The following is a 121667-nucleotide window of genomic DNA, read 5'->3' on the forward strand; positions in this document are numbered from 1 at the left end:
GGTGAACCTGTTATGCCCTTGGTGAGTCTAAGAGTTCACAGACAATCTAGTATCCCTGTGTTACATTGAACCCCCAGTAGTGTATCCAGTACATTACCCACTACACCAGTCTTACGCAGGTCTAACCGCACCACACAAGGTATACCACCCCTTAGATATCGTATATAGCAAAATAAATATAAATGTTGAAGTTGTGTATGTGTAAATATGTAACTGTTTTTCAAGTTTTGTGCCTACAGGTAACCTGTAAGAGTTTCCTTTGAATTTTCCCAGATTGTTTTATGGACACTGAACCACAGGACTTGTGTGTGGTCAAAAACTTTCACCATTTCCCCAGGAATGGACCATGGACATTGATGCTTGGACTTGCCATCATAGGACCATTTTTGAAGCACTTGGTTTTCGTACATTTTTCATTTTTAAATCTTGTACAATTGTTATTGTCTAACTGTTTTTATGTGTTTCACGTTTTTGTTCAGCCCAGGAGTGCTGACTTGCACTAGGGGGGAATGTGGCGCCCCCAAGGGTATGGTCGCTACAGTGGCTTTGCCTTCCTCCAGGGGAGGGTAATGCCAGGCTTGGAGGCAATGATGGGTGTTGTGAACTCATTTTCTGGTTTACCTCTGGCTTCTGGTGAGGGTGGTGGAGCTGACTGTGTTGACAGAGGAGTCATGAGTTCTCCATTCGGGCTCCCTCTAGTGGTGACAGTAAGTAATGAAGCTGATCTAAATGGCAGAGACCTGGAGGAGTAGGACTGTGAGTGGACATCAGGAGTCTCTGACTGGATTTAAGACAGCCGACTCCCTAATTTTGTGCTGGTGATTTTTTTCCTGCCCTGAGGTTCTGGTTTCCAGTTCTGTTCCTGTCTTCTCAAGCTAAGTGTGCTCTGCTATTTTTTCACATGAGATTTGGTCTGGTTTACTCAGTTTTTGTGGTCAGCCAGTCCCAGCTGGGACTGTGCTGAATTTCCATTCTTATGTCTCTGTTTAGGCCAGTTTGCTTTTTGTCCCTGATCAGATTGGTCTCTGTTTGCTCTGTCTTCAGAATATACCAGAGTGCTGATATAGGGAATTGAAGTCTAGCGACTTCAGGGTTTTTGCTATCAGAAAGTGTTGGACATTTTTTGGCAGGGTTTTGTGCGTGATTGCAGACAGCATCTTTCCTTTCCAGTCCTTTCTAGTTAGTGTGGGCCCCCATTGTTTGCTCAGCCTATTTTTCTATCTGTGCTTGTGTTTTCATCTTGTCTCACCGACAATAAATGTTTGGGGGCTGTCTATTGCTTTGGGGTCTGCTCTGCGGCAGTTTAGATTTCCCCTTTTCTTGCTTTAGGCTTATTTAGTTCTCCGGCTGTGACGAGGCGTCTAGGATCATCGTAGGTACGCTCCACGGCTACTGCTAGTTGTGTGGATAGGATCAGGGGTCTGCAATCCGCTTAGTTACCAACCTCTCTGGTTTTCTGTGGCTTAGCTTGTTTTTGTTTTTCCTCCTCGGTGACTCAATCATAACAGATGGGTCTCTCTCGCAGTCAATCCATACATGCAACACAGTTCCACTCCAGGCCAGCAGGGGGAACTCTGAACCAGGATTAAGGGGAGCAGTGCTCTCTGAGGGCCAAGGGGAAGGAGTGGAGAGTTAGTCTATGGAGGGTGAAGTGTGCAGACGTGTGGAAGGAGTGCTGAGATAGAGCTGAGAGGAAGAGCTCATTTCTGGAGAGAGTGCATGAACTGGAGCCTGGTCTCCATGGTTGTATGGATACTAACGGTCCTGCAACAGACACCAGAGGAGTAGGAGGCTGTAAATGCCATACTCCCATCTAAGACTTGAGGCCACAACAGCAGCTTGGATAGTGAGCCGGGACTTAAGAGTAGAGAGTCCCCGAGATAGGCTACAGCTGTCTGCCGTGCAAGTGAGGTTCTTGAGAACATCTGACAGGAGGAACTTCAGTGTAACTCGGTACTGGAGATCCTGCAAACAAGCGCTAGTAAGGAGACTGCACAGCCCGTCTGCAGAGAGAGAATTCCTGAATTGCTTCCAGGCTAGCCTGCAACAATACCAGCTGTAATCAGGACCCTGGACTGCAGTTATCAAGTAAAGGTACAGAAATTGCACCCTGCTGTGGTCTTGTCTGCTTCCTACCTTTCCGGCACTGCTACATCCCTGTGCCAACCACATCTACACTGCCCTGGGACTATAGCTTCACCTGTGGGTAGCTTTTACATCTTTGCTGCACCAAACCAACGGTCCCAGCGGATCTGCAAGCAGCGTCGGCTTAACACCTCCCTTGCCGAACACCACAGGTGGCGTCACGAACTATTCATTTAATTCACATCTCCCCACTACTTGGGCGCCCAGGGCCACGGTCTGGGTCACCGCTGCTGTGACACGTCCCACTGATACTGGCCCGGTACCGAGTACCCCACAGCCCTGGGAGGGCGACCCACAGTACCTGAGCATGACATTGCTCCCTTTGGTAGATGGACCTTGATACCGCTCCCTGCGGTTCCTGAGCATGACAGCGATGCCTGAGCGAAACACCGCTCCCTTCAGTACATGAACCTTGATACCGCTCTCTTGCAGTACCTGAGCATGACAGAGGTACCTGAGCATGACACCGCTCCCTTCAGTACATGAACCTTGATACCATTCACTTGCAGTACCTGAGCATGACAGAGGTACCTGAGCATGACACCGCTCCCTTCAGTGCATGAACCTTGATACCACTCCCTTGCAGTACCTGAGCATGACAGCGGTACCTGTGCATAGCACTGCTCCCTTCAGTACATGAACCTTGATACCGCTCCCTTGCAGTAGCTGAGCATGACAGAGGTACCTGAGCATCACACCGCTCCCTTCAGTACATGAACCTTGATACCTCTCCCTTGCAGTACCTGAGCATGACACCACTCCCTGTGGAACCTGTGCCTGAAGCCACACCTGCACTTCATGAACCCTGATACCACTCCCTGCAGTACCTAAACCTGACACAGCTCCCTGCAGTACCTGAGTCTGAAGCCGCAGCTGTAGTACCTGAACCCTGACACTGCTTCTGCGGCATCCAAACCTGAAGCCGAACCGGAGGTACTTGAACCAGCACCAGAGTCTTCTTGGTTAGGGTCCCAGAGACTATACAGTTGGAGCCTGTTCCAGTATCCAAATTCTAATCTTGTCCGGTGACCCAGAATCTGTGCCATCTGACCTGGGTGTAACGCTCAGTACCTGTATAAGGCCACGGTCACACGTTCAGTATTTGGTCAGTATTTTACATCAGTATTTGTAAGCCAAAATCTGAAGTGACACCATCAGGGAAAAGTAAAATGGAAAAACTTTGTACCGCTTTTGCATTTTCCATCCACTCCTGATTTTGGCTTACAAAAAATAATGTAAAATACTGACCAAATACTGAGCGTGTGAACGTGGCCTTCCTTATTCTGCATATATACTCTGCACAGTACCACTCATCCTGTCCTGTATACTGGGTGTAGTTCTCAGTAACTGTATATATATATGTGGCGCCCCTGAGGCTCAGTCGCCACAGAGGTACTGCACCTTCTCCTAAGGTGTAGTGCCCCACTGCCTAGGTAAGTTGGGAACTCCTTTCCTCACTCCAACACCTGCATCCCACACACAGGATAGTTCAGCACTGATCACATTGAGGCTCATGCTTAGAGGGCAGCAGAGCACCTCTGGTGATTCCTTGCTTCGTAACACGAGATGTGCTGGGAGGTGGGTGGAGTTAGATATAAAAGAGTGGGAAAGTTTAGAATTACAGGTCAGTCTGACAGAAGGTCAGAGGAGTAGGAAGTCACTCAGACAGGAGTGAGGATCCCTGGAATAGGGATGGAGGAAGGAGTGCTGCAGCTGCCTCAGTGACCTGAGCCAGCTGGCACGGGAAAGAGAACAGAAGGAGAAAGACGTAGAACTGCAACCTAAGCTTCCATAAGAGAGAGAAGGAACAGCGCGGAACGAAGTAGGAGAACAGAGGAGTTGTGGGTTGGAAGAGGAACCCTGCCTATAGGTTCTCAGCGTAAGGCCGAGGCCCGGTCCCGGTCCCCGAGGTTGTATGGACACTTATGGTTCTGCAGCAGACACTGGTGGAGTAGTTGGCTGTAAATGCACTACTCCCATCTAAGACTTGGGACACAACAGCAACACGGATAGAGAGCCGGGATCCAGGAGGTCCCTGATCAGGCTACAGCTGTCTCTCATACAAGTAGAGTTGTTAGGAACATCTGACAGGAGGAACTTCAGAGTAACCACGGTACTGGAGCTCTTCACACTAAAAGGCGCAATAGAGGAGTCGTTCAGGAAAGGTACATGTTGGTGGAGTGTTGGAGAGGAGAAGCCTAACTTGCCCGGGAGGTTGATTGAGTCTCTGCCCCGGAGGACACGGCATGGAAGCGGGCACCAGTGGTTACCAAGAACTGTGAGTAAAGCGTTGAAACTGCAAGCCCTGGTGTCTTCCAGTCATTGTGCGCCAACACCGTCAGCACCGCTACATCTGGGTATCATCCTTTACACTACCTGCGCCTACACACTGCCCTGGGGCTACAGCTTCACCTGTGGGGAGCTATACCATCTATGCTGCAACACACCATCAGCCCCAGAGGATCTGCACGCAGCGTTGGCTTAACATCTTGCTTGCCAAACACCACAGTTGGCGTCACGAACTATTCCATTCCATTAACTACAAACCACCATTGACATTGGGCGCCCAGGGCCACGGACTGGGTCACTGCTGCTGTGACACATTCCCCCTGACGCCGGCCCGGTACCGAGTACCCCACAGCCCTGGGTGTGAGGGCGACCCATATATATATATATACATACACACTGCACAGTACCACTTCTCCTGCCCTATATACTGCTGTAATTCTCTAGGCTGAGGTCAGACTTGCGATTGTGATGCAAGAAACTCGCACGAGTCTCTCGCATCAACACCGGCACTCGGACTGGAGTGTGCGGCTGCATAGAAATACATGCAGCCACATGCTCCGGTCCCGAGTGCCGGCGGCAGTGCCAGGTATTGATGCGAGCTTCTCGCATTATACACGCAAGTGTGACCCTGGCCTTATTCTGTATAAATACACTGCACAGTACCACTTCTCCTGTCCTGTATACTGGACGTAATTCTCAGTACCTGTATTATTTGTATTATTTTGCATGTATACATTGCACAGTGACACTTCTGTCCTGTAGTCAAAGAAGTGGCATTGCACTTCAAGAAGGTCATTATTGTTTTAAAATTTTCCACATTTCTACATAAAAATATATCTTGAAGATCCTAGGTGATTCCAAGTTTGGAAGTTATCCTTTATCTTCTGAATAGGGGATGACTTTCCGTTTGCTGCAGATCTCACCGCTTGGACCCTCATGATCCTGGGAAATGTAGCTTTGAAGAGCACCATGTAAATAGAGCTGTGGTCGATCATATGCAATGTGGCGCCATTCACATGTGGCTCTTCAAATAATTCCTTTAAGAGAATAGTGAGAGGCATGACAGCATAAAATCAAAATTCACTGATTGAGGCTGAGTATAATAGTATGTGGGCTACTGGGGTTTGTTTGCCAAGGCTGCTTATTGGTTCCACACCCCATATAGTATAATGCACACCCTATATTGTAAAATTCAGCCTCCATATAGTATAATGAAGCCCCCATGTGGTGTAATGCAGCCCTCATATAGTATAATGACCATTCTGCTAATGACCTGAGGTTAACATCCTCAATAATCAAAACCTCCCACTCCCATCTCTAAGACTTTTCATGTGCTGCGCCAATTCTTTGGAATGCACTACCCAGGATAATACGATTAATCCCCAATCCCCACAGTTTTAAGCGTGCCCTAAAAACGCATTTGTTCAGACTGACCTATCGCCTCAATGTATTAACCTAAATATCCCTGTATGGCTCATTCAAAATTTTTTACCATATCCAGGTTCCTCGCATCATGTTCTCACATGCTTTATGCATTTATTAGCCCTCTGTGTCTGTACTGTTACATATTTAGACTGTTAACTGATTCATGCAGCAACAGGAACACCCGATTCTTACACTCTGGCTGGTCCAAACAATAAAAGCAATTGTTACCATCCACCTTTCGTGTCTCCCCTTTTTCCTTATAGATTGTAAGCTTGCAAGCAGGGCCCTCATTCCTCTTGGTATCTGTTTTGATCTGTGTTTATTGTCATGCTGTAATGTCTATTGTCTGTACAAGTCCCCTCTATTATGTAAAGTGCTGGGAATATGTTGGCGCCATAGAAATAAATAAATTATTATTATAATTATTGCAGCCCCCATATGGTGTAATGCATCCTGCATATGGTATAATGCAGTCCCCATATGGTATAATGCAGCCCAATATAGTATAATGCAGCCCCCATACAGTACGATGCACACCCTATAGTCCTCCTGTATTATGGCCCCAACGTACTCACTGATTTAAAAGACAAACAAACAAACATACTCACTTCTCCCTGTACCTCTGCTGCTCCGGTCTCTGCAGTGAGTATCCTCAGCAGCTCGACTGTCCGGCACAGTGTGGCATGATGAAGTGATGTCATTGTGACCTCTATGTCAGACACAGAGGTGGAATTGTGGAAGAGGAGGGTCACCTGACAGGGGTGGGGGCCTGGAGCCGGCGCTGGCACCAGGCCTCCTGACTTGTGGGCACCATAGTGACCGAATGTTTTGCCACTATTAGCAGCATGCCACTGGTTAGGGGCCCCTGGGAGAGTGTGGTCCCTAGGTAAATGCCTAGTTTGCCTGCCCCCAACGCTGGCCCTGGCTGTCAGGCACAATCATTGCAATCAGGGGTGAGCAAATTTTGGCTTAGAACATAGTCTCTTGTGAGCATAGGAGGGTCTTCTGCATCTCTTTGACTGCCACTGACAGCTTGTTCCAGGACCTGTAACCTTACAATGACTGTGGTGTGCTTGCATTCCTTTTCCAGAGCCTTTTTTTTTGCCTTTTTGCGTGCCCCTTCTACTTCTGTGCTTGCATCCAGTGAGTCCATTTCTACCTTCCTTTGTGCAAAGGATTTTAGTAGCCCCAGCTTCTACACGTGCCGTTATAAGCTGCTCACTGTGATTCGAACATTTCGAAGAATGGGACCTAAACGATCGTTTTGACTTCTTGGTGGATCCCGAAATGCGAGACGACACTTCATGTATTTATGCAATTCTTGCCTCTGTCTTAATATCCAGTACTTTGCGGTCTCTCTCAGAATTACAGTTAAGTTGCTGGAAAACTTGCAGTTTTTCTAGAGAATCGGGTATTAAAGAGAACCTGTCATCACGATTTAACCTGCTGAAGTAAAGGTATGGCCATAATGGCCTTGTTATACTGGATGCATGTATTGAAAACATTCATAGACTGATTCTTGTTTAATTCACCTTAGAAGTTTTGGTGCAATAGCCTCTGTTAGGGACGGCGGAACGCACTAAATATAAAATAATAGAAAGTGCGTTCGCCGCCCGGGGTCCACCGTGCAGAGGTGTTAAACTGCTGCTATATAATGGCAGACGCACAATATGGCGGTATATCGCACACGGGTTGAAGTCACCCGGTGTGCACTGGGCGTACTCTGTTAGCTTCACAGAGACGCCTTAGATATAAACATAAGTACTGAGCCTGTTGGACTCACAGGTCTCAGAGAAATGCACGCACGGTATATGGTCACAGGAGCTGGGCCCAAGGCAGAGGGACAGAGTCCGTCTAGACCTACCGTGCGTGCGGCGTCGCTACCGCGGACGCCCACAGGTGCTGCAGACTGCAGCGTGGCAACTGACACAGCCGCTATGCGACTGTGCCCAGGAGGGGCGCACTGTCGGATGCTAGTTAGGTGATGATATGCACTGTGGCCTGTAGCGTGCCACTGACTGGCGCTGACTCTATGACTAAGTCCCTATCCACACACATAATATCAGAGGGAGGGGAGTCTTAATGAGTCATTCGCAGGTTCATGCATCCATCATCATACACACATGTACTAAGTAGAGTCTATACTAGTGCATGGCCGAGTGGCCATGCGAACCTTTTATAGCCGGGACCTTCCGGAAGCTTCCAGGTCCCTGAGATGGATCAATCAGATCACGAGAAGGACCTGAGCATGTGACTCCCGATCTCCAATGGGAGATCGTCTCGTGAGCATGCCCAGTAGCACGACTTGAGGACTTAGCCTCTGAAGTAGCTTGCTGTTATTGCTGGCCCAGAGGTAGCTGCAACAGTCAGACCCACAGAGCTGGTCTGAGCAGGGCATCTGGAACGCCGGGATTGCTGTGCAGGCTTCTGAGCGGTCGGTGGAGAACGGGAGACCGCTGAATGCAAGGCTCTGGATTCCTGCTGTGCAGTTGCAGGAACCTGACGCCTAACAGCCTCTTTGTGCATCACGGTGGGACTGCTGATTATGAAGCGGGAGCCCACAGAATATTTTTTTAAATTATTTGTTTAATACACAATGTACACAGTGGGTTCTGAATACAACTCCCATCATTGTCGCCTAGTTGTGCTGATCTCAGGGAAACCATTTGACAATGATGAGAGCTGCCTTCAGTACCCAGCGCCTGGGAGCATCGCAAACTGTATGGCTTTTCCCAGGCGCCGGTATGTCACACTGATGACATTTGTGTGTCATCCGTGTGCGTCACGCTTTTCGTCCGTAGTCCTGGTAAAAAATGGACATGTATGTGGGTTTTACATAAGGACCCACAATCAGGTTTGTCAAAGACTTGAAGGACCACCAGGAAGGCATGTAGGTCTATGGTCACAGGATTACCTCTCTCCCACATGGGGTTAATTCATGCTAGAGCTTCTCCTGCAAGGTGGACATCATAAATCCCACTTTAATCCAATCAGACGAGAGCTGATGGGCAAAAAGTTCAGTGCCAAGGTGCACTGTTTTTTTAAGAATCTGCACTGATTATGGTCTCCATTGAATCCTGGTGAAGTTGGTAAACGAAGATTGACTCCAAAAGCGTAGGTTGCAGGCAGAGTAGACTTGGCTATAGCTGCAGCAACTTGAGCTGGAGCGGAAGAAGGGGTCGTGATCAGAGCATCCAACTGGGCTTTCATTGTCCGTAGATACAACAAAAATTTTTCTTGCTGATCTAGCTGACAGGTCAGCTCTGAGGCCTGGGGGATCTTGGGATCAGCGGGATCCATGGCCTGAGCAAACTGTTAAGCTCGCAGGTGACACACATGGTTCGTAGACCCACTGTGCCACGGGACCGGGCTTGCCTAGGAGGAGCATAGCTAAGCAGCTACCTGGTGTTCACTGGAGCTCCTGATGGTTGAGTCAGGCTTGGGCTACAGGTAGACACCAGCTACCACTCCCAGATAGTCCTTGGAACCACAGCCGCCGGACCCAAGGGGTTGAGTTAGTTGGACAAGGTGACGTGTCGGAGTCACTGGCCAGCAGGACTCAGACACTGACAGACATTATGGATAACTTGGATCTCAGAGATATGTTCACATTCAGACATGCAGTGTGTCAGGAAATGGTTCCGCTGACCCAGTTTCAGGGTTCGGGAATAGAGATGAGAGAATTTGTTCGGAAAACCATCACCAAACAAATTCGGCACAATTATGGCACATTCGGATTCGTGATCGGAAACGAGCAAAATGTTATAAAATCGGTAAAAATTGGCAACATTCGGTAAAAAGTGTGTGAAAATATTTGTGTTGCCACAAAAGTATTTTCAGCACTTTAGCAATGATAATGGTAGCGTTTCATGAACGTTTGGCAAGTGTTTGATGAGGGGAGGGGATTTGCAGAGCTGAGGCGCGACGTTCTGGTGAGCACAGCAGTCATTTTTTCCCCTAACTTTACGTGTGCACACTGCGGCTAGCCATTCAGGGTGCAGGAAACACCCATAAAGTCCTGACACAGCGGCTTGTGTCATTGGTTGCTCAAATCACATGTCCCTCTCTATATAAATAGCAGACATCTTGTTTTAGCGCCATTTTGACACTGTAACAGCGCAGAGAGGCTTCTCCTTATGCTGCCACTGTTAACAGCAAGATTTTAGCTAGATAGGTGGTTGTATATCAATCAGATAGTGTAGCTAGATAGTGTCCAGTGTGGCTGCAAACCTTTCAGCATTTTTTTTATTTTGTGGACATTACTGAGTTTCACAGACAAAGCCAGCAGGGCACATGTCCTACAAGTGTGTTGTGCACTGCTTCTATAGTGCTCCATGCACGAGTATAGCATCCTAATTAATATTTTTTCACTAGCTACATGTGAAGCAGCCTGCTGTATCCCACCTTGTCATTTAGTGCTGTGGTGATATGAAACTGTCTGCAGCCCTAATGCACATTAAAAAAAAATTATATTTTTTTCTGTTGCTTAAAGTGAAACAGCCTGCTGTCTCCCACGTTGTTATTTTGTGGCGGTGATAGTAACCTGTCTGCAGACCTAAGGCACATAAAAAAAATTATAATTTTTCTGTTGCAAAAAGTTAGACAGCCCACCGTATCACACTTTGTCATTTGGTTGGGTTTAAATGAAACTGTAGAGGCCTGATCCAGAGGCCCAAAAAAATTCTTCTGTTCCTAGTGTCATACAGTAGGGAACCTGACTTTACAATTGTTTGTATCATAACTTCTTTGTCATTCAGGCCTCATCCACACTTAATTCTTTTTTCTGTGACTAACATGATACAGCACGCCATATTTCAACTTTGAAATTACTGTTCGCTGTTTTTAGAGGTGGTGCAGAGTTTAAAATCTAATTTTTCCTTGCTAATACTGTGCTCCTACCACATTATCTGAGCAACATGAGTGGAAGGGGAATTAGACTTGGTGTTCAAGGAGCACGTGGGGTAGGTGGTAATGTTTGTGAAAGCACTAGTGAAGCAACGTCACATCCTATGCAAAGACAACTGACAACCTATGTTACTGGAAGGACTATTCCACTACCTTTTTTTGGCAGATGCACAGCGGTACGCCTTGTCAATGATGCCCAGAAAGAGCATGTACTTGAGTGGATGGAAAGTGCAGCTTCAAGTGGCCTCTCCTCTTCCTCCACCTCAACGTCACACCCAGTACAGTCCACAGAACTGGCACCCAAATTCCCCTTGCTTCCCACCGCGTCCCAACTATCCAACCGTTCAACTGCCTGTATAGAACTACAGATGGGCGAGTCTGAAGAGTTGCTCAAACATTCTATGCCATGTTCATCAGAAGTGTACTCAAAAGCTTCAGAGTCAAGAGGAAGAAATCTGCACCGATGCAAAAAAATTTTTTTTTTTAGCTTGGATCCGGGGCAGGACGAAGTATGGTCCGAACAGCATCCTGACCCTTGTCATCAGACGTTAACCCCTGGAGGAGAGGTGATGAGACTCAGATATCTGAGGCTCACAAGACTATACTGTGCTGTCAGGGAAAGAAGAGGAGGGTGACTCCAAGGGCGAGGAATGTGATGACACAGAGGATAATGATGTTACATCCCAGTTGGCGTGAACATAGAGGCACACAGCTGAGTAGGTCATCTGAGGAGGAAGACAAGGAGGTTATGTTGTGTCGTACGTCGCAGACACGTAGTGATGCAGCCATGATGAGCGATGCATCCTCAACCGTGCCTGTGACCAGCAGCATCCGGGGGTCTGCAGCTCGCAGGGGTGACAATGGTTGCCTATCCTGGGCCTTTTTTGACACTGCAAAGGATGAGCAAACTGATGTAATCAGCCAACTTCGAAAAAAAAAAACAAAAAACTGAGTTGAGGTAAAAAGTGCAATAATTTTACTACATGTATGAACCTTCACATGCACAATCAACAAGCACACCACAAGTTTCTCGATTTACTGTAACATCTCAGCCTGCACCTCTCATGGTCCAGAAGTTTGTCTGGTTCACCGTACTCCGCCCTCTCTCAGCACTGCAGCCAGCCCACAGTTTCCACAGTCAGTGATGGTTTGGGGAGCCATGTCATCTACTGGTGTAGGTCCACTATGTTTTATCAAGACCAAAGTCAGCGTAGCCGTCTACAAGGAAATTTTAGAGCACTTCATGCTTCCCTCTGCCAACAAGCTTTTTGGAGATGGAAATGTCATTCTCCAGGAGGACTTGGCACCTGTCCACAATGCCAAAAGTACCAATACCTGGTTTACAAATAAAAGTATCACTGTGCTTGATTGGCCAGCAAACTCGCCTGACCTTAACCCCATATTGTCAAGAGGAAGATGAGACGCCAGACCCCACAATGCAGACAAGCTGAAGGCTGCTATCAAAGCAACCTGGGCTTCCATAACCCCTCAGCAGTGCCACAGGCTGATCACCTCCATGCCACGCCGCATTGATGCAGTAACTGATGCAAAAGGAGCCCCGATCAAGTATTGATTGCATTTACTAAACATACATTTCAGAAGGCAAACATTTTGGATTTTAAAATCTTTTTTTTCAAGCTGGTGTTATAAAGTTTGGAAAACATGTATTTGGAAGTCGCCTTGCTACATTCATCAGGAGAGCTTTAAACTAGAACAGTGTGGGAAGGAAAGCAAAAGGCCAGAAAAAGCCATACACCTGACAAATGCTATTGAGAACTCTGCCATTAGAAGTGGGAAGAAAGAACAAAGACAAAAAAAATCTGAATAATAAAAATATTGGAGAAAGAGACTTGATAAACGAGGAGGTGTCGCATTGTATGTTAGAAACGCGTATATCTGCACAGAGATTGAAGCTTCAGAGACTGGGAGTTCTGTGGAGACTGTTTGGGTAAGAATACAAGGACAGAACAATGGAAAGGACACCATTGTAGGCATTTACTACAGGCCGCCTGTGCAAGCTGAAGCTATGGATGAACTCTTTATGCATCAAATGGCCAAGTTGTCCAAAAAATATGACATAGTTGTCATGGGAGATTTCAACTATCCAGACATTTGTTGGGAATCTCTCTCAGGCAAAACTAACAGGTCAAGGAAATTCTTATCCTCTCTTGCTGACAACTTTATCTTCCAAAAGGTAGGGGAGAAAACAAGGGGAACTGCTACCTTTGATCTAATCCTTATAAACAGGGAGGAAATGGTTGAGGAGGTAAAAGTGGCTGGGACACTAGGAGGTAGCGACCATGCTATTTTAGAATTTTGGATAACAAGAGGAGGAAGACCTGTGAAGACTCAGACGTCAAGGTTAGATTTCAGAAAGGCAGATTTTAAGGGATTCAGAAAGAGAATTGGAGGGATCTAATGGCTGGATATCCTTATGGACAAAAATGTCCAGGAAGGATGGGAAATCTTGAAAAATGAAATTCTCAAAGCACAATTGTTAACAATTCCGACAAGAAGGAAGAATCGGAAGCATTTAAGGAAACCAGGATGGATGAACACAGAACTTAAGCACATGCTAAAAAGGAAGAAAAAGGTTTATAAAATGGAAAGAGTGAGGCATATCTAAAGAAGAATATAATGCTGTCTGCAGAACCTGCAGGGCACAAATCAGATTATCTAAAGCTGACAATGAATTGAGGCTTGCAAGAGATGTCAAAAGCAATAATAAAGGATTTTGGGGATATGTCAAAAGTAAAAGAAAAGTCAAAGATGCTATAGGATTTTTACACGATGAAAATGATGAAATGGTAAGACAAGATGTTGAGAAGGCCGAACTTTTAAATTCCTATTTTGCATCTGTTTTCTCTCAGAAAGGAAATGTAACATCAACTATTCTTTACTGTCCTATTAAGGGAATAGAAAAAGCCAGGATATCTATAAACAGAAATATAGTGAGGAAACACTTAGCTAACCTAAATTAATTCAAGTCTCCAGGTCCAGATGAATTACACCCCAGCGTACTGAAGGAGATAGCAGAAGAAATTTTTGAACCCCTCTCCATAATCTTTGAAAATTCTTGGAGAACATAAGTCCCAGAAGACTGGAGAAGAGCAAATGTTGTTCCTATCTTCAAAAATGGGAAGAGGGTGGACCCAGGCAACTATAGGCCGGTGAGTGACTTCTATACCAGGAAAGATCTTTGAACAAATTACTAAACAACATGTATGTAAGTACCTGGATAAGAATGAAGTGATTAAACAGAGTCAGCATGGGTTTGTAACTAATAAGTCATGTCAGACTAACTTAATTTCCTATGACAGAATCACAGATTGGGTGGATCAGGGAAATGCTGTAGATATAGTATATCTTGACTTCAGCAAAGCATTTGACAAAGTATCTCACACAATCCTTATTGAAAAAATGACTAAGTATGGAATGGACAAGGCAACTGTTAGGTGGATTCAAAACTGGCTTAGTGATCGGACCCAAAGAGTGGTTGTAAATGGCTGCACATCCAGTTGGAAGAATGTCTCAAGTGGGGTACCACAGGGCTCTGTCCTGGGCCCTGTATTGTGCAAAATCTTTATCAATGATTTAGATGAAGAAATTGAGGGTAAACTGATTAAGTTTGCTGATGACACAAAGCTAGGAGGGATAGCTAATACTAGAGAAGAGAAAGGATTCAAAAAGATATAAATAAGTTGGAGCAGTGGGCAGCAACTAACAGAATGGTTTTTAACAGGGAAAAATGCAAAGTACTACATCTGGGCAATAAAAAAAGCATATACAGAATGGGAGGAATAGGGCTAAGCAACAGCACATGTGAAAAAGACTTGGGTATACTAATAGATCACAGACTGAATGAGTCGTGTGATGCAGCAGCCAAAAAAGGCAAATGCAATTCTAGGATGTATTAACAGAAGCATACAGTCTAGATCACGTGAAGTCATTATTGCCCTCTATTCCTCTTTGGTCAGACCTCATCTGGAATATTGTGTCCAGTTTTGGGCACCACATTTTAAAAAAGACATCAACAAACTGGAGCAAGTTCAGAAAAGAGCGACTAGAATGTTGACCGGTCTGCAAACCCTGTCTTATGAGGAAAGGTTGCAGGATTTGGGAATGTTTAGCTTGCAGAAGAGAAGACTGAGAGGAGACTTAATAGCTGTCTACAAATATCTCAAGGGCTGTCACATTGTAGAAGGATCAACTTTATTCTCATTTGCACCAGGAAAGACTAGAAGCAATGGGATGAAACTGAATGGGAGGAGACACAGATTAGATATTAGAAAAAACTTTTTGACAGAGTGATCAATGAGTGGAACAGGCTGCCACGAGAGGTGGTGAGTTCTCCTTCAATAGAAGTCTTCAAACAGAGGCTGGACAGACATCTGTCTGGGATGATTTAGCAAATCCTGCTTTGAGCAGGGGGCTGGACCAGATGACCCAGGAGGTCCCTTCCAACTCTACGATTCTAATTTATTGAGATAATGACTTTTGGGTTTTCATTGGCTGTGTAAGCCATAATCATCAACATTAACAAACACATGAAATAGATCACTCTGTGTGTAATGACTCTATAGAATATTTGAGTTTCACTTTTTGTATTGAAGAACTGAAATGAATCTGAAATGAGAGAGCCCCAAATTAGCATTAGGTCACACTCTACTAGGGCAATTTCAGCATCATGTGCTGAGAGAACAGGAGCGTCCATAGACCAAATTTTTCAAGGCCACAACTTGGTCACATATAACAACATTCCATGAACACTACAAGCTAGATGTAATATCAGGTCAACAGCTAGCTTATGGACGAAAAGTCCTTCAGGCAGTAGTCCCGTCCTGAGATACCATTGATTTGGTATTTCTCCTGACGTGCTGTCATGAGGCACCTCCTGAGAAATTAGTCCTACCGGTAATTATATTTCCAGGAGTCCATCCTGACCATTACATTCTCTCCTCTGAATTCTGAGAACTATGTGAGATTAAAATTTATGTAAGAATTTGATAAAAATAGAGTTGCAACCATCCCGCTGTGGTGATCGGTAAAGACACTGAGGGTGAGGTGGAAGAGGGCTTCTCTTAACCTCTAGAGGATGAGTAGGATTTAGTGATGAGCGAGTATTCTTGTTGCTCGGGTGTCCGCCGAGTATTCTGGCGTGCTCGGAGGTTTAGTTTTCATTGTCTCAGCTGTATGATTTGTGGCTGCTAGACAGCCTGAATACATGTGAGGAATGGATGCTTGTTAGGGAATCCCCACATGTACGAGTATTCAGGCTGTCCAGCAGCCACAAATCATGCAGCTGAGACGATGAAAACTAAATCTCCGAGCACACCAAAATACTCGGCGGACACCCAAGCAACGAGAATACTCGCTCATCACTAGTAGGACGACCTCCTGACATGCTGCAATGATGGACTCCTGGAAACGTAGTTACCGGTAGGACTAATTCCTAATTTTACTGTGAGGACTTTGCTGCAAATTGTTTTCCCGAGAAATCTCAGTGTGTGAACACGCCCTGATACAGAACCAACTGCGGTTACTGCTCACTGATGTCACACAAGGCTTTATAATAATAAAAACTCAACATGTACTTGTCAAAGCGTGTTATTAAAAACACAAACAACACACAGCCCCACGAGAGTGATAGCATCCTCCGCAATGTGCAGCCCCATGTAAGGCATATCACCACCTTCACTGCACAGCACACACAGGCAGCCCCATGTAAGGGATATCACCACCGTCACTGCACCGCCCACACGGGCAGCCCCATGTAAGGGATATCACCACCGTCACTGCACCGCCCACACGGGCAGCCCCATGTAAGGGATATCACCACCGTCACTGCATCGCCCACACGGGCAGCCCCATGTAAGGGATATCACCACCGTCACTGCACCGCCCACACGGGCAGCCCCATGTAAGGGATATCACCACCTTCACTGCATCGCCCACACGGGCAGCCCCATGTAAGGGATATCACCACCTTCACTGCATCGCCCACACGGGCAGCCCCATGTAAGGGATATCACCACCTTCACTGCATCGCCCACACGGGCAGCCCCATGTAAGGGATATCACCACCTTCACTGCACCACCCACACGGGCAGCCCCATGCAATCATGCATCATCCCATTCCCGGAGAAGCCCTTTAGCTTGCAGGCCCACGTAACATCTTCCTTTCACAGCCCATGCAAATAACTCCCTCTTCACCACACTGTCCCCCCTCGGTGATATCACTCCCTTCCCAGTGCAGCCCTGAAGCCCATCAGCTCCTTTCCTAGACAAGTCCCCCTCCCCCCTAATAATCAGCCCCATACAGGAAGTGGCAGCCCGCGGCCCATACAGTCAGTGTCATCCTCCAGGCTTCTCCCTCCCCCATACTCCACCCTCAGCCCCCGGCGGCCTCCTTCCCGCTGCACACCGCCCACTGTGCAGCCCCTCACTCCTCACAGCGCTGCCCAGCACGATGCTGCTCGAACTTCCCGCGGTCGGCACCCGCCCTCATTGCTGGCTGGAGGACCCGCCCCTTCCGGTGACGTCACCACTCGCAGCAGCGGCTTCTTTGTGCACCCCGTCCTGCAGGGAGCCGGAGTTTCTGCACGGAGTTCCTGACATGGCGGCGCCCGGGGAGGTAACGTGACCGCGCCCGACAGTCCGGCTGTGCTGAGGAGCTGCTGCAGGCGGCGTGCTGTGTATTACCATGCCGGTATGGGGGAGAGAAGCGGCAGGCTCTGGTGGTTTTCGCCCAGAGCATTCTGGGACCTGTAGTGCAAAGACCATGGGTGGGAGCAGTGTCCCCCTGGGGAGCCGAGGGTCCACCACTAACATTGACACTTGGGGGCCACTGTTCACCTGCAGACAAATATCACACTGCCCTTCCTCACACCGTTACCTATAGCTGGGTATAATACTGAGGAGTTAAAGGGAATCTGTCGCCTATCAGCTGCCGGCGCCGCCATCAGGGGCTTATCACTCTGTAATGCTGTAGGTAATCCCCCGATGTAACCTGAAAGAGAAGAAAAACACGTTAGATTATACTCACCGGGGGGCGGTCCGATGGGGCGGTGGGTTTCACGGTCTGGCGCCTCCCATCTTCTAGCGATGACGTCCTCCTTCTGCCGCGGCTCCTGCGCAGGCGTACTTTATCTGCCCTGTTGAGGTCAGAGAGGTCCGGCGCCTGCGCACTGCAGGGCTCTGCACTGTCCTCAATAGGGCAGATATAGCACGCCTGCGCAGGAGCCGCGGCAGAAGGAGGACGTCATCGCTAGAAGATGGGAGGCGCCAGACCGTGAAACCCACCGCCCCGGCGGACCGCCCCCCGGTGAGTATAATGTCATTCGTTTTTCTTCTCTTTCAGGTTACATCGGGGGCTTACCTACAGCACTACAGAATAAGCCCCTGATGGCCGCATCTTGTATATGAAAAATTAGGTGACAGATTCCCTTTAATGAATGATGAGAGGCTGCGTTTTTCTGTATAGAGTGAATTATTATTATTAATTTTTATAGCGCCATTTATTCCATGCTGTTTTACATGTGATATAAAGGGGCAGCCATAGACACGGACCATAGTCTGGATGCCCCCATAGCGCTGGGGCTGCTTAGCGAGTTCAGTCTCCACACAGGTTGCAGCAGGGTCAGGGATCGCTGTGTCTACCGGCTATATTGCAATGCAAATGAACGGTGGGGGGGTCGTCACATGACAACCGGGGCCAAGTGTTTTTTTTTTTTTTTTAATTTTATTTTTGTTTGGAAGGTGAAAAAAACAAAACCAGCCGCACCGCCGCTCCAATTTTTCCCCGTTGCTGTCTTGGATAAATGTTTGGAGGATTGCGGCTGTAAGAACCGTTAATGGTTTGATTTACATTCTCAGAAAGGGTCTGATGTAAGATAAGGAATCGGATGAGAGCGGTGGCGGCGTCATGTCCCCCCCGTCTCCCGCCGCAGCTCTGCCATAATGAGTCTTGTGAAAACTCCAAAAATGGCAAATTTTACTCCTCCTCAAAGCGATTTACTCTTGAGTTCTGTCAAAATTTCTTTGATGGATCAGAGACTTGGTGTTATTTTTATGGCTTTTTTCCCCCTTCTTTGAAAAAAAAAAATTGCAACCTTTCCAGCTGCAAACCAGTCTTAAAAAAAACACTAAAAAAAAAAAAAAATTCACAACTTCAAGTGGAATCGATGCTTTACTTTTCCAGCAGTTAGTGGATTTTTTTTTTTTCTTGCAGGAAAACAATGGTTGTGTGTGTGAACATGGCCTAAAGAAATCCAGCTGAGGCTTCTCAAAGTTGTAAGAAGCAGGCGGCCATCTTCTAATAAATGGTCGTACGCCGCCACCTTGTGGCAGCAGGCAGTATTGTCACTCCTCATTGGTGTCATCCTCCTTCCCATAGGATCCGCTGACAATGTAATAACACTCCGCAGACGACCCAGTGCTTGACGTTATAGAAACATGCCAGAACCGATTACATGAAAAAACCGTGTTGGGGAATACTCTCACAAAGAGCTATACTAAATACATGAGGACAACAGAGAGTTTAATAATCCCAAGTAAATATATGTTGTAATAGTAAAGATAAAGTATTTGCCACATCAAATTAGTTTGCCTATCATTGCTCACCTGATCTATCATAGTGTTAATTTTTTATTTATTTATTTATTTTTTAATATCAAAGGCACCGCATTATTGCTGATCAGTGGGTTGTGGGTGCCAAGTTCCCCACTGATGGGTCAGAACAGTGCTCCCGAGTGCATAGCTCCTGCATGATCTGTGCACACAGAGCAGTATGGGCTCAGTAGCAAGCCTATGCGTCTGTACATCACTTTGAAGTTGAATCTATGGAACCATAGATATACTATTGAGCCCGTGTTACCCCATGCAGGAGCTGCGCACTTCTGAGCTGTCTCTTTGACTGATCAGTAGGGTCTCAGGACTTGGACCTCACTGACCAGCCACACTATGCAGCGCCTGTAATATATAAAAAGTTTTACAAAATGATTATTACACATTAACCCCTCAGCGACATCGGAGGTGATAGTACGATGATGTCTGAATCCCTCCCTTTGATGTAGGCTCCGGCGTTGAGCCCGCATTTTTTCCGGGACATGTCAGCTGTTTTGAACAGCTGATGTGCCACTAACAGCTGCGGGTGGAATCATGATCCACCCGCGGCTATTAACTAGTTAAATGCCGCTGTCAAACGCGGACAGCGGCATTTAAATGGCGCTTCCAGCCATCGGGCCACAAATGCGCACCCCTGTGACCCGCATCACGTGATCGTGGGTCACCGATGCATCGGCATGACAACCCGAGGTCTCTGGGAGACCTCTATGGTTGTCAGTGCCGAATAGCTATGAGCTCCACACGGTGGTCGGCACTCATAGTTATTAAGGTTGAAGGAAGACTTTAAGTCCATCTAGTTCAACCCATATCCTATCCTAACCTGCCCTAACAATCGCAATTGTAATCGTAATTCTGCTACATAGAGGCAATCTGCTTATCGCGTCTATGTAGCAGAGTCGATCGAGTTGTGGCAGTTTCTAGTCTCCCATGGAGGCTATTAAAGCATGCCAAATGTAAAAAAAAAAAGTGTTTAAAAATCTAAAAAGTTTAAATCGCCTCCCTTTTGCCCCCCCCATTCAAAATAAAACTGTAAAAAAAAAATCACACGTACACATATTTGGTATTGGTGCGCTCAGAATCGCCCAGTCTATCAAAAAAAAAAATGATTAACCTGATCGCTAAACGGTGTATAGAGAAAAAAAAATTCAAAACGCCAGAATTGTTTTTTTGGTCACCGCGACATCGCATTAAAATTAAAATGCAATAATGGGCGATAAAAAGATTGTATCTGCACCAAAATGGTATCATTAAAAACATCAGCTCGGCGCGCAAAAAATAAGCCTCCATCCAACCCGAGATCACGAAAAATGGAGACGCTGCAGGCTTCAGAAAATGGCGCTATTTTTTTTTTTTTTTTTTTTTTAGCAGCAAAGTTTGGAATTTTTTTTCACCACTAAGATAAAAAAGAACCTAGACATGTTTGGTGTCTTTGAATTGTTAGTGACCTGGAGAATGATAATGGTAGGTCAGGTTTAGCGTTTAGTGAACCTAGCAAAAAAGCCCAACAAAAAACAAGTTTGGGATTGCAATTTTTTTTGCAACTTCACAGCACTTGGAATTTCTCTAATCCCCTCCACGACAGCACACAGGAGGTTGCCTCCCCATCCTAATTAGGCACAGGAAACAAGAGTGTAAATATCCCTTCCTCTAATCCCCAGTGTTTTCCTGTACCTAATACAGATGAAGAGGTTCTGTGTGCTCCTTGGATGAGGCTGGCAAGATCCCGGAGTTTTCTTACCTGTGCGCCGGGCAGCCGGGGTTGATCTTCCCAGACCTTCCCCGGACGCTGCTCCCGCACCATCCTCCAGTGCTCCAGCAACGCTGGATGGTGAGTTGGCTGGGGGCCTCCCGTAGCTCCCCAGCCCAGGATCCGCTCCCCCCGCGCGCCGCATGCTCATCTTTTTAACCGAGAAGCATTGACCGGAAGTGACGTTCGCCGCCGGGCCCGAAGGCGCGACGTCACTTCCGCCCTGCGTTCCACAGTGGAACACACTGCCATCTTGGCGGGAAATTTGAATTGAAAAAAAAAAGAGAAAAACAGGTGGTGCCAGGAACTGAGGGGGAGCGATCTCATCCGATTGGATGAGGTAAGGAAATGCTGGATCTCGGTTCCTATTTAAGGACCCTGATGGAAGACTCCATAAGGTAGGTCTAACGTCTGCATGATGGATGCGTCTTCCCTGGAAGCTGCTTCTGCAAAGCCCAGCACAAACCCTGGCCCAGTGAGTACACCTGGAAAAGGGTATATACCTTTTTGGTTTAGGACCCATCCTTAGGGGCCCCCCTCCTTTTCTCTCTCTCAGGGAGGCAAGGATCCTACACCAAAAACTGAAGGAAAACCTACAAAAAAGACATGCCAGCAATGCACGGCAAAAATCGTACGGGAGTAACAACCATCCCTGATAGAGGAAGTAAGAGGGATGATGCGACAAGAAATCCAGTCGTCCCTGGCTACCTTCTCCCAGTCATTCGGGGGGGGGGGCCCTGAACCTCTAGGAAGAGGAAATATGTCCCTGAGGACATCTCAGATTCCGAACCCGAGTCATCGGTTTCTGCAGATTAGAGGGAAGAGGGTGAATTAACCACAACCCACACAGAGGATGATAATAAATGGTTCTTTTCCTCAGACGATATGGAGGAACTACTCTCAGCAGTCAGGAACACAATGGGAGTAGAAGAAGATGGACCATCTCGCTCAGTGCAGGATGATCTATTTGGCGGCCTGAAGTCCAGGAAGAAAATGGTTTTCCCTATCCATGATAATATCAAGAGTCTAATCTTGGAAGAATGTGAACTCCCGGAAAAGAAACTAAGTATCCCAGGCGAAATGAAGGATCGGTTTCCCCTGGACGAAGAAGCCGCGAAACCTTGGACTGAGATTCCAAAAGTAGATATCCAGGTAGCCAGAGTAGTTAAAAAAAACTACGCTACCCTTCGAGGACTCCTCGCAGCTCATGGACCCGCTTGACCAAAAGATGGATAGTCTACTGAGGAAGTCCTGGGAAGCCTCAGCAACTTCCTTAAAATCAAACATGGCATTGGCCTGTGTAACTAAAACCCTATACCTCTGGCTCCAGCAGTTAGAGGACTATATAAAAAGAGGATCTCCGAGAGAAGATCTTCTAACTTCTCTACCGCTACTACGGAAGGCAGCAGCCTTTTTAGCGGATTCCTCGGCAGAATCGGTCCGTATTGCGGCAAGAACATCCGTGCTTTCCAACACTACCCGAAGGGCCTTATGGCTAAAAATGTGGAGCGGAGATATCCTATCAAAATTATGCTCTATTCCATTCAAGGGCGAATACGTATTTGGCCCGGCATTGGACGAGCTATTAGAGAAGATGACCGACAAGAAGAAAAATCTTCCCAAGCAGAAACCGCCCAAGAAAAAGCCCTATTACCCACCCCAAGCTCAAACCCCTCAATACAAGGGTAAAGAATAAACAGGGCGTTGGAGCTACCCAAAAGGCAGAAGAGGCAGGAATATTTTTCACGACTCCTGCTCAGACAGAGATAAGGAATTACGCTGAGCAGGTAGGGGGCAGAATCGCAGACTACTTCCCGAGTTGGCAGAAGATAACCACCGATCGAAGAATAAGTTCTGCATTCAGAACTCCAAAAGGTGCTGTCGTCGGCGATCTCAACAGTTCCAGAATCGGAACAGGGTCAAGGCCACTACTCCCGGCTGTTCTTAGTAAAAAAGCCAAATGGGGAAATACCGGGTCATCATCAACCTAAAGACGGTGAACCAACATGTCCGGTACCAACGCTTCAAGATGGAATCGATAAAGAAGACTTTGCCATGGCCACCATAGATCTCCAGGAGGCCTATTACCACGTACCCATCCATCCATCTCATTGGCAGTATCTAAGGTTCGCAGTCACTCTAGACGAAGTCCACGACTTCCAGTTCAGGGACCTGCCCTTCGGCATATCTTCGGCACCCCGAACATTTACAAAAATGGCAGAAGTGGTAGCATTCTTCAGAGGGAAAGACATATGTGTCATCTCTTACCTGGACGACCTCCTGGTCATGGCTCCCTCCAACACCTGCAATCAGTCCTGCAGACCCTGGCATCCCTAGGCTCGATAGTAAACTGGGAAAAATCAGACCTGAATCCCTCAACCAGGAAGGTCTTTCTAGGGATCCTCCTAGATTCCCAGAACCCAGATATCCTTTCTTCCATCCACCAAGCAGGTGGGCGTGAGATCAAAAGTTCGGACTCTAAAAAGTCAGAAAACAGTGACCATAAGGTTTGCCATGTCAACATTAGGGTCAATGACTTCTTGTATCCAAGCGGTCCCCTGGTCCCAGGCCCACTCAAGGATACTCCAGAGATATATCCTATCCCGCTGGAACAAAGACCCGGAGACCCTCAATACGAGAATCTCCCTACCCCAGCACGTAAAGCTGTCTCTCAACTAGTAGCTCAACCAGGGAAGCCTAGCAAAAGGAACACCCTGGATACAATATCCCATGACGTCAATCATAACAGACGCCAGCAAACGCGGTTGGGGAGCAATATCGCCTCAGGACTCTGGCCCAAAGACATGGGAAAAGCAATCTTCCAATTACAGAGAACTGAGAGCGGCAGAAGAAGCCCTAAAGGCAGCGGAAACATCAGTCCAGGGAACCCATGTCCGAATTTACTCTGACAATATGACCACTGTGGCCCATCTAAGTCATCAGGGCAGCACAAAATACGGAAGTCTGCAAAACATTTCGGCACGGATATTCGGCTGGGCAGAACACCATCTCCAGTCCCTTTCAGCTCTCCACCTGAAAGGATCCGACAGCAGGACAGACTTACAGTAGATCCAGGAGGGTGGAACCTCAATGTCAGAGTATTCCATACATAGTAACATAGTTTTGAAGGCTGAAGGAAGACCTTATGTCCATCTAGTTCAGCCTATTTTTAGTGCAGCTGTTCTGCACTAACTGCATAACCAAAAAATGAGGTCTCCTAGAGGTAGACCTATTTGCGAACCGGGAGAATGCCAAAACAAAGCATTACGTCTCCATAGGTCCAAGCGAGAAACACTCAAGGGTGGACGCCTTCGCTCATCCGTGGAACTTCGGACTGGCATACGCCTTTCCACCAATTCCCCTAATACCGAAAACTCTGCAAAAGGTCAGGACAGACTGGGTCAAGACTATCCTGATCACCCCTCTCTGGCCAAAAAGAAGTTGGTTCGGAACCCTCAAACTGATGAACTGAGGGTCCCCTGATCCTACCTTTTGGACCGCGACCTTCTACATCAAGGTCCCATCCTTCACCCGGCTCACCACAGCTTAAGCTTGGCAGCCTGACTTCTGAAACCACAATCCTGAAAGCCTGAGGCCTCTCAGATGCGGTGATATCCACCTTACAGAAAAGTAGGAAACTAATCACAAACTCCATATATTGCAAAATATGGAAGACTTTCTCAGCATGGTACAGATCCACTCCCATAGTTCCCTTCCACCCGGACTTAACAAAGATCCTAGATTTCCTACAAGACGACTTAACCAAGGGTCTAAAACCAAGTACCTTGAGGGTCCAAGTATCAGCCCTGAGTTCTTCTACCAAAACCTAGCAGAGCATCGATGGATCAAGAGATTTATGTCAGCAGCTTCCGGAATCTGTCCAAATAAATCCAGCATGGTCCCAGCCTGGGACCTGAATATAGTACTAAAGGGTCTAACAAACCCTCCATTTAAACCTATCGACCAGACCCAGATAAACTATCCTGGAAAACAGCACTACTCGTAGCCCTTACAACAGCAAGAAGAGTGGGTGAAATTCAGGCTCTGTCCATCAGAGAGCCCTATCTAAGAATTCTGGACGATAGAATAATATTCCAGCTAGACCCTTCCTTTGTGCCAAAAGTGTCTTCGGATTTCCACAGGTCCCAGGAAATAATACTGCCCTCCTTCTGTGATAACCCGAAGGACAAGACGGAAGTGGGATTCCATTCTCCGGACGTCCAGCGAGCAGTCCTGGTCTATTTGGAAAAGACAAAACTCTGTAGGAAAGATCAGAATCTCTTTGTTCAGTATGGCGGACCGAACAAAGGGAAAAAAGTGTCCAAAAGTTCCCTAGCTAACTGGATCAAGAAAGCAATCACGGCTGCTTATATAAATCAGGATCTACCTCCTCTGGTATCCATGAAAGCCCACTCCACTAGAGCTGTCTGTCTCCTGGGCAGAAAAGGCTAATGCATCCATTGAGCAGATCTGCAAGGCTGCGACCTGGTCTTCAGTCCATACCTTCACTAGGCATTTTAGATTAGATCTTATGTCAGTACGAGATCTAGCCTTTGGCAGGAAATTCCTGCAAGCCGTGGTCCCTCCCTAAACCATTATTCTTTGGTATACCTCCTGTGTGTTGTCGTGGAGGGGATTAGAGAAAATAGAACTACAGTTACCGGTAGTTGGGTTTCTAAGACCCTCAACGACAGCACGGGTAATTCCCCCCCCCCCCCCCCTAAAAAATGTTGTTCATGTGACTTGTATGAATAAATAATATTTCAAGCATTCACTCTGTGGTCCTTGGAAGACACTGGAGATTAGAGGAATGGGAGGGCTATTTAACCTCTTGTTTCCTGTCCCTAACTAGGATGGGGAGGCAACCTCCTGTGTGCTGTCGTGGAGGGTCATAGAAACCCAACTACCGGTAAGTGTAGTTCTATTTTTTTTTTTTTTTTCTTCCTATTTTGTAGTACACAACATGGTAAAACCAATGGTGTAGTTCTAAAGTACAACTCGTCCCGCAAAAAATAAGCCCTCACATGGCCATATTGACGGAAAAATAAAAAAGTTATGGCTCTGGGAAGAAGGGGAGCGAAAAACAAAAACGTAAAACCGAAAATACATCAGTTCATGAAGGGGTTAAGGTTGCATGTTGGTATAAGCTGGGGGCTCAGTGAGCATCATCATTAAACCCCTCTCAATGTATGCCGTATATATATGGCGCTGCTGGAAAATTAACAGTTCTAATTTTTTTTTGCCAAATTTCCATTTTTTTTTTTTAATTTTTTTTTTTTTCACAATTAAACGCAAGTCATATCAAAGAAATGTTACCACTATCATGAAGTACAATGTGTTTTAGAAAGCAGTCTCAGAATCACTGGGTTCCATGGAAGCGTTCCAGAGTTCTTGCCTTATAAAGTGACACTGGTCAGAATTGAAAATTTTTACCTGGTCAGGAAGGTGAAAACAGGCTTCAGGGGGTGAAGGGGATAAGGGCAGGACTAGAGACCTGTGTGATGCTGTTTACTCTCTTCCTCCATCTCTTATTCTTCCATTTCTGTGTATCACTCCATAGACTGTAGCAGAGCAGATCCTGGAACGTAGCACAAGGCCAAAGCTGAGCAAAGAGCAGAAGAGGCTGCTGAAGAAAGAAGCGAAGGCAAAGAATACTCTCCTGCGGCATGAAGGCGTAGAGACGGCGTCGCATCCCACAAAGGTGGTGGTCGGGGCCTTGTCTGATATCTTGGATGTATTGTCCTACACATCAATACAAAGTTTCCATTAATATTCCTGCAGATACAGAATAATGTCACACTGGGTGAGGGAGAAGCAAGGTACACAACAACGGGGAGAGGGAGCTGAAGCCCAAACACTAAGGAAGGAGGGAGTGGAGACCTCTAGGCAGATTTAACACTCTGTGTGCCTTAAACGTCCCTAAATAGGTTCCGCTCCTGTCACCGAGCATTAACTTAATCCCTGCCTGACCCTAGAGATAGGCCCAGGATAGGGAGAGGATGGGGTGAGCACTAGTCAGCCCCCACTACAACTAAAGGCAGAGAGGGTGGACGAACGAGGGGATACACTTAGCTTGAGAAGGTCACCGAGATGTCACGCCAGCAATCCTCCAAAAAGACACTTGCCGACTGCTAGTACTTGTAACCAGAAAGAGGGAAATTGAGCTAACACCAGCACCTTGCTGAAGGGACTGAACATATTTAAACCTTCAGCAAGGGTGTGTTAATTAGCTGCAGAAGGTGGAGCTAACTGTTGGGTCCTAGAGGGAGAAGTATGTCACTCCATAACAGAAATGTAAAAATCAAGAAGGTGCTAATAGAAATGACCTTCTACATCCAGATCCAGGATGACTGCCTGTCACACCTGACACACCCCTGACAAATATACAGAGATGAGCGGCCGTGGACAGACGCCGCTGATCTTTCCATGCGGAGTCCAACTAACACTTCGCTTTTATATAAGGTTTATTCTCCTGTATCAACCACTAAGTGGCTAACCTCTAGTGCGTCCTCTGTCTAAAAAAAAAAAAAAAAAAAGAAAAAAAAGGTTTTTCAGTGTATATGGAACGGTTCTGTGTCTTAACTGCTGCTGAACATCATATTACATACCTCAGCTGCTGCAGAACCTCTCAAACCATACCTCAGCTGGTGAAGAATCTCATAATGCATACCTCAGCTGCTGCAGAACCCCATAAGATACACCTCAGCGGCTGCAAAACATGCGCTAACCAGGCACCTAGATCCAGCAGATTAACTACTATGGGCAAAAACTAAGTGCGGTGTTGATTACCCAAAACACAATATGTTAAATAAATATAAAATTTATAAGCGCCAATAAGTGCAGATAGTGAGGCATCATTGTTATTAACAATTATGGGTAAACACTAAGTGCGTGCTAATTACCCTAAACAGAACATAGAAAATCAATGAATAAAAAATTATTACTATAAATAAGTGCTAATGAAGAAATAATTATTATAATTAAATAATTGGTTACATAAAAAATAATAGTGTAAAACTTATCATACAACCATAATAAATAAGTGGCATAATAAAGTGTGACACCAGAAATTACAATACTACATAAATATGCGCTAACCATTATACAAAGTTAAAGGGAATCTGTCACCCTTTTTTTGGCCTATCAGCTACCGCCACTGACATCAGGGGCTTATCTACAGCATTCTGTAATGCATTCTGTAATGCTGTAGATAAGCCCCCGATGTAACCTGAAAGAAAAGAGAAATGAGTTATATTATACTCACCGGGGGGGGGGGCAGTTCGGTCCGGCGCCTCCCATCTAACGGTGACGTCCTCTTTGCTGCCTGTCGTGGCTTCTGCGCAGGCGCACTGCTCTATCCTGTGGAGGGCAGAGCAGAATACTGCAGTGTGCAGGCGCCGGACCTCTCCTAGCTCCTTGTGCACTGCGGGACTCTGCTCTGCCCTCAATAGGGCAGAGCAGTGCGCCTGCGCAGAAGCCACGACGGGAAGGAAAGAAGGTCGGCATCGTATGAAGATGGGAGGCGCCGGACCGGACCCCCGGGTGAGTATAATAATGGCGGCAGCTCATAGTCCAAAAAAAGGGGTGACAGATTCCCTTTAAATATGCATCTATGTAGGTTTCAAGCATTTTGCTAGTACTTTGCACTTTATCCTGCCTGATTGGAAGTAGCATTTTTCTCAGCTTATATGACATTTGAACTCTGCACGGAGAAAATTAATTTTTGTGATATATGAGCTATTTCTGATCTTTTTGGGCACTACAGCACTTTCAATACCGCATATATAAGATGTCTATTTTGGACACATTTTCATGAGCAGGTTTTGATCCTTTGGCACTGGACACTTTTTTGCCTTTACATATTTATTTGTGGTCATTCTGCTGCATTCCATAAGTGCGGTTTTAGCTTGCAGTGTTCTCTGATGTATTTTTTGTACCTGGCATTTTTGAGAAATTTTTCCTTGTTTTATTTTTAAAGATTTGATGTCAATAAATTATTGATTTTATGGATTTATTCAATTGCCTATGCCATTTTTTTCTTGCATAAATTTATGGCAGGAGTTGGTATACTGTAGTGACTAGAAGGTGGCTATTATATTCTTTTTTTGGACTGTACCCTTTTCTTCAGAGTCTGCTAGTTGCCAATGGAGGTCTGGGGAACGGAGTGGACAGAGAACGACTCCTGGATGTCCTGAAGGCATATGGAATGGTGGAGTCGCTGGTGATGCCCCCCAACAAGCCCTACTGCTTTGTCACCTATTCGTCCCCGGAGGCGGCCATCAGCGCTTCCTCCTCTCTCAGCGGTCGGGACATTTTGTTTGTGGACACGGAGCAGAAGATCACGCTGTACCTGAGTTTTGTGGATAAAGGTATTTGTTAGTGGGGTATGGTCGTGTGTGACTGAGAAGCGATGTGGGTGCTGATGGGACAGGAAAAGCCTGGTCTCATTAGTTGCTGAAGACCCCTTATTCTCAGGACCTGTGAGGGATCTAGAAGTGCCCCCCCCCCCCCACACACACCAGTCATAAAGTAGTGGCGTGTCCTTCTAATGTGATACTTACTATGGAAATCGTCTCTTCAGGGAAGAAGACGGCTTGAACTCTAGTGCCATAGTGACTCTTAGGATTACTACACCCAGTAGGTGGCAGTAGAGTTCAAGTTCTCTTCCTCTCTGAAGAGGCGATCTGCAGATGTCGATTCCCCGAGGAGCGTAGCACGGCCTTAACGTCTCCTTACACAGGCATGTCAGGCTGGTCTCTCTACACATGGAGAGACATTACACCCTAGACGCCTGTGATGCTTACTGCCATGCAGACACATTTTACCAGCGGTTGTACTGTGGACGGTCCTTTTTTTTTTTTCTTGTGTAAATGATTTTTCCTTTAATTCCCAGTTGAAGTAACAGAGACGCCCCCTCTGTTGTTACCCCACGGGCTGCTAATTGTGGAAGACTTCCTCTCTCCAGAAGAAGAACTCGTACTGCTGCTGGAAAACATTCACTGGGAGACGGAAGACGGCCGTAAGCATCATATGAGCTTTACCTGATTGCCCCCCCCCCCCTCCCCGGACCCCACAGATCGCAGTGTGACACTGAAGACCCTTCCATAGGATCAGTACCTGGCTGCTGCTAGAAGCCGTCCCCCACTGGTGACGGGCACATCCTTACATACATCTGTCACATACTTAATCTAATGGGCTTTTTTATGAAGACTGGAGTATAAAACACCTCTCTTGAGATTATATATATCTAACATATAAAGCTCAATATGTGTGTGTGTGTATGTATGTATGTATGTGTGTATCTCCGGGATTGGCATCTGCACCGTCGCAGCTACAGCCACAAAATTTTGCACAGTCACACGTCTGGACCCCAAAAGCGTCATAGGCCATGTTGTGAGGCGAAATTTTTACCCCGCGCGTTCCAATTCACCAAACAATTTTGCCCCTATCTACATAATGGGGAAAAAGTGAAAGGAAAAGTGTTGGAGGCAAATTGACAGCTGCCAGATGTGAACAAGGGGGAATTAAAGAATGAGAGCGATGGCGCCAAAGAGTATATACCGTACAGTTGCTAAGGTGGGGCCCTGACATAGGATACTCACCACACACGGGGATAAGAACACACACACAAAATGCGCCACACACTACCACGTGCTTCAACACATATACCACCCTCAGCACACATTTCACCACACATACACCAACCTCGCCACATAAAAGTCGAAACACAAAAGTCACCACTCAAAACTCGCCACGCCGTCCCAGAGCTGTTTAAAAGATGAAAAATGAGCTGTGATTGGTTGCTATCAGCAACAGTTTTCTTTGTAGACAGTTGTGGTAACTGAGGCCTATTATTCTTATCATTTCTATGATGTTATCGTCCTCCTGTAAAGCTGGAAATAACACAATTTATTTCAGTGCCAACACAGACCACCCTCTGACACAGACTGCAGGGGGAGCCCAGTATCACACAGGATAGGATTAGATACACGGCTCAGCAGACAGTATCACACAGAAGATGTCGTGTGAGTTGGGAATAGTGGGAGATTTAAGCTCTGAGGCATTCAATATTGATAATGCAGCTCTGGGCTATAATACAAGCTCTGATTTATCAATTTGCATGAGAATTTTGGCTTAAAAATTTTGCAAAATTTTGATTGAGTTGCACTTTTTTTGCAATTTTTTTTTTTCACCACCTCCGCCTATTATTATTATTATTATTATTATTATTATTATTATTTTTATTATATATATATTTTTTTTTTTAAGATGGCCAGAGCTTAGCACGGAGGGGCACAACTGACTAATTCATCACAAGCGATGTCACAAAATTACAATAAAAATGTCGTCCTGTCCCAATATTTCTTACGCTGGTGCACGGCAGCTGCAGGATGCGGCATTTTCGTTAGGTGATGCTTGTTAGTGTTGGCGCGTCTTATTCCAGCCAACTATTTATCGAGACTGGTGTGTAAAGCGCCTCTTGGTGAATTCAGGCCGAATGTAAAATGAAATCCGCCTGCAGCTTTGATTTTAAATCTATTTTCAGATCAGAAGTCTCTAAAACACCGGAGGGTGAAGCATTATGGATACGAATTCCGATATGACAACAACAACGTAGATAAGGACCAACCTCTGCCTGAAGGTGAGTTATACAGACTGGCTTTTATGTAAATAAGTTCAAAATATCATTCTGATTAATTTCTTAATATATCTTTTGACCAGATAGATCTGTTTTCCTTCAAATCCCCTACGTTATGTAATTAACCTATAATAATATTGTGGCCACCTGCAGCCACCACTAGAGGGAGCCGAGGAGCTCACTGCATACTGTTCTGCTCAAGTGCAAAATAAAAAGTGTGTGCAATGGCTGTAGGCAATTAACAAATTAAATGCAGGGCTTTTACAGATATTTTTCCATTCCTTTTGCATATAGTAGGCTTTTATATGCCCTGATAAAGCATCTGATCAGGGTTCACTACCAATAAACAATCTGCTTGAACCTTTACCACAGAACTATAGTGGGTAAGGAAAGTATTCAGACCCCTTCAAATTTTTCACTCTTCATAGGTGCACAAGAGGGCAGTCAGTGTCAGGCCTCCAAGATGGGGTGCAGAGTGTACACTAATGAGAGAAAAAAATGAACTCTTTGGAATTTACCAAATGGCTGCAATGAAACAAAGAGTGAAAACTTTTAAGAGGTCTGAATACTTTCTGTACCCACTGTAAATGGCTGCAATCTGTGTTGTGACGTGATCTTGGTGCCAATGGATCTCTGTGGCCACTGGGGCCATCTGAAGGCCTGTCACTGCCCTCTTGTGCTCCTTTGAAGCCCAGCTGGTTATATTGCTATGTACAATAGTAGTACAAGTAGTAGAAGTGAGCAATCAATGGCAGCTTCAAGTTCCCTAAGGGGACTTTAAATAAAATTTAAAAAAAAAGTGAAAATTAAAGAAAAAAAAGTTTTCCTATTCGAAAATGAAAGCATAAAAGCAAAAAAATTGTTATAATTGCGATCTATGAAATTACAAAATTCATTAACCCTTAGAATAAACTTTTGTAAGGTTAAAAAAAAAAAAAATTGAAACGCCTGAGTTGGTCACTTGTTTTATTCTACATCCGAAATCAAATGGATTAAAAAGTGATCAAAACATCTTGTTTATCTCAAAATGGTGCCGATCACTTAAAAGACAAATTCTTCCCGAGGTCATCAGTGACAGATCGGTGGAGGTGCCGGGTGTCAGACCCTCACCAATCAGCTGTTATTGGCGTTGGTGAACAATGGACAGCACCGCTCCGTACGCAGCCTGGTGGTCTCCGCCGAGCTCCTCTCGGAGGTGATCGGCACATTGTAAGGAGCTGTGCCGTTTCTGCTCCATTCACACCCTTCCACCGATGAATATAATAAAAGGCTGATCAGTTTGGTTGTCGGGTGTCAGACCCCCATGGATCCTATTCTGGTGGCCTATCCTGAGGTTAGCTCATCAGTATTTTAGCGTTAAGGTGGTCCGGGCATAACATATTTTTTTTTATCTTTCCCAGATATTCCGGTGTTCTGTAGGGTTCTCCTGCGCAGATGTTTGCATCAGGGGCTTATAAAGAATATGCCGGACCAACTAACAATAAACCAGTATGAGCCCGGCCAAGGTAAGACCCCCTACTTGTGCCTCCATAGCTGGTGGCTTCATACCCTGCAGAAAAAAAATCCAGAAATGTGGACCCAGTGAAATCTGCATCTACGGCAATGCGTCACAGACTGCTCAGTTATGACGGGTAATCACTACCAGATAGATTAATTCTACAAATCATAATTTCTAGAAAATGCAAGAAAATCCTTGTTTCGGTTCCTTCCCCCCTCTTTGCTGCATGTGAATGGGATGTGGACAATACAGCAGTCAACTTATAATATCCTTTACTGCCCTGGATCTGCCAGCTTTTATGTAGGATAGAGAAGATTTTAGGGTCAAAGATATCCTTGTGCGTCCGAAGCGTTAATATTGATTTTATTCAGTTATATAGCGCCATCATATCTCACAGCGCTTTACAGATATTATCATCACTGTCCCCATTGGGGCTCACAATCTCTAAATTCCCAATCGGTGTGGTGTGGGAGGAAACTGAAGACCCCAGAGGAAGCCCACACAAACACTGGGATAACATACGCATACTTATTATGTTTGCTTGGTTAAAGAGGTTGGATAATTATTTTTTCTTGCCTAAATGCATGTATTCTTGGCTGACAATAATTGTTGTAATCGGGTTTCGTTAAGGATTCTGCACAGTTTGCCTTCTATAGACTCCATTTTGCCCTATTAAGGGGTTCTCATTCTCCAACTTGGAGGATAGCAGTGCTGACAACACAATACCGGCTGTACATACACAATGATCAGTCCTGCATCGTCAGTGCCGCTCGCCTATGGGTACAGGTGTGAACACTGAAAGAGCACCCCTTTAACCGCTTCCCGACCGCCCACTGTAGATAAACGTTGGCGCTTGCTGGGCTTCGTGCAGTGCCGACGTTTATCTGTCGGCGGTTTTGTGCCCCCCGGAACCCCCACATACCTTACAACGCGGGGATCCCGCGGTGCACAATGCATGCTGGGACCCCCGACGTCATCGAGACCTGATTGGTTCAGGTCCTGATGACGTCAGCGTCACCGCAGCCAATGGGAGCGATCGCTGGGAAAGCTGCTTGTTTCCCGGAGATCTCACTCATTGTAACGCGGCTTCTTCTCTGATCTCTCACTGACAGATGATCAGAGGTGAAGCAGCGTTACTGTGTGACTAGATCGCTGCCTGGCACAGCTGATCGCTGCCTGGCACAGCTGTGCCAGGCAGCGATCTTGTCACACAGTAACGCTGCTTCACCTCTGATCATCTGTCATTGTGAGATCAGAGGAGAAGTCGCGTTATTATGTGCCAGGCAGCGATCTTATCACATAGTAACGCTGCTTCTCCTCTGATCATCTGTCAGTGTGAGATCAGAGGAGAAGTGGCGTTACTATGAGTCAGATCGCAGGGCAGCGATCTTGTCACAAAAAGAAAAAAAAGTAAAGAAAAAAAAAGCAGGTACACAGGTTAGGGCTAGGGCTGGGATTAATGTTATGGGTGTGTTGGTGTTAGGTTTGTGGTTAGGGTTATGGTTAGGGTTGGAATTAGAATTGGGGGTTTCCACTGTTTAGGTACATCAGGGGGCTCTGTAAATGCAATATGACGCCCGCAGACCATTCCATCAAAGTCTGCATTTCAGAACGTCAGTACTTCCCTTCCGAGCCCCACCGTGTACCCAAACAGTAGTTTTCTCCCACATATGGGGTACCAGCGTACTCAGGGCAAATTGGACAACAACTCTTAGGGTCCGATTTCTCCTGTTACCCTTGTGAAAATAAAAATTGGGGGCTAAAAGATCATTTTTGTGGAAAAAAAATGATTTTTTTTATTTTCACGCCTCTACATTATAAACTTTACTGAAACACTTGGGGGTTCAAAGTGCTCACCACATATCTAGATAAGTTCCTTGGGGGGCGGGTCTAGTTTCCAAAATGGGGTCACTTGTGGGGGGTTTCCACTGTTTAGGTACATCAGGTGCTCTGCAAACGTAACATGACACCCGCAGACCATTCCATCAAAGTCTGCATTTCAGAACGTCACTACTTCCCTTCCGAGCCTTGATGTGTGTCCATACAGTAGTTTTCTCCCACATATAGGGTACCAACGTACTCAGGACAATTTGGACAACAACTTTTGGGGTCCAATTTCTCCTGTTACCCTTAGGAAAATAAAAATTGGAGGCTAAAAGATCATTTTTGTGGAAAAAAAAATGATTTTTTATTTTCATGGCTCTACGTTATAAACTTCTGTGAAGCACTTGGGGGTTCAAAGTGTTCACGACACATCTAGATAAGTTCTTTAAGGGGTCTAGTTTCCAAAATGGGGTCACTTGTGGGGGGTTTCCACTGTTTAGGTATATCGGGCTCTCCAAATGCGACATGGCATCCGATCTCAATTCCAGCCAATTCTGCATTGAAAAAGTCAAACGGCGCTCCTTCCGTTCTGAGCTCTGCCGTGTACTCAAACAGTGGTTTAGCCCCACATACGGGGTATTGGCGTATTCGGGAGAAATTGCACAAAAAATTTTGTGGTTCATTTTCTCTTTTTACACTTGTGAAAATAAAAAAAAATGGTTTTGAAGTAAAATGTTTGTGAAAAAAGTTAAATGTTTATTTTTTCCTTCCATATTCCATTCATTCATGTGAAGCACCTGAAGGGTTAATAAACTTCTTGAATGTGGTTTTGAGTACATTGAGAGGTGCAGTTTTTAGAATGGTGTCACTTTTGGGTATTTTCTGTCATATTGACCCCCCAAACTCACTTCAAATGTGAGGTGGTCCCTAAAAAAAATGGTGTTGCAAATTTTGTTGTAAAAATGAGAAATCGCTGGTCAACTTTTAACCCTTATAACTTCTTAAAAAAAAAAAAAATTATGTTTCCAAAATTGTGCAGATGTAAAGTAGACATGTGGGAAATGTTATTTATTAACTATTTTGTGCGATATCACTCTCTGATTTAAGGGCATAAAAATTAAAAGTTTGAAAATTGCAACATTTTCTAAAGTTTCGCCAAATTTTGATTTTTTTTAACAAATTAGCGCAGATCATATCTAAAAAAAATTTACCACCATCATGAAGTACAATATGTCATGAGAAAACAGTGTCAGATCAGTAGGATCCGTTGAAGCGTTCTAGAGTTATGACCTCATAAAGTGACACTGGTCAGAATTGAAAAAAATTGGCCCGGTCACGAAGGCAAAAACAGGCTCGGGTGCGAAGGGGTTAACCATTATACTTCTCAAAAAAATAAAGGGAACACTTAAAAAGAATATAACTCCAAGTAAATGAAACTTCTGTGAAATCAAACCGTCCACTTAGGAAGCAACACTTATTGACAATCAATTTTACACGCTGTTGTGCAAGTGAAATAGACAAGAGATGGAAATTATTGGCAATTATCAAGACACCCTCAAAGGAGTTTTTCTGCAGGTGGAGACCACAGACCACATCTCAGTACCAATACTTTCTGGCTGATGTTTTGGTCACTTTTGAATGTTGGTTGTGCTTTCACACTTGTGGTAGCATGAGACGGACTCTACAACCCACACAAGTGGCTCGGGTAGTGTAGCTCATCCAGGATGGCACATCAATGCAAGCCGTGGCCAGAAGGTTTGCTGTCTTTCAGCGTAGTGTCCAGTGGCTGTAGGCGCTACCAGGAGAAGTGAAGGGGGGCCGTAGGAGGGCAACAACCCAGCAGCAGGACTGCTACCTCAGCCTTTGTGCAAGGAGGAACAGGAGGAGCGCTGCAAGAGCCCTGAAAAATGACCTCCAGCAGGCCTCAAATGTGCACGTGTCTGCACAAACGGTTAGAAACCGACTCCATGAGGATGGTCTGAGTACCCGACGTCCACAGATGGGGGTTGTGCTCACTGCCCAACAAATTCGCCACTGGCTCCCTGTGCTCTTCACAGATGAAAGCAGGTTCACACTGAGCACATGTGACAGAGTCTGGAGACGCCGTGGAGAGCGATCTGCTGCCTGCAACATCTTTCAGCATGACCGGTTTGGCAGTGGGTGAGTAATGGTGTGGGGTGGCATTTCTTTGGAGGGCCGCACGGGGTTGGGCTGTGAGCACAACCCCCATCTGTGGACGTCAGGCACAGACCATCCTCATGGAGTCGGTTTTTAACAGTTTGTGCAGACACATGCACATCTGTGGCCTGCTGGAGGTCATTTTGCAGGGCTCTTGCAGCGCTCCTCCTGTTCCTCCTTGCACAAAGGCTGAGGTAGCGGTCCTGATGCTGGGTTGTTGCCCTCCTACGACTCCCTCCACGTCTCCTGGTGTACTGGCCTGTCTCCTAGTAGCGCCTCCAGCCTCTGTGCACTACGCTGAAAGAGACAGCAAACCTTTTTGCCACGGCTCGCATTGATGGGGGTTGGACCAGATGGCCCAGGAGGTCCCTTCCAACTCTACGATTCTATGATGTGCCATCCTGGATGAGCTGCACTACCTGAGCCACTTGTGTGGGTTGTAGAGTCCGTCTCATGCTACCACGAGTGTGAAAGCACAACCAACATTCAAAAGTGACCAAAACATCAGCCAGAAAGCACAGAAGTTTGATTTACTTGGAGTTATATTCTGTTTAAGTGTTCCCTATATTTTTTTGAGCAGTGTAGTCGTATTGTGGTGTTTGTCATTGTACCACATAATGGAAGATCTGGCTCTGTCCTCCGCTGTCTTCTAGGTATTCCACCACATATCGATACCCATTCTGCATTTGAAGATGAAATCACCTCTCTGAGCTTGGGATCGGAGGTAACCATTTATCATTTCTTTCATAGATTCAGAATCTCAGATTCTTTCTCTTTATCATCTATTTGTGTACGTCTGATTTATAATAATATAATTATTATTCCCATCCATCCTCACTATTTCCTCAGACTGCCCCTCAGGGGACTAACTATAATTTCCATCTTGTGTTAAGCCCTCCCCCGAGTTACAACTGACTAGTCGGTAATTATCCCAAAATCTGCACTGGGAGCATGTTTTGTTACTTCCTTTTCTTCTTTCAAGAGACACAACTTTTGTGTAAAGGGTTTTTTTTTTTGTTTTTTTTTTTAATGTTTTCTCTCACCCATGACCGCACCATGGAGAGAGGGGATCTGCCCTGGAAGGACAGGAAACCTACAGGATAAAAGGGTGAGATTTCTCCCTTACCTCAGTTGGTTTCCTGTCCTTAGCGAGTGGACCTTTCACCAAGACGGCGGTACCTGGATAAGAAGATGAAGTCCCCAGGCCTGGCCAGCTAGCTCAGGCAGCGGTTCCTTAGGACAAGTTGTACTTTTGCATGACACCATTCATTTTACTACATGGTGTGCTGACAATTGGGGCAAAAAATATGCTAATTGGGGAGTAATGATGAGAATAATTTCAGAAATCTCATGCACATGGTTCTTTTTGTTTCCCTGACTGAGCCCCTTGATGGCCTTTTTTTATGTCCATTTCCTGTGTCTCTGAATTTGAAAATTGCAGTGTTTTTAAAATTTTCGACATGTCACTTCTTTCAGGGTTTTTGCAGCATTTTTTCATCCATAGAAAACAATAGGAAGGTGCCAAAAACGCAGCCTATTTGTGCTGAGTTTTTTTTCAACATTTTAGTGGATAAAACGGACTTTATTAACATGTACTGTGGACAAGTCACACACATAATCTGCTTGAAAATGCAGCAAAAACGCAAAAATGCTCGCTACTAACTGCTTGTTACGTGCAGTGGTTTTACATCTAAGAGCGAAGATTTTGGCTGCAGAAAAAAAAATCGCTGCAGAAATGCCGTGTGTGAACATGCCCATAAATCCTCTAATGATCGTGTGCACATACTGTTACTCACCCTCCCCGGGTCCAGGGCTGAGTCTCCACCGCTGCTCCCAGGGTCTGCTTTTATCTGCTTAGCAGACGTCACATCAGCAGGGCTGCAGCTAATCACTGAGCTCAGCGGTTTCTGCCATCTACAGTGAACAGTTTTATCCAAACTCTTGACTTTTCTTTTGCTCTTTTTTCCATTACTTTTTTTATATATAATTTTTCACTTGATTTAAAGTTGAAATGAATTTCTGCGCCCCATCACATCCATTTTGTTCCCAGGGTGTGAACGTGAAATTATATTTGTGTTTGTCGGCTGATTTTAAATAATTGGGATATGATACTCTGCTAAGATTCACAGAGAGAGCGGCAAAGATAAATACTACTTCTTCATTTTCTCCCACTTAATATTGCCAAGCTAATTAACTTTCATCAGAATCACAAAATTACTTCTGCAAATGCTTCATAGAGCGGAGAATTAAAGGGACCACGATGATGTCTGGGTTGTTATATTTCGTCTGGAGAGTTTTAGGTCGTGTACGACGTTCAGTTAATGGGCAGAGAGGATAAATAGGATGGTCATAACCTTGTAGCATGCCGCCATCAAAAATGACAAGTCCTGAACCCCCAAATGGTGCAACAAACATTGTAATATATCTTATCAGAGAAATGGGCTTCTTTCTAAATTCATGAGCTGCTTCTCCTCCCCTCTGCCTGCTGATCTTATTCACTTAAAAAAAAAAAAAAAAAAAAATCTCCAAAAATCAATCTTGGTCAAGAAACTAATAGACAGCTGTAATTTGATCCCTCAGTGAGCTACCAAAGCCTGTAGGTATAAGAAAGCTAAACAGTTACAGAAAATATTGGAGCTTTCCAATATGAGTTTCTCACCCAAGAACTGGATTCACATCTACACTGCTCAGTGCTGTTGTATAATTAGTTTTTTTTTTGTTTTTTTCTTTTTTTAAAGCGATGATTTGGGTCATAAACCCTTCATCAAGCATACAGCTGGTGAAGAGGTACCAAGAAAAATTACAAATTGTCATGGCTATGTGATTTCAGAGGTAGCGCCCCCCCTATGTACTGACTTATAGATGTTCCAAATGTTGTTAGGAGAAGCGATTCTCATCTTCCTCATCAGTCATAATCCGTCCTAAAATAAAACTTTTCTTCCCATTATAATGGAGATGTCTGGAGCTGCAGTTCACAGTTGTTGTGATTGGCAGACTGGTGGGTTGTTTTTCTCTATTGCCTTATTGGGGGACACAGGAACCATGGGTGTATGCTGCTGCCACTAGGAGGCTGACACTATGCAGAAAAAAAGTTAGCTCCTCCTCCGCAGTGTACACCTTACCGACAGGAAGTAGGGTGTTCAGTTTAGCTTAGTGTCAGTAGGAGGTGGACACGGGTCTTTCATTAGACCCATATCTACCTCGGTGTGCGTCGTTTCTTTTCAGGTTTCCGGAGGGATACAGAGTGAATAGTCACATGTGTAGTCCCACAAAGAGACTAGGAGTACGGCGTGTACTGCCACCCCGTATCCTCATAGCTCTCCACACAGGACCAAGAACCCCTAACATGGATGTGTGTCAGGCGATCCAGAATGGTCCTGGTCCCCCGTCTCCCACCCACTCGCCCACCAGAGCCTGTCAGTTTGGAGGCGACGCGGACGTCCTAAGAAAATTCACGGACGTCTTTACTTCACTGAACAATGAGGTACCTCTCTTTCCTCAGGTTTCCTCACACAAAAAGAGCGAGGCATCACGGCTCCTTCACTCCCTGTGGCAGTTAGGTACAAGGCCTCCATGCTGGCTTTCCCCCTCCTCTCTCTGCGCCTTTCTTTACTAAGGGCTTCTGCCCTCCCGGCTGCACTTATCTTATTCATCTCTGCAGCCGGGCTTCATGCAGGGATCTATGTCGGGGGCGGTCACCGCGGCGGTGCAGCGTTGGCTCGGCGCCGCCCCGTGTTCCCCGGAGGCCGCCACAGTTACTCCAGGCCCCGGCTTCAATTTGGGCCTTGTTCGGCGTCGCGGCCACGCCCCCCGCCTTCATCCTCGGGCGGGCTTTTTTCCTGCCCGTTTCGGGCCCGCCCACCGCTCTCTCACTCTGTTCTGCGTCCCTGAGGCGGCGCACAGCCTGCCCACTCCCCCTAGTCTGCCTGCTGTCTTTAGGCTGCGCCATCTTCGGCCTTCTAACAGTGCGGTTGATTACGCCTATTCTCCCTTCCTCGGCCCCTCAGTGAAAGCACGCCCTTTTCTGCTCTGCTCCTCTCAGGCTGCCTCCATTTTCTCAGTCCCTCCAACCTTCTGGCAAAAGAGGCGATCGTTGTCTTCCAGCGTGAGACCCGGTTAGTTCCTTCACCTGGCAGGTACAGCCTTTCCTGCCCATCTCCGCTCGGCCTAAACAGGTACAGTGCGGAACATATTCCACTTATAGTAAAATTAAGCTGGGCCTCACTATCCGCAGGCCAGTGATGGCGCATTGAATCCATCTTTCCTATGGAAACTGATGGGAATTGTGCTATAGCGATGCAGTCTCTCATGTAATCCGTGCAGCCATTAGTGTAATAAGTACCCCTAGCCGTGCTATCATTAATAGTAATATAGCAGGGCAGTCACTAGCGTAATGGTGCTCTGGAAACGTGCGTTCATCGACGTAACAGTGCTCTAGAGCCGTACAGTCGCTAACGTAATTGCTCCTGGGCGTCGTGTAGTCACTGGGGTAATGGTGACCTACAGCCCGTAGTTCTCTAGAGCCGTGCAGCCCTAGGCAATCGTAACCCAGTGCCACCGGCCATTCTAGGCTGAGCGTGACCGCATTCGTCACATGCGACCGATAAGCAGCTTGAGCCTGGGCTGAGACCCGATTGGGAGACCAGCCTGCGCTCGCAGGTCCGGGGTCATGCACAAAATTCACTGGCGCAATGGTAATCTTCTGCCGCTCAGTCTCTAGTGGAATGATACGTCCAGTATCATAGCACACAAGACCCATGCAGTCGATGGTGTATTAGTTACCCCTTGCGGCTGTCTTCTGTGTCACGATCTACTCTACGTCCGCCCACGTACATTGGACATGTTCAGACTTGCCATATGGCGTCTGCCTGGTAGAAGTTTTCACTCGCACGTCTTGCCTCAGAGATCTGACTTTGTCTCACGGCTGTTGTGGTTTCTGCTATCGCAGATCTGTACCTTGACTCTCGGCGGAGCAGGACTCGACCATTGCTAATGATTCGGGAGCCTTGGCATAGCAAATGCTTCCATATCTCCTGCTCGCAAGCAATTCGGACGCTGGCATCACACTGCTCTAAGCAGAATGATGAGCTGTTTCTGTCCCTTCACTTCTGCAGTGTTTGGGACGAATTTCCAGCTGGATAAGAAGTCAAATCTGTGTGACCCGGCAATTTTCTGCGGTGGCTCAGTGGATAAAGAAACTGACCACAACTTGCAGATCCAGTAGTTGGAACCCTGTCGCACAACAGAGTAGAGTTTAGTCTCCCTCTGATTCCAGGCCTACTGTTCTACTGTCAAAAGAATTGACTGGTCAGAATATGCCTTAATACAAACTGCGTGGTACGGCTTACCATATGTGAAGCCATTATTCTATCCCAGGCCCAGACCACAACACAGATGCTGTTATTCTGCCTAATGTCAGGTACCTAGGCCTAGACCTCACCGCAACACAGAGCGACTGTCTCCTATATCCTTCTCTGGGTTCTCGCCGCGCTGATTTGTTCACAGGTTACTTAGAGCCGCTGGCAGCTATGCTATATCTGCTATCCAGGCTTCAGACGCAACACCTACCAGGTATAGTGGTTGAAATGGCCGTATTACTGTGGAGACGTGTCCGAGATTGACTGCTCCAATGGTACTGGTGTTCAGTATCGTATTCAAGTTCCTCGCGTCCTATTGCAGCAGTATTCTATCCTTATCGAGCATTTGGATAGTCCTCTACCAGACATGGTTAGTCAATACACGCCATCTTTCCGGTAATTCAACCGTACCCGAGGTCGAGCGACTATACCGGCCCGGCTCTACTGTCCCATTGGCAGATGAGTCAGGAGCGTCCTCTCTCACGTTCCTCAGGGTTCTTTGCAGCGTCTGCCTAGCTCCCGTATAATCACCACTCTAGATGAGGTGACGTCATTTCTTACCTCCAGTGGGCTGCAGCTGTGCTTTCAAGTCTTTCATGTGAGTCTAAGACATTTTTCAGCTGCTTATTTCATAGTCCATAACATCTGTGGTCTATTAGCAGTAAAAACGTCAAAGGCTACCAGGTCCAAACGGAGGGGATCTCTGTACCACAGGGCGGATCTCAGTAGCAACATATCTGTAGACTCCACCTTCAGGTAGGTCAGACACTCTCGTGTCAGGTACGGATGGTCGAGGTTTACTGTAGCATGATCTGGACCCTAGGGGTGAGTTACTCCACAAGAGTTATGTCCCACCTTCTGTCCAGTTACAGTACCGTCTACAGTCTAGCTTTACTGCCCGGTGTGTTCCCACCTTCTGTCCAGTTACAGTACCGTCTACAGTCTAGCTTTACTGCCCGGTGTGTTACACCTATCATTAAGGTTTGGCTAATAGTAGTTTATAGGTTCTAGTATGTCCCAAGGGCCTTCGAGCTACCGCATTACCTAAGCTCCTTATTTGTCGGAACTTACCTATGCTTTCTTACAGACACCGGATAAAGCCTCCAGCGGATCAGAGATGTGACTTTTGGCCGTGACTGGGGCAAATATCTCACCTCAGACAGGAGTGGAATCTCACTCTGCGCAAGTATCGACTAGGGTAGAAAGCTGCTCCAGTCTTGGCTCTAAGGATGAGTATGGTGATAACAGGTTTCTTATTTCAGCCGGAATTGTATTTTTTTTCTCTGTGTTCTTCGGGCGCGTGTTGTCTTAGACTTAGGCACCCTGTTCTACACACGGTAATCCTCTCCCTACTCCGGAGGGTCCAGGATGGATTCGGACGTTTACATCGTCATAAGAATTGTCCTTCCTTTCATCAGCCTAGTTGTCTTTCTGGGGTCTGTTTGGGCTACGTAGAGCCAACTTTCTTTGCAGTTGCCATACTTCATGTTTTGCCGTGGACTTTCCTGGACCGACTGTTCGTTGTTATAAGTCTAGCTAGGCTAATTTTTTCTATATCCGCCCTCATCCCTGTATGTGGGGTTTATCTTCCCCCTTGATCTCAGTCTGAAGGGGCATCCATTAGTTTTCAGTCTACCTGCTTAATCGAGCGATCAGTTGTCTCTTCATAGTCAACCGGTGCCTACATTGCAGCGATGAGCTCCAGGTTATCCCCTGGTTCCATTCAGCATGTTTTCAGTGTTCGGTTCTTTAACAGGTTCTCAGGGCCTGCTTTCAGAGCTTGTCATATTCTCATGGAACAGACTTCAGCCGTTTCCAAATAAGGAGGCGCCTCGGTGTGTCTTTTTCTCCTGAGCGCTTCACAAGTTAACTACTTCTACGACTACGAACCCTCCGGTTCCAAGTTCTCTGCTACGGCCTTTCCTCGCCCAGACTTTCTGCTCTCAGGGATACCAACGTAGAATTCACGCAGTAGTTAGCAGGATCAACCTTCAAAGTTCTATGGATGCGCGGCCTAGTTTGCTCAGAGTATTCTTTCTCGAGACCGGTCGGTAGACTTGACCGTTCCTACTGTCCAAAAAAATTTTTTCCTTGCAGGGAGACAGTTTTTCGCCTAATCGTTCCCATCTAAGGGTCCAGTTGGCTTTCTGTTCATGAGCGAAATTATGCCCATCTAGGTCCCTCACCAGTTTTCCGTTCCCTCCGTGTAGCTCCAGTAGACCAAATTATTAAAGAGATCACCGGAAGGACAAGCGCTCCCCTTTTTCAGTCTCCGCCTCGTCGTTTCTTTGGTGCCTCTTCCTCTGCATGACGTTTGGAGATCTAGGATTGAGCCCATCCTTGTTTTTCAGGAAGGAAATTTCTTCATTCAACATTTACCTTCTGTGAATCGCAGGATTTTTCCTTATTCAATGAAGCTCTTATCCAGTTCCTGATTCTTCAAGGCTTTGGCGATGTCCGCCTTTGCACGAACGGGTTCATTTCCCCGTTTTAGTTGGTATCTTTCTCTTTCAGACTCTCAACCACTCCTGGGGTCTTACAGAGTCTGTATCAGCTGTGGTGCACTTCCTGTGGATCAAGGGTCCACTCTCCCTCTTTCTGAATTCCCTTTCAGCCGCCTCGGACTTTCCCTTCATGACGCCCTCTCATCAGGCTACTTGGCCACAGCAACGGTACTTCTCAAGCTCATTCTTGAAGTGTAGAGTTCCTCGGGCCTTCAGGTTAGACTTCTGTTCGAGGAAACGGGTCGGCTTTAGTAGGGTTGCAGGCTCAGGAAGGACTGCGTTCTTTTCAGTACAACGCACTCTGCCCGGGCAGTGTTTCCTCCTGACGGTACTCTTGGGGTCTTCGTCGGGCACCTTTGCAGTGCCATGATATGTTCCCCACAGGTTCATAAGATTTTCAAAGCCCATGCCTAGCTTCGGCAAGTACCGATCGGGGTAAAAAAGACCTTGCAGGTGACGTGGGTGACTTCCTCGTCTGGATGGAGTTATTTGCTGTTACCTCCCCTTGGGGACTGCTTTGGGACGTCCCATGGTTCCTGTGTCCCCCAATAAGGCGATAGAGAAAACAGGATTTTTAGTTGCTTACCGTAAAATCTGTTTCTCTGAGCCTTCATTGGGGGACACAGCACCCTCCCAAGTTGAACAGCTCGGTTTACTGTATACGGTAATATTGTTACAGTGTGGATTTGTGTATCTGTGGTTTTTATATCATTACAGATTGCTTCTCCTACTGCTTTCTCACTAACTGAACATCCTACTTCCTGTCGGTGGGGTGTACACTGCGGAGGAGGAGCTAACTTTTTTTCTGCATAGTGTCAGCCTCCTAGTGGCAGTAGCATACACCCATGGTTCCTGTGTCCCCCAATGAAGGCTCAGAGAAACAGATTTTACGGTAAGCAACTAAAAATCCTGTGTTTTTTTTTTGTTTTTTTTTTTACACAACAGATCAATTTTCTGATGGATTAATTGTCCATTTACATCCAATAATTTTAGATATATATTGGTATGATTGGATAGAAATTATATGGTTTGGCCGGCAGCTCTCACCCACTTCCTCCATATACGGGAGCACTGGCTGCTGACTCCAAAATCCTCTTCTCTCTCAGAAAAGGAAAAGGTTTGTCGGTCATCAGAAAGACCAGATTTTTCTTTTTTTATCTTCCCCTACATCATTTATCGTGGGGCCGCCATACACATTGGACCGTCAGCTGAGTCCATCGATCTCCACGATCTCAGGCTGACGTACTGTATATGGGTGCATACTCCTGACCACGGCATCTGTAACGTCCTACCTGTCAACTACAACCCCCAGCTGGCACTGACCACCCCTTCCTGTAAGACCACGCTGACTCTTAAATTACAACCTCCGCAAGCCCATTAACCCCTTCCTGCTACATGATGTACCAGTATATGCAGTGGGTGCTGGTGTATGGATTGGGCAGGCGCCAGCTGTGTTATTCTGCAGTCACCTACCTCTAACAACGATCAGAGCTGAGCTGTGATCAGTCTTGTTTAACCACTTAATTGCCATTGTCAGTGTCTTGCTGCGGCATTTAAATTGTGCACGTCCACTATTCACAAGGTGGATCTCCATCCGTAGGCTGGGCTTTATAGGAGATTTTTTTTTCAGTGCATACTGCAATACTATAGTGTTACAGGTGATAGTACAACAATTGCAGGTTGGAATCCCCTAAAAGGACTTAAAACAAGTGTCAAAAGTAAATTCTAAGCATCCCCTATACCACATCAATAAAAAAACAAAAAATTGAACACCCAAAAATGCAATAAAAAGCAAACAAAACGTCATATGTATCCAAAATAGTATCAGTAGTATACAGCTCTATGTGCAAAAAACAAGTCCTCATACAGCTGCATTGATGGAAAAATAGAAACTTTTTGTGTCTCCGATAATGGCGATACAAACCAAATTTTTCTTTCTTTTTTTTTACAAAGAATAGCCACTAAAATAATAAAAAAAAAAAATCATGCAATTTTGGTACTACCGTAATCGTACTGACATGAAGAATCATGTTACTGGGTCATTTTTTTTACTGCACGATCAATGCAATAAAAGCGAAAACTATGTTGGAATAGCAGTTTGTTCACATCTCACCTCACTTGGACTTGTTTTCCCATATATTATGTGGTAAAAAACTGCATCTTGTACCACAAAAAAACAAGCCCTCATACGGGTATATTGACGGAAAAATAAAAAAAGTAATGGCTCTTGGAAAAAAATGAAATCCCAAGAACTAAATTGTCCTTACAAGGAGTCTGTCCCCTCTATTCATTAGCATGATACAGGGGACTGAACCCCTATAAAGATCATGCCAGCACTGTAACTTTCAGTATGGAAATGAGGAGGCTTTGGCGCACAGTTATGCTCCCTCATTTTGCATGTTGTGGACTTCCCCTCTTAATTGACACCACTCACTTTCCTGAACGTGTGCTGCCCTGAGTGCATGCACATGCGCCCTGACGGCCTGAACCCAGGCGCACACAGTAAGCGGGTGTGTTCTCCCTGGCTTCTGAACATGCTACACTTCCAGGCCTATCCGTTTTGACAAGGTGACTGGCAAAGTGCTGGAGGGGAGATATGTATCACAGAGGCTATTGGCTTCAGTTATTTGAAACGCAGAAGTTTCCTCCAGCACACTAAGTGTTGAGAGGGGTTAATCGGCCATTTTAAGGGCTGGGTTTTTGTGGACAACCATAGAGCGGATGGGAGGTTGTCCCATCTTACCTCCACCCCCCCCCCCCCCCCCCCCAGGGTGTGGTCTGGGGTGTTAGTCAGCCTCCAGAGACATTCCGTGTTCAGTAGGTCTGGAGCCGGCAACTCCAGAGAAGTGGTTTTGTGTCAAACTGTACTGAACCTGGTTGTTAAACCCTGAGCAGGCGGATCCCCGCAGCTGCAGAGACTGCATACCGTTTTGCCTGAAAATTGAAAAAATTCAAAGATGGGTTGAAATAAAAACCAAGATGAAAAAGATGATAAAAAATATTAATAATAACAATAATAATGAATGATACAATATAATATAAAAATACCTTTATTGAAATATTGGCACAACAATTAAATACATAAAATTGTGTATATATATAAAATAAAATAATATAATGACATATACAACCACAAAAGCAATATATTTATGGACAATGGAAAAACCAGTCCATAACAAAAGGCTTAATTAATGATCCAGATAAAAAAAGTGCATAAATAAAGTAACATAAAATATCTAATAAATGTGTCCAAAAGTGCAAAAAAGTGCAAAAAGGTGCTGATGTGCAAAAGAATTATACATATAAATCGCCGTGAGGCGAGTGCAAGACACAAAATAATACCTGTAAGCCAATTGGTGCTATATGGGTTGTATAAGAACGCGCCCCCTGGGGCGCGTTCTTATACAACCCATATAGCACCAATTGGCTTACAGGTATTATTTTGTGTCTTGCACTCGCCTCACGGCGATTTATATGTATAATTCTTTTGCACATCAGCACCTTTTTGCACTTTTTTGCACTTTTGGACACATTTATTAGATATTTTATGTTACTTTATTTATGCACTTTTTTTATCTGGATCATTAATTAAGCCTTTTGTTATGGACTGGTTTTTCCATTGTCCATAAATATATTGCTTTTGTGGTTGTATATGTCATTATATTATTTTATTTTATATATATACACAATTTTATGTATTTAATTGTTGTGCCAATATTTCAATAAAGGTATTTTTATATTATATTGTATCATTCATTATTATTGTTATTATTAATATTTTTTATCATCTTTTTCATCTTGGTTTTTATTTCAACCCATCTTTGAATTTTTTCAATTTTCATTTATACCCGGATGGTCTGCCATCCCCTTTTTTTTGGGGGATTGATTCCAGCACACATTTGATATTGATAATTTTATTATTATATTCTTCTGAAATTATTGCATCTTATATAGGCACTGTGTGATTGGTTCTTTTCCCCTGTTTATTCTCATACCGTTTTGCCTGAAGGACCGTGTTTATTTTTCACTTCGCGTTGGTTTATGCCACATGTATTAAAAAAACAGCAGAAGATTTAAAGACTTGTCTACCTCCGTGTGCAGCCAAGTGAGCCGATCTACCACACTGTGTAATGAGCGGCCTCCGCACGGTGGTAGAACCTGCCTGCTTGCTGTGTCCGCGCCCGGGCTCAGATTGCCAGTGCACATGTGTTCACACTCGGGACAGCACGAGCTCTGGTAAGTGAGTGCTGTCAGTCAAAAGAGGGAAGTCCCCAACGTTCAAAGTGAGGGGGCGTAACGGTGCATCGAGTTCTTGGCAATGCCAAGGGGTCACTGACGTCTACTCCTTTACATTCGAAATAATGTTCTTTTCTCAGACAGGGTACCACTAGTACATTGCTGGTATGATTGTTATGGGGGCATATCTATAGTTCGTTAAATACATTTTGAGGGTGACAAAATCCCTTTAAAGGGTTAAAATAGTTTTCCCCGAATCGGCACTTATTCACTCACTGGAAGGATGGTCAAGCTTGTGCGCTGCTGCTCCAAAGCCTGTTGACCAGCTGGAGATAGTAGTGCTGGACAGGGCTATTCCACCAGCGCCATAGATCTGCATGTAGCGGGAGCGCACATGCTCAACTCATTCTCTATTTAAATGGTGGTACCCTCTTTCTGGTGATTAGTGGGGGTTGCCAGCAGTAAGAACTCTTCTTCTGGATAGGTGACAAGTGGTTTTGGTCTGCAGCCGTAACCTCCTGGGAGAGCAGTACAAGGCCACTGGTCGCAGAAAACTACTACACACAAGAATAATATTCCGCCTATGTATAATATCAGGAGCCATTTTTTTTTTTTTTCCTTTTTTGGAAATGCCTTTCTCACCATCCCTCCCTGTTAAGTGGGAGATACAGATTTGTAAGATTTATTGCTGCTAAGAGATGGCAAACAGAAATGATCCTTGGGCGAATTTGTAGCCTTTGTCAGCAATAACAATCCCATATGGACAGCCGAGGGGGCCTGGTACCACCCGTGCCGCTGCCAGCCACAGAAAGTCCTCAAATTCGTACAAATTAGGTTCTGGGAATGATTTCAAGTTTCCTTTTGACATACATATGTCCAGATATCGCCCCGAGGGGCACCGCCTGTGAGGGCAAGCAGAACTTCACAAATAATTCAGTAGTAAAATCTGGACAAAGCGCTTGTGCAATATTCATAAGTGTGCAGACGCTGGCTGTGCCCCTCGTGTCTGACGGTCTGGTTTTTGGAAAGTGAGAAGCTGAACGCCTCATTTTAGTACAAGCAAGAAATGGCACCAGTCACCACCACAACCCGTTTGCCTCAAGGCCTCTCTGTATTGAGAGGAAGCCTGTCCCCTGACCGAGTCCAAGACCACTATTGGTCACTTCTAGTATTTGTTCTGTAGTTCCCATTTTACTAGAAGGGTTTATTCAGTGGTGAGATAAAATGTAGTTTTCCAAAAACAAAAAACACAAGATATAGGCCTGTTTCACACTTCAGTTTTTTCTGTCAGTCAAAATCCGCCAAAATAGTGGAAAACGGATCCGCAGGTGGACTGACAAACGGGGGTCAGCGGATGTACGAATCCGCCATTGGTAAAAAATTTAAACGAACCGCGGCTGGGGAAAAAAAAAAAAAAATTATTACCTGGATGTAGTGGTATCGGGAAGATGCGGTGAGTGATCATCACGGGAAGTTGGCGAGTAGCGATCGTGAGAGGAGGAGATCGCACGATGCTAGGCCGGAGGTCGGGCGAGAAGTGCACGAGAGAGACGGATCCGCCAAGGAAAATGGCGGATCCGTTTTTTCTCCAAAACGGCGGATTTTGACTCACTGGTCAAAAACGGAAGTGTGAAACAGGCCATAGCCGTAAGATGTGGATATGACCTAATGGATACTGGCCGTAGCTTCATTTTCTTAGATGTTGCCACATGGGTTTTTTTTGCCTTCCTCTGGATCAACATGTTAGGGCAAGTTAGGATAGGATATGGGTTGAACTAGATGGACTTAAAGTCTCCCTTCAACCTTAATAACTATGTTACTATGTTATAAATGTCTTCGACAGTGGTTGGCAATCAGACTTTCATTGTGACTGCCATGGCTAGATAACGCTTTGATTTTGACATCTAAATCCTTAGATCAGGTGTCCCCAGCTTGTGTCTCATAGGTTGCGTTGGCTCGCGGTCTCATAGGTTGCGTTGGCTCGCGGTCTCATAGGTTGCGTTGGCTCGCGGTCTCATAGGTTGCGTTGGCTCGCGGTCTCATAGGTTGCGTTGGCTCGCGGTCTCATAGGTTGCGTTGGCTCGCGGTCTCATAGGTTGCGTTGGCTCGCGGTCTCATAGGTTGCGTTGGCTCGCGGGCTCATAGGTTGCGTTGGCTCGCAGGCTCATAGGATGCGTGGCTTTCTCTGCATCGGGGGTCTTGGCTGTGACATTTTTGGTTTGATCTCTACGTTACTGTGATCCAAAATTGCATGGTGACCCAAATGAATGGAAACTGATGGGTGGCAATTTTACAATGTGTATCTTATCAACTTTCAGAAATGTAGGAGTTGTGTGACTTTTCCTTTTTTATTAATCATGTTTTATTTGTATGCCGTATGTTTGTCGGGGATTTTTTGTGTCCTATGACTGTTGTCAGGGTCTCTATAAGGCAGCAGCTGGGACGTCACTCACATTACTTGGTGACTGCTGCCAGTCACTCGTACCAGACCGCACAGCCCAGTGATTGGCTGCAGCCATCATTATTATTATATGCCATTTATTCCATGGTGTTTTAGTTATGTTGGCAGCCATATTAACAAAGACTGGGGGAGAGCTGGGGCCGGCATCAGGGAAGCCCATCTGATTCTGGCGTTTTCACATCTAAGAGGCCTACAAAATTGAAAAATAGTAATTAATGGACAATGATACTTAAAAGGAATCTGTCATTTAGAATAACGCTATTAACCTGCACTTATGAGGTTAATAGCGTTCTGATGACCTAATGCCAGAAGGAAACAAACTTCAATCACCACCCCGGCAGAGTTCAGCCACAGGGGTGCCGCCGTGCTCCTGGCACTGACTGACAACAGGTTCTAATGCTGTGCTGCTGTCAGTCAGTACAGGGGCTCGGTTACAGCCACTGCTTTCTATACACTTAGCGGTGAGCGGAACCGGCTGACCTACCCCTATGACTGAACGCCGAACATTGCTGGGGTGAAGAAAGTTAATTTCCTCCCGGCAGCGGGGCTCTCAGTGCGGCAGCTCCATAGTGTCAGAACTCTATTAACCCCATATCTGCAATCTAATAGTGTTTTACATTTTGGGTTCCCTTTTAAGTGACCGTTGGGTCAAAAAAAGAACTTATCCTTCATTATATATAAACTAGATTATGGCCCGATGCTATCGCATCGGGAGGATGCGATAGCATCACACCTCTTGCCATGTTAACCCTCAACACACACACTCCTCAACACACACTCCTCTCACCTTTCACCATCTCCACTCACTCTTTCACTCCACATACGACCCCTTCTCTCACTCCGTCTCTCATACTCACGCCGTCATCGCCGCTGCTCCACGATCCCCGACATCATCTTCCGCCGGCGCCATCCTGGATCCAGACGTTGTCCACGCCGACGCCATCTGGAGCATCGTGAAATCCCGTGATAGTCAAGATAGCGTCGCCGGAAGAACATGTCGCCGGCGTGGACGACGTCGGGATCCAAAATGGCGTCGGCGAAATCTCGCGAGTTTTCGCCGACGCCATTTTGGATCCCGACGTCGTCCTCGCCGGCGACATGTTCTTGCAGCGACGCCATCTTGACTATCGCGGGATTTCGCCGATCCAAAATGGCGTCGCCGCAAGAACATGTCGCCGGCGTGGACAACATCGGGATCCAAAATGGCGTCGGCGTAATCTCGCGAGATTTCGCCGACGCCATCTTTTTGGATCCCGAGTCGTCCACGCCAGCGACATGTTCTTGCGGAGACGCCATCTTGAATCTCGCGGGATTTCACGAAATCCAAGGTGGCGTCGCCGCAAGAACATGTCGGCGGCCTGGAGAACGTCTGGAACCAGGATCGCGGCGGCGGAGGAAGATGTCGGGGCAGCGACGATGACTGTGTGAGTATGAGAAACGGAGTGAGAGAAAGGAACGTATGTGGAGTGAAAGAGTGAGTGGACGTGAGTGGAGGTGAAAGGTGAGAGGAGTGTGTGTTGAGGCGGTGTGGTGTGCTGAGGGTTAACATGTTCGTGTGTGTGGTGACGTCACCGGTTACAACTGGACGGAAGTTGTTACAACCGGAAGCTGCTTAGGGCATTTATTATTATAGATGATGAGGAAGAAGCCGTCTGTTGTTGGCGGTGATGGCGTGTAGAGGCTTCTTCAGCCAATGTAATAGAATTAGAGTTAGGGGATTCGTGTGTGAGACTACGGCGTTTATAAGCCTTAATCTTGTCAAGTCGATGCTGTTTTTCCTCAGAAGTCTCATTAGCACGGCGTTGTTTTTGTCGTAGTGCTAAAGCTGCTTTCCTTTCACTGGCATTGGCATACTGTGCATCAGTATTGAATGGTGGTATTGATAGGGCAGAAACAGATTGCTGATTAGTTATGTCAGTGAACGGCATATGGGATGAAGTGTAGCAGTAAATTGTTCCACATGCTGATGTGGAAGCATCCTGTTGTGAGTCTAATAATAATGATGAGGAAGAGGCCGTCTGTTGTCGGCGGTGACGGCGTGCAGAGGCTTCTTCAGCCAATCTTATGGATTTAGAGTTAGGAGATTCGTGTGTGAGGCGACGGCATTTATAAGCCTTAATCTTCTCAAGGCGATGGTGTTTTTCCTCAGGAGTCTCATTAGCACGGCGTTGTTTTTGTCATAGTGCTAAAGCTGCTTTCCTTTCACTGGCATTGGCATACTTTTTGTTATGACTCATGTTGGCACAGGTAAAGGAGTCTATTTGGCAGTTATCTGGCAGTGAAGAAGGCGTCCTGGAGTATTGTAGAGTAAACAGATACTAATTGACCCTGTAATTGCCCAGCAGTAGTTATGAAGTGGTAGTGGCAAATTGGCCCTGTAATTAGACACCGGCAGAGGAGCAAGGCAGCAGTAGTTATGGCGGTAGAGGCAAATTGGCCCTGTAATTAGACACCGGCAGAGGAGCAAGGCAGCAGTAGTTATGGCGGTAGAGGCAAATTGGCCCTGTAATTAGACACCGGCAGAGGAGCAAGGCAGCAGTAGTTATGGCGGTAGAGGCAAATTGGCCCTGTAATTAGACACAGGCAGTGAACAGTCAGAGGAGCAAGGCAGCAGTAGTTATGGCGGTAGAGGCAAATTGGCCCTGTAATTAGACCTGCGGTTTTACCTGCGGATTGCTCTGCGGTTTTGCCCTGCGGTTTTTCATCTCCTCAATAGAGGAGATGGCAAACCGCAGGAGAATCCGCTGAAAGAATTGACATGTCAATTCTTTCTGCGGATTGAAAACCGCAGATAATCCGCGCGGAAAATTCCACACCGTCTGCACTGCGGTTTTTGATTCCCATAGGGAATCATGGTACTGTACACCGCAGCAAAAACTGCTGCGGGTCCGCAGCGGCCAAAACCGCTGCGGAACCGCAGCAAAATCCGCAGCGTGTGCACACAGCCTCACACCTCTTGCCATGTTAACCCTCAACACACACTCCTCTCACCTTTCACCTCCACTCATGTCCACTCACTCTTTCACTCCACATACGTTCCTTTCTCTCACTCCGTTTCTCATACTCACACCGTCATCGTCGCTGCCCCGACATCTTCCTCCGCCGCCGCGATCCAGGATCCAGACGTTCTCCAGGCCGCCGACATGTTCTTGCGGGACGGCATCTTGGATTTCGTGAAATCCCGCGATATTCAAGATAGCGTCGCCGCAACAACATGTCGCTGGCGTGGACGACATCGGGATCCAAAAAGATGGCGTCGGCGAAATCTCGCAAGATTACGCCGACGCCATTTTGGATCCCGATGTCGCCCACGCCAGCGACATATTCTTGCGGGACGCCATCTTGGATGTCGTGAAGTCCCGCGATATTCAAGATGGCGTCGCCGCAACAACATGTCGCTGGCATGGGCGACATCGGGATCCAAAATGGCGTCGGCGTAATCTCGCGAGACTTCGCCGACGCCATCTTTTTGGATCCCGATGTCCACGCCAGCGACATATTGTTGCGGCGACGCCATCTTGAATTTCGCGGGACTTCACGACATCCAAGATGGCGTCCCGCAAGAACATGGCGGCCTGGAGAACGTCTGGATCCTGGATCGCGGCGGCGGAGGAAGATGTCGGGGCAGCGACGATGACGGTGTGAGTATGAGAAACGGAGTGAGAGAAAGGAACGTATGTGGAGTGAAAGAGTGAGTGGACATGAGTGGAGGTGAAAGGTGAGAGGAGTGTGTGTTGAGGCGGTGTGGTGTGTTGAGGGTTAACATGTGCGTGTGTGTGTGGTGACGTCACCGGTTACAACTGGACGGAAGTTGTTACAACCGGAAGCTGGTTAGGGCATTTATTATTATAGATATTTTTTTAGTCAAAAATCAGATGAGTGCTCAATGATGGACTGGTATGTTCCTGCAGATTGTCATGGACTTCAGACACCCGGATGGCACCAGTGTCTCGGTGAAGGTGCCACCGCGCAGCCTGCTGGTGATGAGTGGAGAAGCTAGATATCTGTGGACCCATGGGTATGTATGGGGAAATGTTTTGGGTGTTGATTGTCACTATAAACCTATACTAAATCCATACATACTGTATATATAAATATTATGCAGTTAACGTGCACACCTAAATATGGGCGCTACTTAATTTGCCGTCTTGATCACAAGTGATAAAGGGAACCAAAAGAGACGAGTATGAGTTGGTGTGCATGCAGCGTGTAGGCACATGGTCACACTGGCCACTAAACGGATAAAGACATAATAAGCCAACACCCTGCAGTAAATCAATAAACAGCAATAGTGCATGAAGGTAATATAGGGTACTTGGCAAGATTTTGATCACAAAACCGTATAAGCCATCCCACCGTGCCACGGTGACCCTTTTCGGGATGGTCCTAACCTAGTATTAAAATTACTCCTTTACTCATAATAAAAAAAAACTTGCACAATATGCCAATGTGAATGGAAAGGATTTTTAGTAAGATTAAATTGCAGAGTTGATTGTTTTTACAAGCACTTCACACCAAGTGGTTAAAGGGAATGTCAGCAGATTTTTCATTAGTAATCTGAGAACAGCACATTGTAGGGACAGAGGCCCCTGATTCCAGCGATGTGTTACTTACTGGGCTGCTTGGTGAAGTTTAGAGTGAGTCCTTGTTTTATCTGTTGTAGATGGAACAGTGGTCATAACGCTGAGCTGTGTATAACCCCGCCCCCACACCCCTGTGTACACTGTTCATTGTCAGGAAGCTGCCAATCAGTACTGGGGGCGGGGTTACACAGATATGCTGGACTGGTTGGCACATGAGACCTAGTCCGGTAGTGATAATCTCCTGCTCATAAAACACTGATTGTCTAAGTGACAAATCTCTGGTATCGGGGGTCTCTGCCTCCACATATTTCTGCTCTCAGATTAAATAGCAAAAGCATGCTTGCAGATTCCCTTTTAAAGAGGTAATCTGACCTTTCTTTAGGCATTTTCCCTCTGTAAAGGCACTCTGTACTTTACAAGACAAGGGGAAGCCTAAATAAAATGCAATCAGAAATTACATAAAAGTGAAACGGACAAAGGAAAGAAAAAAGATTCTTTCCACAAAAAAAGCCTTTTTTTTTTTTTTTCTGCTGTAACTCTTGGAAAGCATGGTGGTTTTTACCCTAAGGGGGAAATTGGATGATCCTGTTTCTAAATTCACTCACTTGTTGTAATTTTGACTATTTGTTGATCGTGGTGCTTATGTGCTTCTAATCTTTCTGATGGCCTTTCTTAAAATCAGACTGCATCTTCAATGTGATAGTTTCCCTTAAGGGAATTGTCACACGGCCATATAACCCTGACGAGATTCTCACCACAGTTCTTGGACTGGCCGTCAGCTCTCCTGACCCAAGCGTGACAGCATGTATTTCTATGCAGCTGTCCCGCTCAGGTTAGGAGAGCTGACGGGTCAGTCCGAGCATTGCATGACGACGCTCATCAGTTATATGGCCGTCTGACTCTTCCCTTAAGGGAAGCTATCACATTGAAGATGCAGTCTGATTTGTAAGCAGCATGTTCTGAAGCAGCAGATTGACCTATGTCATTGCACCTAAAAAATGCCATTTATTTCTGCCTGCTTACTCATACAAAGAAAGTTGACACTCAGTGAGTTGGCTTCCTAGTGGACTCCTAATCCCAGTATGAGAAGAGATTTAGATCAATGAAGAGATTTATTCTACATCTTTTGTTTCCATATTAATCTGCTTAGAGTCTCCTGTAAGACCCACTGCCCACAGATATTACGGCATGTTCAGTGTGACAGGTTCATTTTAAGAATATGCAACTGCATTGGCATGTAAAAGCTTGGGCACCCTTGGTCAAAATGACCATCATTGTGAACAGTTAAGGGCAGCCTTGGAGATTTGTGTGCTCAAATAACTTTGACCAAGGTTTCAAACCTTAATTAGCCTGTTAGGGTTATGGCTTGTTCAGTCATCGTTAGGAAAGACCAGGTGATGCACATTTCCCAACTTTATAAACACCGAGACGCCTCTATCCTTGTGCCAAAAAACAGCAGCCGTGGGTTCTTCTAAGCAGGAGAAGGCTATAAGAAGATAGCAAAGCGTTTTCGAGTTGCCCTTTCCTCAGTTCGAAATGTAATTAAGAAATGGCAGTTCACAGAAACAGTGGAGGTCAAGATAAGGTCTGGAAGACTAAGCAAAATTTCAGTGAGAGCTGCTCTTAGGATTGCTAGAGATTCAAAACAGAGCCCCTGCTTAATTGCAAAGACCTTCAGAAAGATTTAGCAGACTCTGGAGCTTTGATGCTGTTCTACTGTTCAGAGACATTTGCACAAATATGGCCTTCATGGAAGAGTTACAAGAAGAAAACCTCTCCTGCATCCTCACCATAAAATTAATCTTCAGAAATATTCAAAAGAACATCTAAACAAGCATAATGTATTTTTGAAACAAGTCCTGTGGACTAATGAGGTTAAAACCGAACTCTTTGGCCACACTGATCAAAGGTATGTGTGGAGAAAAAAGGGCACAGAATTTCAGGAAAAGAACATCTCTCCAACCAACAAGCACGGGGATGGATCAATCATGCTTTGTATAAGTAAAAAAAAAAAAAAAAGTGTAGTCAGCTTACCAGTCTGCAGTGAAATCCCCAAGCCTGCCAACGCCCAGAACAGATTGTGGTGAGCATCCACATCAAATAGGAACAAGAGAAGAAGGAATGTGATCCAGCTCAAGACGGAGGTGGCTGCAACTTTACAAAGCTTTATTGGACAACTTAAAAATATATTTGTTCTTTAAAAATATACATAGCAAACACTGAGCACACCAGTAAGGAGGATTAGCGCGTTTCAACTAAAAAGTCTTACTCATGAGCCCTGTGTACTCTGATCCAGTGACCATGCTCCCTTTCATCCGTCACGTACTTAACCAACGAATATTTTTTAGCATAACTAAACCCATGAAGAAGCACAGTTCTGCGAAACAACAAGATGTTCTCCTTAATCCTGGCTTTTTGCAAAATTTCTTTTTTTTTTTTTTTCTTCCTCCTAATGAGGACCACACTTACAGAAGAGCATCTCTTTACCAGTCTACTAATTTCGAAATGTATTTCTTAAACGAGCTGTTCCACTAACAAAGTACATTTTAATTATTAGATACTAGGATAGATCTTAGGCTAAGAATTACGCGGCCTTATGCCTTTGTCCATATTACTCTGTTCTCTTGTGACTTCTCCCATGGCTCCAGGTTTTGGCATCTCACTTAAGGTGCCCATAGAGCAAGGAGCATTTATACATCCCCCGTAAGCGTCTCTTCTCCACCTGGATGACAGGGAAATGACTGTTTTGCTGGAGAATGTGATATGAACTGAAGTTCATGACTGGTGTGTGATCAGCACAAAGTGTAGGTTCTCCCAGGAGCTGAGCGTCTGAGTCTGGTCAGTTCATTAGCTGTTTATGGATATTTCCACTTCATTTCCTTTTCAACAGCAAAACAATTTTCTTCTCCGAGTGATGTCGAGAGGCCGCTCAGAACCGGCGTAATTCTACAGCACCTCACTGCTGAATCTATTTCAGTCTTATCCGATCCCTGTAATTACTGAACTTTGTTCCTTGCAGCATCACTCCAAGAAAGTTTGATGTCGTTCAAGTATCGGAAGGACAGAAGGTGGAAACAGTCAGCAGGAATGCAGGAGAGCTGACCCTAAGCAGGAGGGGTACGAGGACATCCTTTACATTTAGAAAAATAAGACATGGCTCATGTAAATGTGGTAAGTCTCGCATATAAATGATCTTTTTATATATATTTTTTTTTTCCATATTACAGGAGTCTTCCTACAAAGACCCAGCCAGTCTGTAGACCCTATTAGGCCACATAATGGTCCTGAGCTCGGGCTCGCCTCCTTGATGCACAATGGAGCGCGGCTTTGGCTCTGGCGGCACTGAGCCATTCATGTATTACTTGGAGAGCTTATTTTAATGAATGTTTTTTTTTTTTCTTTAAATTTCCCTAGCAACGACCACCACTGGGAAAATTCAACCTTTCCTGGCAAAAGTAATAGTGTAGAAACTCAGAAATGGGGGGGGGGGGGGGTGAGATAAAGAAAAAGTTTTTGTTTTTTTTACTGTTTCTTAATGAGATCATGCTTTCATACTTGTTGGAATGATATTGGCCCTAACTTCTGATTTATGGGAGATGAACCTCTGTCCCACATCTATGGAGGCGCTTATTCCCCTGTCCCCAATGAGAACACATGCACACTTACCCTTTCCAATGCCGAAGCTCATGCCATGGAATGAAGCATTGAGCTTGTTGGATTTTTTTTTTTTAACATGTCTGATCCTTTTCTCCTTGGCCTTAAACATTACAACATAGCTGCCATTTATTAATTTGTGTCTCCACTGATAACTAGATGACTCTGACAGCCATGTCCAAGTCTATACAGCAAAGCTGTAAAGTAAGATCCAAGTAATGTCGGCCTACTCAAGTAGCCACTGTGAAAACTTGAATATTTCAAGGATGCTTTTTAAAAATTGTTAGGATTTTTATTTTTTGATAATACCGTTTTTTTTTTTTTATACCCTTAAGAAAAAGAACCATTCTGCTCTTTATATATCTATACAGCTTATCCATTAGTGTGTGATAGCCAGCAAGGCTTAGTGAAGAAATCTCCTCCTCAAGTCAGTGACTTGGAGCCCGAGTCCCTGGAGAAGCAATATGTTCACAAAGTCTATGAAGATATCGCTGGTCACTTCAGCAGCACAAGACACTCTCCTTGGCCCAAGGTGGTGGACTTCCTTATGAGTTTATCAGCAGGCTCTCTCGTGGCTGATGTGGGCTGTGGCAATGGCAAATATATTGGGGTCAACAAGAATTTGTACATGGTAAGTAATACTAAAAAATATATATCTGAGTGTGTGTGTATCACCAACCAATCACGAAGCATGTTTCATTCCACTAGAGCTGGTTAAAAGAACCTCAGCAGACACTAACGTGGTGGGAGAAATCTAGCATCCCCGGAAACATAAGCTCCAGCCATTGTCTGCCCCCCCAGAAAGGAGCAGAGAACACATGACAGAAATGAATTTCCCCAAACCCCCCCCCCCCCCCGTGCCCATATACCCATCACACATCCTCTATCCTATAGGCACATCTTCCCTCTTAGAGGGATCATTGGTATGGTAGTCAGAGCAAATCCATCCAGCGCTTTGGTTTTGACCCCAGGCCTCTCTTAAAGGGATCCCTGGTATGGAAGTTAGGACCGTTCCACTCAGCTTTGTGGTTCTGACCCCAGGGTCTCTTAAAGGGATCATTGTTTGGAAGTTAGGGCAAATCCCTCAGCGCTCTTATTCTGACCCCAGGGTTCTATTAAAGGGATCATTGGTATGCAAGTCAGGGCAAATCCATTCAGCGCTCTGGTTCTGATCCCAGGCTCTCTTAAAGGGTTCCCTGGTATGGAAGTTAGGGCAAATCCACTCTGCGCTCTGGTTCTGATCCCAGGCCTCTCTTAAAGGGATCTCCAGTATGGAAGTTAGGGTAAATCCCTCAGCGCTCTGATTCTCACCCCAGGCTACTATTAAAGGGATCATTGGTATGGAAGTCAGGGCAAATCCACTCAGCGCTCTGGTTCTGACCCCAGGCTGATGGAATGATGTGGGATATTAGGGGTAGTAGTCCAGTGTCTCTGGCTGACGGGATGATGTGGGATATTAGGGGTAGTAGTCCAGTGTCTCTGGCTGACGGGATGATGTGGGATATTAGTGGTAGTAGTCCGGTGGCTCTGGCTGACGGGATGATGTGGGATATTAGGGGTAGTAGTCCGGCGGCTGTGACGGGATGATGTGGGATATTAGGGGTAGTAGTCCGGTGGCTCTGGCTGATGGGGTGATGTGGGATATTAGTGGTAGTAGTCCGGTGGCTCTGGCTGACGGGATGATGTGGGATATTAGTGGTAGTAGTCCAGTGGCTCTGGCTGACGGGATGATGTGGGATATTAGGGGTAGTAGTCCGGCGGCTGTGACGGGATGATGTGGGATATTAGGGGTAGTAGTCCGGTGGCTCTGGCTGACGGGATGATGTGGGATATTAGGGGTAGTAGTCCGGTGGCTCTGGCTGACAGGATGATGTGGGATATTAGTGGTAGTAGTCGGGTAGCTCTGGCTGACGGGATGATGTGGGATATTAGTGGTAGTAGTCCAGTGGCTCTGGCTGACGGGATGATGTGGGATATTATATTGAATGTGGCTATGTGGAGTGGGCGGGGCTCTACACTCAGAGAGAGAGAGAGATTATATATATATATATATATATATATATATATATATATATATATATTTCTACTTTACAAGTGGTGCTGATGTAAAGCAGACAGGAGGGAGATGTTATTTAGTATTGTTCTGTGTGGTATGACTGTCTAGATTTGAAAATTGCAAATATTTTAAAGTTTTTGTCCAATTTCTGATATTTTTATAAATACAAAACATATCAACCTAAATTTTTCCATTATCGTAATGTACAATGTGTCACAAAGAAAATTCTCAATCAGTGGGATATATAGAAGCCTTTCAGAGTTCTTTCTACATAAAGGGACACTGGTTAGATTCTTTTTTGGTTTTTTTAAAGTGGCCCGGTCACTAAGGGGTTAAAGGTAATGTGTCTCCTAGATAGTGAATCATGTTTTTTTTCTAACCTTTTTATTTTTTAATTTGTAGATTTTTTTTCTTTTTTTTTATTATTATTATTATTATTATTATTATTATGCTTTATTTTATTAGGCAGCATCTACAGTAGAGCTTTCCCACCTACAAAGAATGGAGAGGTCTGTAATTTTTATCGTAGGAACACTTCACCTGTGAGAGACACGCTAATAGTAAAAACCTGAAAATCACATTGTATGTTTTTTACATAATTAAATTGCATATTATTGCATGAAATAAGCATTTAATCACCTACCAACCAGCAAGAATTCTGGCTTTCACAGACCTGTTAGTTTTTCTGTAAGAAGCCTCCTACTCTGCACTCATTACCTATATTAATTGCACCTGTTTGAACTTTTTACCTGTATAAAAGACACCTGTCCACACACTCAATGACACTGCAACCTATCCACCATGGCCAAGACCAAACAGCTGTGTAAAGATACCAGGGCTAAAATTGTAAAACTGCACAAGGTTGGGATGGGCTACAGGACAATAGACAAGCAGCTTTGTGAGAAGGTAACTACTGTTATCACAATTCTAAAAAAAAAATGGAAGAAACTTAAGATGAGTTTCAATCTTCCTCAGTCTGAGGCTCCATGCAAGATGTTGCCTCCTGGAGTAAGGATGATTCTGAGAATCGTTAGGAATCAGTCTAGAACTACATTGTAGGACCTGGTCAATGACGTGAAGACAAGTGGGAACACAGTCTCAAACATTACTGTTAGTAACGCACTAAGCCGTCATGGATTAAAATCCTGCAGGACACAAAAGGTCCCCCTGCTCATGCCAGCAAATGTCCACGCCCGTTTGAAGTTTGCCAGTGACCATGTGGATGATCCAAGGGAGGCACACGAGAAGGTCATGTAGTCAAATGAGACCAGGATAGAACTTTTTGGTTTCAACTCCATTTACCGTGTTTGGAGGAAGAAGGATGAGTACAACACCAAGAACAACATCCCAACTGTGAAGTATGGTGGGAGCAACATTCTACTTTGGGGGTGCTTTTCTGCAAAGGAGACTGAACAACTGCACTGTGTTGAATGGAGGTTGGATGGAGTCATGTATCGCAAGATTTTGGCCATCAACCTCCTTCCCTCAGTAAGAGCATTGAAGATGGGTCATGGCTGGGTCTTCCAGCATGACAATGACTCAAAACTCACAACTAGTGCAACTAAGGAGTGGCTCCGTAAGAAGCATTTCAAGGTCTTACAGTGTCCTAGCCAGTCTCTAGATCTGAACCCAATAAAAAAATCTTTGGAGGGAGCTGAAACTCTGTTGCCCAGCGACAGCCCCAAAACCTGAAAGATGTAGAGAAGATCTGTATGGAGGAGTGGGCCAAAATCCCTGCTGCAGTGTGTGCACACTTGGTCAAGAGCTACAGGGAACGTCTGACCTCTGTAATTGCAAACAAAGTCTTCTGTATCAAATATTAAGTTCTGTTTTTCTATTGTATCAAATACTTATTTCATGCAATTATGTAAAAATCATACAATGTGAGTTTCTGTTTTTTATTTTTAGATTGTCTCACAGGTGAAGTGTACACACGATAAAAAAAATTATAGGCCTCTCTATTCTTTGTAGGTGGGAAAACTTGGAAAATCGGCAGTGTATCAAATACTTATTTTTCCCACTGTAGATGGCCGTAGAAAGCAGTAGGCAATTTCCATTGACTTATATGAGAGAGCCTTGTAGACTTGCTTTGTGACCTGTGCAGGGAGTGGGCGGCGGTGAACTCTGACATCACCGGTTTGTAAAAGGTGGCTTCTAGGTTATTGATATATAGGTATGCTCTTATATTGTAATCCTGCCTGTGATGATGATGAGCAGGAAGTGTCAGTTTATTATGGGGAGCAGTGGTCCGAATCTAAACAGCAAGATTTCAGGATTTATTTATTTATTTTTTACATATAAGAAGTGATATAGAAAGTGTGAAAAAAAAAAAAATCACTAGGGTTTTGAAGAAATGTGTTTTCTGGCATTTCTTTTAAGGTTGATATGAACAATAGGATATTTTGATTCACTTTGCCTAAGAGGAATTTGGCAGCAGCATGCCTCCATTTTTCCTATTACATGCACTTTTCGCACATGTTTATGGTGGAGTTAGTGGCACAAGCATTCTTCTGTGTTTTTTTTTTTTTTAATTTTTCTCCACTAAAATAATTAAATAACTGGACATGTTTGGGATCGCCATAATCGTACTAATGAGTAGAATAATATGGCAATCTGCACGGTAACAACAAGTCACATTCAGTTTCTCCCCACTTGGAATTTTCTTTTCCAGTTTTCTAGTATGCTATGTTAATTGCAGGCACCCAGCATGGTGTATTGAGGATAAGGTCCAAAAAGGGAGCACACTCCAGTTCCTCTTCTGGTTTCCGCTCTCCTTCCACATTCCCCAGGATGCCCTCGGTATCCCACTCTTCCTCCACGGAGTGGGCCCCTGAGTCCGACCTTGATTCCAAATCATGGACCAAACTTCAGAATATGATTGACAGTCTTATATCTGCCTTCAGTCAGACCCGCAATATTAAGGTGTCTTCCCTTGATTCTCAGTTTCATTCAAAAAAGCGTAATTTGAGGGAATTTTTACCTAACAGTGGGAGCACCAGTTAAAACGCTTTTCAGGTGGAAAACAGTTGGATATATTATAGCCTCTTGTTCCTGATCTCCTCAGCAAATGGGCAGAATCCCATGCTTTGGACCTTCCAGTCTCCTGCCTGTCAGCTCAGACTGTCCTGTCACTCCCTGAAGGCTCATTTCTTGAGGACTCCACTGACGAGACAGATCAAGGTCCTGGCCAAGTCTGCCTTTGAGCCTGCTGCTAGCAAACAGACAATCCCTGCATGTGTTGCAGCTGTCAAACAGCCCCGAGACATACAACTGGGGCGACTCGAACAAGGTATTCGAGCACGCCCAAGATACACTTTTGGTATCCGAGCATGCATGGATAGCACCTTATTCGAGCATGTTTGTTCAACACTAGTCTCTACCGCTCAAGGACCACATCCTTCAGATGTTCAGATGCCTTGTTTGTGATTCCTGAGGGTCGTTGTAAGGGGCTCTAAGTCTATCACCTGCTGGATCCTTTCTGCCGTACTAGAGGCTTATCGAGTTAAGGCTAGACCACCCCCTATGGGAGTGAGGGCTCACTCTACCCTTGCAGTGGGGGCCTCTGCAGTCCAGATTTGCAAGGCCCACTGCTTGGTCATTCCTTCATACATTTGCAAGATTTTACAGGGTACATACCTGTGCCTCAGCTGATGCTGGCCTAGGTAGGAAGGTGCTGTAAGCTGCTGTTGTCTGACCTGATTTGAGCATAATCGTCTGTTCTTACCTTTGGACTGCTTTAGGATGTCCCATAGTTTCCTGTGTCCCCCAATGAAGCAATAAAGGATTTTTGGCACTCAACCTAAAATCTTTCTTGGAGATTTCATGGGGGGCCACAGTACCCTCCTTGTTTTTTTTGTGCCTATGTTGGGCCTAAGGGCCATAGTTGAGCCTGTATATAGTTGTTTGTTGGTGCATCTCCTCCTGCTTTTCTTTTCTTCCCTAACTGGCGAGCTTTGTGCCAGTCGATGGGTGTATACGGCTGAGAAGGAGCTGACTTTTTTTGTCTAGTGTCAGCCTTCTAGAGACAGCAGTGTACACGGTTACCTGTGTCCCCCAATGATGACTGCGAGAAAAGGATTTTGCGGTGAGTACCAAAAATACTTTTTTTTTTTTTTCTTTTTTTTTTTTTTCCCTCACCAGTTTTGTTGGACCTACCATTTTACTCTGTCGCCTCATTGGGGGACACAGAACCATGGGTGTTATGCTGCTGTCCACTAGGAGGCGACACTATGCATAATCTGAAAAAGATTAACTTTGGCTCCTCCTCTGCAGTATACACCCCTGGACGGCGTCAGCCTTCTCCAGTTTTTGCTTAGTGTCGCAAGGAGGCACACCTTTTTATTCCGTTCTTTTTTTTTTTTTTTTTTTTCGTCAGGAACAGATGAAGAAAAGTGGGTCTCCAGCGAGACTCCCGACATGGCTCCTTCCTTGGCCCCCTTTTTAGGGGTGCCCGGTTGAAGTTGAGATGGCTATTCCCCATGTCGCTCCTTCCCCAGTCCTGCGGGTACTGGTCCGAAGTTGAGTCCCCCCCTCCTTCCCCAACCCCTTTGGGGTCTGGGTTGAGGATGAAGACCCCCTGACGGTGACAGACGCACCCTCCCTAATCCCCCGCAGGGGGCATTAGGTTGAGACGCCTCAGGTAGGGTCGGAGAATAGGCATAATTCCGCAGCTTCCAGGGACCCCAGACCAGCTGAGGGATCCTGTTGGGGCCGGGGGAGGGTGCGGACTGGCATGGCACAGCAGAGACAGGGCTTTTCTGCGTCCCTGTCTCTGCAGCAGCAGCGGCCCCATAGCGCTCCAGGGGCCCCCCATGCAAGAACCACTTCCCCTTCTACACCCACCGCTATCCGGTCGACCATTTTGGGGGGGTTTGGTACAAATCGGGCCAACCCCCCCCCCCCTGGACTACCACGCCGCTCTGGAACCCTCCTGGGCATCAGGCCTCTAATTTAGACCCGCCCCCCAGATGACTAAAATGACACGCTGGAGTGTCATAGAAGGGGCGGATTGAGACAGAAAGGGCGCGTTTTTACACAGCCCAGCGCGCCCTTTTCAGCTCTCCGCCCCCTCCTCCCTCTCCTCAGAGCCCCGGTGGCCATTTTTTTTTTTTTTTTTTTTTGGATGAGATCCAGGAGAGGAGCATCACAGCAGTCTCCGGGGGGCACAGAACTGGGATCTGTCGGCGCTGGACCTAGGGGCACACCGGTGGGGTAAGCTCACAGCTGGGTTCTCATTACTCAGCTGTGAATCCATACTTCCTAGAAGGCTCTCTGTGGGTTCCCTCTGCGTAGCCACCCCTGTACGATCCCTGATAGCCAGCCTCTGTGCACTATGCCGGGCTCAAGGAAGAGAACCAGGCAGGAATGTTTCTATGCATTCTGCACAGCCTGCAAAGCCACGCTCCCTAGTGGCAGCACGTATCCGCACTGCCGGGACTGCATCCAGAACTCTGGGTCAGAACCCCAGGGAGTCCCTACTGACGATTCAGTGTCACAGGCCACGCCGGAATGGGCAACTCGGATGTCACAGTCTATGACACAGTCCATAGACAACCTAACTGCCACATTGCTGCAAGCTCTGCAGAGACGGGCCCCGGCTATGGACGTTACACAGCAAACGGACAGCTTGTCTTGGGAACATGCTGTTTCTGACACTCACAGACGTAAGCGGACCCACAGGTCACGATCACCTGAGTCGTCCTATAGCACAAGGTCATCCCCCCCCCAGGGAGAGACAGTGTCATTCCAGGTCTCCTAGGCAGTCCCCTGTCACAGACAGACAGTGCAATTTACCACAGAGATCCCCCACCACAGAAGATCCCCGCCCCAGGTCGCCCTCCAGGGATCACCTTAGCGAGGCACAGGATTCGGAGGGCATCTGTGACTCCGACTCAGATAATGAAACGGTCAGGTCCGTGGTACCTTCTCCCCCTAGCAATACAGCGCTAGTTGAGGACATAATCTCTGCCATTCATCGTGTGCTAAAAATTCCAGAGTCAGCCCCGGAAGTCCCAGAACATAGGATTTGCTTCGAAAGTGTTCAGAAACCACCTAAGGTCTTGCCTAATCACCATGAGTTTGAGAAAATACTTACCAAACAGTTTGCGCAGCCTGAGAAAAAATTTGCTAATCGCAAATATTTGGAAGCCCTTCCCACAGACAGACACCAAACAATGGACAGATCCACCTGAAGTGGACCCCCCCGGTTTCTAGGCTAGCAGCGCAGACCTTACTCTCTCTGCCAGATAGCTCAACCCTCAGGGACGCAGCAGACCGGCAAGTAGAACGCATGGCTCGTTCTATTTTCGAAGCGGCAGGCGCCTCTCTGGGCCCTGCGTTTGCTTCAGTTTGGGCGGCCAAGGCCATCCTGGCTTGTGCCAAAAAACTACAGGAGGGTCTTCAAGCTTCAAATCCCGAGCTCTCGGACCAAGCGGTCCAGATAGCAGTGGTAGCAGACTACATGCTTCATGCAGCCCTGGATTCCGCAAGAGGTGTAGCGGGAATAGCATCAAACGCCATCACGATCCGACGCATCCTCTGGCTGCGAGAATGGAAAGCGGATGCGGCCTCAAAGAAGTCCCTCACGCGACTTCCGTATCTTACTGGAATGCCACTGGGGGTAAGAGTACCTCTCTCCCTCAACTAAAACCGAAAAGCACGTTTAAACGAAGAAACCAGACGCGATTCCGATCCTTTCGGAATTCCTCGGGCTGGTCCGTCTCGCGCCCAGCGCAAAACCGTAACCGCTCTCCACGCAGGGACAACCCACGGACGCAGCAGCGACCGGACAGGTCTTGGCAGTCGAAAGCAGGCCAAGCGAAACCCAAGGGAGGAAAACCTCAGAACTCGCTTCATCATGACTCACGAACTCCGGAAGACACCCCACCAGTAGGCGGCCGACTTTTACTCTTCCAGCAAGTCTGGCTGCCTATTACAGAAGACAGGTGGGTCAGGGAAATAGTGTCTTCCGGATACAAGATAGAGTTCACTTCCGCTCCACCGAACTGGTTCTTCCTTTCTATTCCTCCAACACCACCAGACAAGGCTCGTGCTTTCCACCAAGCGGTCTCCTCTCTCCTTCAAGCAGGAGTTGTGGTGCCGGTTCCCGCGAACGAGAGATTCCGAGGGTTCTACTCAAATCTGTTCGTAGTCCCCAAGAAAGGAGGCAGCGTCCGACCCATACTGGACCTAAAACAGCTCAACAATTACGTACGGGTCCGTCATTTCCGCATGGAGTCCCTCAGGTCCATCATTGCATCCATGGAGCAGGGAGAATACCTTGCCTCCATAGACGTACAGGATGCGTATCTGCACATACCAATTGCTCCCGCCCACCAAAGGTTTCTCAGGTTCGCGGTCAACCAAAACCACTACCAGTTTGTCGCCCTTCCGTTCGGACTCGCCACGACTCCAAGAACGTTCACCAAAGTCATGGCGGCCACCATGGACGTTCTGCACTCAAGAGGCATTCTAGTCATCCCGTACCTGGACGACCTCCTCATCAAGTCTCCCACTTTCAAAGACTGTGAGGTCAGTGTCTCAATCACAATATTCAGGATTGAGAGTCCTCAGTAGTTGATACCTTTTAATGGCTAACTGAAAAGATGGTAATACATTGCAAGCTTTCGAGACTACTCAGGTCTCTTCATCAGGCTAGACTAATTACCATCTTTTCAGTTAGCCATTAAAAGGTATCAACTACTGAGGACTCTCAATCCTGAATATTTTTCTATCCACTGGCTAACACGGTACAAAGATATACATCTTTCCTCAATCACAATAGACACACTGAGTCGCCTGGGATGGCTAGTCAACCTACAGAAATCGTCGACTATCCCAAGTCAGACTCTAACATTCCTGGGAATGTTATTCGACACCTCCAGGGGCCTGGTGCTCCTTCCCAAGGACAAGACACTGGCCATCCGTCTGGGAGTTTGTACACTCCTTCGCAGTCCTCCTCGATCTCTCCGGTTTGCCATGAGAGTCCTCGGCCGGATGGCAGCAGCAATAGAGGCAGTGCCATTTGCCCAGTTTCACCTCGGGGTCCTTCAACTAGCCATACTCAGATCTTGGGACAGGAATCCCTTCTCCCTCGACGGAGTTCAGGTTGACGTCGACCAGGAGGTCCCTGCATTGGTGGCTCAAACCAACCTCGCTTACACGAGGGAAGCCATTCCTCTCAGGACAATGGAAGATCCTGACTACCGATGCAAGCCTGACAGGCTGGGGGGCGGTGCACCTACATCACAGGGCACAAGGCAAGTGGTCACCGAGGGAAGTGACATTGCCCATCAATATTCTGGAAATCAGGGCCATCCTCTTGGCACTGAGAGCCTTTCATCACTTGCTTGCAGCCTCGCACATACGGATACAGTCGGACAATGCCACGGCTGTGGCATACGTGAACCACCAAGGCGGGACCCGCAGCGCCCAGGCGATGAGAGAAGTGGCGCATATCCTCCGCTAGGCGGAAGACACGAGGTCGGTACTTTCTGCGGTCCACATTCCGGGTGTAGAAAACTGGGAAGCCGACTTCCTCAGCAGGCAAGGAATGGACTCTGGGGAGTGGTCTCTCCATCCCGAGATTTTTTACCAGATCTGTCAACGCTGGGGAACCCCGGAGGTGGACCTAATGGCATCCCATCTCAATACCAAGGTCCCCAATTTCATGGCCAGGGGACACGACCCGCGTTCGCTCGGAGCGGATGCCCTGGTCCAGGACTGGTCCCAGTTCCGACTCCTGTACATTTTTCCACCCCTCCCCCTAATCTCCAGGGTCGTGAGGACGATCAAACAAGAGGGAGTTCCAACCATCCTCATCGCGCCAGACTGGCCCAGACGTACATGGTACGCCGACATCGTTCAACTTACAGCAGACGTGTCCTGGCGTCTACCCGACCGTCACGACCTTCTGTCTCAAGGTCCGTTCTTCCATCAGAATTCAGGGGCTCTCAATTTGACGGCATGGCCCTTGAAACCTGGATTCTAACCCAGGCAGGTTTTTCACCGGCAGTCATTGCAACTATGATCAGGGCAAGGAAGCCTGCCTCCGCCAAGATCTATTATCGTACCTGGAGAGCTTTCTTTTCTTGGTGCGAATCTCATGGACAAGTCCCACTCCCTTATTCCCTCCCGAAGGTACTAGGTTTTCTTCAATCGGGCCTAGATGCCAAGCTATCCTTAGGCTCGCTTAAGAGTCAGGTGTCGGCGCTTTCAGTCCTTTTTTTCAAAAGCGCATTGCTATTAAACCACAGGTAAGGACTTTCATCCAGGGAGTTTCCCGATTGGTTCCTCCCTACGAACGTCCGCTGGATACGTGGGACCTCAATCTGGTCCTGACAGCATTGCAAGCGCCACCCTTCGAACCTCTTAGAGGAGTTCCACTCTCCATTCTGTCTCAGAAAGTGGTTTTTCTAGTGGCGATCACCTCGTTACGCAGAGTGTCGGAATTGTCATCACTTTCCTGCAGACGGCCTTTCCTAGCCTTTCACCAGGACAAGGTGGTTCTCCGCACGGTACCATCCTTCCTTCCGAAGGTTGTGTCCAACTTTCACCTCAATGAGGAGATTTCACTGCCATCCCTTTGCCCGGTTCCGGTTCATAGAGTGGAGAAGGCTCTGCATACGCTTGACCTCGTCAGAGCATTGCCGATTTACGTGTCCAGGACTGCACCTTTCCGGAAGTCTGATTCCCTCTTCATTCTTCCAGAAGGTAGTCGCAAGGGACTGCCGGCTTCCAATGCTACCCTTGCCAGGTGGATCAAGTCCACCATACATGAGGCCTACCGACTTAACAGTTCCCCTCTTCCAGCCGGTATCACGGCACACTCTACACGGGCATTAGGGGCCTCCTGGGCCATTCGGCATCAGGCTTCGGCACAACAAGTGTGTAAGGCGGCCACTTGGACTAGCCTACACACGTTTACGAAACACTACAGTGTTCATACCCAGTCCTCAGCGGATGCGAGCCTGGGTAGACTGGTTCTGCAGGCGGCAGTGCCCCAAATTTAGGGACCTGCTAGCACATCATTCGTCCATTGCTTCCCACCCAGGGACTGCTTTGGGACGTCCCATGGTTCTGTGTCCCCCAATGAGGCAACAGAGTAAAGGAGATTTTTGTGTACTCACCGTAAAATCTCTTTCTCTTGGCCTCTAATTGGGGGACACAGCTCCCACCCTGTTGCCCTTATGGACCGTTGTTTACGGTTGAGTTCTCATATTGTTCTTTGAGCTCGTACATAGTAGCCTTCTTACAGGCATGGTTATGTTATTTGGTTACGTTCCTCCTAATGCTTTTGCACAAAACTGGAGAAGGCTGACGCCGTCCAGGGGTGTATACTGCAGAGGAGGAGCCAAAGTTAATCTTTTTCAGATTATGCATAGTGTCGCCTCCTAGTGGACAGCAGCATAACACCAATGGTTCTGTGTCCCCCAATTAGAGGCTAAGAGAAAGAGATTTTACGGTGAGTACACAAAAATCTCCTTTTTTTTATCACTATACTGCCATTTCAATCCTTAACCCCTTTCTGCCATATGACGTACTATCCCGTCCATGTGCCCTGGGACTTAATTCCCAGGGATGGGATAGTACGTCATGGCGATCAGCGGCGCCCACATGGTGAGCGCCGCTGATCATGGCCGGGTGTTAGCTGATTGTGTCCGGTGTCAGCTGTGATAATGTGTCAGGGGCGGTCACGGACCGCCCCAACACGTTAACCCCTTGTACACCGTGAACAAACACGATCGCGGTGTACCGGGGGTTAAAGGGAAGCATCGGCAGGGAGGGGGCTTCCTCCGTGCTTTCCTGAGCCCCCCCACAGCAGCGCAATGTGCAGCGCTGCTGCGGGGGGCTCTTTCCCTACAGGCCCCCGGATCCAAGATGGCGATGGGGACCTTCGGGGGCCTGTAGGGAGCTGGCTTCCTCAGTGCCGGCAAAGCGCAGGCATGAGGAAGTCTGCGTCTATGCCTGTGACAGATCGCTGATCTGTCACAGTGATCTGTGATGTGACAGATCAGCGATCTGTCACAGGACAGTGATGTCCCAACTGGGACAATGTAATAAAATTAAAAAAAAAATAAAGTGTAAAAGTAATTTTGAAAAAATCGCCAAATAAATTAGTAAAAAAAAAAAAAATATATTCCCCAAAAAATTCATTTTTTGAAAAAAAAAAAAAAACAAACAATAAAAGTACACATTTGGTATCGCCGCGTCCGTAGCGAACCCCTTAAAAAATAAATCATTTTTTGCTTCGTTTTTTATCATACCGCTGAACAAAAAGTGCAATAACGCGCGATCAAAAAGACGCATATAAAAATCCATGGTACCGCTGAAAACGTCAGCTTGTCCCGCAAAAAACGAGCCGCCATACAGCGTCATCCGTTAAAAAGTTATAGCTCGCAGAATAAAGCGATGCAAAAATAACTTTTTTATATAAAATAGTTTTCATTGCATAAAACCGCCAAAACATAAAAAAACCTAAATGATGTATCGCTGTAACCGTACTGACCCGAAGAATAAAACCGCTTTATCAATTTTATCGCACGCGGAACGGTGTAAACGCCCCCCCCCAAAAGAAATTTGATACGCTAGTTTTTGTTCACTCTGCGTCCCAAAAATTGGAATAAAAAACGATCAAAAAATTGTCACGTGCCCGAAAATGACACCAATAAAAACGTCAACTCGTCCCGCAAAAAATAAGACCTCACATGAATCGGTGGGTCAAAATACGGAAAGATTATAGCTCTCAATATGTGGTGATGCAAAAACTATTTTTACAATAAAAAGCGTCTTTTAGCGTGCGACAGCTGCCAAATATAAAAACCGCCATAAATAGTAAATCAAACCCCCCGTTATCACCCCCTTAGTTAGGGAAAAATAATAAAATTAAAAGAAAATGTATTTATTTCCATTTTCCCGCTAGGGTTAGGGCTGAGATTAGGGTTAGGGGTGTGTTGGGGTTCGGGTTGGAGTTAGAATTGGGGGTTTCCACTGTTTGGGCACATCAGGGGCTCTCCAAATGCAACATGGCGTCTGATCTCAATTCCAGCCAATTCTGCGTTGAAAAAGTCAAATGGTGCTCCTTCCCTTCCAAGCTCTGCCATGCGCCCAAACAGTGTTTTACCCCCACATATGAGGTATCAGCCTACTCAGGACCAATTGCAAAACAACTTTTGGGGTCCAATTTCTCCTGTTACCCTTAGTAAAATAAAGAATTGGGGGCAAAAATATCATTTTTGTGGAAAAAAATGAATTTTATTATTTTCACGCCCTGGCGTTATAAACTTCTGTGAAGCCCTTGGGGGTTCAATGTGCTCACCACACATCTAGATAAGTTCCTTAGGGGGTCTAGTTTCCAAAATGGGGTCATTTGTGGGGGGTTTCCACTGTTTAGGTACATTAGGGGCTCTCCAAAGGCAACATGACACCTGCAGACCATTCCATCAAAGTCTGCATTCCAAAACGTCACTACTTCCCTTCCGAGCCCCGACATGTGCCCATACAGTAATTTTCTCCCACATATGGGGTGTCGGCGTACTCACAACAAATTGGACAACAACTTTTGGGGTCCAATTTCTCCTTGTACCCTTGGGAAAATAAAAAAAAATTGGTGACTAAAAGATCATGTTTGTGGAAAAAATACGATTTTTTTATTTTCACGCCCGGGCGTTATAAACTTCTGTGAAGCACTGGGGGGTTCAAAGTGCTCACCACACATCTAGATAAGTTCCGTGGGGGGGTCTAGTTTCCAAAATGGTGTAATTTGTGGGGGGTTTCCACTGTTTTGGTACATCAGGGGCTTTCCAATCGCGACATGGTGTCCGATCTCAATTCCAGCCAAAAACGTCAAATGGCACTGCTTCCCTTCCGAGCTCTGCCATGCGCCCAAATAGTCATTTACACCCACATATGGGGTATCAGCATACTCAGGACAAATTGCACAATAATTTTTAGGGTCCTGTTACCCTTGGAAAAATAAATTGGGGGTGAAAAGATCATTTTTGTGGAAAAAATGATTTTTTAATTGTACCGCAGCACGTTATAAACTTCTGTGAAGCCCTTGTGGGTTCAAAGTTCTCACCACATATCTAGATAAGTTCCTTGGGGGGTCTAGTTTCCAAAATGGGGTCACTTGTGGGGGGTTTCCACTGTTTAGGTACATCAGGGGCTCTCCAAACGCGACATGGCGTCCGATCTGAATTCCAGCCAATTTTGCATTGAAAAAGTCAAACGGCGCTCCTTCCCTTCTGAGCTCTGCCATGCGCCGAAACAGTGGTTCCCCCCACATATCGGGTATCAGCGTACTCAGGACAAATTGCACAATAACTTTTGCCATCCAATTTCTCCTGTTACCCTTGGTAAAATAAAAAAAATTGAACATGAAGTTTTTTTTTGTGAAAAAAAAGTTAAATGTTCATTTTTTTTTTAAATATTGAAAAAATTCCTGTGACGCACCTAAAGGGTTAATAAACTTCTTGAATGTGGTTTTGAGCACCTTAAGGGGTGCAGTTTTAGAATGGTGTCACTTTTGGGTATTTTCTATCATATAGACCCCTCAAAGTGACTGCAAATGTGATGTGGTCCGTAAAAATAAAATGGTGTTGCAAAAATGAGAAATCGCTGGTCAATTTTTAACCCTAATAACTTCCTAACAAAAAAAAAAATTTGGTTCCAAAATTGTGCTGATGTAAAGTAAACATGTGGGAAATGTTATTTATTAAGTTTTTTGTGTGCCGTAAGGCTGGTTTCACATTAGCGCATTTTCAGCGCGCGCACGGCCGGGGGTAGCTCCGCCCCCGAGCCGGCTCTCTGCCCGGCGTGCCCGCCCCTTGCTTGTAGCGCCGCCTACTAGCGGACAGCGGCGCCTGCGATCGGCGCACCCTATCTTTAGCATAGGGTGCGCAGGCCGTGCGCTAGTTGCGCTTTGACCTGTGCTGCGCACTTTTGACGGTGCGCCGTGCGCGCCAAAATCAAACTTTTCGGATTTTGGCGCGCACGGCGCACCGTCAAAAGTGCGCAGCGCAGGTCAAAGCGCAACTAGCGCACGGCCTGCGCACGATCTGCGCACCCTATGCTAAAGATAGGGTGCGCCGATCGCAGGCGCCGCTGTCCGCTAGTAGGCGGCGCTACAAGCAAGGGGCGGGCACGCCGGGCAGAGAGCCGGCTCGGGGGCGGAGCTACCCCCGGCCGTGCGCGCGCTGAAAATGCGCTAATGTGAAACCGGCCTATCTCTGTGATTTAAGGGCATAAAAATTCAAATTTGGAAAATTGCGAAATTTTCGCCAAATTTCCGTTTTTTTCACAAATAAACGCAAGTTATATGAATGAAATTTTACCACTAACATGAAGTACAATATGTCACGAGAAAACAATGTCAGAATCACCGGGATCCATGGAAGCGTTTCAGAGTTATAACCTCATAAAGGGACAGTGGTCAGAATTGTAAAAATTGGCCCGGTCATGAACGTGCAAACCACCCTTGGGGCTTAAGGGGTTAATAAATAAGACTGATGAGTGGACATGAAAATAAGTGCCACTAACCCGTAATTAACAGCCCTCGTAAACTGTAATTGAGACCCATAACTCAACCCTTCCCGCTTTGTCGTTTTTGGTGCTTTTTTTAATGTGGTCAGAAGCAAGGACAGAAAGCAAGTCTGAGGCGAAATGTATTTCATGCAATTTAGATGCAAATTACAAAGTAATCCGCTTTGTTCCCTCCAATTAGTTTACAATTCATTAACATTTCTTGGTGTGTTTAGATCACTCTCAAGGTCACTCTGCTCTCCCTTCTTGTCTCACATAATCAGTACATTTTCCACATGACCGTTTGGTTAAATGCTGCATTCATTTTTCTTGCTTTTTTTTTCTTGTAAATAATCTTGACGGCTTCCTGTCCCAAACCCGCGGATATTCTTTTCTGTGTTGCTCCTTATAACAGATAATTATGTTTCAAGGTGACGTTGAGGTCATTTTTTTTTTTTTTTTTACCAAACTGAGTGCATTAAAGTTGTCTAATATGGCATCTGATAAGCCAGAGACCTCTGTACCTGTCATGACTGTTCTAATGTGAAAGCCATCCTATAGCTGGCGTTCCTAAGAAACCGTGATTTTCTCTATACATAGCAGTGCAATATAAATCAAAACAGCAGAATTAAGTATGCTCGTTGCTCGGGTGTCCTCCGAGTATTTTGGCGTGCTCGGAGTTTTTGTGGCTGCTGGACAGCCTGAATACATGTGAGGAATGCCTGTTTGTTAGGGGATCCCCACATGTATTCAGGCTGTCCAGCAGCCACAAATCATGCAGCTGAGGCAACGAAAACTAAATCTCCGAGCACACCAGAATACTTGGAGGAAACCCGAGCAACGAGTATACTCGCTCATCACTAATAAACAATCAAATATATTGAATAAGTGAGAATAAAGAAAACCAGTCCTCCCTCATGTATCCTTTTTCGGGCTGTCTCTTACCATGGCTGTCACCTCTGCTGTGACGTGCCAGTCTCCTGTGGATTATAACGCTGTCAGTTTCTTTCCCCAGATCGGTTGTGACCGCAGTAAGAACCTTGTGGACATTTGTGGAGAAAGACAATTTGAGGCCTGCGTGTGTGACGCCTTGTCTGTCCCTTTCAGAAGTGGCTCCTTCGACGCCTGCATCTCCATAGCTGTGATCCACCACTTTGCCACAGAGGTATGGAGGATGAGTATGAATAAGTCAATCCGCTTTCAAGAATACAACATATCGCACTGTCTGTAAGGACATTTCACCATCTACTAGGAGAATAGAGTGGGTTCAGACGCAGCCGATCAATCATATTTCCCTCGTTTCATAATTCTAATAAATATGAATGGCGAACATGGAACACTTAATCGTTGGCATAACAGTGGTCAAGGGACCTTAGCTCACTCCTCCCAGAGATGGAACTTGCAACTGTCGGACATTATGGCATACTGTCCTTTTCAGAAGCTGTAGTAGGGCAGTTCATGTCAATAAAGGGCTCCCCCATGTGAGATCTCCCCACCAGCCATTATAGAATCACTACAAATGGCAGACGCCTCTCTGAATGTCTGCTTATATATCACACAGGCATGAGCTGAATTCCCCACCGCTGACATCTTATTTTAAGAAGGTTCCCATACCATAAGTGGCTTCCCAAGAGAATGCTGCAGGTTTGGCCTTGGAGAGACCCTTGCAGTATGGCCAGGGATAAATGCCAAGCCAGAAAATCTCCTATAGATGGTCTGTTTTCCCCACATGTATGTACTGGCTTTGGGTTTCCTGACTGCCTCCTATATCCAAGAAGTATCGTTTCTCCTTGCGGAGATTGACATGCTAACCATCACGAGATGAGGAGACTTAGGCAGAGTTCACACGCAGTGTTTTTTTCGCGTTTCCGCGGCGGTTTTAAACGCGCAATTTTGCCGCGAAAAATAATCATCCCATGCATTCCTATGGGATTCCGCAATGCTGTGCTAATGCTGCGTTTTTTTCCGCGGCGGAATCGCTTCGCGGTAAAAAAACGCAGCATGCTCATTTAGCGGAATCGCGGCGATCCCGCACCCATAGGAATGCATTGTTCTGCTTACTTTCCGCATGTGGCTGTGCACACCATGCGAAAAGTAAGCAGAACATTTGCGGATGGTACCCACGGTCCGGAGGAGAGGGTGCCAAGTCCTGCTGGAGAATGAAATTTCCATTTCCAAAAAGTTTGTCGGCAGAGGGAAGCATGAAGTGCTCTAAAATTTCCTGGTAGACGGCTGCGCTGACTTTGGTCTTGATAAAACACAGTGGACCTACACCAGCAGATGACATGGCTCCCCAAACCATCACTGATTGTGGAAACTTTATGAATTTCATCACTTTCTGATGATATTCTAATTTTGTGAGATGCGCCTGTATAAGCTTGAGATCAGTTCAGGAGACCTGTGGCCAACCTGGACATTGGGGTTCCTACATGGACTATGAAAGTCGAATGTGTGAAGCCGGCCTTATGCTGTGAGAGGGGGAAGGAGCCGCAGCTGATTACTCAGAGCTCACAGCACAGTTCTCCAACTTTACACGTGAACTTTTATAAAGATGGGGGGGGGGGGGGCAGAAAAGAACCAAATTTGACAGTTTATACACGGCTTATCTGCCTGCCCCCCCCCCCCCCCATCTTTATAAAAGTTCATGTGTAAAGTTGGAGAACTGTGCTGTGAGCTCTGAGTAATCAGCTGCGGCTCCTTCCCCCTCTCACAGCATAAGGCCGGCTACCCCATTTGAAAAGTAAGATTTTATTCAATATCTCACTCAATTTCCAAAATTTTGACAAGACTGAGCTTAGAACATTTTTTTGTTTGTTTAAACGCCGAATATGAAAGTAAGCTTAATACCGTAATATAACTTTCATTACAAAATCTTCAGTTTTACTCTATTTAGCTAATGCAAAAATGAATACACCCCACATAAAAACTACTACACTTAGTATTTTGTGTGACCTCCATGATTTCTAAGGACCGCACCAAATCTTCTAGGTATGGAATGGTCAAGTTGGTGACAATACTGCATCATCTATTTCCATTCTTCAAGAACGACCTATTTTAGAACTTGTATGCTGGATAGAGAGTGATGGTAACTTGTGTCTTCAGAATTCCTCATAGGTGTTTTGGTTGGGGTCAGATCAGGAGACACTTGGCCACTGAATCATTGTCACCATGTTCTTCATCAGAAATGCAAGAGATGTGTGTTGGGATCACTGTCGTGTTGGAACAGTGCACATCTATCAAGGGCACAGCGTGATGGCAGCATCTTCTCTTTGAATATAGAGCAGTACATCTGTGAATTCATGATACCATCAATGAAATGTAGCTTCCTGACACCAGCAGCACTCTTGCAGCCCCACAGAAGGACTCTGCCACCACAATGTTTTATTGTAGGCTAAAGACCTTTTTTCTTTATACTCCTCTATTTTTCAATGCCATAAAGTTTGAAACCATCAGTTCCTTTATCTTCGTCTCATCACTTCAGAACAGACGGTGTGACCCGCAGTAGGACAGCCAAAGGGCTTTAGGCAGTGGCGTCCTGCACCACATAGCCGACTCATGCCTACCATTTTAAATTCACTAGTACCTAAATAATCCGGATAAGATACCTGTGAATGCAACGATGTAACAGGGAGCAGTCAAATCCCTTTTCCATCATTGAGCCTGTGCACCTGAAAGCGCAGCAGGCGTGATAGCGTCAACTCATTGCCTCAGCAGTGCCTCATTACACAGTGCAGACCAGAACAGCAAGAAAATATGGGAACCCTGTGAGGACATAATACTGTTTAAGGGGATTGGAAGGGACAACATTCTCCATGGGGCCTGTGGGGGATTATATTGTGTGGGGACATCATTCTGCATGGGAGCTGTGTGTGGGGGGGGAAATAATACTGTGTAAGGGTGCTGTGTGGGGACAGAATACTGTGTAAAGGATCTGTGTGGGGGACATCATTATGAATGGGAGGCTGTGTGGGAACTGTATTCTGAGTGGGCAGCTGTGTGGGGACAGAATATACTGTGTAAGGGGGCTGTGTGGGGACATTATTCTGCATGGGGGCTGTCTGGGGACATCATTCTGCATAGGGACTGTGTGGAGGACATATTGGTGTTTAAAAGGAACTGTGTGGGGACTGTATTCTGAGTGGGACCAGCGGTGGACACCGTGTCTGTACATGCCACTGAGGCATGACGCACTTTTATCCCTATACGTGCACAGGTCTGATAACCCTTGCCCTACTTGTTCATTTCACAGAATATTAAATGATCTAGTGATCTTCAACCATGATTATTGGTCCACCTGACCCACTAACCTTACTTTAGTCTGTAACTGATGAAGGTCTGATGTAAGACCGAAACGTTTTGCTTACTACTAGTGTGGACAACATTAAATTATCTGATCACTTAAGTTGAGTGCCGAGTCTCTCAATATATGTCAATGGTGTGGGAACCTACTCTGGCACATTTGCTAAAGCTGTGCACACACTTATCTATTCAACTGTATTCTGAGTGGGGGCTGTGTGGGGACATAATGTGTAATGGAGCTGTTTTGAAACCTCATTCTGAGTGGGGGGACTGTATGAGAACATAACACCACTGTTGGGGGCGGCCTGTATGGGGACTTCTTTGAGTTGGAGGCTGTGTTGGGACATTAAACTATGTGAGGTGCTGTTTTGTGAGGGCATCATACTGTGTCTAGGGGGATCCTGTTGTTGAATATTAGGAGCAGTATGATCTCTAAAATATATATATATATATATATATATATATATATATATATATATATATATATATATATATAGTAAATTATAAGGTGTTGATTATAGCTACTGCTGTAACGTCTTAACAGTAGCAGTGAGTCAGCAGATTTAATTCTGTTCAATACTAATTGATAATTCTACTAATTTGTTTTAGATGAATTTTTAAGTTTGTCCAGTAGATTTTGCCATCCACAACGGTATATTATGTGGCCCCTTGGAAAAATGAATTGCCCACCCCTGAGTATAAAGTTTATATAGTCTTCATATTTTTCAGCATGGGTCCTGGTAAACTGTAGGTGGGCTTTTTTGTCCATGGGCTTTTTAGGAGAGGCTTCCTTTGTGGCCAACACCTATGCATGCCATTCCTCTGCAGTGTAAGCCGCATTGTGTCATGGAAAACACACTGGTTTGACTTTCTACTTCTTTAGCTAACTGCACTTCACTTACATGTGTATTTTCTTCAACCCTATTCATCAGAAGACTCTCCTGGTTAGGTGTTCATTTCCAATGTCGACCTAGATGTCTCTGTGCCATGGTTTCTGTTTTATCTTTGTTAAATTTTTGCATCACCTTTTAACTGATTAGTAAAGCTTTGCCGATCTTCTTGTATCCTTCACTTACCGTATAAGCAGAGTCACCTATTTTTGCCGCGAAAAACTGGGTAAGCTTATTGACTGGAGTATAAGCTGGGTATGCATTGTCCCCTCATCCCTATGTGGTATGCATGGCTCCCCCATCCCTGTCATGGTATGTATGGCTCCCCTGTCCCTGTCACTATGTATGGCTCCCCAGTCCCTGTTCTGGTATGCATGGCTCCCCGGGCCCTGTTCTGGTATGCATGGCTTATTATCCCCTACCCTTATCCCTATGTATGATTCCTGTTAAAAAAAAAAAAAAAAAAAAATCCCATTTACCTGCATGCGCACCCTCAGTGGCACTGCATCTGTTCTGGCTTCCAGCATCTCTTCCTGTGCTTAGCGGTCAAGTGGTACCACTCATTAAGGTAATGAATATGCGCTCCTCGCCTATGGGAGTGGAGAGACGTGCATATTCATTACCTTAATGAGTGGGGCCACGTGATCGCTCTGCAGTAAGAGCTGCTGGCGCCAGCATCCGGAACGAGATACAGTTCCAGTGAGGGCGTGCAGGCAGATGAGTGTGTGCTGGAAGCCGGCGGCTGCGGATGGCACCGTGCGCTATTACTGCAGCGGCACAGGCTTTAGCCACAGCTGCCGGCTCCTGGCTCTGTGACTCGCCGCTGCCCCTTCCTCGCATGCTCCTGCCTCTGTGACCCGCTGCTCCGCCACGCCCCCTTCCTCGCCCGCTCCTGCCTCTGTGACCTGCTGCTCCGCCACTCCCCCATCCTCGCCAGCTTTTGCCTCTATGACCCGCTGCTCTTCCGCTCCTTCCCACGCCGGCTTTCTGGGACAGTGACTCGTGTATAAGGCGAGGGGTGCGTTTTCAGCACACAAAAATGTGCTGAAAAACTTGGCTTATACACGAGTATATATGGTATTTAAAGAAATTATTTTCGCTCTCCGGTCTTGACATTTCTCTTCCAAATGGTGCCATTTCTGATAGGATGAAATGGGAATGTTTTTTTTCTTTGTGACTTTTTTTTATAGTGAACGGTCTTCTGGACACCTTTGTAATGAATAAACTGTTAGTTTGAATTTTGTAGTCTAAACTCTAGCTTTGCTCGTAAGACTTTAATTTCATTAGGTGTACTCATTTTTGCAGCATGTTTTACTAAATTTGTTAGGAAAACTGCTTGTTTGAGTGTGCGAAATGACAAATCTTGTTTCCAATCAAAGTTAATTTTTTTTTTTTTTTTTTTTCGCAGGAAAGAAGACTGGCAGCGATACAAGAATTAATCCGTCTCCTGAAATCAGGAGGAAAAGCTCTTATTTATGTGTGGGCGATGGAACAGGAGTACAAAAAGAATAAGTCAAAGTACCTGAAGGAAGGCAAGATGTCTAACGAGGCGATCCCGCAGAAAGCCAATTGTGATCAGGCTCCTCAGGAGTTCGGCGCTGCGCTCCCCATACACACCAACAGGACTGCATTCCATTCTCAGGACCTTCTAGTTCCTTGGCATCTGAAAGCAAACAATCAATCTAGAAATAATGAAGCCACTAGTGCCAAGGAGGAAAACCAGCTGGTGCCCGGCTCAGTGTATCACCGGTATTATCATGTCTTCCGAGAAGGAGAGCTGGAAGAGTTGTGCACAAGAGTCACCGATGTCACCATCTGGCACAGTTACCACGATCAGGGAAACTGGTGTGTCATTATAGAGAAGTTATGAAAAAAATATACTCGAACTATAGAAACAAAAATCCGTTTCACACAGCCTAATGTCACAGCATTGCAATGATGTCTGTATTCTTAGTTTTATATATATTTTATCGCCATTGTGATTTAAAGAAATGTCTCATTACAATAAAATTACATATATGACGTGACACAATTTTATTAAATGCAAACTGGATGGCATAATGTCAGTAGAAATAGTCTGGGTATCAGAATGATAATGTGGTGCACGGAGAGACTTTCTGTTTGCACTATTGCTACCTAATAAATGGATAATAACGGGGCAATACCGGGCAATTACTTGTCTGAAACATTACAGGATTTTGTTCATTGCACGTTTTTGTTCGTTTAAAGGGACTTTCTGTAATAGTTCTTGATAACCTATCCACATAGCTGCTGTGGAAATAGATTGCATGTTGCTTACAAGGGAATCTATCGGCAGGTTATTGCTTTGTAATCTGAGAGCAGTATGATATAGAGCAAGAGAGCTTGATTCCAAGGATGTATCACTTGCTGGACTGATGGTGCAGTTTTGAAAGAATCTCTGTTTCATCTGTTGTAGATATAGCCATTGTCGTAATGCTGAGCCGCATATAACCCCACTCACACCCCAGATTGGCAACCTCATATGTAAAGTGAACCCAATAGTAGAAATGAAAGCAAAACAGCCAGATAAATATAAATGCAAACCAAGCCTCCCTGAAATCAACAAACTTGTTAAGCAACCCAGAGAACCTGTCAGGCAAAGCGATCTTGGGCTCACTTTGGTGTTGCCTGGGAGTCGTTGTCCCCAAACCTGATGAGTTAGGGTGCTTAAAAATGACAGTGCGTAGATCTGCCACCACCAGGTTGAGTTGCTGCATTTTCCCTGTCAAAGCAGTGATGGGATCCATGGTGGATAAAAAAAAAATTGTTTCAGCCAGAGTTAATGTAGCAACTTGGTTGTCAGGTATTCCAGGGCTAAGGGCTCCTTCTCTGTCCCTAATCCTTGGGGCAACATAGCTGTCACTGTTCCCTGGATTACTTCTAATGGTGAAGAGGCTGGGGCCACATACCTTTCTGAGCTTCTGAATTCACCTTCAGTCTGTTCCCTCCCCCTGCCCAGGGAAGAGGAGAGTAGTATGAGTAGTGTATGGCTATACATCAACCAGATTAACAAGGTAATCAGAACAGGGATAAAGGAAAATGCCAATCATACAAAAATGCACACACAAACAGAGGGAGATACCAAAATAGGAGAAGACTTGCACACAACCAAAACCTAGCAACAGTCTTATATAAATCGGCCAAACCCCTTCTCAAACACACCACCAACTCCTGAACCATGCAGCAATGAAGCTCACATTTCTCCTGATTAACAGAGTTCAGTTTATATAGGCCAGTGGAATGGACAACAGGGAACAGCTGCGAGCCTTGGAGCAGGAAAGCTTACAGGAGCTCTCAACTAAGTAGATTAACCCCTGCACTTCTAGAAGAATCCTGCACTGTTTAATATGAAGTGCTTCTAGTCAGCGCAGAAGAAGGAGAAATCAGACGGTGTGGTCTTCTGGCATCTCTCTGTCGAGGCAACCATGTTAAAATACCATAAAGCATCTATTAACTGAAAGATTGCAAATATGCTTCTATACTTGGCTGGTTACATGTGAGATTGTTCCTTCATTCCCTGTGGAAAATGCCTTTTTTTAAGCCTCGATGACAGGAGATTTGTAATGTGTGCTCTAGGTCATTGAGGAAAAGATCTTATTTACATGTGGGCAATGGAACAAGAAGAAGAACATGTCAAAGTACTTTAACGTGAACAAAACTTCCAACAAGGCAATCTTGCAGAATGCCAAGTGTGATCAGGCTCATCAGGAGTCGTGCGCTACACTCACCATACACACCAACAAGACGTTTGAGTCTCAGGACCTTCTAGTTCCATGGCATCTGAAAGAATTCAATCAATTCTCAGTCAATCTAGAAATGAAGCCACTAGTACCAAGGAGGAAAACCAGTTGTTGCCTGCCTCAGTGTATCACCAGCATTATGTTTTCAAGTCCTGCTTCATACCGCTCCACACGCTAATTCTTGAGTGTCTATATTAAAGGACTGTCTATTGCCCATGTACCTGCATTATTATTATGCATTTATATAGTGCCATTTATTCCATGGCGCTTTACATGTGAAAAGGGGAAATATAGACAAGTATAATAAACATGTGTAAGACAAGGGACACACAAGTACATAAGGAGAGGGGACCCTTCCCGCGAGGGCTCACAGTCTACAGGGATGGGTGAGGATACAGTAGGAGAGGGTAGAGCAGGTCGTGCGGTGGTTCAGTAGACCGAGGATCATTGCAGGCTGTAGGCTTGTCGGAACAGGTGGATCTTCGGGTTCTTCTTGAAGGTTTCCGTTGATGGTGAGAGTCTGATGTGTTGCGGCAGAGAGTTCCAGAGTATGGGGGACGCACGGGAGAAGTCTTGTATGCGGTTGTGGGAAGAAGAGATAAGGGGGGAGTAGAGAAGGAGATTTTGAGATGATCAAAGGTTGCGTGTGGGTAGGTACCTAGAGACCATGTCACAGATGTATGGAGGGGACAGGTTGTGGATGGCTTTGTATGTCATGGTTAGGGTTTTGTATTGGAGACTCTGGGCAATAGGAAGCCAGTGAAGGGCCTGGCATAGGGGGGAGGCTGGGGAATAGCGGGGAGACAGGTGGATTAGTCGGGCAGCAGAGTGTAGAATGGACTGAAGCGGAGCCAGAGTGCTAGAGGGGAGGCCAGAGAGTAGGAGGTTGCAGTAGTCTAGGCGGGAGATAAGAGCATGCACTAGTGGTTTCGTGGTTGAGGAATGAGCGGATCCGGGATATATTTTTGAGTTTGAGGCTGCAGGAGGAGGCGAGGGCTTGGATATGCGGTTGGAAGCCAGATTGTAACCGGTCAAAGAGGGAACAGGAGGAGAGGTGGGAGGACAGTTCAAGATATACATGCTGTTCCAGTAGTTTTGAGGCGTAAGGGAGAAGAGATATCGGGCGATAGACACAGAGGATGGATCAAGGATGGATGGCTTTGTATGTCATGGTTAGGGTTTTGTATTGGAGCCTCTGGGCAATAGGAAGCCAGTGAAGGGCCTGGCATAGGGGGGAGGCTGGGGAATAGCGGGGAGACAGGTGGATTACTCGGGCAGCAGAGTGTAGAATGGACTGGAGCGGAGCCAGAGTGCTAGAGGGGAGGCCAGAGAGTAGGAGGTTGCAGTAGTCTAGGCGGGAGATAAGAGCATGCACTAGTGGTTTCGTGGTTGAGGAATGAGCGGATCCGGGAAATATTTTTGAGTTTGAGGCTGCAGGAGGAGGCGAGGGCTTGGATATGTGGTTTGAAAGAGCGCAGAGTCGAGGATCACCCCAAGGCACCGGGCGTGCGGGACTGGGGAAAGAAAGCAGCCATTGACATTGATGGATAGGTCTGGTGGAGGGGTAGAGTGAGATGGGGGAAAGATGATGAATTCAGTTTTGTCCATGTTCAGTTTGAGAAAGCGAGCAGAGAAGAAGGCTGAGATAGCAGACAGACATTGTGGGATTTCAGTCTGTAAGGAGGCGAGGTTGGGTCCAGATAGGTAGATCTGCGTGTCATCAGCATAGAGTTGATACTGCAAACCGTAGCATTCTATGAGCTGTCCCAAGCCAAAGGTGTAGAGGGAGAATAGTAGGGGTCCTAGGACAGAGCCTTGAGGAACACCAACAGACGGGGCGAGGTGAGGAGGTGGTGTATGAGAGGGAGACACTAAACGTTCGGTCTGTTAGGTATGATGAGATCCAGGATAGGGCCAAGTCTGTGATGCCAAGAGATGAGAGAGTCTGTAGCAGGAGGGAATGGTCTACGGTGTCAAAGGCAGAGGACAGGTCCAGGAGGAGGACAGAGTAGTGTCGCTTGCTCTTGGCGGTTAGTAAGTCGTTAGTGACTTTAGTTAGGGCAGTTTCAGTTGAGTGATGCGGTTGGAAGCCAGATTGTAACCGGTCAAAGAGGGAACAGGAGGAGAGGTGGGAGGACAGTTCAAGATATACATGCTGTTCCAGTAGTTTTGAGGCGTAAGGGAGAAGAGATATCGGGCGATAGACACAGAGGATGGATCAAGGGAGGGCTTTTTCAGGATGGGTGTTATTGAGGCATGTTTGAAGGATGAGGGAAAGAGACCATTTGTAAGTGAAAGGTTGAAGAGGTGTCTTAGAGATGGGATGAAGACTGTGGCCAAGTTAGGGATGAGGTGAGACGGGAGTGGGTCGAGGGCACAAGTGGTGAGGTGTGATCTTGACAGAAGGGTGGAGAGCTGATCTTCTGTCATGGTGGAGAAACTGGCTTTTGCAGAACAGGGCTGAGTGGCTAAGAGGGGCATTGGGGGCTGCGAGCCAAAGTGTTGTCTGATCTTGTCGATCTGCTTAAAGAAGGAGGCAAAGTCTTCAGCAGAAATGAGAGGAGGGGGAGGAGGTGCTGTGGGACAGAGTAGAGAATTGAAAGTGTTGAAGAGTTGTTTAGGGTTGTGAGACAGGGAGGATGTGAGAGATGCGAAGTAAGTTTGTTTAGCAGCAGAGAGCGTGGACTTAAAGCTGGCAAGGGACTGCTTGTATGCGCTGAAGTGCTCAGTAGAATGGGTTCTCTTCCATCTCCGCTCAGCGGCCCTGGAAACTCGTCTCAGTTCTTTGGTCAGGCTAGTCAGCCAGGGCTGCCTATTGATTGTACGAGTTTTGTTCTGCGTGAGGGGGGCAGCTGAATCAAGTGTTGCTGTTATTGTGGTGTTATAAAAAGTTTCAGCAGCATCTGTGTCATGAAGGGAAGCTATGTCTGTAAGAGGGAGAAGGGACTCAGAGAGTGATTGTAAATTGAGGTGTTTGAGATTCCTGCGAGGGTGAGTGAGTTTATGGAGTGGGGGTTGTGCAGTAGGAGAGGAGAGGGAAGAGAATGTCAGTAGGTTGTTGTCAGACAGGGGGAGGGGTGAGTTATTGAGATTAGTGAGGGAACAGACGGGTGAAGATAAGGTCCAGCGTGTGACTAGATTTGTGAGTGGCCGCAGAGGACCATTGAGTCAGGCCAAGGGAAGCCGTGAGCGATAGAAGTTTAGAGGCATCTGGGGTGGAAGTGTCGGGTGGAAGTGTCAATGGTGATGTTGAAGTCGCCCATGATGATGGTGGGGATGTCAGCAGAAAGGAAATGGAGTAGCCAGGTGGTGAAGTGGTTGAGAAAGGTGGAGATGGCTAGTTCTGGGTGGCGGTAGATGACAGCCATTTGTAGGTTAGAAGGGGAATAGATGCGGACGGCGTGCACCTCGAACGAGGGAAGAGTAGCAGAGGGTGGCAAAGGAATTGGGATAAAGGAGCAGGTATCGTAGAGTAGCAAGCCAACTCCTCCACCACGTTTGTAGCTGGGACAATCGGTGTGAGAGAGATGGAATCCGCCATAGGAAAGCGCAGCTGGAGAGGCTGTGTCAGAGGGAGTGAGCCAGGTTTCAGTGATGGCATGGAAGGAGAGTTTGTTGGCGATAAAGAGGTCCTACATCCCTGGAATAAGTTAACGAAAATCACCATGAAGCATCTACTGGAGGAAAGAATGCTTTTATGGTGGAACCAGGCCTTATTAGAAGGCTGACTATCTAAATGTTTAATCTCCCAATCTTTCTGACCTTGAGAGCCACATTCAGCTCACATCCCCCTTCACAGTAAAGACACAGAGCCCCATTATTGGTGTAACGACAGCCAAAGGTTTTACACGGAAATCACACTGAGGCAGTATACCAAGATAGAGAAGTTCCCACAATACCTCAATTCAGTATTCTCTTATCAATCACTCCCACCACACTGTTGCATCCAGCTTTAAGCACCTTCCATGATGGCATCATCCGATGTCCAGATTACCATACTTAAATTAACTAACCCCCATGGCCTGAATATGCACATCCACATCGGCTCTTTTGGGCAGGCTACTCACAAAATTCACCATCTGGAGACCTGCACCTTATAGATGTTTGCTAGACCTGTCAGGCCGCTGCGAGCCACACATCATGGGCCCGTGAGCCACATGTGACTCCCGAGCTACAAGTTGGGGACCCCTGCTCTAAAGGATTGTATTAAGATTTTTCCCCTTATCTCTTGTGGATGATGCCTTTTTTCGGACAACCAGCGTTGACGGGTTGGTTAAACGGTATAGCATAACTCGATCGCGTTATGCTATACCCACTAGCGCAGATGATTAATCTGTGCCAATGGGGGTCTATGGCCGCGTTAACGGACTGCGTTACACCGTGTTATGCCGCAGTGTAAAGCAGTCCGACCCCAGCATAACTGTTACACAAAGCATTGCACTAAAGCAGGGGTAGGGAACCTATGGCTCACGAGCCAGATGTGGCTCTTTTGATGGCTACATCTGGCTCAGACAAATCTTTAACAAAAAAAATAAAAGAAACTGCTGATTTCCAAAATGCGTAGGATAAGTTTGGTCCTTATGATGCTTCGTACCTGCGGCAGTCCCTTGGGCTACACGCGACCACTGACGTCACGCAAGTCCTGAAATCTCCGATCACCATCCTACCGCAGAACTCGACCGCAGCACCTGAACATCCATGCCTGCCCGGTACAGCCGCACAGAGAGCCTGTCACAGGTTGGGACAGCGCAAGAGGGGAGGATTTATTCTAGTCTTTCACTGAACTCACAAAAGAAAAAAATCTACTGATGGATAAACTTATTTCAGTGTGTACTGATGGTGCTCCGTGCAGGGTGGGGAAACCAAAGGATTCGTAGCGCTTCTTCGAGAACATGAAAAGAGAGCTATCCTAAGTTTTCACTGCATCCTACATCAGGAGGCACTTTGTGCTCAGATGTGTGTCGAGCAGCTTGGGGAGGTGATGTCGCCGGTCATTCAGGTGGTCAAAATTATTGTTGCCCATGCTATAAATGATCACCAGTTTAAAACACTGCTGGATGAAGTTGGGAATAATTATCCTGGTCTGCTTCTGCACAGCAATGTGTGTTGGTTGTCGAGGGAAGGTGCTCAGCCGTTTTGCGGCTTGTCTGAGCGAAATCCGGACTTTTCTTGAAATGAAAAACGTCAAGCATCCTGAGTTAGCGAACTCTGAGTGGCTGCTGAAGTTCTACTATCTCGTGGACATAACTGAACATCTGAACCAGCTCAATGTGAAAATGCAAAATGTTGGAAATAGTCTCATCCCTTCAACAAGCAGTGTTTGCATTTGAAAACAAGCTAGAACTCTTCATTGCCGACAGGTCGTTTACTACACTTTGAAAAACTGGGAGAGTTAAAGATTCATGCACAGCAAATGACCCTGCTCAACATCTTGATCTTGAGCAGCTAGCGGGCTTCACATCTAATTTCCTGCAGTCATTCAAAGTGCGCTTTGGAGAATTTCGTGAGCGCACTCATCTTTTTTTTTTTAAGTTCATCACCCATCCACACGAGTGCAGTGGACAGCACAGACATGAGTTACATCCCCAGTGTCTCCCTCACAGATTTTGAGCTACAAGCTGCTGACCTGAAGACCTCAGACACGTGGGTGAATAAGTTCAAGTCACTGAATGAAGATTTACTTGCACGAAGCAAGCAGAGTTGGCGAGCAAACACAAGTGGGGAGAAATGAAAAAACTTCAACCTGCAGTCCAGCTGATTGTCAAAACTTGGAACGCGCTTCCCATCACATACTGCAGCATGTGAGTGTGATGACACCAGAGTATATCTTAATACCCAGACAACTATGTTTTTGCAAATCAAGAAGAATTGACTTATTATCTGTATATTGGATTGTGGATTTAAGTGTTTATCTCTGGGTCAAGAAGACAGACTTGCATACCATTTAACATACAGTGTAAGTCTGAAATAGTGACTTGTACATAGTGTGTGTTTATCTTTGTTTATTGTGTGCTCATATGCTAATTGTGTATTGTATTCTATAATCAGTTTGTTGACTTCAAAGGTAGATAGGGAAAGGCTGTGAGGGTGGACAGAAGGATACTGGGTAAGTTTAAAAATAGATCACATGCTTCGGGTATATAAAGACTCAAGAGACAGAGTGAGCAGATCTCATCACACAGAGCTACCAGTCGGACATTCTGCAAAACACTCAACGGACAAGAGGACTACAGCCAATTCATCATGGCACCGTCATGAGGTACTCGGATCTATGTGTCATGACTGTGGATGGGATGGTTCCATCTCAATCCTGGTCAGGTCAGGGTTAATTTTAGTTTGCTTCTCTTTGGTTCTGGGGCAGCTATTTAATGTTGGCAGTTCCTGTATTTGGTTTCGGTGATACTTTTGTATACTCGGTTTGTGGTTGCTGACCCAGGTTACTCGTCTGTAAACATTGTGCATTTGTGCTTGTGTGCCTTGCTGTGTATGATCAAGTTTGTCCCCTGACTTTTGCCTCTGTTTCTTGCTTTGTACTGCCCTGTCCCTCCTGGTTATCTGACCCCTTGGCCTGTCTCTGTTTCCTCTCTGTCTTCTCCCTAGGCACCACGCTCTCGTCTGGCTTTTGACCCTTGGCTCTCCTTTGACTACATTTACTTTCTGTGCCCTGCATTCCACGTGCTCAGTTGCCGTACTCACATGCGGTGACTCCGCCCCCTGGTCACATGACGGCTTAGTTCCAGGTCCTGTGCTCACTGATTAGTTTCAGGTCCTTGCGCTCTGCCTTGTTCCTTCACTCCCTTTGCTCATTCACGTGCGCCCTGATAGCTCCACCTAGACTGCGCCAGTGACACCTTTGGTGTCATCACACGGATTGTATAGAAATCAACTTAGGGGTTGTCAGCTCCGGTTCGAAGCACACAGATCTGATCCAGTGACCATCGCTTAACCATGGATATGTTTGGAGAAAGCCAGGTTTTAGGAACCGCCGGTCGCCTGGTTCCATGGAGATGATCGGATAAGCCATGTGATGACTCTCGTGTCAACTGGCTTTGGACCTTGTACGGACTCTATGGACTGTTCTCGGTCATCTCCCTATGTTTGTCAATATCTCTTCTCTGTGTGTATATCACAGTTGGAATAGCAACCCTGGGAGCTCTGACGTAACATCTACCATTATCCCGGCGAGACAGCGGATGGGTGAAACCCTGTAATGTGCACTATCTTGGGGTAATTGCTGGGATTGTTCTGTTTGCTATCGGGTGTTGTTGTTCAGTAAAGTATTGCCACACTGTTTTACCCTAACCCTGTGTTGTCTGTATTGTATTGCCCACCGGGAGATAGAGCGGGCGTTCGGTGGTATGAGCCCTGGTCCATGCAGTCTTGCTAAAGGCAGCCGGGCCAGCGAACGAGAGCACCCACTGACCCAGATTCTCCACAAGGAGTATTGCTGTACTGACAATGTTTGGCTCTATGTATGCATGTGAGCAGTCTTTTTCACATCTAAAGAACATTAAGACCAACCTACGATCACGTTTAACGGATGGAAGTCTCAACATCTGCATGAAGCTTAACCTCACCATGTATCAACCAGACTACAGAGCCATCAGCAAAATCATGTAGCACCAGAAGTCAAATTAATGGTAAGAAGTACTTTATTCATCATTGGTTAGCAACAGCATAACAACGTTATTAAAAAGAATTCAGAGGCTTATTGTACTTTAAAGTGTTGGTCTTGCGTAAAATGCAAACATTTACTTGTGTTTAGTTTTAAATATATTGTATGGCTCTCTCAGAATTACACTTTAAAATATGTGGCGTTCATGGCTCTCTCAGCCAAAAAGGTTCCCGACCCCTGCACTAAATGAATTGAGATAACTGAAAGCCTACTGATAAAGGGAGCCATGTGGGGACATGGTCTACTTTGCTGTATGAAAGAGGTTTTCTTTTAATTAAGAGACATGAATTGTTATAAAAGATCTTTTAACCCCACCTCCATCTTTCAGCGCCCGCTTCAGGATATTGTGCATAAGACCTGCCATGACGGGATCATCTTCAAAGAAATTCGGAATAGTCTGGTCCATGAATGCCTACGTACTGCATGCCTTTATCTACTTTCCAAAGTACATAAGTGTATGACATCTCCACCAGGTCACCCAATCATGTCTGGGAGTGGAAACCTAGATTAATTAATCTGTAATTATTTAGATCTCTACCTTGAACCACTAGTGGAAACACTTCCCTTATATTTCAGAGATACACGAGATGTTTTGGGGAAAGTAGACACCATTTTTCTGGAGGAGGATATGTGACATTTGACACTAGGTGTAGAAGCTTTCTACACCTCCATCAGACATAAGGATGGTGTTTAATCTGTCAAGGCTTTTGTTTTTTGTACAACTTGTTCAGTTTCTTTTGACTCTTATTATACTTTGCTTTAACACATAATATTTTAATGTTCAGGGGGACCCTCTACTCCAGGAGACCACTATGGGAGCGGCCTTTTCACCCTCTTTCGCAAATCTTTTCTTGGGGCTGTGTTAGAGGTCCATCATTTTCACTTTACCATCTATTGCAAAAATCCTTATGTGGACTTGCTATATTGATGACATTTTCGCAATTTGGCAGGAGACTGAGGATAAATTACTGGCTTTTTCACAACGAATGAGCAAGAACACAGTCAATTGAGTATTTTTTGGAGAAACGTATCTTCAGAGGAGAGGGTAGGTTCCTCCACAAAGAAATGGCAATTAATTACCTATTACACACACACACACCCAACCTATGAAAGACGGCATTCCAGTAAGAAAGTTTTTAAAGACACAGATGATCTGTTCTAACCATCATTCCTTCCATAAACCAGCAGAGGAACTGGGTACGAGATTTGAACAAAGAAGTTCTTGATACTGTCTGCACTGATTGATCAGTGTGAGATTATGTAGAGACCCCCCCCCACTGAACCAACCCAGATGTCAGTTTTTCCCTAAATTGACAAGAGATAGGAGGTAAGTCACAACATACACTAATGAGAAAAGATGATCCAGAATAAGATAGTATACCATAAAAACAGAAGTGCCAGTGGGACTGTCAGATTCCAATTAATTAACTTAGAATTCCAGATTTTTTCATTATTGAGGTTACTTTTCCTCCACATGTGGCACTTGCCTAATTCTAAGATGCAATTATATTTTGTAGGGAGCTGGCAATCAGAACAATCAGAGCTGTCATTTCAAATATGGCGGAGGGACAATAGGAGCCAGAGCAGTGGTTAGATAAGACTTGTTTCCGATTTCCTGACTTTCAATGGACAACATAGCTAAACTGTATTCCTAGATGATACCTAACATTTTGGACTCAATCCAACATCAGTGATTTTTCTCATACGCAAAAAAAAATTAAATTTTTAAAAAATAATTCTTTATTTATTGGGTATATAAGTAACAACAGTAAATAATATATAAGTAACATTACAAGCAAGAAATATAAATCAAGGGAGATAGGGAGACTAGATTGATTAGATGTCAGTAAGAAGGGGTGTAGTTAAATAGGAATGAACTATGGTGGTGGAGGATGGAAAGTGGGCAGCACAGAGCATGATTGAGGGTTATGTTAATTTAGCTTCAGTGCCAAATTTTAGAATCCAAGGTCAACAAGTCTTTTGGAATGATGAATGCATAAGCATTTCCCAGCTCAACAATTCCTCCAGTCTATAAATAAAACGGAACTTATCTAACTATTCTGAATGGGTTGGGGGTGTAGATTGCTTCCAATGGATTGGGATTAAGTGTTTTGCTGAGCCCTATAAAAATTCTGACTTTAATCAATGTTTTGGTTTAGATTTTTAGATCAGTGTCTGATCGATTCATCGCTGATTTTCTCTGTAGAAAAAAATTTGCAAATCTTCCATTACCCATTACGATGTTAAAAAAAACATCCACACGCTGTCTGTTGCCTTGATTTTCACAATCTTTTAGACCTCAATGGGTAATGTCGATTTATTATTTGGATCAAAACTGGAAATGTTGCCGCAATTTTTTCATGACCACACAGTTGGCAAATAAACATGGCCATGTGAACAGCCCCATAGACCCGTAATAAAAAACACAGATAGGACCCAGACGTGAAAAACAGATGTCTGAATAAGGCGTTAAATAATGGTAAAAAAAACAAAACTGACAGCATTTTGAAAAGTGGTGTATAAATTTACATTTTCATAAAATAAAGTAAACCAGTCCTCTCGGTATATCCTTCTCTGAGGTCTCTTTTGTCACCTCTGTTGTGATGTGACTCTCTGTCATGTGTCCTGTGAATTATAAGGGTATAATTTCTCTCCTCAGAGCGGCTGTGACCGCGGTAAGAATATTGTAGACATTTGTGGAGATAAGAAATTTGACGCCTGCGTGTGTGACGCCTTGTCTGTTCCTTTCAGAAACAGCTCCTTTGAAGAACTCCTCTCCATAGCTGTGATCCACCACTTTGCCACAGAGGTATGGAAGTATGAGTGCGCATGGTTCAATCATCTTTGAAGAATAAAACCTATCAAACTGTCAGTCAGGACATTTCACCATCTATTGGGATAATAGAGCAGGTACGGAAACAGCAAATCGGTTATATCCCCCATGTTTCATAATTCTGTCGAAATGGTGGTCAAGGAGCCTTTGCTCATTCCCACCAGAAATTTAACCTGCAAATGTCACACATTTATGGCAATATCTCATTGTCAGAAGTTATAACAGAGCAGTTCATTTTCATCATGGGGTCACCCATGCTGGATCTTGCCACCAGCCAGGCCTCTCTCTGAATGTGCCCAGCATATTTATATATCACACAGGCATATGCTGAATTTCCCATCACTGACCTCTTTATTTAAGGGGAATCTTGTAAAGATAAAGGGGTTGACCAAGAGTCTGATGCTGGTTGACTTTGGAGAGAGGCTGGTCAATGTCCAACCCTTGCAACATGACCAGGGATAAATGTCAAACCTGAAACTCCCCTACAGTCTGTTTCAGACTGTTTTCCCCATATGTACGGACTGGCCTTGGGTTTCCTGACAGCCTCGTAGTCATAGATGAGGGAGTTGAGTTCACTTTAGGAGACCTGTGGCCAACCCGGACATTATGGTTCGTACACGATCCGTGAAAATCAAATGTGTGAAAACCGCCCTTTTCGTGTGAGAGGGGGAGGGAGCTGCAACTGATTACTAAGCGTTCACAACATGGCTCTCCAACTCTATACATTCACTATTACAGAGATGATGGAGAGGGCAGAAAAGACCCAAATTACACAGATTGCACATAGCATATCTGTCTGCATTTATATACAAAAGCTTCAGTTTTACTCATTAGTTAATGCAAAAATGAGTTCCTCCCACATCAAAAACTACATCTAGTATTTGTATGACCTCCATGATTTTTAAGGACAGCACCAAATCTTCTAGCTATGGAATGAACAAGTTTGTGACAAATTGCAGCATCTTTTCCATAATAATAATAATTTTATTTCTATAGCGTCAACATATGCTACAGCACTTTACAGTACAGAGTAGACTCTAACAGACAATAAAGACGTTACAGAATAACACATAACTCAGAAACTAAAAGGAGTGAGGTTCCTGCTTGCAAGCTACAATCTATGAGGAAATAGGGGAGACTAGAAAGGTAAATGGTAAAAAATGCTTGTATTGTACTGTCCAACCATCACTATAATAAATAGGGCATGCACATAACGCTGCATGAACTGGTCAATTGCCAGTATGTGTACAAGTAAAGATACAGAGGGCTATTAAGTACATGGAGGCTGTGTGAAAAGATACTATGAGGGTCCTGTTTTGGAAGAAAATTTTGGAAGGGCAAAACAGGGATTGTTACATAAGTGAGGTCAGGCCATATGCCAGACTAAAGAAATACACTTAAAAATGTGGGTATTGGAATTTAATCAAATTATCGGGGGTAGTGCATTCTAGAGGATTGGTGCAGCACAAGAAAAGTCTTGGAGATGAGAATAGGAGGTTCAGATTATCGAGGATGTTAGTCTTAGGTCATTAATGGAACAGAGGGCAGGGGTAGGGTGATGGAGAGACCTGAGAGGGGAAATGTAGGATGGTGCAGAAATGTGAAGCGCTTTGTGACTGAGAGTGATAAGTTTATATTTAACTCTATAGCAGATGTGCAACCAATCTTAATGAACAATCTCTTTTAGAGCCTTTATGCTGGATGGAGATTGATGCTCAACTTGCTTTTTGAGAATCCATGACAGGTGTTCAATTAGGTTCAGATAAGGAGCCACTTGGTCATGTTCACCATATTTTTCTTCAAAAATGCAACAGTGCCTTAGATGTATATTTTGAATCATTGTCCTATTGGAAAAGGGCATATTTACCAAGGGCACGGAGTGATGGCAGCATGTTCTCTTTCAATATAGAGCAGTATATCTGTGAATTCATGATACCATCAATAAAATGTAGCTCCGGACACCAACAGCACTCATACAACCCCGCCCTCTCTTTCAAGCCACATATCCAAACCTTAGCCTCCTCCTGCCGTCTCAAACTCAAAAATATTTCCTGGATCCATGGATTCCTTGACCATGATACCACAAAATCATTAGTGCATGCCCTTATCATCTCCCGCCTCGACTACTGCAACCTCCTACTCTCTGGCCTCCACTCCAGCACTCTGCCACCTCTCCAATCCATCCTACATTCTGCTGCCCAACTAATCCACCTGTCTCCTTGTTATTCCCCAGCCTCTCCCCTATGCCAAACCCTTCACTGGCTTCCTATCGTCCAGAGGCTCCAGTTCAAAACCCTAACTATGCCATACAAAGCCATCCACAACCTGTCTCCTTCATACATCTGTGACATGGTATCCTGGTACTTACCCACACACAACCTTCGATCCTCTCAAGATCTCCTTCTCTACTCTCCTCTTATCTCTTATCTCTTCTTCCCACAGCCGTGCTTCCCCTATAATCTGGAATTCTCTACCCTAACACCTCAGACTCTCGCTTACCATAGAAACCTTCAAAAAGAACCTGAAGACCCACCTCTTCCGAGAAGCCTACAACCTGCAGTGATCCTCAGTCACTGCCGCACAACCAGCTCTACCCTCTCCTAGTGTATCCTCACCATCCCCTGTAGACTGTGAGCCCTTGCGGGCAGGGTCCTCTCTCCTTCTGTACTTATGTGTATCTTGTATTGCTCATGTTTATTGTACTTGTTGTGATGCAGTGACCCCTAGGGGGCGCTGTATGGGATATGCATGCAGGCGTTCCTTCATTGTAATAGGGAAAATGGTGAGATGGGTGGGACCAGTCACCTACAAACCCACCCAGGGGCGTGTGTGAACGCCCAGGATAAAGCCTGTGTGTGTGTGTGGCTGTGTGAAATAGGACCTTTAGTGAGGTCATAACCATGTGATCCATACCTCACCTGTGGGTGTGGTTATGGACCATATAATGTGCCTGAGGTCTGGTCACATGGGGAGAGTGTATGGACCTGATTGTTTCATGTGGAAGGTCCTGGAAGGCCTATGTGTTGGAAGGTGTGCTACCTCCCTGAAGAGCACATGGAGGCTTTGGACCTGGTGGCCGGTGTGTTGGATGGTTCCAAGTGTAGACAGAAGTCCTGAACAGCACACAGAGAGGCCGTGTTTCCAGAGTCAGTGACAGCTCTGCATTGGGAAGCTACCGGCCGGCTGAGGATCTGAAACTGTTAGGCGGCCTAGTGAGCAAGGCGTTGTCTGGGATGGTGATCCCAGTTCGGCAGCTTCCCTAACAAACTTGAGTGATTCTGACCGAGGTCAGAAAGAGACTGGGTTCAGACTATGGAGCCGGCATGTGGAGCAGGAGCTCCTAAGAGGTAACCCTGGACAGGAGGAAATAACTGTGTTGAGGCTATAGAGCCTGTTTACTGGACATGGCACAGCCTGTGTGGCCACAGGTCTGAGAGAGTTGAGCCCTAATATGAATACTGACCTGTCTGACTGGTGCGTTTTATGGTTTATGCTGTATAATAAACCACATAGACTGTTTAAATGAAAAGTGTTCCTGTGAGCCGTAAATCCGCTGCCAAGTGAGTCTTCCCCAACACTAACAATAAGCGCTACCTTACATAGTCTATATTTGCCCCTTTTCACATGTAAAGTGCCATGGAATAAATGGCGCTATAAAAATGTATAATAATAATAATAATATAAGGAAACCATCATGTTTCACTGTAGGCATCATGCATTTTTATTTGTACTCATCACCTTTACAATTGCATACAGTTCTGAAGCCATCAGTTGCATAAACATTTATCTTGGTCTTATCACTCTTTGAGTATAGAGTCTTAGTAGTCTTCATATTTTTCACAATAGGCCATGGCAAATTTTAGGTGTTTTTTGTGCATGAGCTTAAGAGAGGTTTCCTTCGTGAAAGACACCCATGCATGCCATTCCTCTGCAGTGTACACCATATTGTATCATGGAAAACACTCACATCGGTTTGGCTTTCTACTTGCATGTCACTTTTCTTCAAATTTTTCTTATTAGAAGATGATGATTATGTTTGAGTGCTAACTTCCGTGATCGGCCTGGACGTATTTGTGAGATGGTTGCGGTTCCATCTATGTAAAATTTTGTATCACTTTTGCTCCAGTATTCTGACTGATAAGTAAAGCTTTGCTGATCTTCTTGTAGCCTTCACCTTTCTTGTGCAAAGACTTTTTTTTCCTCAGGTATTGTGACATTTCTCTTTCATGTGGTACCATTGCTGACATCATGAAATGGGAAGGGGTTTTCTTTGTTAAGTATCACCCTTTTATAGCCAGCTGTCTGCTGGACACGTGAATAATGTATAATTAGACTTAGATTTACCTGTGGTTGAAATCTTGTTAATTAGAATTTTGCAGTCTAAATTTTAGCTTTGATTCTAAAACTTTCATTGGAGCTTACTAATTTTTTGCAACATGGTCTTGAATGAATTTGTTAAGAAAATTACTTTTTTGGGGGTGTGCAAAATAACAAATCTTGATTGTAATTAATGGCTCAAATTTGTGGGAATATTTTGTAGTATGGTGTCCCATAGAAAGTTTTGCTTCTGATAGGAAACAAAAGGTTTTCTGACAAAACTGTTGGGGAGTACTCATTTATGCTGGACACTGTATATTAATATATATACAGCATGTCTAATACATATTGACAGCTGCTTGATTATAATTATTTAGAACATTTTTAACTTTACTTGCAGGAAAGAAGACTGACGACAATGGAAGAATTAATCAGTCTCCTGAAAGCAAGAGGAAAAGCTCTTATTTACGAGTGTCGATGGAACAGAAGTACAAGAAGAACAAGTCAAGAAGAACAAGTCAAAGTACCTGAAGGAAGGCAAGACGTCTAACGAGGCGATCTCGCAGAATGCCAAGTGTGATCAGGCTCCTCAGGAGTCCCTATAAACACCAACAGGACTGCATTCCATTCTCAGGACCTTCTAGTTCCCTGGCATCATCAACCTAGAAATAATGAAGCCACTAGTGCCATGGAGGAAAACCAGCTGTTGCCCGGCTCAGAGTATCACCGGTATTATCATGTCTTCTGAGGAGGAGAGCTGGAAGAGTTGTGCACAAGAGTCACCGGTGTCACCGTCCGGCACAGTTACCACGATCAGGGAAACTGGTGCGTCATTATAGAGACGATATGACACAAAAGGAAGAGAAAAAAAAATACTCCAACTACAATCATAACAATCAGTCTCAGACGCCCTAATATCACCGCATTGGACTGGTTTACTTTATTTTTTTTTATATTTTATCACCATAATGATATAATAAAGATAAATGTGATTACAGAAGAAAAAATATATTATGTGACACTATTTTATCAAGTGCAATCACTCGGCTCACACTAGATGGCATGATGTCACTAGAAATAAAAGCTGGGTATCAGAATAATGAGACTGATGTGGCACGCAGAACGATTTTTTTTTTCTATTTGCTACGTATAAAAGGACTTTTGTTCCATTACCCCTTTTTGTTCACTTTAAAGAATTTTGTGTAATAGTTGTTTATAAAAAAAAAAATCCACATATCTGTCATGGAAATAACTAGCAAGATGCTTAAAAGCAAATATTTTGCCCCTTGAAAGGAAAAGGAGTCTAATATTTGCGCAAATCCACGAAATCTACAAATTCACGGCAGAAGTCCGAGGGAGTTAGAATCCTGAAAGTTAAAAAATTCCTTTATCAGGATGTAAATATGCATCCCGGGGAAGGCGCAGGAACGGGACCTGGCTGCAATAAATACGTGAGCATCCACTGCACCTTCTGGGACTACAGCCATTTCCAATCCCAGCAGTTTGCAACGTTTTTTTCTGTGGCGGATCCTCCAGACACTCATTTAACACGAATTTCTTTCTGGGTGCCGGACAAAAAACTCTCTCTCTCTCTCCCTCTCTCTCTCTCTCCCTCTCTCTCTCCCTCTCTCTCTCTCTCTCTCTCTCTCTCTTTTTTTTTTTTTTTCCAGGCTGCGATTCCTTTAAAATTCTTCATTTGTCGGATCCGTCAAAAAAAACGGACGGGTGCCATCCGTTGTCATCAGTACTAAAACGGATCCGCCATCCGTCCTTTTGGCGGATTTTGACTGATGCAAAAAACTGAAGTGTGAAAGAGGCCTTAGATGCCAGGGTTAACAGCAATCATGGCATTTGAAGGATGCATTTATTGTCGATCTATTTGCTGAGCTCACTTATGATAGTATGATTGTGTCCAGAATGACTTATTCTATGATTAGTACAGCAGTATATCTATGTTATTGTCTATTCTGTGATGACTAAATTGGCCTTGGCTTTTACACTTCTGTGTAATCTTTTGCAATTCCTTGCCAGATCCCGCTGACATAACTTGTCATTCTTCTAGAATGGTGTCTTGTAGAGAACAAAACGGAGGGAGAAAATAAGTGTGAATGACCTTTACTGAGATTGATTGCAGGCCAAAGTCTGGAAACATGCTGCTCCATTCGTTCCGAGTCCTGCCGGTGGAGATCGCCCCACGGATACATTGCTAGGAGTATGAATGACTTATCTTTAAGATGGAAAAGAATTGTAGATTTATAGGAAATGCAGCCTCCTTCACTACCATTTATTTATAAAGTACTGGTATACACAGGGGCGGACATAGAAATCATGCAGCCACATAGCAAAAGTCTGCAATCCCCCGCCATAGCTCTTCTGAATAATTGTCCCCAGTAATGTCCCTTAGTGCCTCCACCCACTGCAATCAACATGCCTCCGAAAGCGATATGATGCCCCGCCACACCGTATGAAGACCACATAGTGATTCCCCCACACATTATGCAACTATTCTCGAAAACATGTACAGTATAATACCTTTAAAGTGCAATCCCCCCACACATTACGATGCCCCTACAGTGCCATTATACTATAATGCCCCCATAATGTCCTAATACACTAGGACACCCCTAGAGTTCCCCAATACAGTAATGTAGCACAGTCACATAGACTGTTGGTCATGGGATAGTTGTTGAGGCCAAAGTTGCTGTGTAGCCCCAGCGTTAGAGCATTCTACACCGATAGTGTTGTAGATTTCAGCTTTCAGCAGAATCATTAACATTCAGACCTTGGTTCATAGATTCATAGTTTCAAGTTTGAAAGAACCTACAGTATAAGCTAACATGTTGTAGGAGAATTAACTATTTTACTTGGGTAGTACAGCAAGTCAACAACCATTATCTTCATCATAAAAACATGGAAGATACAGGAAAGAACAGGCACAAACAAACCAGAGAGGTCAGACAGTACAGTCTGGCGAGAAAGTAGACAGAAATATAATTAAGCAGGTAATAGTTAACACATCGCTGTCTGCTCAACAGAGTCTCCAACATAAGCCTGCAGCTGTTGTATGCCTTAACTACATGGATCTTGAATAAGGGACCCGCTATCTAATAGCTGGAATGGTGAGCTGTTGCAAAGAGTTTTTGGTGCTGTAAAGAACCTGCCATGTTTGTGCATATACAACCCATCAATGAATCTCCGAAACCCCTTCATTCAGCGTGTGGGGTCTTGGAAGCTTGAAAACCGAAGTTAGTGACCGCAGCTTCAGTGGCAGCCACATAACTTCTTTCTTCCCCGCCTGCATCTTCAGTGGACATGACTTCTGTCATCTTCAGTGTTCATCGCCACCACACTTTTCCCCGCTGCCCTCGTCTTCAGTGGCCATCTCTGTCACAGTTTTCCCCGCCGCCCTCGTCTCCAGTGGCCATCTCTGTCACAGTTTTCCCCGCTGCCCTCGTCTTCAGTGGCCATCTCTGTCCAGTTTTCCCGGCTGCCCTCGTCTTCAGTGGCCATCTCTGTCCAGTTTTCCCGGCTGCCCTCGTCTTCAGTGGCCATCTCTGTCACAGTTTTCCCGGCTGCCCTCGTCTTCAGTGGCCATCTCTGTCCAGTTTTCCCGGCTGCCCTCGTCTTCAGTGGCCATCTCTGTCACAGTTTTCCCCGCTGCCCTCGTCTTCAGTGGCCATCTCTGTCACAGTTTTCCCGGCTGCCCTCATTTTCAGTGGCCATCGCTGCCACATTTGTCCCCGCTGCCGACATCTTCAGTGGCCATCACTGACATACTTGTTCATTCCGCCCTCATTGGCAGAGGCTGCCGCTACCATACTTCTGTCCCCAGTGAGTGATAGCGGCTCCACCCCCCATTGATTCATATGAGGTTGGTAAAAGAAGTTGTGAGGTAACGCTGATGTCACTCATTCTGCTTCTGTAAGGGTGTCCCTTATGTGCGCGGCTGGCCCTGGAAATGAGCACGTGGAGACAGTGAAGGGATCCCGCCTGCGAGTGAAATGCAATGTACACAGCACCATGTATATGGACTGGCACACGATTTGTTTCTAAAGTGCCAGGGCATTATGAAGCAGCAGCTTGCCCATGGCTACCGTCCTGGGCACCTTACACTTCTATCACTGCTTCACGATGACATCTCATTTTAAGGCGACAGTAAAGATGTGAGAAGTGGTGACAGAAGAAGTGTGGCGGAAGTGGAGACCGAAGATGAGGACGGTGGGGAAGTGTGGCAGGGGGCACTGAAGATGCGGATGGTGGGCATAAATGTGTGGCGGTATCTATTAAAGCTCCATCACCCTTCCTGAACTAGGACGTCATAAGAGGACAGCGGTGACAGTGGTAAGTGCAGCACCACCCCTGATGACGTCCTTGTTCAGAAAGGTTGATAGAAGCTCCGGAAAAATTACTGTAGGTCCATCCTCCTGCGGCATCTCTTTTGAGACTGCCCTCAAACAAAATGTCATAGGAAGTAAATAAAAAAGCATACATAACTTTATAAGGAGAATGTTGGCAAACTTTATAATAAAGCAAATTACAAAAGTGATTAGGGTTTAAAGACAGATATTTATAAAGGACATTATAGGTATCGTACAACCCCTTTAACATTGATAAGATAACATATCTTTGGTGGCTTTGAATACTACTGGAAGACCTTTCCTACTCGTATAGGAGAGATTGCAATACCGCTTCCAGCCACTACATACTATACTGGAGCCGTCCCACTTCTGATGATCCACAGCACCTTCGATCATCTGATCAGTGGGTTTCCTGGAAGTCGGCCCCTTACTGATCTGATATTGATTACCTATCCTGGAAAAAATCATTGGCCTTTAATACAATTCTCCCGATTATTCAGAATAGGGAAGAGCTCCATGTACCACCTCAGTCAATGCTGTGGCACATGCCTGATATTAGTTCTGCACAACAAAACCGCAGAGCTTGTGGTTACAAAGAATAACTTTCAGCTTGGTTTCCACTGTAATAATCAGGAGCTGCCTGCAAAACTTGAATTATTTATTTGTGGCAAAACATATTGGGCTGTTATAGAACCAGCCTGTGATCAGTGGAAATTGCTCACTTAATGGAAACTGTTATGTGCAGGAGTCTACGACAGGTCACGGCAATAGCCTACAATGAATATTGGATAGCCGGTGGAAAAGACGTCGCTGTGAATGATTTTTCCTGGAATAACAAGTGTGTTTATTTTATGTATTTTCTTACAATATATTATTTTCTCTCGGGGCATGTAATCGCGATCGGAGGCCCTTTCTGTTGGGTTTTAGATTGTTTAGATGAATTTGTTTTTGGAAAGAATAAGGACTAATGGTCGACATTCTGCTGTCTTAGACCTAACAGGAAAGCAGAAATGAAAAGAAATAGCAGATGAAATATTATATTGCTTTAGAAAATACAAATGTTAAAGTATTTTTGATGAACCTTTTTGCATAACTGGGCATTGATGGATCTCCATGGGAGTCATGTAATGCTTCAATTTTACTACAGCATGGCTACAGGGAAAATCAATGCTTGATAGTTGTTTAACGGTGGTGATAAAAGTGGATGGTTGGACTTCTGCCGACGTTTCTGAAGATACAGTGGGGCAAAAAAGTATTTAGTCAGTCAGCAATAGTGCAAGTTCCACCATTTAAAAAGATGAGAGGCGTCTGTAATTTACATCATAGGTAGACCTCAACTATGGGAGACAAACTGAAAAAAAAATCCAGAAAATCACATTGTCTGTTTTTTTTTTCATTTTATTTGCATATTATGGTGGAAAATAAGTATTTGGTCAGAAACAAGCAATCAAGATTTCTGGCTCTCACAGACCTGTAACTACTTCTTTAAGAGTCTCCTCTTTCCTCCACTCATTACCTGTAGTAATGGCACCTGTTTAAACTTGTTATCAGTATAAAAATACACCTGTGCACACCCTCAAACAGTCTGACTCCAAACTCCACTATGGTGAAGACCAATGAGCTGTCAAAGGACACCAGAAACAAAATTGTAGCCCTGCACCAGGCTGGGAAGACTGAATCTGCAATAGCCAACCAGCTTGGAGTGAAGAAATCAACTATGGGAGCAATAATTAGAAAATGGAAGACATACAAGACCACTGATAATCTCCCTCGATCTGGTGCTCCACGCAAAATCCCACCCCGTGGGGTCAGAATGATCACAAGAACGGTGAGCAAAAATCCCAGAACCACGCGGGGGGACCTAGTGAATGAACTGCAGAGAGCTGGGACCAATGTAACAAGGCCTACCATAAGTAACACACTACGCCACCATGGACTCAGATCCTGCAGTGCCAGACGTGTCCCACTGCTTAAGCCTGTACATGTCCGGGCCCATCTGAAGTTTGCTAGAGAGCATTTGGATGATCCAGAGGAGTTTTGGGAGAATGTCCTATGGTCTGATGAAACCAAACTGGAACTGTTTGGTAGAAACACAACTTGTCGTGTTTGGAGGAAAAAGAATACTGAGTTGCATCCATCAAACACCATACCTACTGTAAAGCATGGTGGTGGAAACATCATGCTTTGGGGCTGTTTCTCTGCAAAGGGGCCAGGACGACTGATCCGGGTACATGAAAGAATGAATGGGGCCATGTATCGTGAGATTTTGAGTGCAAACCTCCTTCCATCAGCAAGGGCATTGAAGATGAAACGTGTCTGGGTCTTTCAACATGACAATGATCCAAAGCACACCGCCAGGGCAACGAAGGAGTGGCTTTGTAAGAAGCATTTCAAGGTCCTGGAGTGGCCTAGCCAGTCTCCAGATCTCAACCCTATAGAAAACCTTTGGAGGGAGTTGAAAGTCCGTGTTGCCAAGCGAAAAGCCAAAAACATCACTGCTCTAGAGGAGATCTGCATGGAGGAATGGGCCAACATACCAACAACAGTGTGTGGCAACCTTGTGAAGACTTACAGAAAAAGTTTGACCTCTGTCATTGCCAACAAAGGATATATCACAAAGTATTGAGATGAAGTTTTGTTTCTGACCAAATACTTATTTTCCACCATAATATGCAAATAAAATGAAAAAAAAAACAGACAATGTGATTTTCTGGATTTTTTTTCTCAGTTTGTCTCCCATAGTTGAGGTCTACCTATGATGTAAATTACAGACGCCTCTCATCTTTTTAAGTGGTGGAACTTGCACTATTGCTGACTGACTAAATACTTTTTTGCCCCACTGTATGTCCTAAACCATCCACCCAAATACTGGTACATGATCAGGAGACAACATCTGTAAAGCAATGTTATCATCCGGGCAAGTAAGAGTATGATGACCAATAAAAGAGTAATTGGTGGGCACAAATATTTCTCTTCCAAAAGCCCAAAAGACGTGAACTCTATGCACAATTCCACGAGGTCGGCTGAGCAAACCAAGCACTAATGAGGCGTGTTGGGTTTGCACATCACAGGGATGAAAGACAGAAGCTTTCCTGCAAGAAACAAGGGGTCCAGTATATTATTCATATTGATCTCGTTAGCAATTTTGTTTATAGTGTGTAACGTTTGAGGACGGCTTATCTTTTTATATTTTTGTGGCATTACGTGTCCAAATTAGTGTTTATTAGTATTTCCTGTCTTGGAAGGTCTTAGAGGAAGGACGTTTTATCCATCACAAGGTTGGAGTTTAGGCTCTAATATTCTAAGACCAGTGTTTTCGGTTTGCCGGATCAACTGTTACGGCTCACCTTTTGAGTTGGATTCTTTAAGCCTCACAGATCAGAGGTGATGGTGCAGCGGAATGGGTCTGCAGGATGGCATGAGGAACAGAGGGGACTAAGGCTGGTTTCACACTTGCATTCAGGAGGGCTGCGGATGGCTGCCTACTTTCTCCTTTCTTCTCCCTGAAACTCCGCCTACACTCCGCCTACTTCTGTATGCATCCTGCGTTTCCCTGCGCACCTATCTTTAACATTGGGTACGCAGAGACATGCTTTGTATGTGGATGCGTACGCATGCGGCGATTTGACGTGTGCGGCGACTGCAAGGAAACGCAAAATTTTGTGTTTCCGTGCGGTCGCCGCACACGTCAAATCGCCGCATGCGTACGCATCCACATACAAAGCATGTCCCTGTGTACTCAGTGTTAAAGATAGATACTCAGGGAAACACAGGACGCGTACAGAGGTAGGCGGAGTGCAGGCGGAGTTTAAGGGAGAAAGAAAGGAGGAAGTAGGCAGCCATTCGCAGCCCTTCTGAACGCAAGTGTGAAACCAGCCTAAGACAGAAGGGTATGCAGATAAATGAGCAGAGCAAGAAACATCAGAAGAAATAGAGCCAGAAGCATTACATGTATAGTGAATCCGGGAATTGCAGCATACAAATGGTTAATGACTGAGGCATGTGCAAACAGCAGGCAAATGGTTAACTGCAAGACAGCAGACATGAAAATATTAACTCGATCCCTGCTTGCAGAGAAAATTTCATAGGGATACCATACACTGCAGAGAAGATGTGGATTCCAGTCCTCGCTGCCCAAATAATAGATTTCCAAGACGTAGTAACAGTTAAGATGTGGTTTAATCTACGCATTTCAGGGTGAATACCACCCCTTCCTCAGGAACATACCACATATAGCTATATGTGGTATTTTCCTGAGGAAGGGGTGGTATTCACCCTGAAACGCATAGATTAAACCACTTCTTAACTGTTACTACGTCTTGGAAATCTATTATTTGGGCAGCGCGGACTGGAATCCACATCTTCTCTGCAGTGTATTGTATTGCCGGGTCGTTGACCGACCTGTGGATCTGCGCAGCCTCTCCTACATGTGCTTTAACCACCTAATATCAGGTGAGCGGCTTCCTACTTAAAAAGTGCTAACTTACTATAGGATAAGACCCTATTGCGCTTTGTGTCTCCCTTGCTTTATCTATTAGATTATCTATGGGGATACCATGACAGAGAGGGGCCAGAAGATCAAGGTGTATGGTTTCACATACGTCTGCACTGATTAGAACTGCTTCACCATCTTATTAAACAGTGCAGTTTTTTCCTTGCTGACAGTGCAAAGGTTAATCAGTTCAGTTGATCTCCTGGAGATCTCCCAACCTGAATTGTCTCAGCTATTCAGTGTTGGCCACTCTTCTCTGGAATATATGCTCGCCACTGGCACTTGGGAATTGTCAGTAATAGTTCTTACTGCCTGATTAGGAGTTGGAGGTGAAGTTCGTGTTTGGAGTAGGTTTTTGGAGACTTGTTAAGGAGATTGTTACGTGAAGGTTTTTGTGTGCTCATCCTCTCCTATTTGGATTCACCTTCATATACCTCCCTCCAGAGAGCTAGGAGCTGAGGAAAACTCCTAAAAGGGTAACTACTGGACAATGTTACCAAGGGGCACAGACAGAGACAGAGACCAGATCAAGCCGAGGTCAAAGCACGACAGTACCAAAGGGTTAGACAGAATGGATAGTCAGGACGTAGCAATAGATCAGAAACCAGAACGGGCAATAGACGGTACAATAGGGACAAACTGTAATGGAGTAACGATAGCCAAGCCAGGAGGTCAGAACCGGAGAAGACAACAGTACCAAAACGAGAGACGGAGTACAGAGTGAGGAGACAGACCGGGTCATACACGGGAAGAAAACAAGCAATGCAGTATACAAGCACACCAGGGGTCAGACACACAGCCAGAACAACAGTATAGCTGACAGAGAACCCTGGTAAACAGTGAGTATAAATACCCCTCCCAGATCCAGAAAGAGGCCATGTACACTTAACCCTGTGAGTGCAGGGCAAGAACCCTGTTCAAACCATGACACTTGACAGTGGGAGAGGGAACAGATAAGGTTTGATATAGGAGCATAGCAAGGCACGTGACCTCACCATCTCCATCTACAGGAGTAATCAGGGGGACAGGGTAGACTAGAGCGCACCTAGTTCGAAGGATTGGGTAGGCACCCAGAGTCCCTAGTCATTATATGACAGAAAATTAGACACTGTTGTACCAGAGTTGTAAGTATAAATGGCACCAGTATTAGCAGAGAAAAGTTTATCAGGTACCTGTTGTGGCAGATTTATTTCAATATCAGCAGAGATGGGTTCGTTATCAGGTACTTGTTGCAGCAGAGTTGTAAGTGTGAACAGCAACCAGCATTATCAAAGAGTTTTCATGTCAGGAACCTGTTGCAGCGGAGTTGTGACTGCAATAGCACAAAGATTCACAGGTCTGAGCTATGAAATACAGTGGCTTGCAAAAGTATTCTCCCCCTTGGCATTTTTTTGTATTTTGCTACCTCACAACCTGTAATTTAACTGTTTGTTTTAAGGGTCTGCATCAGTTCATGTAAAGAACATGCCTTCAACTGTGAACATTTGGTTTTCTTTTTATTCTGAAACAATAAATAGGACAAAATAACTGAAAACCTCAGTGTGCATAACTATTCACCCTCTAAAGTCAGTACTTTGTAGAGCCTCCTTTTGCGGCAATTTTAGCTGCAAGTCGCTTTGAATAAGTCTCTATGAGCTTTCAACATATTGCCATTGGGATTTTTGCCCATTCCTCAAGGCAAAACTGCTCCAGCTCCTCCAAGTTAGATGGTTTCCTCCGGTGAACAGCAATCTTCAAGTCTGACCACAGCTTCTCAACTGGATTAAGGTCTGGGCTTTGACTAGGCCACTCCAAAACATGCACGTTTCCCATTAAACCACTCGAGTGTTGCATTAGCAGTATGCTTTGAGTCATTGTCTTGTTGGAAGGTGTCTCTTGGCAGGGTTTGTTGTGGACCATGTTCTTTCCATTTGATGATAATGGATTTGTTGGTTCTGCGGGGGGATCATGAGAGATTGGGATATTTTTTATAACTCAACCCTGACTTGTACTTCTCACAACTTCGATTACAGATGAGAGAAGTGGATGATAAGAAAAACTTGTGTTCTAAATTTGGAATCTGAATGCTAAGTGTCATGATCCAGATCAGGTTTTGAGTCGTTTTCCCTTTTTCCCGGTCTGGTAATGTCAAGAGTCAACCTTTCCCAGCCTTAGTCTGGGTTCAGGTTGATTATTTATCGCCACCGCTTACTGCAGGCGATGTCAGTTATAGTTTTTGCCTAGTGCTGCTGTAGCTGACTCTGATTACTCTGATTTGTCCTGCTGGGTTTGCTGTCTGGACCCGTGTCTCTATTTTCCCCTATTCCCGTCTTGACTCAGTGTTTCCCTTTAGTGTGCTGACTCCCTGGTTTTGACTTAGCTTGTATCCTGACCTGCTTCTGTCCTTTGTCTTATCCGCTCCTGACTTACTGATTCCCTGGCTTGTCTCTGACCATGAGTTTGCTTATTCCTTTGATACTGCGCTACAGTCTATGATTTGACCCGGCTTGTTTGACTATTCTCTGCCACCTGTGGTAGCATCACTGCTGCACTGCAGGCCAGCTCTGTTTAGGTGCATTCCTGTTTCCAATCTACTGCCATCTAGTGGAGCCTGCACCTACCTGCATTGAAGCAGTGTTATATTATAACTGACCACAAACAGCTAGTTTTTTTCCCCTCTGCTCTGCTCTCTATGGATCACCACTGTACCTTGGCGATCAATTGATGCAGGATCTGTCTGTGGAACATAGGGCCTTGGCCACGTCTCATAACCACCTGCAAAGAGAGCTTTCTGACACGGTAAAATCTTTGCAGGGATCTTATTCCCAGTCTGTTTGCAAGCACTCTGACACTGTTGATGTCTCAATGCACACTCCTGAACCTACAGTCAGGCTTCCAGATACCTTCTCTGGGGAAAAAGAGAAGTTACGTACGTTCAAGGAGAGTTGCAAGCTATTGCTTTCTCTTAGACCCCGATCTTCTGGAGATGAGAGTCAGCGGGTGGGGATAATCAATTCCTTACTTTGGGAGGGACCTCAATCGTGGGCTCTCTACCTGCTTCTGCCCCTAAACGTGTGTCTGTGGATAGGCTCTTTGAGGCCTTAGGACTTATTTTTTATGAGCCTGACCGGGTCAGAGTGGCAGAGGACACGATCATGAGTGTCTTTCAGGGTAAGCTCTTGGCTGAATGGTATTGCTCCGAGTTCTGTTGATGGTCCACTGAGGTGTCCTGGAATGACTCTGCGCTGAGATGTCAGTTCAGGAGAGGACTGTCGAATCACCTGAAGGACACTCTGACTCTCCATCCACCACCCAGCTCATTGGAGGAGGCTATGACTCAGGATATCCGTATGGATCGGAGGCTGCAGGAGAGAGGTGTTGCACAGCGAGTGGTAACATTGCTCCCTGCTAATCCTGTTGTTTTGCCATCATTGGAACCTCAAGGAGAAGGAGAGGAGACGGCGATGTGAAGGAAAGCTGTGCTTTTACTGCGGAGATCAAAACCCGGTCTGGATCATGACATTAAGATTACTCAATACACTGACAGCACATGGCTGCCTGAGTCTGGCTTGAAAGGCCTTGGGTGATGACTGTAAAGATGCCCAAAGAGAGCCGATCCAAAGAGGAAAAAACAAGACCTGGTGTGCGAGTCAGGACAAGTGCATTAAAAAGGTTGTCCCATTTTGGGATGAAAGTCTGCAGTCATTCTACATATGAAAACTAACGATAGAAAACAAAGAGTATACGTGCCATAAAAAATAAATATTTAGTATATATTTAAAGAAAAAACAAAAGATAAATATGCATAAATAATGTCAGAGGCTGCAATGCCATGTGTTAGTCACGTCTCCTGAGGAAGTGACTACACGAAATGTGCGTTGGGGCGGCGGGAGCACCTCCATTATATCCTGTTTACCTTTGTATGTCCCCTTTATATTCTCATGTTGTACTTTCTATGCGCACTATATAGCAGCACCTTACACTATATGCACTTTTGCATTTGAGAAATTAAGTCCATTTATATGTATCTCTTTGTACTGGACTTGCTGTAGGTATTACTATGGTATAATATGAAGTATGGACTCCTGTGATTAACACGTGGCATTGCAGCCTCTGACATTATTTATGCATATTTTACCTGTTTTTGTTTTTTTCTTTTTAATATACTAAATAAAGATTTAATTTTTTATGTCACATATACCCTTTGTTTTCTATAGTTAGTTTTCAAACATAATGTTATAGAGTTGTGCATATTCTCTCAATATCTGGGTATTCGTTGTTACAGTCATTTTATGTATGACTGCAGACTTCTGAATTCTCACAGTGTGTACGCTGCATGTTGTCAGGATTCTCTGGTGCTGGCAGCAAAGGCAGGTGGTTACGTGATTGCAAATACGCGATTGCATTCTTCCGTCCACATTCCAACTAGACATACAAGTGAACTGACCACCTGCTTTCATGCCGGTCCAAGAGAATCCTGACAGCACCCACCAGAGCACACGCTGTGGGGATTCAGAAGTATGCAGTCACACAGAGTGAAGGCAGACTTTCATCCCAAACCTTGATGACCCCCTTTAAGTAATGTTTTACTCAAGTACAAAACCATTCTTGAGGATGGGAAGAAGCAACTTTTTGGGTGGATATAAGGATTACTATTCTCCTTTAAACTATTTTGTATCCATCCGATGCTGTCTTCATAATTAGAGGCTCAATTCTTCTATTTGTACGCCACGTGAGTATTCAAGTAATAAGTCCATGCTACTAACACATGCTGCCATCTCTGTTGTGTGTCAAGATGAACCCAGCTCTGCTATTGCTGTTCCCTGCTACATTCTTCATAAAGTGTGCCTCCACCCTAATTCTTCTCTCCTCATCTGGCTTTGCTGTTCTAAGGTGACTACTGAGTATTCCAAGACACCTAAATGCCTATCGGTTCTGTTATTCCAAGGGAATTGTCTGCACATTCGGCCTACTACATCAAGGTGTCTGCTATGTATACAGCTCAGTTCGACAGTATTGTCCACACACTCGGGCAGTTAAACACCTTGAAATAGCAGAGCTGTCTGATTCTGCTGCTCTAAGATACTGTCTGCATTCTCGGATCTGCTGCATCAAGGTGCCGTTCAGTATATCAGGTTCTACAGTTTCATGCTGCTCCACGTCATTCAGCATCTCCAGATTCACTCTTCAATGCCATTTTGTGTTGACCTGCTGATCCAGCTCTGCTTCTCCAAGTACTTTCCAGTTATCCTGCTCCGTTGTATCTCATTGCACCAACATTACCGGCCTGAGACGTTCAAGAATTTTTATTCTTTAAGTGGCAAAGTCAGTCAGATGCCCTATCGGGGCAAATCGCATGACAACCTTCTCCCGGCGCCAGAGAATCCAGAGTGACTGCAGACTTGTACCCTAAGGCTGGAAAACCCCTTGAAATGTTTTTACCTCCATGATACATCCTCCTTGGGTTGACTTATACCTTTATTTCAAATCATTGACAGTCATTTTACCATGTCAGGAACGTTTCTCTTACTTTTTAATTGGATTCTGAAAAATCAAATATCGAATGTTTTATCCTTTTCAGAAAACTATTATTCCGCTTCATTTTCTCAATGATATCCAGAGGGAGAAGAAAAAAAAAACAAAAAAAAAACCCTGCAGAACTTGTGATCTCATGTAGAAGCAAGAATCTCTCAAAGGTGACGACTTTATTGATTGCACCGAGCAGATTCAGTGGTGGCCATAGAAAGTGATGTATTAAGTCTAAAATGTCCTTTTATCCGGAGAAAATGGTGTTTTTATCTGCATTTCTGGCTAATGATCCTCAAATTGCTCAATCGCACAGCTTGAAATCAAAGGGTAAAAAAAAAAAAAATGAGAACGGGAAAGACTGAAAGAAAACGCTTTATACACAAAAGATCTGATAAAAATCACTTATCTTGAAAGTCTGGAGAAATATTTCATTCTTAAAGGAAATTGTTCAATGACAGAGCTATTGGTTTCATTATTCAGCAATTCAATGGAAGCTTCTCTCCTGTGCATTCTGTCATTTCCGTAACAACTGGTGGACTGCGCCTATGGATTACGGAAAGGAGAACCTGTGCGCGGGGCGGCGTTGAGATTTCATGGATTAGTTGAAAATGTAATGAGATTCCTTGGTTCAGGGACTGAGCCGTTGATTGTTGTTGGATACGATTTGAATATTAAGTGAAGCTACCTTGTTGGCAAAAAAAAAAAAAAAGGCAATTTATTCTGACAAGTAGCGCGGCCGCTGTCAGCACAAAGCTAATGAGCACATTCTGCGGGTGAATGGCAATCTCAGGTATCCTCATTGTGTCGTGTCACCGACTCTGGAACTCATTTCGGCTGCTCTGACGTTGTACGATCTACTTTGCTAAAGGAGCTTACTGAAAACTATCCAGGATTTCCTTGATGGGAAGGAGTCCTATACCAATTATTAACATGGGGTGTGGAGGCTGGAAATCTGGATGGGGACTGTACGGTGGCAGAATCCTTGTTTTGCTTCTTGAAACTTAGTTCCTGTGAAGCCAAAAGTACTTGAAATGAATTAAAAGTGGTCCAAGAAAAAAGAAGTCATGATGACCCCATCTTACCAACCACTACACGTAGCTATCCTATAGGTCAATATTGACTAGAGATGAGTGCATTGATTTGCAAGGTCCTGGTCCGACGACATGATCAGTACTCTTTCACCACTGGATGGGAGCCCTGCGAGTCGCGTCCTACCTGTCTCCATCCCTTTTGATTACCTGCCCTAAGAAGATGTCATTGTTGCAGTGTTCCACACATGTTGTCACGCCGGGCAGGCTAATCAATCAAAGAGTCGTAGATGACAGCAGGTAGGAGGCATTTCGCAAGGCTCAAATCCAAAAGTCATCAAATATTGGTCTGGTGGCTGGACCAGGTTTCTGCAAATTTATTTTCTAAGATTGACCCTTAATAAGCCTTTCTACGTGATATAGGATATAAAGCCAAACCAGGGTGTTCTCGAAAGTAGAGATGAGAGAACAACTTCGGCTCTCTCCTTATTCGGCAAGCTATAGTGCTTACCGAAGAAGCTGCATTGGGAGTCCGGATATCTGGAGTGGTCCCAATGAGCAACTGTTTGGGGCCGTAGCTGCATGTGTCACGGCTGTGTGACAGTCATAACACATGCATGGAGAGCCTTAGGTTCCCGATGCAGCTTCTTCGGTAAGTGCTATAGCTTGCCGAATAAGGAGGGAGCTGACGATGTTCGCTTATCTCTACTCAAAAGCAGCTGTTTGCAGTCAGATGTTTTGGTGTTCTTTCCCTACATCAGTGCAAAGCAGGATACTGGTTGGCTGGGTCAAAGGGCCAAATGACTTAAAGGGAATCTGTCACCTCTTTTTTGAGATATCATATAATGATATCATTCAATTGTGTGTCACATAAGGATTCTCTTAGTACTTTTGCTTCCCCCTGACCCCGCACCTTTCATGCATAAATACCTTTTTTACATCGGTTCAGATGTATGTAAACTGCCGCTGTCCGGTCCGCTGGGCGGGGCTTATTCACCTGCTCCCCCCCCCCTCCCTCTCTTGTTCTACACAAGAAGAAATGCGTAGTGCAAGACAGGGAGAGGGGAGCAGTTGAATAAGCCCCGCCCAGCGGACCGGACAGCGGCAGTTTACATACATCTGAACCGATATAAAAAAGGTATTTATGCATGAAAGGTGCGGGGTCAGGGGGAAGCAAAAGTACTAAGAGAATCCTTATGTGACACACAACTGAATGATATCATTATATGATATCTCAAAAAAGAGGTGACAGATTCCCTTTAAGGCCCCGTCACACTAAGCGATATCGCTAGCAATATCACTATAACGTCACTGGTTTTGTGACGTAGCAGCGATATTGCTAGCGATATCGCTATGTGTGACACTTACCTCCGACCGGCTCCCCCGCTGATTATCGCTGATCGCGCGAGAACGTCCTGGGCCATTTCTCGTCTTCAGCTTCCTGCTGAGCTTCCTGCTGTGGAGACAAGCGACGCATGTACGCGGGCGGAAGGACGTCTTCATCGCCGCGTCTGACAGGTAAGTAGCGACCCCTGCTATGTCGCTGGTGAGATCTGCCTGTTTGGCAGCTCACTAGCGACCACTTAGCGATGTAACAGCGATCCTGACCGCGTCATATCGTTGTCGGGATTGCTGGTGCATCGCTAAGTGTGACGGTACCTTTAGAGTCTACTCCGAAAGATCAAGACGTAATTTGCAGACAGCCTATTTTGCTGTTCTTGCCCCACATCACTGCAAAGCAGTAAACTAGTTTGCTGATCAGAGGCCCACATGACTTAAAATCTTCTCCAAGAGGAAAAGACCTAAATTTGAAGCCTGTATTACTCTGTGAAGCGGTTATTTACATATTTTATTTCACAAGAAGCATTGTGTGACTTATACCTCTCTAGACAAGCTTGGTAGTCTTCTTAAAGAGAAATATTACCTCCTATATAGAGGCCCCCATTGAAGGTCTCTTACTCTGTTAAACAGTTCCCCACTTTGCACTGATGAGGGGCAAAAACACTGAAGCAGATTCCTGCAAATGGAAAATTATTCCATTTTGCAAATGATAAGGTTTTGTTTTCAAATCCAAGTTAAGTGACACTGTATTTTAACTGATGGAACACAAAATGACATATGACATATAGGGCCATCATTGCTGGGGTCACCAAATGTGGAGGAGACTGAGAAGCTGAGCACCTTTCACACTTGGTAGATACATGCCATATTACACAGCCGACATCTATCTGTAACGGCAAGGTCCGAAGCTGCACTTGCTTTAATTAACTATTTGAAGGCCACTGTTAATTTCTGACAGTATTTAATTGACCGGTTACCACCACTGCCGCCAAGCAAGTGGTGGCGTGAACAAGGCCTCCATCGCTGCCATCTTAGTGCAGATGATTTTCACAATATATTAAAGTACTTTAGTATTGTAGTATATATGGGCTATTAATGGCACAAATGGGCGCACAATTTGGCTACTAAAATAGCTTTTTTTGCACTAAAATGATGGTGTGCTGCTTCTTTGATTTTTTCTAATATAAAGACTGGTATGTACCTATGAAGCCTTTCACCCAACTATTGCCATTGTTCAGGTGCTGCTCTCTGCTTATATATACACTACCGTTCAAAAGTTTGGCGTCACCCAATTTTGTTTTCCATGAAAACTTATACTTTTATTAATCAGATGAGTTGCCAAATGAATTTAAAATCTAGTCCAGACATTGACAAGGTTCGAAAAAAAGATTTTTATTTGAAATTATAATTTTCTCCTTCAAACTTTGCTTTCGTCAAAGAATGCTCCCTTTGCAGCAATTGCAGACCTTTGACATTCCAGCAGTTAATTTGCGGAGGTAATCTGGAGACATTTCACCCCATGCTTCCAGAAGCCCCTCCCACAAGTTGGTTTGGCTTGATGGGACCTTTTTGCATACCATACGGTTAAACTGCTCCCACAACAGCTCAATGGGGTTGAGATCTGGTGACTGCGCTGGCCACTCCATTACAGATAGAATACCAGCTGCCTATTTCTTCCCTAAATAGTTCTTGCATAATTTGGAGGTGTGCTTTGGGTCATTCTCCTGTTGTAGGATGAAGTTGGCTCCAATCAAGCGCTGTCCACAGGGTATGGCATGGCATTGCAAAATGGAGTGATAGCCTTCCTTATTCAAAATCTCTTTTACCTTGTACAAATCTCACACTTTACCAGCACCAAGGCAACACCTTTAATCTTTTCTATTTATTAGCCAGTCTCAGATATAGCTTTTTCTTTGCCACTCTGCCCTGAAGGCCAGCATCCCGGAGTCGCCTCTTCACTGTAGACGTTGAAACTGGCGTTTTGCGTGTACTATTTAATGAAGCTGCCAGTTGAGGACCTGTGAGACATCGATTTCTCAAACTACAGACTCTAATGTACTTGTCTTATTGCTCAGTTGTGCAGCGAGGCCTCCCACTTCTCTTTCTACTCTGGTTAGAGCCTGTTTGTGCTCTCCTCTGAAGGAAGTAGTACATACCATTGTAGGAAATCTTCAGTTTCTTGGCTATTTCTCCTATGGAATAGCCTTCATTTCTAAGAACAAAAATAGACGGTCAAGTTTTACATGAAAGTTCTTTTTTTCTGGCCATTTTAAGAGTTTAATAGAACCAACAAACGTAATGCTCCAGATTCTCAACTAGCTCAAAGGAAGGTCAGGTTTATAGCTTCTCTAATCAGCCAAACTGTTTTCAGTTGTGCTAACATACTTGCACAAGGGTTTTCAAGGCTATTCTAACCATCCATTAGCCTTCGTACACAGTTAGCAAACACAAAGTAGCATAGTCACTTACCACATTAACAATATATAGAGTGTATTTCTGAATCATTTAATGTTGGCTTCAATGGAAAAAACTGTGCTTTTCTTTCAAAAATAAGGAAATTTCTAAGTGACCATAAACTTTTGTTAATGTGGTAAATGACTATTCAAGCTGCAAACGTCTGGTTTGTAATGCAATATCTTCATAGGTGTATAGAGGCCCATTTCCAACAACCATCACTCCAGTGTTCTTATGGTACTTTGTGTTATCCTGGGGACATTCTTCTCCGGCTGCCAGCCATGTTGGTGCCAAGAGGACACACTCCCGTTTATCCCATGATTACTGGTGGCCGTCTATTGCTCAGGACGTCAAAGACTTCGTGGCTGCTTGTCCATCGTGTGCCAAGAAGAGACTTCCCAAGCAACCATCCTCCGACAGCTCGCCTGTTAAGGATGAATTGACTTCCAATGACTGCACCACCGCTTCGGCCTCCGACCATATCAGTGTGCCTCTGCCGGTTCGACCTGTCTCGGGAATACCTGCCTCCGACTCTCTGTCCGTGGAGTTCTCCAGGGTATGGCAGGAGACCGAATTTTCTCGTATTGAGACTCTGGATCTGAGTGGTCCTCATGCAGTTAGGAAGTGTCTGGATCCCGCTCCTAGTGTCAAGGTGCTATTTTCCAGTTCTAGAGAGAGGGGGCTTAAAGGAGGGGGTAGTGTTATGCCGCGCTCACCAGGAGGCGGGGCTTCGGCCCCGACGTCACTCCCTCCAGTACGGCGGTCCCTCGGGGGTCCCCGTCGGGTGCGCACGCGCAGCTCTCGTCCCCGGGTCTCCTCCTTCATGTCACGTTTGCGTGCTCCTGTCAGTGCAGTATAGGGCTCGGTCCTCTCTATGGTAATGGAGGACCTGACCCGGAACCTGTAGTGGTCATGTGCTTTCTGGCTAGGTCCTGACCCGGAACCAGTAGTAGTCATGTGCTATATCAGACGACCTCCCCCTAGGGGAGGTGCCTGATTATTGTTGTGCTTCCTGGCTGGGTCAGCTGTGTCCCAGCCTGTCTGTGTGCTGTTCTCAGGTCTTCTGCTCTGTCTGCTATTCTGTGGTGTTCCTAGCACTTGCTCTGAACCCTTGTTGCTTCATGCTCAGTTGTGCCTCCTGGCACATCCTCTCGTATTCTGTCCCTTGTCTCTTGCTCAGTCATGCCTCCTGGCATTCACTCTATTTCTGTGTTCTGTTACACCTCCTTGCATGACTGCTGCCTCATTCTGTACCCTGTCGTGCTCCTTTCACGCGTCCTGCTTTGTTTACCTCCGGATGTGTTACTCGCTACACGCCTTATGTGCCCACGTGTACCCGTCTTGCACTATCCTGTATTCAGCGCACTCCCGTGTATTCTCCTGTGTTCCCTAGTATCCTGCACCCTCCAGTCACACAGTCTCGTTTTCTCCTGTGAGCCGGCCGCCTGGTGCCAGCAGTCATAGAATCATAGAATCGTAGAGTTGGAAGGGACCTCCTGGGCCATCTGGTCCAACCCCCTGCTCAAAGCAGGATTCGCTAAATCATCCCAGTTAGATGTCTGTCCAGCCTCTGTTTGAAGACTTCCATTGAAGGAGAACTCACCACTTCTCGTGGCAGCCTGTTCCACTCATTGATCACTCTGTCAAAAAGTTTTTTCTAATATCTAATCTGTGTCTCCTCCCATTCAGCTTCATCCCATTGCTTCTAGTCTTTCCTTGTGCAAATGAGAATAAAGTTGATCCTTCTACAATGTGACAGCCCTTTAGATATTTGTAGACAGCTATTAAGTCTCCTCTCAGTCTTCTCTTTTGCAGTCGTGGTATCGTATCCCCTGGGGCTTGCTCCTGACACTCCCTATATAGGGGGTGGTCCTCACTAGGCTAGCTCGCCCTGGGAGGGTTGGTGCCGCGACACAGAGGGTCCACTCCAGGAGTCGCTAACACTCTAACACTCTAACAGTATAATCAGGCCATGGACCCCGCTGGTACTGCGGCTTCTGTCCAAAAGGAGCTGATGTTCCTCCGGGAAAACCAGATTAGGATTATGGCATTTCTCAAGTCCATG

At 45.4% G+C, this 121667-nt stretch overlaps 1 protein-coding gene across 2 annotated transcripts; it reads left to right on the forward strand.

Moving 5' to 3' along the window:
* The first annotated feature begins 17108 nt into the window (after positions 1–17108).
* On the forward strand, positions 17109–83857 carry ALKBH8 (alkB homolog 8, tRNA methyltransferase). 2 transcript variants are annotated; one of them, XM_073583018.1, is made up of 12 exons: positions 17109–17398; positions 26697–26837; positions 29265–29505; positions 30030–30155; positions 31683–31778; positions 33176–33280; positions 37929–37999; positions 55745–55851; positions 59436–59587; positions 60442–60701; positions 77662–77811; positions 83244–83857. In XM_073583018.1, exons 1-12 carry the CDS (start codon positions 17234–17236, stop codon positions 83703–83705), a joined length of 2076 nt encoding a protein of 691 aa, XP_073439119.1. In that variant the 5' UTR covers positions 17109–17233; the 3' UTR covers positions 83706–83857. The 2 variants fall into 2 exon arrangements, with proteins under 2 accessions (XP_073439119.1, XP_073439120.1); XM_073583019.1 differs by having other exon boundaries at positions 17339–17473.
* Positions 83858–121667: the final 37810 nt, after the last annotated feature.

This window comes from Dendrobates tinctorius, unplaced genomic scaffold (genome assembly GCF_039654945.1).
Source record: "Dendrobates tinctorius isolate UK_male_01 unplaced genomic scaffold, ASM3965494v1 ptg000075l, whole genome shotgun sequence".
Classification (NCBI taxonomy): Eukaryota; Metazoa; Chordata; class Amphibia; order Anura; family Dendrobatidae; genus Dendrobates; species Dendrobates tinctorius.

Bases quoted from the DNA above. Each gene is read 5' to 3' on its own strand.
- ALKBH8 (XM_073583018.1), top strand. From the start codon at position 17,234: ATGCTGCTCGAACTTCCCGCGGTCGGCACCCGCCCTCATTGCTGGCTG. The intron at 17,399-26,696 runs GTAACGTGACCG...ATCACTCCATAG, and splicing joins ACATGGCGGCGCCCGGGGAG to ACTGTAGCAGAGCAGATCCT. The intron at 38,000-55,744 runs GTAACCATTTAT...ATGTTCCTGCAG, and splicing joins CTCTGAGCTTGGGATCGGAG to ATTGTCATGGACTTCAGACA.